Source organism: Musa acuminata, chromosome BXJ2-1 (genome assembly GCF_036884655.1).
Source record: "Musa acuminata AAA Group cultivar baxijiao chromosome BXJ2-1, Cavendish_Baxijiao_AAA, whole genome shotgun sequence".
Classification (NCBI taxonomy): domain Eukaryota; kingdom Viridiplantae; phylum Streptophyta; class Magnoliopsida; order Zingiberales; family Musaceae; genus Musa; species Musa acuminata.
Window position 1 is genome coordinate 37912715 of NC_088338.1, and position 144179 is coordinate 38056893.

The following is a 144179-nucleotide window of genomic DNA, read 5'->3' on the forward strand; positions in this document are numbered from 1 at the left end:
AAAAAATATATTCCATATCCTTCAAGTGCATAAATATAATTGAGAAAAGAATAAGCATCTCTTTTGTAAATTGGCTAGTAATCCTTTAGTCATCCAATACTTTATGCTCTTTTTGTGATCAATTACATGAGGCATGGTCCTAAACTCCACACATAGAAATCTTTTTTAAAAATAAAACAAACTTAATTTTTTTGACGATCAATTTTCTTGTAATTTTTGAAAATATTAAAAGCAAAAATTCTCACTCTTAGAAATAATGATTTGAATAATATCTAGTTCACCTTTATTAATGAACCTAGTCGATGATCTTTTTCATAAAATTTAAAAATATCAAAATGTGGATGAAATTATTGTCAATTTGACATATTCAAGATGTTTGTTCACTATTTTATATCAAAAGAGCAAACTATTTCAATAAACATCAAGATTATCATGATAATTTGAGTCATAATATGATGTTATCATGATTTTAAATGAGCATGGCATAGTTAGAAATATTTGTAAAAAAGTCTTTCATTTTGTGTTAATTTGTTTCCCTCATGCTAAATAACAAAGATGAATTTTAATAATCAATTGTATAAATATGTGAACTAAAAAGTTAACCATAATCAAAATTTATGAAGACAAATTTGATATTTTGTTAAAATACCTTAAATATTTGTTTTGCCAACATTGACTTTGCAATCACTTAAATTTCAAGATGAGCAAATTATAATGCTCTAAGATTATTTTATTATAGGTAACTTATAATGAGAGTTTCTTTTTATAGAAATATTTTGACTTAGTAAATGCTAGTGACCTAAATTGAGAATTTGTTCATTTAACTATCGACTACGTTATTCATTATCAAAACCTAGTAGCTAATAATATAATTGTACTTTAATAAAGTTAGTTTTATGGACATTGATTTGCATTTGTAGAGGAAATTGAAAATCTACCCCTATTACAAGAATTGCACATTTAAAATAATAAACTATATAATTAAATAATATCGAAAATAATTATTCATCTTATTGGAAAATTTCTGCAAAATAATGATATAACTTGATTTCATGTGGTAATAGTCATGTCAAAACTTCTTTTCTTATAAACTTGGATGTTTCTATTTCTAGAAATAGAAAGAGAGCATTCTTTGATATAATAATACTTGTCATGATTGTTGGCAATCTATAAATGTTCAAAATTGATATTTATAATTTCGTTTGGGTCATTTTTTCCTCAAGTTGACATCTAACCATATCAATTTTATCGATAGTATTAAAGACTTTTATTTTATCATTTTTTATTCCTCACATATTATGATAATTATAATACATAATGCATTAAAATTTATTTTTAATGATATTAGAAAAAATTAGCTTAAGGAGATGTAAGGTGTACTAGATTTTAAAGGGGAGGTATGATTATAGGATTAATATCAATTGATCTGATCTCATCCCCAACTATCGCCTCTTTTATAGCAATGGCTAAAAAATAAAAGTAATTCATGTTAGTAAAATATTTTGAAAGAAGATCTAAATTTTAATAATTATATGATATTATCTAAAATGTTGAATAATATAGCATAATTAGTTTAAAAAAAAAAAAGCAATCTTGATGGCATTAAAAAAACATTACAAATTTTCACAAACTACTTATTTTTACGGTCCATATTGTGGTAAACTTTGTGTTATTAATCGGAAGTTTTAACATCGAAACATGCATAATACGTCATCGTATAATATTCCGAATATCTTAAGCAAGTGAAACTATATTATTACTAAAATAATATTTTAGCCAACTATTCTACTTCTCAAGATTATGGTGGAGCAATCTCTTTATATGATAGTGCAAAAACTTACATTGTCGTTTAAAAAAGGAAGATCGTTAGGCCATAAGGTAAATATTTTATAAGAATATTATCATCTTTTAACAAGATACTTATAGTTTATATAACACTATTAAGATTTAAATTTTAAAAAAATTATTTCATATCTTTCAAGTGCATAAAAGCTACTAAGAGAGGATTTAAAGTTTACTTTGTGAATTACTAATTAATACCTCAGTAGTTTAGTATGTTATGCTCTTTTTGAAATAAAGTATATAAAGCATGGTGTAAAACTCTCCACGCATAGAATTCTTATTTAAAAAGAGGCCCAATTTAATTTTTTATGTTGTCAATTTAGTATTCTTGTAATATGAAAAAATCTAAATGTGGATTGAAAATTCTCACTAGTACAATTTTATATTTGAATAATTTCTTGTTCACCTTATTCAGGAATATAGTTGATGATCCTCTTCGTACAAGTTAAAAATATTAAAATACGGATGTATTGATTGTCAACTTGACTTGTTCGAGTCATTTATTAATTATTTTATATCAGAAGTATTATATTTTATAATAAATATCTATTATCTCATGATAATTTAAATCGAGATATGATGTTATCAATATTCTATTTGTCGATAATAAACCTAAAAATATTTGTAATTATTTATATTTGCTTTTATGTTAATTCTTTTACTCAAATCCTAAAAAAGATAAATTATAATAATGTATTGTTAAAACGAGTGAACAAAAAGTCAAACATATTAAAAATCTAAAATGTCAAAATTATATAAAAATTTTAGAAAACTTTAGTTTTGCCTACTCTAAGATTATAACCACTTAAAGTTCAGAATGAATGTATTTTAATGGTCCAATGCTAGTTTATCTTGGGCAACTAATAAGGCATTTATACTTTCTTTTTATAGCAATGTTTCAACTCATTACCAACTATTGACTTGAAATTAAAATTTTTTCATTTAACTATCATTTAAGTTATTTATCATTAAAATATAAGAGCTTAGAATATTGGTATAATATAATTGAGTGAAGATATTGAGTGTTGGTCTACTTTTGTAGTGGAAATTGGAACTCTAACTCGCTCTCACGAATTATCAATTTATGGCAATAGACTATATAATTAAATAATATTGAGAAACAATATATTATATTAGAACAATTATGTAATATAATGACATAACTATATTTTATGTGGTAATAGTTATATCCAACCTTCTTTTCAAGAAAACATAGAACCGATAGTTATAATAATGCATTTCACGGATGAAAGTTAATATTTAAAATTTAATTTGGGTTATATTTTCTACAAGCTCACATTTAACTATTTCAATTTTATCGATAAAATTTAAGAGACATGTATTTTAATAATTTTTAGTTCATTTCGAAGTAAAATAATGACAACGCATAATGCATTACAGTTTATTGTTTATGATATTAAGACAATGAACCTAATCGTGTACAGCGGGGACTATAGGATTATGTAGAGGAGGAATGATAAAAGGTTTTATATCGAATGATTTGATGTCATCTCCAGCTATAGCCTCTTTGATAGCAATGGCTAAAGAACAAAAGTAATTCAATTAGTAAAATATTTTGAAACAAGATCTAAATTTTAACAAGCATACGAAGCAATAAAAACTATTATCGAATATAGCAAAATTAGTAAAAGAAACAAGCTTTTAGATTTGCATCGAAAGAATTGAAGATAACTCTTCACTTAACATATTTCCTATATGGTCCGCATTTAGAAGAACTTGGTGTTATTTATCATTGTTTTAATATTAAAACTACAATAATGCTGGATCATCTGCTATTTCAAATACTATAAATAAATAAATAATAATTACTACTGACCTAAGATTTTTGCCAACTCTTCTAATGCTGAAGATGATGTTAGAGCAAGCTTATCAGACGCTACCGGGAAAAATTGCATTGTCGTTAAGAGGAGGAAGACCATCAGGCTAATGAGAAGTTGTCTTAGAAACATGATGGGCCAACACTTGAATATTTGTAAATGAAATTACAATACTGAAGTAATATATCTTGATGGATGAATTGTTTATCGCAAGAGTGAGTTGCTTTAAAGATTAGGATTAATTAAACGTTATGCATGAGGTTTTAGTTTTTTGAAACTGACCATAGTCGTCTAGAAACTGAAATCTTAATTGTATATTGTAACTTTCTTTGCATGCAATAACATATCTCATGGTAAAAGGGAAATGTATATAAATTAAATAAAGAATTGTGACTTTATATACTATGCTTATTATATTTATTAATAAATATTTTATAGAAATAATGTCATCTTTTAACATAATGCATATACTTTATGTAAAAATCTAAGATTATTGTATGGTAAGTTGAAAAAAATATATTCCATATCCTTCAAGTGCATAAATATAATTGAGAGAGGAATAAGCATCTCTTTTGTAAATTGGCTAGTAATCCTTTAGTCATCCAATACTTTATGCTCTTTTTGTGATCAATTACATGAGGCATGGTCCTAAACTCCACACATAGAAATCTTTTTTAAAAATAAAACTAACTTAATTTTTTTGACGATCAATTTTTTTGTAATTTTTGAAAATATTAAAAGCAAAAATTCTCACTCTTAGAAATAATGATTTGAATAATATCTAGTTCACCTTTATTAATGAACCTAGTCGATGATCTTTTTCATAAAATTTAAAAATATCAAAATGTGGATGAAATTATTGTCAATTTGACATATTCAAGATGTTTGTTCATTATTTTATATCAAAAGAGCAAAATATTTCAATAAACGTCAAGATTATCATGATAATTTGAGTCATAAAATGATGTTATCATGATTTTAAACGAGCATGGCAAATTTAGAAATATTTATAAAAAAGACTTTCATTTTGTGTTAATTTGTTTCCCTCATGCTAAATAACAAAGATGAATTTTAATAATCAATTATATAAATATGTGAACTAAAAATTTAAACATAATCAAAATTTATAAAGACAAATTTGATATTTTGTTAAAATACCTTAAATATTTGTTTTGCCATCATTGACTTTGCAATCACTTAAATTTCAAGATGAGCAAATTCTAATGCTCTAAGATTATTTTATTATAGGTAACTTATAATGAGAGTTTCTTTTTATAGAAATATTTTGACTTAGTAAATGCTAGTGACCTGAATTGAGAATTTGTTCATTTAACTATCGACTACGTTATTCATTATCAAAACCTAGTAGCTAATAATATAATTGTACTTTAATAAAGTTAGTTTTATGGACATTGATTTGCATTTGTAGAGGAAATTGAAAATCTACCCCTATTACAAGAATTGCACATTTAAAATAATAAACTATATAATTAAATAATATCGAAAATAATTATTCATCTTATTGGAAAATTTCTGCAAAATAATGATATAACTTGATTTCATGTGGTAATAGTCATGTCAAAACTTCTTTTCTTATAAACTTGGATGTTTCTATTTCTAGAAATAGAAATAGAGCATTCTTTGATATCATAATACTTGTTATGATTGTTGGCAATCTATAAATGTTCAAAATTGATATTTATAATTTCGTTTGGGTCATTTTTTCCTCAAGTTGACATCTAACCATATCAATTTTATCGATAGTATTAAAAACTTTTATTTTATCATTTTTTATTCATCACATATTATGATAATGATAATACATAATGCATTAAAATTTATTTTTAATGATATTAGAAAAAATTAGCTCAAGGAGATGTAAGGTGTACTAGATTTTAAAGGGGAGGTATGATTATAGGATTAATATCAATTGATCTGATCTCATCCCCAACTATCGCCTCTTTTATAGCAATGGCTAAAAAATAAAAGTAATTCATGTTAGTAAAATATTTTGAAAGAAGATCTAAATTTTAATAATTATATGATATTATCTAAAATGTTGAATAATATAGCATAATTAGTTAAAAAAAAAAAAAGCAATCTTGATGGCATTAAAAAAACTTTACAAATTTTCACAAACTACTTATTTTTACGGTCCATATTGTGGTGAACTTTGTGTTATTAATCGGAAGTTTTAACATCGAAACATGCATAATGCGTCATCGTATAATATTCCGAATATCTTAAGCAAGTGAAACTATATTATTACTAAAATAATATTTTAGCCAACTATTCTAATTCTCAAGATTATGGTGGAGCAATCTCTTTATATGATAGTGCAAAAACTTACATTGTCGTTTAAAGAAGGAAGATCGTTAGGCCATAAGGTAAATATTTAATAAGAATATTATCATCTTTTGACAAGATACTTATAGTTTATATAACACTATTAAGATTTAAATTTTAAAAAAATTATTTCATATCTTTCAAGTGCATAAAAGCTACTAAGAGAGGATTTAAAGTTTACTTTGTGAATTACTAATTAATACCTCAGTAGTTTAGTATGTTATGCTCTTTTTGAAATAAAGTATATAAAGCATGGTGTAAAACTCTCCACGCATAGAATTCGTATTTAAAAAGAGGCCCAATTTAATTTTTTATGTTGTCAATTTAGTATTCTTGTAATATGAAAAAATCTAAATGTGGATTGAAAATTCTCACTAGTACAATTTTATGTTTGAATAATTTCTTGTTCACCTTATTCAGGAATATAGTTGATGATCCTCTTCGTACAAGTTAAAAATATTAAAATACGGATGTATTGATTGTCAACTTGACTTGTTCGAGTCATTTGTTAATTATTTTATATCAGAAGTATTATATTTTATAATAAATATCTATTATCTCATGATAATTTAAATCGAGATATGATGTTATCAATATTGTATTTGTCGATAATAAACCTAAAATTATTTGTAATTATTTATATTTGCTTTTATGTTAATTCTTTTACTCAAATCCTAAAAAAGATAAATTTTAATAATGTATTGTTAAAACGAGTGAACAAAAAGTCAAACATATTAAAAATCTAAAATGTCAAAATTATATAAAAATTTTAGAAAACTTTAGTTTTGCCTACTCTAAGATTATAACCACTTAAAGTCCAGAATGAATATATTTTAATGGTCCAATGCTAGTTTATCTTGGGCAACTAATAAGGCATTTATACTTTCTTTTTATAGCAATGTTTCAACTCATTACCAACTAGTGACTTGAAATTAAAATTTTTTCATTTAACTATCATTTAAGTTATTTATCATTAAAATATAAGAGCTTAGAATATTGGTATAATATAATGGAGTGAGGATATTGAGTGTTGGTCTACTTTTGTAGTGGAAATTGGAACTCTAACTCGCTCTCACGAATTATCAATTTATGGCAATAGACTATATAATTAAATAATATTGAGAAACAATATATTATATTAGAACAATTGTGTAATATAATGACATAACTATATTTTATGTGGTAATAGTTATATCCAACCTTCTTTTCAAGAAAACATAGAACCGATAGTTATAATAATGCATTTCACGGATGAAAGTTAATATTTAAAATTTCATTTGGGTTATCTTTTCTAAAAGCTCACATTTAACTATTTCAATTTTATCGATAAAATTTGAGAGACATGTATTTTAATAATTTTTAGTTCATTTCGAAGTAAAATAATAACAACGCATAATGCATTACAGTTTATTGTTTATGATATTAAGACAATGAACCTAATCGTGTACAGCGGGGACTATAGGATTATGTAGAGGAGGAATGATAAAAGGTTTTATATCGAATGATTTAATGTCATCTCCAGCTATAGCCTCTTTGATAGCAATGGCTAAAGAACAAAAGTAATTCAATTAGTAAAATATTTTGAAACAAGATCTAAATTTTAACAAGCATACGAAGCAATAAAAACTATTATCGAATATAGCAAAATTAGTAAAAGAAACAAGCTTTTAGATTTGCATCAAAAGAATTGAAGATAACTCTTCACTTAACATATTTCCTATATGGTCCGCATTTAGAAGAACTTGGTGTTATTTAAAATGTTTTAATATCAAAACTACAATAATGCTGGATCATACGCTATTTCAAATACTATAAATAAATAAACAAATAATTACTACTGACCTAAGATTTTTGCCAACTCTTCTAATGCTGAAGATGATGTTGGAGCAAGCTTATCAGACGCTACCGGGAAAAATTGCATTGTCGTTAAGAGGAGGAAGACCATCAGGCTAATGAGAAGTTGTCTTAGAAACATGATGGGCCAACACTTGAATATTTGTAAATGAAATTACAATACTGAAGTAATATATCTTGATGGATGAATTGTTTATCGCAAGAGTGAGTTGCTTTAAAGATTAGGATTAATTAAACGTTATGCATTAGGTTTTAGTTTTTTGAAACTGACCATGGTCATCTAGAAACTGAAATCTTCATTGTATATTGTAACTTTCTTTGCATGCAATAACATATCTCATGGTAAAAGGGAAATGTATATAAATTAAATAATGAATTGTGACTTTATACACTATGCTTATTATATTTATTAATAAATATTTTATAGAAATAATGTCATCTTTTAACATAATGCATATACTTTATGTAAAAATCTAAGATTATTGTATAGTAAGTTGAAAAAAATATATTCCATATCCTTCAAGTGCATAAATATAATTGAGAAAAGAATAAGCCTCTCTTTTGTAAATTGGCTAGTAATCCTTTAGTCATCCAATACTTTATGCTCTTTTTGTGATCAATTACATGAGGCATGGTCCTAAACTCCACACATAGAAATCTTTTTTAAAAATAAAACTAACTTAATTTTTTTGACGATCAATTTTCTTGTAATTTTTGAAAATATTAAAAGCAAAAATTCTCACTCTTAGAAATAATGATTTGAATAATATCTAGTTCACATTTATTAATGAACCTAGTCGATGATCTTTTTCATAAAATTTAAAAATATCAAAATGTGGATGAAATTATTGTCAATTTGACATATTCAAGATGTTTGTTCACTATTTTATATCAAAAGAGCAAACTATTTCAATAAACATTAAGATTATCATGATAATTTGAGTCATAATATGATGTTATCATGATTTTAAATGAGCATGGCATAGTTAGAAATATTTGTAAAAAAGTCTTTCATTTTGTGTTAATTTGTTTCCCACATGCTAAATAACAAAGATGAATTTTAATAATCAATTGTATAAATATGTGAACTAAAAAGTTAACCATAATCAAAATTTATGAAGACAAATTTGATATTTTGTTAAAATACCTTAAATATTTGTTTTGCCAACATTGACTTTGCAATCACTTAAATTTCAAGATGAGCAAATTCTAATGCTCTAAGATTATTTTATTATAGATAACTTATAATGAGAGTTTCTTTTTATAGAAATATTTTGACTTAGTAAATGCTAGTGACCTAAATTGAGAATTTGTTCATTGAACTATCGACTACGTTATTCATTATCAAAACCTAATAGCTAATAATATAATTGTACTTTAATAAAGTTAGTTTTATGGACATTGATTTGCATTTGTAGAGGAAATTGAAAATCTACCCCTATTACAAGAATTGCACATTTAAAATAATAAACTATATAATTAAATAATATCGAAAAAAATTATTCATCTTATTGGAAAATTTCTGCAAAATAATGATATAACTTGATTTCATGTGGTAATAGTCATGTCAAAACTTCTTTTCTTATAAACTTGGATGTTTCTATTTCTAGAAATAGAAATAGAGCATTCTTTGATATAATAATACTTGTCATGATTGTTGGCAATCTATAAATGTTCAAAATTGATATTTATAATTTCGTTTGGGTCATTTTTTCCTCAAGTTCACATCTAACCATATCAATTTTATCGATAGTATTAAAGACTTTTATTTTATCATTTTTTATTCATCACATATTATGATAATGATAATACATAATGCATTAAAATTTATTTTTAATGATATTACAAAAAATTAGCTCAAGGAGATGTAAGGTGTACTAGATTTTAAAGGGGAGGTATGATTATAGGATTAATATCAATTGATCTAATCTCATCCCCAACTATCGCCTCTTTTATAGCAATGGCTAAAAAATAAAAGTAATTCATGTTAGTAAAATATTTTGAAAGAAGATCTAAATTTTAATAATTATATGATATTATCTAAAATGTTGAATAATATAGCATAATTAGTTTAAAAAAAAAAAAGCAATCTTGATGGCATTAAAAAAACTTTACAAATTTTCACAAACTACTTATTTTTACGGTCCATATTGTGGTGAACTTTGTGTTATTAATCGGAAGTTTTAACATCGAAACATGCATAATGCGTTATCGTATAATATTCCGAATATCTTAAGCAAGTGAAACTATATTATTACTAAAATAATATTTTAGCCAACTATTCTAATTCTCAAGATTATGGTGGAGCAATCTCTTTATATGATAGTGTAAAAACTTACATTGTCGTTTAAAGAAGGAAGATCGTTAGGCCATAAGGTAAATATTTTATAAGAATATTATCATCTTTTGACAAGAAACTTATAGTTTATATAACACTATTAAGATTTAAATTTTAAAAAAATTATTTCATATCTTTCAAGTGCATAAAAGCTACTAAGAGAGGATTTAAAGTTTACTTTGTGAATTACTAATTAATACCTCAGTAGTTTAGTATGTTATGCTCTTTTTGAAATAAAGTATATAAAGCATGGTGTAAAACTCTCCACGCATAGAATTCTTATTTAAAAAGAGGCCCAATTTAATTTTTTATGTTGTCAATTTAGTATTCTTGTAATATGAAAAAATCTAAATGTGGATTGAAAATTCTCACTAGTACAATTTTATGTTTGAATAATTTCTTGTTCACCTTATTCAGGAATATAGTTGATGATCCTCTTCGTACAAGTTAAAAATATTAAAATACGGATGTATTGATTGTCAACTTGACTTGTTCGAGTCATTTGTTAATTATTTTATATCAGAAGTATTATATTTTATAATAAATATCTATTATCTCATGATAATTTAAATCGAGATATGATGTTATCAATATTCTATTTGTCGATAATAAACCTAAAAATATTTGTAATTATTTATATTTGCTTTTATGTTAATTCTTTTACTCAAATCCTAAAAAAGATAAATTTTAATAATGTATTGTTAAAACGAGTGAACAAAAAGTCAAACATATTAAAAATCTAAAATGTCAAAATTATATAAAAATTTTAGAAAACTTTAGTTTTGCCTACTCTAAGATTATAACCACTTAAAGTCCAGAATGAATGTATTTTAATGGTCCAATGCTAGTTTATCTTGAGCAACTAATAAGGCATTTATACTTTCTTTTTATAGCAATGTTTCAACTCATTACCAACTAGTGACTTGAAATTAAAATTTTTTCATTTAACTATCATGTAAGTTATTTATCATTAAAATATAAGAGCTTAGAATATTGGTATAATATAATGGAGTGAGGATATTGAGTGTTGGTCTACTTTTGTAGTGGAAATTGGAACTCTAACTCGCTCTCACGAATTATCAATTTATGGCAATAGACTATATAATTAAATAATATTGAGAAACAATATATTATATTAGAACAATTATGTAATATAATGACATAACTATATTTTATGTGGTAATAGTTATATCCAACCTTCTTTTCAAGAAAACATAAAACCGATAGTTATAATAATGCATTTCACGGATGAAAGTTAATATTTAAAATTTCATTTGGGTTATCTTTTCTACAAGCTAACATTTAACTATTTCAATTTTATCGATAAAATTTGAGAGACATGTATTTTAATAATTTTTAGTTCATTTCGAAGTAAAATAATGACAACGCATAATGCATTACAGTTTATTGTTTATGATATTAAGACAATGAACCTAATCGTGTACAGCGGGGACTATAGGATTATGTAGAGGAGGAATGATAAAAGGTTTTATATCGAATGATTTAATGTCATCTCCAGCTATAGCCTCTTTGATAGCAATGGCTAAAGAACAAAAGTAATTCAATTAGTAAAATATTTTGAAACAAGATCTAAATTTTAACAAGCATACGAAGCAATAAAAACTATTATCGAATATAGCAAAATTAGTAAAAGAAACAAGCTTTTAGATTTGCATCAAAAGAATTGAAGATAACTCTTCACTTAACATATTTCCTATATGGTCCGCATTTAGAAGAACTTGGTGTTATTTAAAATGTTTTAATATCAAAACTACAATAATGCTGGATCATACGCTATTTCAAATACTATAAATAAATAAACAAATAATTACTACTGACCTAAGATTTTTGCCAACTCTTCTAATGCTAAAGATGATGTTGGAGCAAGCTTATCAGACGCTACCGGGAAAAATTGCATTGTCGTTAAGAGGAGGAAGACCATCAGGCTAATGAGAAGTTGTCTTAGAAACATGATGGGCCAACACTTGAATATTTGTAAATGAAATTACAATACTGAAGTAATATATCTTGATGGATGAATTGTTTATCGCAAGAGTGAGTTGCTTTAAAGATTAGGATTAATTAAACGTTATGCATTAGGTTTTAGTTTTTTGAAACTGACCATGGTCATCTAGAAACTGAAATCTTCATTGTATATTGTAACTTTCTTTGCATGCAATAACATATCTCATGGTAAAAGGGAAATGTATATAAATTAAATAAAGAATTGTGACTTTATACACTATGCTTATTATATTTATTAATAAATATTTTATAGAAATAATGTCATCTTTTAAAATAATGCATATACTTTATGTAAAAATCTAAGATTATTGTATAGTAAGTTGAAAAAAATATATTCCATATCCTTCAAGTGCATAAATATAATTGAGAAAAGAATAAGCATCTCTTTTGTAAATTGGCTAGTAATCCTTTAGTCATCCAATACTTTATGCTCTTTTTGTGATCAATTACATGAGGCATGGTCCTAAACTCCACACATAGAAATCTCTTTTAAAAATAAAACTAACTTAATTTTTTTGACGATCAATTTTCTTGTAATTTTTGAAAATATTAAAAGCAAAAATTCTCACTCTTAGAAATAATGATTTGAATAATATCTAGTTCACTTTTATTAATGAACCTAGTCGATGATCTTTTTCATAAAATTTAAAAATATCAAAATGTGGATGAAATTATTGTCAATTTGACATATTCAAGATGTTTGTTCACTATTTTATATCAAAAGAGCAAACTATTTCAATAAACATCAAGATTATCATGATAATTTGAGTCATAATATGATGTTATCATGATTTTAAATGAGCATGACATAGTTAGAAATATTTGTAAAAAAGTCTTTCATTTTGTGTTAATTTGTTTCCCTCATGCTAAATAACAAAGATGAATTTTAATAATCAATTGTATAAATATGTGAACTAAAAATTTAACCATAATCAAAATTTATGAAGACAAATTTGATATTTTGTTAAAATACCTTAAATATTTGTTTTGCCAACAATGACTTTGCAATCACTTAAATTTCCAGATGAGCAAATTCTAATGCTCTAAGATTATTTTATTATAGGTAACTTATAATGAGAGTTTCTTTTTATAGAAATATTTTGACTTAGTATATGCTAGTGACCTGAATTGAGAATTTGTTCATTTAACTATCGACTACGTTATTCATTATCAAAATCTAGTAGCTAATAATATAATTGTACTTTAATAAAGTTAGTTTTATGGACATTGATTTGCATTTGTAGAGGAAATTGAAAATCTACCCCTATTACAAGAATTGCACATTTAAAATAATAAACTATATAATTAAATAATATCGAAAAAAATTATTCATCTTACTGGAAAATTTTTGCAAAATAATGATATAACTTGATTTCATGTGGTAATAATAATGTCAAAACTTCTTTTCTTATAAACTTGGATGTTTCTATTTCTAGAAATAGAAAGAGAGCATTCTTTGATATAATAATACTTGTCATGATTGTTGGCAATCTATAAATGTTCAAAATTGATATTTATAATTTCGTTTGGGTCATTTTTTCCTCAAGTTGACATCTAACCATATCAATTTTATCGATAGTATTAAAGACTTTTATTTTATCATTTTTTATTCATCACATATTATGATAATGATAATACATAATGCATTAAAATTTATTTTTTATGATATTAGAAAAAATTAGCTCAAGAAGATGTAAGGTGTACTAGATTTTAAAGGGGAGGTATGATTATAGGATTAATATCAATTGATTTGACTCATCCCCAACTATCGCCTCTTTTATAGCAATGGCTAAAAAATAAAAATAATTCATTTTAGTAAAATATTTTGAAAGAAGATCTAAATTTTAATAATTATATGATATTATATAAAATGTTGAATAATATAGCATAATTAGTTAAAAAAAAAAAAGCAATCTTGATGGCATTAAAAAAACTACACAAATTTTCACAAACTACTTATTTTTACGGTCCATATTGTGGTGAACTTGGTGTTATTAATCATAAGTTTTAACATCGAAACATGCATAATGCGTCATCGTATAATATTCCGAATATCTTAAGCAAGTGAAACTATATTATTACTAAAATAATATTTTAGCCAACTATTCTAATTCTCAAGATTATGGTGGAGCAATCTCTTTATATGATAGTGCAAAAACTTACATTGTCATTTAAAGAAGGAAAATCGTTAGGCCAATAAGAAGTTGTCTTCGAAACGTGATAGACTAACAATACATTATACGTAAAAAAAATAAATTTTGCATTATTGAAGTAATGTGTAGATTGTTGAATTATTAATCACAAGAGTGAGGTAATATAAAGATTATGGTCAATTAAATTTTATGCATAATGTTATATTATTTTAATACTTTTTATGTAACTGAAATCTTCATTGTATATAGCAACTTCCGTAGTATCTAATAATGTATAAAATGGAAGAATTGAAATGTATAAAAGTTGAGTAAAAAATCATGACATCATACAATTTATAAACTATGCTTGTTATATCCAAAAGGTAAATATTTTATAAGAATATTATCATCTTTTGACAAGATACTTATAGTTTATATAACACTATTAAGATTTAAATTTTAAAAAAATTATTTCATATCTTTCAAGTGCATAAAAGCAACTAAAAGAGGATTTAAAGTTTACTTTGTGAATTACGAATTAATACCTCAGTAGTTTAGTATGTTATGCTCTTTTTGAGATTAAGTATATAAAGCATAGTGTAAAACTCTCCACGCATAGAATTCTTATTTAAAAAGAGGCCCAATTTAATTTTTTATGTTGTCAATTTAGTATTCTTGTAATACGAAAAAATCTAAATGTGGATTGAAAATTCTCACTAGTACAATTTTATATTTGAATAATTTCTTATTCACCTTATTCATTAATATAGTTGATGATCCTCTTCGTACAAGTTAAAAATATTAAAATACGGATGTATTGATTGTCCACTTGACTTGTTTGAGTCATTTGTTAATTATTTTATATCAGAAGTATAATATTTTATAATAAATATCTATTATCTCATGATAATTTAAATCGAGATATGATGTTATCAATATTGTATTTGTCGATAATAAACCTAATAATATTTGTAATTATTTATCTTTGCTTTTATGTTAATTCTTTTACTCAAATCCTAAAAAAGATAAATTTTAATAATGTATTGTTAAAACGAGTGAACAAAAAGTCAAAAATATTAAAAATCTAAAATGTCACAATTATATAAAAATTTTAGAAAACTTTAGTTTTGCCTACTCTAAGATTATAACCACTTAAAGTTCAGGATGAGTGTATTTTAATGGTCCAATGCTAGTTTATCTTGGGCAACTAATAAGGCATTTATACTTTCTTTTTATAGCAATGTTTCAACTCATTACCAACTAGTGACTTGAAATTACAATTTTTTCATTTAACTATCATGTAAGTTATTTATCATTAAAATATAAGAGCTTAGAATATTGGTATAATATTATAGAGTGAGGATATTGTTTGTTGGTCTACTTTTGTAGTGGAAATTGGAACTCTAACTCGCTCTCACGAATTATCAATTTATGACAATAGACTATATAATTAAATAATATTGAGAAACAATATATTATATTGGAACAATTATGTAATATAATGACATAACTATATTTTATGTGGTAATAGTTATATCCAACCTTCTTTTCAAGAAAACATAGAACCGATAGTTATAATAATGCTTTTCACGGATGAAAGTTAATATTTAAAATTTAATTTGGGTTATCTTTTCTACAAGCTCACATTTAACTATTTCAATTTTATCGATAAAATTTGAGAGACATGTATTTTAATAATTTTTAGTTCATTTCGAAGTAAAATAATGACAACGCATAATGCATTACAGTTTATTGTTTATGATATTAAGACAATGAACCTAATCGTGTACAGCGGGGACTATAGGATTATGTAGAGGAGGAATGATAAAAGGTTTTATATCGAATGATTTGATGTCATCTCCAGCTATAGCCTCTTTGATAGCAATGGCTAAAGAACAAAAGTAATTCAATTAGTAAAATATTTTGAAACAAGATCTAAATTTTAACAAGCATACGAAGCAATAAAAACTATTATCGAATATAGCAAAATTAGTAAAAGAAACAAGCTTTTAGATTTGCATCAAAAGAATTGAAGATAACTCTTCACTTAACATATTTCCTATATGGTCCGCATTTAGAAGAACTTGGTGTTTTTTAAAATATTTTAATATCAAAACTACAATAATGCTGGATCATACGCTATTTCAAATACTATAAATAAATAAATAATAATTACTACTGACCTAAGATTGTTGCCAACTCTTCTAATGCTGAAGATGATGTTGGAGCAAGCTTATCAGACGCTACCGGGAAAAATTGCATTGTCGTTAAGAGAAGGAAGACCATCAGGCTAATGAGAAGTTGTCTTAGAAACATGATGGGCCAACACTTGAATATTTGTAAATGAAATTACAATACTGAAGTAATATATCTTGATGGATGAATTATTTATCGCAAGAGTGAGTTGCTTTAAAGATTAGGATTAATTAAAAGTTATGCATGAGGTTTTAGTTTTTTGAAACTGACCATGGTCGTCTAGAAACTGAAATCTTCATTGTATATTGTAACTTTCTTTGCATGCAATAACATATCTCATGGTACAAGGGAAATGTATATAAATTAAATAAAGAATTGTGACTTTATACACTATGCTTATTATATTTATTAATAAATATTTTATAGAAATAATGTCATCTTTTAACATAATGCATATACTTTATGTAAAAATCTAAAATTATTGTATGGTAAGTTGAAAAAAATATATTTCATATCCTTCAAGTGCATAAATATAATTGAGAGAGGAATAAGCATCTCTTTTATAAATTGGCTAGTAATCCTTTAGTCATCCAATACTTTATGCTCTTTTTGTGTTTAATTACATGAGGCATGGTCCTAAACTCCTCACATAGAAATCTTTTTTAAAAATAAAACTAACTTAATTTTTTGGACGATCAACTTTTTATAATTTTTGAAAATATAAAAAGCAAAAATTCTCACTCTTAGAAATAATGATTTGAATAATATCTAGTTCACCTTTATTAATGAACCTAGTCGATGATCTTTTTCATAAAATTTAAAATTATCAAAATGTGGATAAAATTATTGTCAATTTGACATATTCAAGATGTTTGTTCATTATTTTATATCAAAAGAGCAAAATATTTCAATAAACGTCAAGATTATCATGATAATTTGAGTCATAAAATGATGTTATCATGATTTTAAATGAGCATGGCAAATTTAGAAATATTTATAAAAAAGACTTTCATTTTGTGTTAATTTGTTTCCCTCATGCTAAATAACAAAGATGAATTTTAATAATCAATTGTATAAATATGTGAACTAAAAATTTAAACATAATCAAAATTTATAAAGACAAATTTGATATTTTGTTAAAATACCTTAAATATTTGTTTTGCCAACATTGACTTTGCAATCACTTAAATTTCAAGATGATCAAATTCTAATTCTCTAAGATTATTTTATTATAGGTAACTTATAATGAGAGTTTCTTTTTATAGAAATATTTTGACTTAGTAAATGTTAGTGACCTGAATTGAGAATTTGTTCATTTAACTATCGACTACGTTATTCATTATCAAAACCTAGTAGCTAATAATATAATTGTACTTTAATAAAGTTAGTTTTATGGACATTGATTTGCATTTGTAGAGGAAATTGAAAATCTACCCCTATTACAAGAATTGCACATTTAAAATAATAAACTATATAATTAAATAATATCGAAAAAAATTATTCATCTTACTGGAAAATTTCTGCAAAATAATGATATAACTTAATTTCATGTGTTAATAGTCATGTCAAAACTTCTTTTCTTATAAACTTGGATGTTTCTATTTCTAGAAATAGAAAGAGAGCATTCTTTGATATAATAATACTTGTCATGATTGTTGGCAATCTATAAATGTTCAAAATTGATATTTATAATTTCGTTTGGGTCATTTTTTCCTCAAGTTGACATCTAACCATATCAATTTTATCGATAGTATTAAAGACTTTTATTTTATCATTTTTTATTCATCACATATTATGATAATGATAATACATAATGCATTAAAATTTATTTTTTATGATATTAGAAAAAATTAGCTCAAGGAGATGTAAGGTGTACTAGATTTTAAAGGGGAGGTATGATTATAGGATTAATATCAATTGATCTGACTCATCCCCAACTATCGCCTCTTTTATAGCAATGGCTAAAAAATAAAAGTAATTCATGTTAGTAAAATATTTTGAAAGAAGATCTAAATTTTAATAATTATATGATATTATCTAAAATGTTGAATAATATAGCATAATTAGTTTTAAAAAAAAAAGCAATCTTGATGGCATTAAAAAAACTACACAAATTTTCACAAACTACTTATTTTTACGGTCCATATTGTGGTGAACTTGGTGTTATTAATCATAAGTTTTAACATCGAAACATGCATAATGCGTCATCGTATAATATTCCGAATATCTTAAGCAAGTGAAACTATATTATTACTAAAATAATATTTTAGCCAACTATTCTAATTCTCAAGATGATGGTGGAGCAATATCTTTATATGATAGTGCAAAAAATTATATTGTCGTTTAATGAAGGAAGATCGTTAGGCCAATAAGAAGTTGTCTTCGAAACGTGATAAACTAACATTACATTATACGTAAAAAAAATAAATTTTGCATTATTGAAGTAATGTGTAGATTGTTGAATTATTAGTCACAAGAGTGAGGTAATATAAAGATTAGGGTCAATTAAATTTTATGCATAATGTTATATTATTTTAATACTTTTTATATAACTGAAATCCTCATTGTATATAGCAACTTCCGTAGTATCTAATAATGTATAAAATGGAAGAATTGAAATGTATAAAAGTTGAATAAAAAATCATGACATCATACAATTTATAAACTATGCTTGTTATATCCATAAGGTAAATATTTTATAAGAATATTATCATCTTTTGACAAGATACTTATAGTTTATATAACACTATTAAGATTTAAATTTTAAAAAAATTATTTCATATCTTTCAAGTGCATAAAAGCTACTAAGAGAGGATTTAAATGTTTACTTTGTGAATTTCTAATTAATACCTCAGTAGTTTAGTATGTTATGCTTTTTTTGAGATGAAGTATATAAAGCATAGTGTAAAACTCTCCACGCATAGAATTCTTATTTAAAAAGAGGCCCAATTTAATTTTTTATGTTGTCAATTTAGTATTCTTGTAATATGAAAAAATCTAAATGTGGATTGAAAATTCTCACTAGTACAATTTTATATTTGAATAATTTCTTGTTCATCTTATTCAGGAATATAGTTGATGATCCTCTTTGTACAAGTTAAAAATATTAAAATACGGATGTATTGATTGTCCACTTGACTTGTTCGAGTCATTTGTTAATTATTTTATATCAGAAGTATAATATTTTATAATAAATATCTATTATCTCATGATAATTTAAATCGAGATATGATGTTATCAATATTGTATTTGTCGATAATAAACATAAAAATATTTGTAATTATTTATCTTTGCTTTTATGTTAATTCTTTTACTCAAATCCTAAAAAAGATAAATTTTAATAATGTATTGTTAAAATGAGTGAACAAAAAGTCAAACATATTAAAAATCTAAAATGTCACAATTATATAAAAATTTTAGAAAACTTTAGTTTTGCCTACTCTAAGATTATAACCACTTAAAGTTTAGGATGAGTGTATTTTAATGGTCCAATACTAGTTTATCTTGGGCAACTAATAAGGCATTTATACTTTCTTTTTATAGCAATGTTTCAACTCATTACCAACTAGTGACTTGAAATTAAAATTTTTTCATTTAACTATCATGTAAGTTATTTATCATTAAAATATAAGAGCTTAGAATATTGGTATAATATAATGGAGTGAGGATATTGTGTGTTGGTCTACTTTTGTAGTGGAAATTGGAACTCTAACTCGCTCTCACGAATTATCAATTTATGACAATAGACTATATAATTAAATAATATTGAGAAACAATATATTATATTGGAACAATTATGTAATATAATGACATAACTATATTTTATGTGGTAATAGTTATATCCAACCTTCTTTTCAAGAAAACATAGAACCGATAGTTATAATAATGCTTTTCACGGATGAAAGTTAATATTTAAAATTTAATTTGGGTTATCTTTTCTACAAGCTCACATTTAACTATTTCAATTTTATCGATAAAATTTGAGAGACATGTATTTTAATAATTTTTAGTTCATTTCGAAGTAAAATAATGACAACGCATAATGCATTACAGTTTATTGTTTATGATATTAAGACAATGAACCTAATCGTGTACAGCGGGGACTATAGGATTATGTAGAGGAGGAATGATAAAAGGTTTTATATCGAATGATTTGATGTCATCTCCAGCTATAGCCTCTTTGATAGCAATGGCTAAAGAACAAAAGTAATTCAATTAGTAAAATATTTTGAAACAAGATCTAAATTTTAACAAGCATACGAAGCAATAAAAACTATTATCGAATATAGCAAAATTAGTAAAAGAAACAAGCTTTTAGATTTGCATCAAAAGAATTGAAGATAACTCTTCACTTAACATATTTCCTATATGGTCCGCATTTAGAAGAACTTGGTGTTTTTTAAAATATTTTAATATCAAAACTACAATAATGCTGGATCATACGCTATTTCAAATACTATAAATAAATAAATAATAATTACTACTGACCTAAGATTGTTGCCAACTCTTCTAATGCTGAAGATGATGTTGGAGCAAGCTTATCAGACGCTACCGGGAAAAATTGCATTGTCGTTAAGAGAAGGAAGACCATCAGGCTAATGAGAAGTTGTCTTAGAAACATGATGGGCCAACACTTGAATATTTGTAAATGAAATTACAATACTGAAGTAATATATCTTGATGGATGAATTATTTATCGCAAGAGTGAGTTGCTTTAAAGATTAGGATTAATTAAAAGTTATGCATGAGGTTTTAGTTTTTTGAAACTGACCATGGTCGTCTAGAAACTGAAATCTTCATTGTATATTGTAACTTTCTTTGCATGCAATAACATATCTCATGGTACAAGGGAAATGTATATAAATTAAATAAAGAATTGTGACTTTATACACTATGCTTATTATATTTATTAATAAATATTTTATAGAAATAATGTCATCTTTTAACATAATGCATATACTTTATGTAAAAATCTAAAATTATTGTATGGTAAGTTGAAAAAAATATATTTCATATCCTTCAAGTGCATAAATATAATTGAGAGAGGAATAAGCATCTCTTTTATAAATTGGCTAGTAATCCTTTAGTCATCCAATACTTTATGCTCTTTTTGTGTTTAATTACATGAGGCATGGTCCTAAACTCCTCACATAGAAATCTTTTTTAAAAATAAAACTAACTTAATTTTTTGGACGATCAACTTTTTATAATTTTTGAAAATATAAAAAGCAAAAATTCTCACTCTTAGAAATAATGATTTGAATAATATCTAGTTCACCTTTATTAATGAACCTAGTCGATGATCTTTTTCATAAAATTTAAAATTATCAAAATGTGGATAAAATTATTGTCAATTTGACATATTCAAGATGTTTGTTCATTATTTTATATCAAAAGAGCAAAATATTTCAATAAACGTCAAGATTATCATGATAATTTGAGTCATAAAATGATGTTATCATGATTTTAAATGAGCATGGCAAATTTAGAAATATTTATAAAAAAGACTTTCATTTTGTGTTAATTTGTTTCCCTCATGCTAAATAACAAAGATGAATTTTAATAATCAATTGTATAAATATGTGAACTAAAAATTTAAACATAATCAAAATTTATAAAGACAAATTTGATATTTTGTTAAAATACCTTAAATATTTGTTTTGCCAACATTGACTTTGCAATCACTTAAATTTCAAGATGATCAAATTCTAATTCTCTAAGATTATTTTATTATAGGTAACTTATAATGAGAGTTTCTTTTTATAGAAATATTTTGACTTAGTAAATGTTAGTGACCTGAATTGAGAATTTGTTCATTTAACTATCGACTACGTTATTCATTATCAAAACCTAGTAGCTAATAATATAATTGTACTTTAATAAAGTTAGTTTTATGGACATTGATTTGCATTTGTAGAGGAAATTGAAAATCTACCCCTATTACAAGAATTGCACATTTAAAATAATAAACTATATAATTAAATAATATCGAAAAAAATTATTCATCTTACTGGAAAATTTCTGCAAAATAATGATATAACTTAATTTCATGTGTTAATAGTCATGTCAAAACTTCTTTTCTTATAAACTTGGATGTTTCTATTTCTAGAAATAGAAAGAGAGCATTCTTTGATATAATAATACTTGTCATGATTGTTGGCAATCTATAAATGTTCAAAATTGATATTTATAATTTCGTTTGGGTCATTTTTTCCTCAAGTTGACATCTAACCATATCAATTTTATCGATAGTATTAAAGACTTTTATTTTATCATTTTTTATTCATCACATATTATGATAATGATAATACATAATGCATTAAAATTTATTTTTTATGATATTAGAAAAAATTAGCTCAAGGAGATGTAAGGTGTACTAGATTTTAAAGGGGAGGTATGATTATAGGATTAATATCAATTGATCTGACTCATCCCCAACTATCGCCTCTTTTATAGCAATGGCTAAAAAATAAAAGTAATTCATGTTAGTAAAATATTTTGAAAGAAGATCTAAATTTTAATAATTATATGATATTATCTAAAATGTTGAATAATATAGCATAATTAGTTTTAAAAAAAAAAGCAATCTTGATGGCATTAAAAAAACTACACAAATTTTCACAAACTACTTATTTTTACGGTCCATATTGTGGTGAACTTGGTGTTATTAATCATAAGTTTTAACATCGAAACATGCATAATGCGTCATCGTATATTATTCCGAATATCTTAAGCAAGTGAAACTATATTATTACTAAAATAATATTTTAGCCAACTATTCTAATTCTCAAGATGATGGTGGAGCAATATCTTTATATGATAGTGCAAAAAATTATATTGTCGTTTAATGAAGGAAGATCGTTAGGCCAATAAGAAGTTGTCTTCGAAACGTGATAAACTAACATTACATTATACGTAAAAAAAATAAATTTTGCATTATTGAAGTAATGTGTAGATTGTTGAATTATTAGTCACAAGAGTGAGGTAATATAAAGATTAGGGTCAATTAAATTTTATGCATAATGTTATATTATTTTAATACTTTTTATATAACTGAAATCCTCATTGTATATAGCAACTTCCGTAGTATCTAATAATGTATAAAATGGAAGAATTGAAATGTATAAAAGTTGAATAAAAAATCATGACATCATACAATTTATAAACTATGCTTGTTATATCCATAAGGTAAATATTTTATAAGAATATTATCATCTTTTGACAAGATACTTATAGTTTATATAACACTATTAAGATTTAAATTTTAAAAAAATTATTTCATATCTTTCAAGTGCATAAAAGCTACTAAGAGAGGATTTAAATGTTTACTTTGTGAATTTCTAATTAATACCTCAGTAGTTTAGTATGTTATGCTTTTTTTGAGATGAAGTATATAAAGCATAGTGTAAAACTCTCCACGCATAGAATTCTTATTTAAAAAGAGGCCCAATTTAATTTTTTATGTTGTCAATTTAGTATTCTTGTAATATGAAAAAATCTAAATGTGGATTGAAAATTCTCACTAGTACAATTTTATATTTGAATAATTTCTTGTTCACCTTATTCAGGAATATAGTTGATGATCCTCTTTGTACAAGTTAAAAATATTAAAATACGGATGTATTGATTGTCCACTTGACTTGTTCGAGTCATTTGTTAATTATTTTATATCAGAAGTATAATATTTTATAATAAATATCTATTATCTCATGATAATTTAAATCGAGATATGATGTTATCAATATTGTATTTGTCGATAATAAACATAAAAATATTTGTAATTATTTATCTTTGCTTTTATGTTAATTCTTTTACTCAAATCCTAAAAAAGATAAATTTTAATAATGTATTGTTAAAATGAGTGAACAAAAAGTCAAACATATTAAAAATCTAAAATGTCACAATTATATAAAAATTTTAGAAAACTTTAGTTTTGCCTACTCTAAGATTATAACCACTTAAAGTTTAGGATGAGTGTATTTTAATGGTCCAATACTAGTTTATCTTGGGCAACTAATAAGGCATTTATACTTTCTTTTTATAGCAATGTTTCAACTCATTACCAACTAGTGACTTGAAATTAAAATTTTTTCATTTAACTATCATGTAAGTTATTTATCATTAAAATATAAGAGCTTAGAATATTGGTATAATATAATGGAGTGAGGATATTGTGTGTTGGTCTACTTTTGTAGTGGAAATTGGAACTCTAACTCGCTCTCACGAATTATCAATTTATGGCAATAGACTATATAATTAAATAATATTGAGAAACAATATATTATATTGGAACAATTATGTAATATAATGACATAACTATATTTTATGTGGTAATAGTTATATCCAACCTTCTTTTCAAGAAAACATAGAACCGATAGTTATAATAATGCTTTTCACGGATGAAAGTTAATATTTAAAATTTCATTTGGGTTATCTTTTCTAGAAGCTCACATTTAACTATTTCAATTTTATCGATAAAATTTGAGAGACATGTATTTTAATAATTTTTAGTTCATTTCGAAGTAAAATAATGACAACGCATAATGCATTACAGTTTATTGTTTATGATATTAAGAAAATAAACCTAATCGTGTACAGCGGGGACTATAGGATTATGTAGAGGAGGAATGATAAAAGGTTTTATATCGAATGATTTGATGTCATCTCCAGCTATAGCCTCTTTGATAGCAATGGCTAAAGAACAAAAGTAATTCAATTAGTAAAATATTTTGAAACAAAATCTAAATTTTAACAAGCATACGAAGCAATAAAAACTATTATCGAATATAGCAAAATTAGTAAAAGAAACAAGCTTTTAGATTTGCATCAAAAAAATTGAAGATAACTCTTCACTTAACATATTTCCTATATGGTCCGCATTTAGAAGAACTTGGTGTTTTTTAAAATGTTTTAATATCAAAACTATAATAATGCTGGATCATACACTATTTCAAATATTATAAATAAATAAATAATAATTACTACTGACCTAAGATTGTTGCCAACTCTTCTAATGCTGAAGATGATGTTGGAGCAAGCTTATCAGACGCTACCGGAAAAAATTGCATTGTCGTTAAGAGGAGGAAGACCATCAGGCTAATGGGAAGTTGTCTTAGAAACATGATGGGCCAACACTTAAATATTTGAAAAGGAAATTACAATACTGAAGTAATATATCTTGATGGATGAATTGTTTATCGCAAGAGTGAGTTGCTTTAAAGATTAGGATTAATTAAACGTTTTGCATGAGGTTTTAGTTTTTTGAAACTGACCATGGTCGTCTAGAAACTGAAATATTCATTGTATATTGTAACTTTCTTTGCATACAATAACATATCTCATGGTATAAGAGAAATGTATATAAATTAAATAAAGAATTGTGACTTTATACACTATGCTTGTTATATTTATTAATAAATATTTTATAGAAATAATGTCATCTTTTAACATAATGCATATACTTTATGTAAAAATCTAATATTATTGTATGGTAAGTTGAAAAAAATATATTTCATATCCTTCAAGTGCATAAATATAATTGAGAGAGGAATAAGCATCTCTTTTATAAATTGGCTAGTAATCCTTTAGTCATCCAATACTTTATGCTCTTTTTGTGATTAATTACATGAGGCATGGTCCTAAACTCCACACATAGAAATCTTTTTTAAAAATAAAACTAACTTAATTTTTTGGACGATCAATTTTCTTGTAATTTTTGAAAATATTAAAAGCAAAAATTCTCACTCTTAGAAATAATGATTTGAATAATATCTAGTTCACCTTTATTAATGAACCTAGTCGATGATCTTTTTCATAAAATTTAAAAATATCAAAATGTGGATGGAATTATTGTCAATTTGACATATTCAAGATGTTTGTTCACTATTTTATATCAAAAGAGCAAACTATTTCAATAAATATTAAGATTATCATGATAATTTGAGTGATAATATGATGTTATCATGATTTTAAACGAGCATGGCAAAGTTAGAAATATTTGTAAAAAAGTCTTTCATTTTGTGTTAATTTGTTTCCCTCATGCTAAATAACAAAGATGAATTTTAATAATCAATTGTATAAATATGTGAACTAAAAAGTTAACCATAATCAAAATTTATGAAGACAAATTTGATATTTTGTTAAAATACCTTAAATATTTGTTTTGCCAACATTGACTTTGCAATCACTTAAATTTCAAGATGAGCAAATTCTAATGCTCTAAGATTATTTTATTATAGGTAACTTATAATGAGAGTTTCTTTTTATAGAAATATTTCGACTTAGTAAATGCTAGTGACCTAAATTGAGAATTTGTTTATTTAACTATCGACTACATTATTCATTATCAAAACCTAGTAGCTAATAATATAATTGTACTTTAATAAAGTTAGTTTTATGGACATTGATTTGCATTTGTAGAGGAAATTGAAAATCTACCCCTATTACAAGAATTGCATATTTAAAATAATAAACTATATAATTAAATAATATCGAAAAAAATTATTCATCTTACTGGAAAATTTCTGCAAAATAATGATATAACTTGATTTCATGCGGTAATAGTAATTTCAAAACTTCTTTTCTTATAAACTTGGATGTTTCTATTTCTAGAAATAGAAAGAGAGCATTCTTTGATATAATAATACTTGTCATGATTGTTGGCAATCTATAAATGTTCAAAATTGATATTTATAATTTCGTTTGGGTCATTTTTTCATCAAGTTGACATCTAACCATATCAATTTTATCGATAGTATTAAAGACTTTTATTTTATCATTTTTTATTCATCACATATTATGATAATGATAATACATAATGTATTAAAATTTATTTTTTATGATATTAGAAAAAATTAGCTCAAAGAGATGTAAGGTGTACTAGATTTTAAAGGGGAGGTATGATTATAGGATTAATATCAATTGATCTGACTCATCCCCAACTATCGCCTCTTTTATAGCAATGGCTAACAAATAAAAGTAATTAATGTTAGTAAAATATTTTGAAAGAAGATCTAAATTTTAATAATTATATGATATTATCTAAAATGTTGAATAATATAGCATAATTAGTTAAAAAAAAAAAAAAGCAATCTTGATGGCATTAAAAAAACTACACAAATTTTCACAAACTACTTATTTTTACGGTCCATATTGAGGTGAACTTGGTGTTATTAATCATAAGTTTTAACATCGAAACATGCATAATGCGTCATCGTATATTATTCCGAATATCTTAAGCAAGTGAAACTATATTATTACTAAAATAATATTTTAGCCAACTATTCTAATTCTCAAGATGATGGTGGAGCAATCTCTTTATATGATAGTGCAAAAAATTATATTGTCGTTTAATGAAGGAAGATCGTTAGGCCAATAAAAAGTTGTCTTCGAAACGTGATAAACTAACATTACATTATACGTAAAAAAAATAAATTTTGCATTATTGAAGTAATGTGTAGATTGTTAAATTATTAATCACAATTGTGAGGTAATATAAAGATTAGGGTCAATTAAATTTTATGCATAATGTTATATTATTTTAATACTTTTTATATAACTGAAATCCTCATTGTATATAGCAACTTCCGTAGTATCTAATAATGTATAAAATGGAAGAATTGAAATGTATAAAAGTTGAATAAAAAATCATGACATCATACAATTTATAAACTATGCTTGTTATATCCATAAGGTAAATATTTTATAAGAATATTATCATCTTTTGACAAGATACTTATAGTTTATATAACACTATTAAGATTTAAATTTTAAAAAAATTATTTCATATCTTTCAAGTGCATAAAAGCTACTAAGAGAGGATTTAAAGTTTACTTTGTGCATTGATAATTAATACCTCAGTAGTTTAGTATGTTATGCTCTTTTTGAGATGAAATATATAAAGCATAGTGTAAAACTCTCCACGCATAGAATTCTTATTTAAAAAGAGGCCCAATTTAATTTTTTATGTTGTCAATTTAGTATTCTTGTAATATGAAAAAATCTAAATGTGGATTGAAAATTCTCACTAGTACAATTTTATATTTGAATAATTTCTTGTTCACCTTATTCAGGAATATAGTTGATGATCCTCTTCGTACAAGTTAAAAATATTAAAATACGGATGTATTGATTGTCAACTTGACTTGTTCGAGTCATTTGTTAATTATTTTATATCAGAAGTATTATATTTTATAATAAATATCTATTATCTCTTGATAATTTAAATCGAGATATGATGTTATCAATATTCTATTTGTCGATAATAAACCTAAAAATATTTGTAATTATTTATATTTGCTTTTATGTTAATTCTTTTACTCAAATCCTAAAAAAGATAAATTATAATAATGTATTGTTAAAACGAGTGAACAAAAAGTCAAACATATTAAAAATCTAAAATGTCAAAATTATATAAAAATTTTAGAAAACTTTAGTTTTGCCTACTCTAAGATTATAACCACTTAAAGTCCAGAATGAATGTATTTTAATGGTCCAATGCTAGTTTATCTTGGGCAACTAATAAGGCATTTATACTTTCTTTTTATAGCAATGTTTCAACTCATTACCAACTAGTGACTTGAAATTAAAATTTTTTCATTTAACTATCATGTAAGTTATTTATCATTAAAATATAAGAGCTTAGAATATTGGTATAATATAATGGAGTGAGGATATTGTGTGTTGGTCTACTTTTGTAGTGGAAATTGGAACTCTAACTCGCTCTCACGAATTATCAATTTATGGCAATAGACTATATAATTAAATAATATTGAGAAACAATATATTATATTAGAACAATTATGTAATATAATGACATAACTATATTTTATGTGGTAATAGTTATATCCAACCTTCTTTTCAAGAAAACATAGAACCGATAGTTATAATAATGTATTTCACGGATGAAAGTTAATATTTAAAATTTCATTTGGGTTATCTTTTCTACAAGCTCACATTTGACTATTTCAATTTTATCGATAAAATTTGAGGGACATGTATTTTAATAATTTTTAGTTCATTTCGAAGTAAAATAATGACAACGCATAATGCATTACAGTTTATTGTTTATGATATTAAGACAATGAACCTAATCGTGTACAGCGGGGACTATAGGATTATGTAGAGGAGGAATGATAAAAGGTTTTATATCGAATGATTTGATGTCATCTCCAGCTATAGCCTCTTTGATAGCAATGGCTAAAGAACAAAAGTAATTCAATTAGTAAAATATTTTGAAACAAGATCTAAATTTTAACAAGCATACGAAGCAATAAAAACTATTATCGAATATAGCAAAATTAGTAAAAGAAACAAGCTTTTAGATTTGCATCAAAAGAATTGAAGATAACTCTTCACTTAACAAATTTCCTATATGGTCCGCATTTAGAAGAACTTGGTGTTATTTAAAATGTTTTAATATCAAAACTACAATAATGCTGGATCATACGCTATTTCAAATACTATAAATAAATAAATAATAATTACTACTGACCTAAGATTGTTGCCAACTCTTCTAATGCTGAAGATGATGTTGGAGCAAGCTTATCAGACGCTACCGGGAAAAATTGCATTGTCGTTAAGAGGAGGAAGACCATCAGGCTAATGAGAAGTTGTCTTAGAAACATGATGGGCCAACACTTGAATATTTGTAAATGAAATTACAATACTGAAGTAATATATCTTGATGGATGAATTGTTTATCGCAAGAGTGAGTTGCTTTAAAGATTAGGATTAATTAAACGTTATGCATGAGGTTTTAGTTTTTTGAAACTGACCATGGTCGTCTAGAAACTGAAATATTCATTGTATATTGTAACTTTCTTTGCATGCAATAACATATCTCATGGTATAAGGGAAATGTATATAAATTAAATAAAGAATTGTGACTTTATACACTACGCTTGTTATATTTATTAATAAATATTTTATAGAAATAATGTCATCTTTTAACATAATGCATATACTTTATGTAAAAATCTAATATTATTGTATGGTAAGTTGAAAAAAATATATTTCATATCCTTCAAGTGCATAAATATAATTGAGAGAGGAATAAGCATCTCTTTTATAAATTGGCTAGTAATCCTTTAGTCATCCAATACTTTATGCTCTTTTTGTGATTAATTACATGAGGCATGGTCCTAAACTCCACACATAGAAATCTTTTTTAAAAATAAAACTAACTTAATTTTTTGGACGATCAATTTTCTTGTAATTTTTGAAAATATTAAAAGCAAAAATTCTCACTCTTAGGAATAATGATTTGAATAATATCTAGTTCACCTTTATTAATGAACCTAGTCGATGATCTTTTTCATAAAATTTAAAAATATCAAAATGTGGATGGAATTATTGTCAATTTGACATATTCAAGATGTTTGTTCACTATTTTATATCAAAAGAGCAAACTATTTCAATAAACATCAAGATTATCATGATAATTTGAGTCATAATATGATGTTATCATGATTTTAAACGAGCATGGCAAAGTTAGAAATATTTGTAAAAAAGTCCTTCATTTTGTGTTAATTTGTTTCCCTCATGCTAAATAACAAAGATGAATTTTAATAATCAATTGTATAAATATGTGAACTAAAAAGTTAACCATAATCATAATTTATGAAGACAAATTTGATATTTTGTTAAAATACCTTAAATATTTGTTTTGCCAACATTGACTTTGCAATCACTTAAATTTCAAGATGAGCAAATTCTAATGCTCTAAGATTATTTTATTATAGGTAACTTATAATGAGAGTTTCTTTTTATAGAAATATTTTGACTTAGTAAATGCTAGTGACCTAAATTGAGAATTTGTTCATTTAACTATCGACTACGTTATTCATTATCAAAACCTAGTAGCTAATATTATAATTGTAATTTAATAAAGTTAGTTTTATGGACATTGATTTGCATTTGTAGAGGAAATTGAAAATCTACCCCTATTACAAGAATTGCACATTTAAAATAATAAACTATATAATTAAATAATATCGAAAAAAATTATTCATCTTACTGGAAAATTTCTGCAAAATAATGATATAACTTGATTTCATGTGGTAATAGTAATGTCAAAACTTCTTTTCTTATAAACTTGGATGTTTCTATTTCTAGAAATAGAAAGAGAGCATTCTTTGATATAATAATACTTGTCATGATTGTTGGCAATCTATAAATGTTCAAAATTGATATTTATAATTTCGTTTGGGTCATTTTTTCCTCAAGTTGACATCTAACCATATCAATTTTATCGATAGTATTAAAGACTTTTATTTTATCATTTTTTATTCATCACATATTATGATAATGATAATACATAATGCATTAAAATTTATTTTTTATGATATTAGAAAAAATTAGCTCAAGGAGATGTAAGGTGTACTAGATTTTAAAGGGGAGGTATGATTATAGGATTAATATCAATTGATCTAACTCATCCCCAACTATCGCCTCTTTTATAGCAATGGCTAAAAAATAAAAGTAATTCATGTTAGTAAAATATTTTGAAAGAAGATCTAAATTTTAAAAATTATATGATATTATCTAAAATGTTGAATAATATAGCATAATTAGTTAAAAAAAAAAAAAGCAATCTTGATGGCATTAAAAAAACTACACAAATTTTTACAAACTACTTATTTTTACGGTCCATATTGAGGTGAACTTGGTGTTATTAATCATAAGTTTTAACATCGAAACATTCATAATGCGTCATCGTATATTATTCCGAATATCTTAAGCAAGTGAAACTATATTATTACTAAAATAATATTTTAGCCAACTATTCTAATTCTCAAGATGATGGTGGAGCAATCTCTTTATATGATAGTGCAAAAAATTATATTGTCGTTTAATGAAGGAAGATCGTTAGGCCAATAAGAAGTTATCTTCGATACGTGATAAACTAACATTACATTATACGTAAAAAAAATAAAATTTGCATTATTGAAGTAATGTGTAGATTGTTGAATTATTAATCACAAGAGTGAGGTAATATAAAGATTAGGGTCAATTAAATTTTATGCATAATGTTATATTATTTTAATACTTTTTATATAACTGAAATCCTCATTGTATATAGCAACTTCCGTAGTATCTAATAATGTATAAAATGGAAGAATTGAAATGTATAAAAGTTGAATAAAAAATCATGACATCATACAATTTATAAACTATGCTTGTTATATCCATAAGGTAAATATTTTATAAGAATATTATCATCTTTTGACAAGATACTTATAGTTTATATAACACTATTAAGATTTAAATTTTAAAAAAATTATTTCATATCTTTCAAGTGCATAAAAGCTACTAAGAGAGGATTTAAAGTTTACTTTGTGCATTGATAATTAATACCTCAGTAGTTTAGTATGTTATGCTCTTTTTGAGATGAAATATATAAAGCATAGTGTAAAACTCTCCACGCATAGAATTCTTATTTAAAAAGAGGCCCAATTTAATTTTTTATGTTGTCAATTTAGTATTCTTGTAATATGAAAAAATCTAAATGTGGATTGAAAATTCTCACTAGTACAATTTTATATTTGAATAATTTCTTGTTCACCTTATTCAGGAATATAGTTGATGATCCTCTTTGTACAAGTTAAAAATATTAAAATACGGATGTATTGATTGTCCACTTGACTTGTTCGAGTCATTTGTTAATTATTTTATATCAGAAGTATAATATTTTATAATAAATATCTATTATCTCATGATAATTTAAATCGAGATATGATGTTATCAATATTGTAATTGTCGATAATAAACATAAAAATATTTGTAATTATTTATCTTTGCTTTTATGTTAATTCTTTTACTCAAATCCTAAAAAAGATAAATTTTAATAATGTATTGTTAAAATGAGTGAACAAAAAGTCAAACATATTAAAAATCTAAAATGTCACAATTATATAAAAATTTTAGAAAACTTTAGTTTTGCCTACTCTAAGATTATAACCACTTAAAGTTCAGGATGAGGGTATTTTAATGGTCCAATACTAGTTTATCTTGGGCAACTAATAAGGCATTTATACTTTCTTTTTATAGCAATGTTTCAACTCATTACCAACTAGTGACTTGAAATTAAAATTTTTTCATTTAACTATCATGTAAGTTATTTATCATTAAAATATAAGAGCTTAGAATATTGGTATAATATAATGGAGTGAGGATATTGTGTGTTGGTCTACTTTTGTAGTGGAAATTGGAACTCTAACTCGCTCTCACGAATTATCAATTTATGGCAATAGACTATATAATTAAATAATATTGAGAAACAATATATTATATTAGAACAATTATGTAATATAATGACATAACTATATTTTATGTGGTAATAGTTATATCCAACCTTCTTTTCAAGAAAACATAGAACCGATAGTTATAATAATGTATTTCACGGATGAAAGTTAATATTTAAAATTTCATTTGGGTTATCTTTTCTACAAGCTCACATTTGACTATTTCAATTTTATCGATAAAATTTGAGGGACATGTATTTTAATAATTTTTAGTTCATTTCGAAGTAAAATAATGACAACGCATAATGCATTACAGTTTATTGTTTATGATATTAAGACAATGAACCTAATCGTGTACAGCGGGGACTATAGGATTATGTAGAGGAGGAATGATAAAAGGTTTTATATCGAATGATTTGATGTCATCTCCAGCTATAGCCTCTTTGATAGCAATGGCTAAAGAACAAAAGTAATTCAATTAGTAAAATATTTTGAAACAAGATCTAAATTTTAACAAGCATACGAAGCAATAAAAACTATTATCGAATATAGCAAAATTAGTAAAAGAAACAAGCTTTTAGATTTGCATCAAAAGAATTGAAGATAACTCTTCACTTAACAAATTTCCTATATGGTCCGCATTTAGAAGAACTTGGTGTTATTTAAAATGTTTTAATATCAAAACTACAATAATGCTGGATCATACGCTATTTCAAATACTATAAATAAATAAATAATAATTACTACTGACCTAAGATTGTTGCCAACTCTTCTAATGCTGAAGATGATGTTGGAGCAAGCTTATCAGACGCTACCGGGAAAAATTGCATTGTCGTTAAGAGGAGGAAGACCATCAGGCTAATGAGAAGTTGTCTTAGAAACATGATGGGCCAACACTTGAATATTTGTAAATGAAATTACAATACTGAAGTAATATATCTTGATGGATGAATTGTTTATCGCAAGAGTGAGTTGCTTTAAAGATTAGGATTAATTAAACGTTATGCATGAGGTTTTAGTTTTTTGAAACTGACCATGGTCGTCTAGAAACTGAAATATTCATTGTATATTGTAACTTTCTTTGCATGCAATAACATATCTCATGGTATAAGGGAAATGTATATAAATTAAATAAAGAATTGTGACTTTATACACTACGCTTGTTATATTTATTAATAAATATTTTATAGAAATAATGTCATCTTTTAACATAATGCATATACTTTATGTAAAAATCTAATATTATTGTATGGTAAGTTGAAAAAAATATATTTCATATCCTTCAAGTGCATAAATATAATTGAGAGAGGAATAAGCATCTCTTTTATAAATTGGCTAGTAATCCTTTAGTCATCCAATACTTTATGCTCTTTTTGTGATTAATTACATGAGGCATGGTCCTAAACTCCACACATAGAAATCTTTTTTAAAAATAAAACTAACTTAATTTTTTGGACGATCAATTTTCTTGTAATTTTTGAAAATATTAAAAGCAAAAATTCTCACTCTTAGGAATAATGATTTGAATAATATCTAGTTCACCTTTATTAATGAACCTAGTCGATGATCTTTTTCATAAAATTTAAAAATATCAAAATGTGGATGGAATTATTGTCAATTTGACATATTCAAGATGTTTGTTCACTATTTTATATCAAAAGAGCAAACTATTTCAATAAACATCAAGATTATCATGATAATTTGAGTCATAATATGATGTTATCATGATTTTAAACGAGCATGGCAAAGTTAGAAATATTTGTAAAAAAGTCCTTCATTTTGTGTTAATTTGTTTCCCTCATGCTAAATAACAAAGATGAATTTTAATAATCAATTGTATAAATATGTGAACTAAAAAGTTAACCATAATCATAATTTATGAAGACAAATTTGATATTTTGTTAAAATACCTTAAATATTTGTTTTGCCAACATTGACTTTGCAATCACTTAAATTTCAAGATGAGCAAATTCTAATGCTCTAAGATTATTTTATTATAGGTAACTTATAATGAGAGTTTCTTTTTATAGAAATATTTTGACTTAGTAAATGCTAGTGACCTAAATTGAGAATTTGTTCATTTAACTATCGACTACGTTATTCATTATCAAAACCTAGTAGCTAATATTATAATTGTAATTTAATAAAGTTAGTTTTATGGACATTGATTTGCATTTGTAGAGGAAATTGAAAATCTACCCCTATTACAAGAATTGCACATTTAAAATAATAAACTATATAATTAAATAATATCGAAAAAAATTATTCATCTTACTGGAAAATTTCTGCAAAATAATGATATAACTTGATTTCATGTGGTAATAGTAATGTCAAAACTTCTTTTCTTATAAACTTGGATGTTTCTATTTCTAGAAATAGAAAGAGAGCATTCTTTGATATAATAATACTTGTCATGATTGTTGGCAATCTATAAATGTTCAAAATTGATATTTATAATTTCGTTTGGGTCATTTTTTCCTCAAGTTGACATCTAACCATATCAATTTTATCGATAGTATTAAAGACTTTTATTTTATCATTTTTTATTCATCACATATTATGATAATGATAATACATAATGCATTAAAATTTATTTTTTATGATATTAGAAAAAATTAGCTCAAGGAGATGTAAGGTGTACTAGATTTTAAAGGGGAGGTATGATTATAGGATTAATATCAATTGATCTAACTCATCCCCAACTATCGCCTCTTTTATAGCAATGGCTAAAAAATAAAAGTAATTCATGTTAGTAAAATATTTTGAAAGAAGATCTAAATTTTAAAAATTATATGATATTATCTAAAATGTTGAATAATATAGCATAATTAGTTAAAAAAAAAAAAAGCAATCTTGATGGCATTAAAAAAACTACACAAATTTTTACAAACTACTTATTTTTACGGTCCATATTGAGGTGAACTTGGTGTTATTAATCATAAGTTTTAACATCGAAACATTCATAATGCGTCATCGTATATTATTCCGAATATCTTAAGCAAGTGAAACTATATTATTACTAAAATAATATTTTAGCCAACTATTCTAATTCTCAAGATGATGGTGGAGCAATCTCTTTATATGATAGTGCAAAAAATTATATTGTCGTTTAATGAAGGAAGATCGTTAGGCCAATAAGAAGTTATCTTCGATACGTGATAAACTAACATTACATTATACGTAAAAAAAATAAAATTTGCATTATTGAAGTAATGTGTAGATTGTTGAATTATTAATCACAAGAGTGAGGTAATATAAAGATTAGGGTCAATTAAATTTTATGCATAATGTTATATTATTTTAATACTTTTTATATAACTGAAATCCTCATTGTATATAGCAACTTCCGTAGTATCTAATAATGTATAAAATGGAAGAATTGAAATGTATAAAAGTTGAATAAAAAATCATGACATCATACAATTTATAAACTATGCTTGTTATATCCATAAGGTAAATATTTTATAAGAATATTATCATCTTTTGACAAGATACTTATAGTTTATATAACACTATTAAGATTTAAATTTTAAAAAAATTATTTCATATCTTTCAAGTGCATAAAAGCTACTAAGAGAGGATTTAAAGTTTACTTTGTGCATTGATAATTAATACCTCAGTAGTTTAGTATGTTATGCTCTTTTTGAGATGAAATATATAAAGCATAGTGTAAAACTCTCCACGCATAGAATTCTTATTTAAAAAGAGGCCCAATTTAATTTTTTATGTTGTCAATTTAGTATTCTTGTAATATGAAAAAATCTAAATGTGGATTGAAAATTCTCACTAGTACAATTTTATATTTGAATAATTTCTTGTTCACCTTATTCAGGAATATAGTTGATGATCCTCTTTGTACAAGTTAAAAATATTAAAATACGGATGTATTGATTGTCCACTTGACTTGTTCGAGTCATTTGTTAATTATTTTATATCAGAAGTATAATATTTTATAATAAATATCTATTATCTCATGATAATTTAAATCGAGATATGATGTTATCAATATTGTAATTGTCGATAATAAACATAAAAATATTTGTAATTATTTATCTTTGCTTTTATGTTAATTCTTTTACTCAAATCCTAAAAAAGATAAATTTTAATAATGTATTGTTAAAATGAGTGAACAAAAAGTCAAACATATTAAAAATCTAAAATGTCACAATTATATAAAAATTTTAGAAAACTTTAGTTTTGCCTACTCTAAGATTATAACCACTTAAAGTTCAGGATGAGGGTATTTTAATGGTCCAATACTAGTTTATCTTGGGCAACTAATAAGGCATTTATACTTTCTTTTTATAGCAATGTTTCAACTCATTACCAACTAGTGACTTGAAATTAAAATTTTTTCATTTAACTATCATGTAAGTTATTTATCATTAAAATATAAGAGCTTAGAATATTGGTATAATATAATGGAGTGAGGATATTGTGTGTTGGTCTACTTTTGTAGTGGAAATTGGAACTCTAACTCGCTCTCACGAATTATCAATTTATGGCAATAGACTATATAATTAAATAATATTGAGAAACAATATATTATATTAGAACAATTATGTAATATAATGACATAACTATATTTTATGTGGTAATAGTTATATCCAACCTTCTTTTCAAGAAAACATAGAACCGATAGTTATAATAATGTATTTCACGGATGAAAGTTAATATTTAAAATTTCATTTGGGTTATCTTTTCTACAAGCTCACATTTGACTATTTCAATTTTATCGATAAAATTTGAGGGACATGTATTTTAATAATTTTTAGTTCATTTCGAAGTAAAATAATGACAACGCATAATGCATTACAGTTTATTGTTTATGATATTAAGACAATGAACCTAATCGTGTACAGCGGGGACTATAGGATTATGTAGAGGAGGAATGATAAAAGGTTTTATATCGAATGATTTGATGTCATCTCCAGCTATAGCCTCTTTGATAGCAATGGCTAAAGAACAAAAGTAATTCAATTAGTAAAATATTTTGAAACAAGATCTAAATTTTAACAAGCATACGAAGCAATAAAAACTATTATCGAATATAGCAAAATTAGTAAAAGAAACAAGCTTTTAGATTTGCATCAAAAGAATTGAAGATAACTCTTCACTTAACAAATTTCCTATATGGTCCGCATTTAGAAGAACTTGGTGTTATTTAAAATGTTTTAATATCAAAACTACAATAATGCTGGATCATACGCTATTTCAAATACTATAAATAAATAAATAATAATTACTACTGACCTAAGATTGTTGCCAACTCTTCTAATGCTGAAGATGATGTTGGAGCAAGCTTATCAGACGCTACCGGGAAAAATTGCATTGTCGTTAAGAGGAGGAAGACCATCAGGCTAATGAGAAGTTGTCTTAGAAACATGATGGGCCAACACTTGAATATTTGTAAATGAAATTACAATACTGAAGTAATATATCTTGATGGATGAATTGTTTATCGCAAGAGTGAGTTGCTTTAAAGATTAGGATTAATTAAACGTTATGCATGAGGTTTTAGTTTTTTGAAACTGACCATGGTCGTCTAGAAACTGAAATATTCATTGTATATTGTAACTTTCTTTGCATGCAATAACATATCTCATGGTATAAGGGAAATGTATATAAATTAAATAAAGAATTGTGACTTTATACACTACGCTTGTTATATTTATTAATAAATATTTTATAGAAATAATGTCATCTTTTAACATAATGCATATACTTTATGTAAAAATCTAATATTATTGTATGGTAAGTTGAAAAAAATATATTTCATATCCTTCAAGTGCATAAATATAATTGAGAGAGGAATAAGCATCTCTTTTATAAATTGGCTAGTAATCCTTTAGTCATCCAATACTTTATGCTCTTTTTGTGATTAATTACATGAGGCATGGTCCTAAACTCCACACATAGAAATCTTTTTTAAAAATAAAACTAACTTAATTTTTTGGACGATCAATTTTCTTGTAATTTTTGAAAATATTAAAAGCAAAAATTCTCACTCTTAGGAATAATGATTTGAATAATATCTAGTTCACCTTTATTAATGAACCTAGTCGATGATCTTTTTCATAAAATTTAAAAATATCAAAATGTGGATGGAATTATTGTCAATTTGACATATTCAAGATGTTTGTTCACTATTTTATATCAAAAGAGCAAACTATTTCAATAAACATCAAGATTATCATGATAATTTGAGTCATAATATGATGTTATCATGATTTTAAACGAGCATGGCAAAGTTAGAAATATTTGTAAAAAAGTCCTTCATTTTGTGTTAATTTGTTTCCCTCATGCTAAATAACAAAGATGAATTTTAATAATCAATTGTATAAATATGTGAACTAAAAAGTTAACCATAATCATAATTTATGAAGACAAATTTGATATTTTGTTAAAATACCTTAAATATTTGTTTTGCCAACATTGACTTTGCAATCACTTAAATTTCAAGATGAGCAAATTCTAATGCTCTAAGATTATTTTATTATAGGTAACTTATAATGAGAGTTTCTTTTTATAGAAATATTTTGACTTAGTAAATGCTAGTGACCTAAATTGAGAATTTGTTCATTTAACTATCGACTACGTTATTCATTATCAAAACCTAGTAGCTAATATTATAATTGTAATTTAATAAAGTTAGTTTTATGGACATTGATTTGCATTTGTAGAGGAAATTGAAAATCTACCCCTATTACAAGAATTGCACATTTAAAATAATAAACTATATAATTAAATAATATCGAAAAAAATTATTCATCTTACTGGAAAATTTCTGCAAAATAATGATATAACTTGATTTCATGTGGTAATAGTAATGTCAAAACTTCTTTTCTTATAAACTTGGATGTTTCTATTTCTAGAAATAGAAAGAGAGCATTCTTTGATATAATAATACTTGTCATGATTGTTGGCAATCTATAAATGTTCAAAATTGATATTTATAATTTCGTTTGGGTCATTTTTTCCTCAAGTTGACATCTAACCATATCAATTTTATCGATAGTATTAAAGACTTTTATTTTATCATTTTTTATTCATCACATATTATGATAATGATAATACATAATGCATTAAAATTTATTTTTTATGATATTAGAAAAAATTAGCTCAAGGAGATGTAAGGTGTACTAGATTTTAAAGGGGAGGTATGATTATAGGATTAATATCAATTGATCTAACTCATCCCCAACTATCGCCTCTTTTATAGCAATGGCTAAAAAATAAAAGTAATTCATGTTAGTAAAATATTTTGAAAGAAGATCTAAATTTTAAAAATTATATGATATTATCTAAAATGTTGAATAATATAGCATAATTAGTTAAAAAAAAAAAAAGCAATCTTGATGGCATTAAAAAAACTACACAAATTTTTACAAACTACTTATTTTTACGGTCTATATTGAGGTGAACTTGGTGTTATTAATCATAAGTTTTAACATCGAAACATTCATAATGCGTCATCGTATATTATTCCGAATATCTTAAGCAAGTGAAACTATATTATTACTAAAATAATATTTTAGCCAACTATTCTAATTCTCAAGATGATGGTGGAGCAATCTCTTTATATGATAGTGCAAAAAATTATATTGTCGTTTAATGAAGGAAGATCGTTAGGCCAATAAGAAGTTGTCTTCGAAACGTGATAGATTAACATTACATTATACTTAAAAAAAATAAATTTTTCATTATTTAAGTAATGTGTAGATGGTTGAATTATTAATCACAAGAGTGAGGTAATATAAAGATTATGGTCAATTAAATTTTATGCATAATGTTATATTATTTTAATACTTTTTATATAACTGAAATCTTCATTGTATATAGCAACTTCCGTAGTATCTAATAATGTATAAAATGGAAGAATTGAAATGTATAAAAGTTGAATAAAAAATCATGACATCATACAATTTATAAACTATGCTTGTTATATCCATAAGGTAAATATTTTATAAGAATATTATCATCTTTTGACAAGATACTTATAGTTTATATAACACTATTAAGATTTAAATTTTAAAAAAATTATTTCATATCTTTCAAGTGCATAAAAGCTACTAAGAGAGGATTTAAAGTTTACTTTGTGAATTACTAATTAATACCTCAGTAGTTTAGTATGTTATGCTCTTTTTGAGATGAAGTATATAAAGCATAGTGTAAAACTCTCCACGCATAGAATTCTTATTTAAAAAGAGGCCCAATTTAATTTTTTATGTTGTCAATTTAGTATTCTTGTAATATGAAAAAATCTAAATGTGGATTGAAAATTCTCACTAGTACAATTTTATATTTGAATAATTTCTTGTTCACCTTATTCAGGAATATAGTTGATGATCCTCTTTGTACAAGTTAAAAATATTAAAATACGGATGTATTGATTGTCCACTTGACTTGTTCGAGTCATTTGTGAATTATTTTATATCAGAAGTATAATATTTTATAATAAATATCTATTATCTCATGGTAATTTAAATCGAGATATGATGTTATCAATATTGTATTTGTCGATAATAAACCTAAAAATATTTGTAATTATTTATCTTTGCTTTTATGTTAATTCTTTTACTCAAATCCTAAAAAAGTTAAATTTTAATAATGTATTGTTAAAAGGAGTGAACAAAAAGTCAAACATATTAAAAATCTAAAATGTCACAATTATATAAAAATTTTAGAAAACTTTAGTTTTGCCTACTCTAAGATTATAATCACTTAAAGTTCAGGATGAGTGTATTTTAATGGTCCAATGCTAGTTTATCTTGGGCAACTAATAAGGCATTTATACTTTCTTTTTATAGCAATGTTTCAACTCATTACCAACTAGTGACTTGAAATTAAAATTTTTTCATTTAACTATCATGTAAGTTATTTATCATTAAAATATAAGAGCTTGGACTATTGTTATAATATAATAGAGTGAGGATATTGTGTGTTGGTCTACTTTTGTAGTGGAAATTGGAACTCTAACTCGCTCTCACGAATTATCAATTTATGGCAATAGACTATATAATTAAATAATATTGAGAAACAATATATTATATTAGAACAATTATGTAATATAATGACATAACTATATTTTATGTGGTAATAGTTATATCCAACCTTCTTTTCAAGAAAACATAGAACCGATAGTTATAATAATGCATTTCACGGATGAAAGTTAATATTTAAAATTTAATTTGGGTTATATTTTCTACAAGCTCACATTTAACTATTTCAATTTTATCGATAAAATTTGAGAGACATGTATTTTAATAATTTTTAGTTCATTTCGAAGTAAAATAATGACAACGCATAATGCATTACAGTTTATTGTTTATGATATTAAGACAATGAACCTAATCGTGTACAGCGGGGACTATAGGATTATGTAGAGGAGGAATGATAAAAGGTTTTATATCGAATGATTTGATGTCATCTCCAGCTATAGCCTCTTTGATAGCAATGGCTAAAGAACAAAAGTAATTCAATTAGTAAAATATTTTGAATCAAGATCTAAATTTTAACAAGCATACGAAGCAATAAAAACTATTATCGAATATAGCAAAATTAGTAAAAGAAACAAGCTTTTAGATTTGCATCAAAAGAATTGAAGATAGCTCTTCACTTAACATATTTCCTATATGGTCCGCATTTAGAAGAACTTGGTGTTATTTATCATTGTTTTAATATCAAAACTACAATAATGCTGGATCATACGCTATTTCAAATACTATAAATAAATAAATAATAATTACTACTGACCTAAGATTTTTGCCAACTCTTCTAATGCTGAAGATGATGTTGGAGCAAGCTTATCAGACGCTACCGAGAAAAATTGCATTGTCGTTAAGAGGAGGAAGACCATCAGGCTAATGAGAAGTTGTCTTAGAAACATGATGGGCCAACACTTGAATATTTGTAAATGAAATTACAATACTGAAGTAATATATCTTGATGGATGAATTATTTATCGCAAGAGTGAGTTGCTTTAAAGATTAGGATTAATTAAAAGTTATGCATGAGGTTTTAGTTTTTTGAAACTGACCATGGTCGTCTAGAAACTGAAATCTTCATTGTATATTGTAACTTTCTTTGCATGCAATAACATATCTCATTGTACAAGGGAAATGTATATAAATTAAATAAAGAATTGTGACTTTATATACTATGCTTATTATATTTATTAATAAATATTTTATAGAAATAATGTCATCTTTTAACATAATGCATATACTTTATGTAAAAATCTAAGATTATTGTATGGTAAGTTGAAAAAAATATATTCCATATCCTTCAAGTGTATAAATATAATTGAAAGAGGAATAAGCATCTCTTTTGTAAATTGGCTAGTAATCCTTTAGTCATCCAATACTTTATGCTCTTTTTGTGATCAATTACATGAGGCATGGTCCTAAACTCCACACATAGAAATCTTTTTTAAAAATAAAACTAACTTAATTTTTTTGACGATCAATTTTTTTGTAATTTTTGAAAATATAAAAAGCAAAAATTCTCACTCTTAGAAATAATGATTTGAATAATATCTAGTTCACCTTTATTAATGAACCTAGTCGATGATCTTTTTCATAAAATTTAAAATTATCAAAATGTGGATGAAATTATTGTCAATTTGACATATTCAAGATGTTTGTTCATTATTTTATATCAAAAGAGCAAACTATTTCAATAAACATCAAGATTATCATGATAATTGGAGTCATAATATGATGTTATCATGATTTTAAACGAGCATGGCAAAGTTAGAAATATTTGTAAAAAAGTCTTTCATTTTGTGTTAATTTGTTTCCCTCATGCTAAATAACAAAGATGAATTTTAATAATCAATTGTATAAATATGTGAACTAAAAAGTTAAACATAATCAAAATTTATGAAGACAAATTTGATATTTTGTTAAAATACCGGCGGACTCTTTTTCCCAGTTAGCGCTCCAGATTGCGCTCTAGTTTGAAATTATTCATCACTCTTTTTCCCAGTTAGCGCTCCAGATTGCGCCTCCTCCGCTCGCGGAGAGTAGCCAACTTCTCGCTCATCATGTTCGTTGCTGCACTCCTCTTGAGCGGCTCCAACAACATGAGAGCGAGTGTGCACATGCAGCCCACCTGCGGCTGCTTGGGGCAAGGGTCCGGCTTGCCCCGTCTTGCTTGATTCGCCACGATTCTTTGCCATGGCGAAGTTGCGAAGTCCCTTCGCTGCTCGCTCGAAGTGCTTGCCCGCTCTGATACCACAATGTCACGGCCTTAGCTAGAATTGCCTAAGGCGTGAGGCACCCTTGCGGCCAAAGACGCGAACTTAGCTTGCGTTGCCTAAGTCGCGAGTCACCCTTGCGGCAAAGATGCGAACTTAGCTTGCGTTGCCTAAGTTGCGCTTCGCCCTTGCGATATTGCTTTGCAAGGATCAGCCCACTTGTAACCTCTCATAAGTCCCGAAGGACCTGTAAAAAGAGAAAGTTGATTAGTTCGAAAGAACGAGCGACGGACAAGTCCCGACGTCTCGCGAAAAGGGGAAGCTTTACAAGCAATTCAGCGAGCACCTTGCGTGCATAAGAGAAAAGAGGGAGAGGGGGAAAACAAGGGCTTTAGAAGGTTGAATGAACAGCTGCAAGCCCACAAACAACCGCTCACCTGGTCCCGAGCGTGACAACAAGTTCCCGTCAAGGCAACGTGCGAACTTGCGAAAGAGTGTTCAACGCCCGGTATATATCAGAAGCCCCATCCAGCCCTGTGCCACCCGGGGGGTTCAAAGGGGCTGAGATGGCTGACGTTTTGGTGAGCGGAGGCAGATTCCAGAAATCAGCCCGCGGCACGCGAAAACGGAGCTGTTTTGGGCTGTTTTGGGGCTGTTTTGCTCGGTTCGGTGAGCGGTCGCTTTGTAACGCTGCAGTTTGTTCGAACTTACATTTTTACAAGAAAAATGACCCAAAACTAAGACAAAATAGGCTACCAAGCAGCTGTACATGTAGGTGTGAGTGACGAGCGGTTCGTTGAACAGAGTTATTGTGGGTGCGCGATGACCATTCGTGACAGAATGTCTAGACTTCTGACGAACTCTCGAACTCCCAACAAAATCGTGTCCTTGACTCCAGAACTTCATTTTGCTTCATGCCTTGCTATCGCAGTTAATCCTGCACATGTAAAACACACTACGATCTAAACAATTATTACTAAGCATGAATCATATTGTCCGACATGTCATTAGTCCATCGACGTTTCGTCCGATTCTTCGGCGCATCGTCCTCTCTTGCGGCCTATTGCCTAATCGACCAGTTGACCTTCGCAACTCCGATATACTTGGCAGAATTTTTGCTCTTCTTGGCCCGATGCCCGAATCCATGGCCCGAAGCATTCTATCGATACATCATCCGATCCTTTGGCTAGACGTCTAATCTTCTGATATGTTTTCCTCTGGCACAACATGATTCTTCCTACTTTAATTGTCTCATCCTGATCGAAGCATCCTGCGTCACTAAAAACACAGATCAAATCATAAACACTTATCAATTGGTTTCATTATCAAAATACGAGATTCAACAATCTCCCCTTTTTTGTTGATGATAATCAATTGATGACGAAGTTTACCTTAACTCCCGGAGTTTAAACAAACTCACCCTATCAATATGCCATATTGATAGAACATTGAATTCAAGCTGAATTTAAGTCATTGTAAATTTTATCATGAATATTTACAACAGGTCATCATGCATAACATGATCATACTTCTTCCCCTTTATCATCAATAAAAAGAAGTATAACTTTCTAGTGTTTGGAAATACAAATTCAAATCATTGTATAAAAAATATAATATCAAGTTTTATCATCATGCAATTTGTAAGCTAGAAAATTTAACAAGTGCTACATCATGCAAGCTATCATGTTGTAGATATGCAAGGTAGTAAGATAGTAAGTTTACAACATACAAGCTAGCAAAATTTAAAGATATGCAAGTTGACATATTTGCTTTTCTAGCAAGTTTTTGAAATGTACAAGATAGCATCATTTTTGCATTTTCTTGCAATGTGAAACTTAGCAAAATTCACAATATAGCATCATTCATTCTTCTCTTTTGAGAAGTGCAAGCTTATCAATTTTGCTTTCTAGCAAGTTTTGCTCCCCCTTTGTCATTGTCAAATAGAAGGGAAGAATACAATATTGTAATTCTTTTCCTTTTATATCAATTTCCAAATCATGACAAAGGTAAACAACAAAAATGAATGTCAAAAGATCATATCTCATTTTTGATAAGTTTCTTCTTTTTTGTAAATAGAAAGCATGATAAGAAACGATCTTGATTCAAAAAGAAAACTCAAGTTATAATTCATGAATTAACAAAAATCATGATTCATTTGATAAAAAGATTGTTGATTTATACATTTAAACCAACATCACTTCAACTCATCATGTATAATTTCAAAATGTAAAATCATCAAACATGATACAAACATTTTGTGTTCAAAACCTTCATCATTACTCCCATGCATGATAATAAAGCATTCATGATACCAAACATTAAATCAATATTTTTAACCATTTATCTCTTCATGATTGTTGGTACCAAACATTCATCAATAAATCAACATTTTGATCATTTATTTTCTCTTGAGCAATTGGCAAAAAGAACCATAGGAGAAAAAATGATATAATATCTTGATTGATGCTTAAGAAATCTTTAGTTATAAATCTAAAAAAAAAATCAAGATAAAGCTCATTCAAATTCAAATTGTCAAAATAATCAAAATCTCAACATTTTTTTTAAGAAATTCAAAATGGCATAAATAATTTTATTGATCTCTTAGTGAAAAATCGATAAGATAGAGAAAAAAAAAATTTCAAAAAAAATGCTTTCCTCCTTTTGTTTCAACTTATTCATTGATTTCATACATGTATGTTCTTTTCTTTTATGCCAAATCAAAACATGCATTATTTTTAAAATTAAAAAAATAACTTTCATTACGGTAAAAATCGATAATCCATAAATCTCAAGAATCATCATACATAAATTTGAAACATAAACTTATTAAGCATGATATCAAATCATTACTTCAAATCAAACATGATTTCATTAATCATAGAGCATCTTCAATCAAAATTGAGAAACAATATGATTCATCTTGTTAGTGTACAAGCATTAGATTTATACCTAACATTCTAGTGCATTTAAAACATTAAGCATGATTTCATAAGCCATTTTTAATCAAAATCATTTTGTTTGTTTATCATAAGAAATATAATTTTCATGATTATTTTTAAAATCACTAGAAAGGTAAGCATGATCCTTATTTTTTGCATTTTCATTATATTATTCAACATGCAATTTTTAAGAAAAATAATTATTCTAAACTAAATTAAAAGTAACTCATGAAAAGCATCATGTAATTTTGAAATAAATTAAAGACATTTTGATTACCTCATCGTCGAAAGCCATTAAGGCGTAGTATGCCACCTTGCCTTTGTTGATTTTCTCCTCATCTTCGGATGAGCTTGATTCGTCCAACATTACTTTATTCTTCTTGCGTATAGCAAGTAGTTGTGTTCTTTTTATTCTTTAATTTTTGTTTCATTAGCTTTTTAAATTTCATAAGTAGTTCAAGTTCATCATCACTTGAGCTTATGCTCGAGTGGTCTTCATGTGTTCTAAGTGCCAAATCATTTGTGTTCTTTGGAAGGTTGTTCTTGAATTCTTCACATGCATTGCACATCATTTCATAGGTCATCAAAGACCCTATAAATTCTTGGAGAGGGAAATAGTTCAAGTTTTTTTATTCTTGAATAGCCGTTACTTTTGAATCCCAAGTTTTAGAGAGTGAGCTTAAAACTTTATTCATAAGTTCAAGATTCGAAAAACTTTTAACAAGACCTTTTAAATCATTGACGACATCCATAAAACGGGTGTACATGTCAATAATGGTTTCTCTCGGCTTCATTCGAAAAAGTTTAAAATTATGCATTAAAAAGTTAATTTTCGAATCTTTAACTTTGCTAGTGCCTTCATGTGTGATTTCGAGAATGCGCTATATGTCAAAAGTCGTTTCGCACATAAGAAACCTTCATACGATAAAATCTATTTTCGACGAAAAACCATTTCGTAAAGGTAATAACTTTGAAAGTAGTGAATGTAAAGAGTAAGTAAGGAGGTTTACAGTTAAAGTGAATTACTCAAAAAAAATTCAAACCAGATTTTAGAGTGGTTCGGTCGTCGTGACCTACATCCACTTTGCCGATTCCTCTTCCGTCGAGGCCACCGGCATCCACTATCGATCTTCCTTTAATAGGCGAAGATCAAACTCCTTCTTACACCCCCTCTTCTCCTTTTACCGGGTTTAGAAGACAACTCTTACAAGCACTCACTCCTCTCTCAAACTATTCTAACACTTAGAACTTTGAAGAGGAGGAATCTCACAAGAGATTACAACAGCGTTTTTCCCTTTTAAAATTCTCTGTGCTTGTGTATATTAACCAGGGATGAGAGGGGTATTTATATGCCTCAAGTTGATTTAAACTTGGAGCCTAAAAACATCTCATCTCAAGTTTCCTAGGATTAGGCGGTACCACCGCTAGTGTCAATTTGACACTAACACTGCACTGGGCGGTACTACCGCCTGGGAGGACGTGCTGGGCGGTACCATCGCCCAGACTAGTGGTACCACCACCTGTAGCCTCACGGAGGCTGTGTTTGGGTGGTACCACCGCCAGACACAATCTCGAAGATTGTGCCACGACGGTGCCACCTCTAGGGTCACTGTTTGGGCCTTTCATTGGGCCCAACACAGTCCTTACATGGGCCCAACTAGCCCCTAGTTGGGTTGGCCCAAATCCAATCCCAATTACATGCTAACTACGAATTCTAAGACATTTCCTAAGCTAAATAAGTCTGTAAGTCTAGTTTCTTCCAAAGAGCTTTCGGCGATCTTCCGGCGAACTTTCGACGATCTCTCGGCAATGTTCCAGCGGACTCCCGGCAAGCTCTTGGATTTCATGGTAATCTTCTTAGCGAGTTTCGACGAGCTTCTTCCGGCAAGCTCCTAGACTTCTCGGCTGGTTCCTGCAAAACTTTCGATGAACGTCTGGACTTCTAACGAACTCTCGAACTCCCAACGAAATCGGGTCCTTGACTCCGGGACTTCATTTTGCTTCATAACTTGCTATCATAGTTAATCCTGCACATGTAAAACACACTTCAATCTGCACAATTTCCACTAAGCATGAATCATGATATCCGACATGTCATTGGTCCATTGACGCATCATCGTATCTTGCAGCTTATTGCCCAATCGGCTAGTTGACCTCCGCAACTCCGATATACTTGGTAGAATTTCCACTCTTCTTAGCCCGATGCCCAAATCCTTGGCCCGAAGCATTCAGTCGATGCATCATCCGATCCTCTAGCTAGACGTCCAATATATACACACACACACACACACACACACATATATATATATATATAAATAGAGAGAGAAAGTAAGGTTTCTGAGTTTTCTGCTTGACGATCGGTGGCCAAACGTTGTCAGTTTTGGCCCAAATTTTATGTGAAGAATCCTTACAGCAAACTCTACAATCCTAACGGTGTTGATCTACAATTTATCCTCTCTGAGGTACTTTCCTACTATACCCACTTTGTGAGACCTAGAATTCCCTTTTTTAGAAGATCCTTCTTATGATATGCTATGCTAAAGCCAAGATTATGTTCTTGATTGTATTATGATCCTCTAGTTGTTCTTAAAAGATTTACTGTAAACCTGTTATCATTATTATTGATAGTGGAAGTTTGAGGTGGACTACGGTCCCGTGGTTTTTCCCACATTGGCTTTTTCACGTTAAAAGATTTGGTCTCACTGTGTGATTGAAGATTTTCTCTATTGTTTATGCTGTGCTGGTTGATATAACTATATATATGATGGAGGCAGTTGGTCTCATAACTGCTCATGTGGCGACCTACATAGTTCAAAACCAATCGTGTAGTGGCTTAGAGTTGATGAGTTGAGTGAATTATTATGAATATAATAATTCACTGAGTTAGGAGTTTTGATATGTATGCCTCATGACAAGCTCGATATTATGCGTAGAGGGTCACACAAATATAATAGGTGTTTTGATGAGTAGAAGTTCGGATATGAGATATCTGCTAGAGCCCTTATCTTATTGGATATCCAATAAGCCCATGAATTATTGGATCATATGGATCAGATATAATAAGAGCCAATAAGAGATTATTGTGTAGAGATCCACTAATCTAAGAGGCTTGGGTAGTTGGATGGAGATCCAATACCCAATAGGATAGGATCCATTATGGTTAAATTGATATGAGGCCTCTATAAATAGGAGGAAACTAAAGAGCCATAGGATAGATCCCTTTTGGCTGTCACCTCATATTCTCCTCTCTCCCTCTCCTCCTCAACCTGCAGCCCCTATTTTGGGACATATGGACAATAAGAAGGGCTGGCCCCTTCTAGATTGCGTGGTGCATGTAGCGAGGAGATTTAAGTAGCGATTTAAGGAGCATCTTCATAGCCCCTGCTGTGTGGATCAATGCTAGAGAGGAGGACAGTTGACCTTCTTCATCCTCTTCTATAGATCTACAGAAATTCAGGGATACACGATCTCCCCAGGTAACATTTTCTTACATGCATAATTTTTTGTTTCACGGGTTTTTACACACCAATTTTTGCACGATGAAAAGAGACTAATTTTTATAGAAATCTGGGGTTTTTGTTTATGTTCTTCCATTATGCATATGATGCCACCCCCAGATTTCCCAGCAGATATGTGGTTGGAGTGTTTAAGTCTTGATCGATGTCTTTTGGAGTCAAATTGAGTTGGTATTAGGCTAAAATCATGCCAACTTGTCAAGAAAGCTAATGGGCTTGGACCAGGGCCAAATGGGACCTATTATAATGCCAAATCAATGGGCTTGAGCAAGCTTGGGCAGTGGTACCACCTAGACAGACATTGTTTTGTGCATATTAATACTATTGGTGGTGGTACTGCCCAGGATGGTGGTGGTATGACTGCAGGATCATCCAAATCCCAAAATTTTTTATGATTTGAATTTTTTTGCTCCATCTTGAAGCCATTTGGGCTATAAATACCCCCGACCAAGGCTTGGTTGGAGCAAGAAATAAGTTGTGAAGTTTGTAAGGGTTATCACTCTCTTTGAACAATGGTTGAGTCTCTTCCTCCTCCTTGAGTCTAAAAGTGATTCTCAAAATGTCGGAGGTGTGAGGTCTTTTATAAAAGAATGAGTGTAGAGGTTCTCTCTTGAGCTTGTTAAAATGAGAAGTGTTATAACAATGGTAGTTGATCTTCACCCATTGGAAAGAAGATCAATAGTAAAAGCTGGTGGCCTCGAGAAAATAGGAATTGAGAGTGGACATAGGTTGGGACGACCAAACTACTATAAATCGGTTTATATTTCTTCTCTTGCATTAATTTATTGTTGTATCCTGATTTATCGATTGAACTTTTTGAAATTGATTTAAACTTTTTATAGCACTAATTTACCAACCCCCCCCCCCGATTATAACAAAAATCAATCCTACATAGCATGCAATTAAAAAACGATCATCATGCAAATAACCTGGCTTTGATACCATTGTTGGGAAACCATCGAAGGTGCATCACATGCGTAGTGAAAAAAAATAAAATAAAATGATTTTCCTAACAAGGAGTATTAGATCATTGGGTGATGATTGTGAGCATAAAACTCGAAATTACAAAACCACACTAAGAGGGTGAGATGTTCTCACTTAGGGGAGCTCATATATCCTATAAAATACCAATCCTAGTCCAACAAATGAAGAAATTCTGTCAAACTCCTCTCTAGCGGTGATCTACATAGTGGACGACAATGGCAATGCACCTCTTCCTCGCTGTGGGTTCTCTCCTCGTGACAATACACCACCATGCAGCAACAATAAGCAAGAAGGGGTCAGCCCTCTTATTGTCCTCTCACACTAGGGAGGGGGCTCACAGCATGAGAGAGATGGGAGGAAGAGACAAGGAGGCCGACGGCTTTAGGGGTCTAGCCTATGATCCTTTGAGCACCACTCCTGTTTATAGAGAGCTCCTTCATGAAAACCCTAATAGATCTTTCTTAATGGGTATTGGATCCTCATCCAATAACTACTGGCTTAATGGGTATTGAATCCCCATCCAATAACCCCTTTAAACTCCATGCTCTATTGGGTCTCACCCAATGGATCCATTAAAACAAGGGTAAAAGAGACTTATTGGATATCCCATATCTAATCCTCTATTCGTCGAGTCATCTACCATATGTATGTTGTTAGGATTAAGAGTCGGCACTAAGAGGGGGGGTGAATTAGTGCAGCGGTAAAAATTACGTCTTCAATAGTCTCGTTGCGATAAAACCGTTTACGTTGAAAATCGATCTCGAAAATATCTTAACTTGAAACACATTCGTAAATAAATTGAAGGCAGTAAGCACTTAAAGAGGTTTGCAGTAAGGTAATAGCAAGAATAAAATGCAAACCAGAGAACACGGCAATTTTAGAGTGGTTCGGTCAACGTGACCTACATCCACTTTCGGCTTCCTCCTTCGACGAGGTCATTGGCATCCATTAGAGGCCTTCCTTTAATAGGCGAAGGCCAATCACCTTTTACACTCCTCTTCTCCTTTTACCAGGTTTAGGAGATAACCCTTACAAGCACTCACTCTCCTCTCTAAACAGAATTCTAACACTTAGACTTGGAGGAGAGAATTTTCTAAAGAGATTGCAGCAGCGTTTCTTTACTTTTAGACTCTTGTGCTTGTGTATTTTAACTAGGGATGAGAGAGGTATTTATAAGCTTCAAGTTGATTCAAACTTGGAGCCTAAAACTTTCCCATCCCGGGTTCCCCGAGCATGGGCGATACCACCGCCCAGTGTCAATCTGACATTGACATTGCCCTGGGCAGTACCACCACCCAGGTCTGGTGGTACCACCGCCTAGGGGGTAGTGCTGGGCGGTACCACCACCCAAACTGGCGATACCACCGCCTGGCACCCTGCCAGGGATGGTACAACCACCTAGACTGGCGGTACCACCGCCTAACACAGTCTCGAAGACTGTGCCATGACGGTGAGACTTCTTGGAGCACTGTTTAGGCCTCTCATTGGGCCCAACACAATTCTTACATGGGCATAGCTGGTCCCTAATTGGGTTGGCCTAAATCCAAACCCAATTAAGTGCTAACTACAATTCCTAAGACATATTCTAAGCTAAACAAAGTCCATAAGTCTTGGTTCTTCCGTCGAGCTTCCAGCGAACTTCCGGTGAACTTCCGACGATCTCTCGGCAATGTTCCGGCGGACTCTCCGGCAAGCTCCTGGACTTCACAATGATCTTCTTGGCGAGTTCCGATGAGCTTATCTAGCAAGCTCCGAGACTTCTCGGCTGGTTCCGTCAGAACGTCCGATGAATGTTCGGACTTCCGACGAACTCTCAAACTCCCAACTATTAGAGCTAGCCCCAGGAAATTTACCAAAAGGTAATTTGGCAACCCAAAAAAAGATAATAAAGCAGAAAAATAAAAGAGACAAGAACATCAGATTTACGTGGTTCGGTCAATTGACCTACAACCACGAACGAAGGAGGAGCAAATCACTACTATAAAAGAGGACTATTACAAATGTCTTAGGAAGATGTTCCTAGGCTATAAAACACCTGAAACTACTAAACAAGAAAACCAAAAGCAAACAATTATGTGTTTCTTGTGGTGCTTCTTGTGATGCATCTGACTTCAAAGCCCAGGTCCTTATTTATAGTTTAAACAGGAGATACCAAACTTGATTTTCCTGATGTGGGACTTGCCAAACTAATAAATCTCCACCTTAGCATGTCCCAACATTAATAATTAACAAAACTTGCTCTACCTTCTTCATAAAAGCCCTAATGGGCAATCACCAACAATGAACACCAACCAAGTCCAAGCACTGCTTGAACTTGTAAACCGGAAGAGGCTTCGTAAGCATATCAGCTGGATTGTCCTTCGTATGAATTTTCTGAACAAGGACCTTTCCCTCAGCAATGGTATCCCGAATAAAATGAAACTTCACATCAATGTGTTTCGTCCTCTCATGATACATCTGGTCTTTAGTCAAATGAATAGCACTTTAACTATTACAGTAAATTATAGTAATACCTTGATGCAGACATAATTCGTCGAACAAACCTCTTAACCATAAAACTTCTTTGATCGCCTCTGTCACTGCCATATATTTTGCCTCTTAGTATATAAAGCCACGACAGGTTGTAAGGAAGCTTTCCAACTAACTGCACAACCGCCAACGCAAAAAACATACCCTATCAAAGATCTTCGTTTATCAAGATCCGGAGCATAATTAGAGTCGACGAAACCAACCAAAGTGTCACGATTTTTTCCAAACTCCAAATAAGCATCTGAAGTCCCTTCCAAGTATCTGAGAATCCACTTCACAGCCTACCAATATGTTTTACCTGGGAGAGACATATATCTGCTAACCACACTAACTGCTTATGAAATATTTGGACGAGTACAAACCATTGCATACATAATACTGCTGATGACATTGGAATATGGAACTTGCACCATATATTCTTCCTCTTCAACTGACTATGGTGACTGAGCAACAGATAGCTGAAAATGGCTAGCAAGAGAAGTACTCACTGGCTTAGCGTTTTTCATGCCAAACCTCTCCAAGACTTTCTCGAGGTAATTTTTCTAAGTCAGAAATAATTTTCCAACTCCTCGTTCTCTTTTGATCTCCATGCCAAGAATTTTCTTAGCTGCTCCTAAATCTTTGATTTCAAATTCACTACTCAGCTGCATTTTCAAAGTGTGAATTTCTGACAAATTTTTAGCTGCAATAAGCATGTCATCAACATAAAGCAACAAATACACAAAAGAGTCATCAGTAAACTTCCGGAAGTAGACACCGCTATAATACATGCTCCTCGTGTAACCATAACTCAACATAAAAGAATCAAACATCTTATACCACTGTCTTGGAGACTGCTTCAATCCGTACAAGAATTTTTTTAACAAGCAAACATGGTCTTCCTTATCATCAACTTTAAATCCATGAGGTTGTTCCATATAAATTTGTTCTTCAAGTTTACAATGTAAGAAAGTTGTCTTGACATCAAGTTTCTCCAATTCCAAATCATACATGGCAACTAAAGCAAACAAAACACGAATAGAGCTATGTTTAACAACAGGTGAAAATACGTCATGAAAATCAACACCATGTACCTGACTATAGCCCTTTGCAACCAATCGTGCTTTGTACCTTGCATCTTCAACCCCTGGAATACCTTCCTTCCTTTTGAAGACCCATTTGCATCCAATAATTTTCTTACCCGAAGGTGGCTTCACAAGATCCCAAGTTCTATTCTGATGGAGAGATTCAATTTCTTCATTCATTGCAATCAACCACTTAGCGGAATTATCATAAGAAACTACATCTGAGTAGGTAGTAGGTTCACCAACTTCACTTGTTTCTTCTGCAACAGACAAAGCATATGCAACTAAATTTGTATATCTTTGTGGTGGTCAAATATCTCTCCATGGTCTATCCTTGGCTATGGAATATTGCTCTTCCTCTAGATCATCTTCGTTAGTAGACTTGGGATCATCTACTGGTATTCTTTGAGTCAAAGAGTTTGATTGAAAAGAATCAAAACTACCAATCTCAAGCTTTACCTACTTCTGCGCACTATCATTTGTACAACTAGTAGATTCCTCTTTGGAAGATAACATAGACAATTCATTAAAAGTAACATCTCTACTGATTATAAATTTTGGGGATTTAGGATCAGAACACCATAATCTGTATCCTTTCACCCTAGAAGCATACCCAAGGAAAATACATTTTTAGCTCGAGGCTCTAATTTTCCTTTATTTACATGCATGTATGTTGGACACCCAAAAATTTTTAAATTAGAGTAATTAGCAGGAGTACCTGACCAAACTTTCTCCGGAGTTTTAAAGTCAAGTGCTGCAGAAGGAGCGCGGTTAACAACGTAACAGGCCATATTAATCGCCTCTACCCAAAAGTCCTTTGTCAACCCTGCATTTGAGATCATACACCTTGCTCTCTCCGAGAGTGTTCTGTTCATACGTTCGGCCACACTATTTTGCTGAGGCATCATCATAATAGTGCGATACCGAACAATTCCTTCGTTTTTACAAAATTCATCAAAGTCACCTTCACAAAATTCCATGCCATTATCTGTTCGAAGCCGCTTAATCTGTTTACCTGTTTGCTTCTCAATCAAAGCCTTTCATTGTTTAAAGGTTAGAAAAACATCATTTTTATGCTTCAGAAAATAAACCCAAACTTTCCTGGAAGAATCGTCAATGAAAGTCAACATATACTTGGCACCACCCTTAGACTGAACACGAGCTAGACCCTAAAGGTCTGAATGAATATAGTCAAGAGTACCTTTCATTTTGTGAACTACCGAAGAATTGAAGCTGACTCTTTTCTGCTTTCCAAAAATGCAGTGTTCATAGAAATCCAGTAGTCCAGTACTCTGTCCGCAAAGAAGACCCCTTTTGCTTAATATGCTCAAACCTTTTTCGCTCATATGACCCAAACACATATGCCATAATTTGGTGATGTCAGAATCAGACAATGATGATGACGAGATTGCAACCGAGCCTATGACAGTAGTTCCCTGTAAAATATTTAAGCTACCAGACCTATAAGCTTTCATAACAACAAGGGCACTTCTAGAAACTTTCATAACTCCACCTTCAGTTGCGTATTTACACCCAAGAGCCTCTAGGGTGCCAAAATAGATGAGATTTATTTTTAAATCAGGAATATGTCTAACATTAGTGAGCATCCTCACAATACCATCATGCATTTTAATTCAGATTGTGCCTCTACCAACAACATCACACGCAACATTATTGCCCATCAAAACAATTCCACCATTACAAGATTCATATGTGGAAAACAAATCTCTATTGTGACACATGATAAAAAATAACTCGAATCTAAAATCAATTCATTTTTAGACCTCGTCCTATCATCAGTAGCAAAGAAAATATTTCCAAAATTCTCATCAGCTGCTACACTAGCTTCAGCGGACTCAGTAGTTTTCTCAACAAGTTTTCCCTTTTGCTTTAATTTATTTTTCAATTTAAAGCAATCAGCCTTAATGTGCCCCATTTTATGACAATATTTGCACTCCAAATTTCTATGTCTGGATTTAGATCTACTACTGTCAAATTCTCTTTTATCCATTCTAACCCTAACAACCAGACCCTCAACCTGATTCCCTCTACTTTTCCTAGTGATATCCCTGTCTATCTGCTCCTTAGATTTTAGTGCAGATTTAATAATTTCCTGATACGAAATTGTTTCTTTTCCATAAATCATAGTATCACGAACTACTTAAAGGATTGGGGAAGAGAACACAAAAGTAATAGGGCCTTATCCTCGTCATCAATTTTCGCATCTATATTCTCCAAATCCATAACTAAGGAATCAAATTTATCAAGATGTGAGAGTATAGATATACCTTCAGTCATCTGAAGCATATACAAACTCTGCTTCAAGTAGAGACGATTCTCCATTGTCCTCTTTATATACAAGGCTTTAAGCTTGTCCCACATGCTCTTAGCCATAGTCTCCGTAGCTACCTCCCGTAAAACCTCATTAGAGAGATTTAGAATAATACTTGATCGGGCCTTCTTATCCATACCCGCAAGCTCTTCTTTTAACATATCATCTGGAATGTTCTCAGCTCCCTGTAGTGTCAAATCAACTTCGTCTTGAACCAGAATGGCCTCCATCTTGAGTTGCCACATACCGAAGTTGACATTTTTATCGATTTTCTCGACAACGATCTTTGTTATTGTTATTGTTGTCAAAAGATCCCGAAACCAGGCTCTGATACCAGTTTGTTAGAGCTAGCCCCAGGAAATTTAGCAAAGGGTACTTTGGCAACCCAAAAAAAGACAATAAAGCATAAAAATAAAAGAGACAAGAATACTAGATTTACGTGGTTCGTCAATTGACCTACATCTATGGACGAAGGAGGAGCAAATCACTACTATAAAATAGGACTATTACAAATGCCTTAGGAAGATGTTCCTAGGCCATAAAACACCTGAAACTACTAAATAAGAAAACCCAAAGCAAACAATTATGTGTTTCTTGTGGTACATTGACTTCAAAGCCCAGGCCCTTATTTATAGTTTAAACAGGAGATACCAAACTTGATTTTCCTGATGTGGGACTATATGAGACTTGCCAAACTAACACCAACTAAGTCGCGTCCTTGACTCCGAGACTTCATTTTGCTTCATGCCTTGCTATCGTAGTTAATCCTACATATGTAAAACACACTTCGATCTAGACAATTAATACTAAGCAATAATCATGTTGTCCGGCATGTCATTGGTCCCTCGACGCTTCGTCCGATTCTTCGGCGCATTGTCCTCTCTTGCGGCCTATTGCCTAATCGGCCAGTTGACTCCGCAACTCTGATATTCTTGGCGCAATATCCGCTCTTCTTGGCTCGATGCCTGAATCCACGACCCGAAGCCTTCTGTTGATACGTCGACCGTTCCTCCGGCCCGACGTCCAATCTTCTAACATGTTTTCCCCCGGCCCAACATGATTCTTCCTGTTTTAATTATCTCATCCTGATCGAAGCATCCTACGTCAATCAAAACACAGATTAAATCATAAACACATATCAATTGGTTTCATCATCAAAATCCGAGATTCAACATATGTGACTCTTTAGGCCTAATACCAAGCTGGCCATAAGTTGAACTTGTTAGAATCCCTTCTGACTTAGAACTTCTTCTAACTCAGTGAATTATTATCCTCATAATAATTCACTCAACTCATCGACTATGGATATACTAAGCAACTATGGTATAATCTATAGACGGTACAAGAGAATCTAATCCATTGGACCTATCTGTCCTCATTTACTATGTATTTAAAGTCTCCAATCCATCTAATATCCTAGAGATTGTATATTGGGCATGGTGTTGTCAGGCCCATATGGGATCCATCCTAGTCTCTTATTGAATTCTCTCAGAGAACTCATTCTCTCTTAATCTGAAGTGACCCTAGCTAGGGATTTGCTTGATTGAGAACATATGAGATATTTCTCTAATGATACTAAGGGTGGATGATCCTTTATTGATACCCAATTGCCTTATAAGGTTGGCTACTATTCCCAATAACGATTTGTACTAGATCTGAAACTTCTAAACCTATAAGTCTGGTATCAAAGAATGAAGTACTTAAACAAGATATCCTTGGTGCCTCAAGTCTAAGGACTAGATACATAATTTAGACTACGGAATCATTATTTGACGATAAGGTATCATTAACCATTCAACATTCTGTAAGCGAATCATTTAGTAAACTAAGCACTTGCACTATACTCGTTCTCACACAAACAACTATGAGACCAATTATCTCCATCATATTGATAAGTATATAATATATCAGTTTATCCGATTAGATGTCCGTAATCTATGACCATAAATATTTAAAATTTATGTTTAAAGATAAATTGGTCTAATTAATTATTATGATCTCTTCGTAATCTAATTCTCATTGCATAGTTTCATAAATATCATAATATATTTATTATATAATATAAAGTAAAAAATATCATAACTAAAATTAACTATAAGAGATTAAGCAGCAAATTAATTGTGGGCTACATATTGTACGTTAAATCATTATCAATATATTTTCTTATATAAGTAGAACCCTTAACACTTGTTCCCATAAGCTAATTGGCCTCGGGAGAGTTCACCATAGTTTTTTCTTTTAGAAATCAGATTTTTATTCTCCCTTGTTTATGATGTAATTAGTTAAATTAATAAATAAATATTTACTTTTTCAAAAAAAATAATTGCAACAAGAAATTGTTTACATTGTCTTCGTGAGGACTTATGGACTCCTCATGGCTGTTGTTGAGCATTGCAAACATCCTGAGCTTCCTTGAGTCACACAAGGCATGTCAGAATTTTAATACCTCATCTCCTTCGAATGTGTTTACATGCCATGCATTTAGTATTCATTATCGTCAAGAATTTTTATCCTAATATGTGCAATGTTGTCTCTTTTATAATCCTTGTTGTACGTATCCTATCGATGATAATGTAATAATCTAATTATACTCGAATATCAAATTATTCTATTGTAAAAATTAACTTGCTACAATCAATTAAGGGTAAAAAACTTGATATCAATAGTATTCTGACAAATCCATTATACATATTCAAAGTTTCGTAATGAAATATTTGCTCCTATAAAATTTTAATATAATGTATATGTTTACGGATGAGTGAATTCTATAATTTTAGGGTTTCATCGAATATAGGAAACAATTTGGGCTAACATGATGGATATTAGTGTAATTTTTGAAATGTATTGATTAGATTGGATAAAGTCTTGATAGATCAGTATATGGATAGATTGGATAAAGTCTTGATAGATCAAATCTCATTTTCTGACGTTTATGTTAACAAGAATAAATAAGAATTATGGATATTAAATTATACTTAAATGTAGAGGATGATACAAAAATCCCGAAAACCCTTGCCGGCCTGCGCTGTTCTCTTCTCCTGGCTTATGTAAGCACCGCGTCATCCTACATCCGTATCTAGTGTGAGCCGGGATACAAAAGGACACCTTCCGATTGGTTGTTTTGTGTGGGTCCAACAAAGAGAGTTATGAGGACCTTTCTGGTAGCGCATTCTCTCGTGCGTGGTGAATGGGACGGGACACAGGTGACACACCCCTTCCCCACTCACCCACTTAAAAATGCTCCGACCGGCCGGCCATTCCCATGGCTTCTCCTCGCCCGCTACCCGGAATCCGTCCCCTCTTCGCTCTCTTCCTCTCTCTTCTCTTTCTCGTTTTCCTCCTCCCATGGGCGGCCGGCTCTTCTCCGCTGGAGTCATCCCACCTTTATCGAGTCCTGCACATCCAAGAACGGGAGCGCTTACCGCCCGCCGTCCAGGTGGCCGCCGCCCGTGGCCTTCTCTCCCGCCTCCTCCCATTCCACGTTTCCAGCTTCGAATTCGAGATCGTTTCCAAGGTCGGCAAGTTCTTGATAATGTCTCTTACTAAGACAGACGATCAAAAAATATGAATACGTAGAATTTATTTCCTAAACTTGTTGCAGGACTACGCGTTTCTACATTTCTTGAAAGGTTTGTGTTGAATCGAGGCTTTATGGGTTTGATTCTTGATGTGCTAGATCGTTGGTTCTTGGATTTCTTTAGGAGGGTTAAATTATCTGGTTTCTGCTGAATTGGTTTCCTTCTTCGTCCATTTCCCCGAGTCTTGGGTTCCTTCCTCTCTCTCTTGTCTTTCTCCTAGGCCTCGTCGCATGGACGAATGGCTCTTCTCCGCTGGAGTCCTCCAATCTATATAGAGTCTTGTCGACATCCAAGAACGGAGGCCCTCGCCGCCGTCATCCAGGTGGCCGCCGCCCCTGGCCTCCTCGCCCGCCTCCTCCTTTTTCACGTTTCCAACTTCGAGTTTGAGATGGTTTCCAAGGTCGCCGACGTCTTTATTGCTAATTTCTCTTACCATAGACAGACGATCAAATAATATGATTCTGTAGAATTTATTGCCCAAACTTGTTATAGGACTACGCGGTTCTGCATTTCTTGAAAGGTTTCTGCTGAATTGGGCTTTTATGGATTTGATTCTTGATGTGCTCTAGTGTGCTAGACCGTTGGTTCTTGGATTACTTTAGGAGAGTTGAATTACCTGAATCTTCAAAGGAGGAAAAAATTGACAAGTGGAAGTATTGGCATCATTGTATAGAGGATCATGGTATGTTATTCAAGAAATTCTTGAATTTCCATGCACTTTGGCAACATCTTCCACATTCAAACATGTACAGAAAATTATTACAAATGTTTGACCACCTTGCTTATTTGCCACTTCTTGTTAAGGGTGGATTACAGGCAGGAATTTGTATCAACTGTTGATCTCCTGTGTAATAATAGTAACTAGTGGCTACATAGTATCTAACAGTGACACTTCTGAATATTACAGTGGATTCAGTTAATAGTTAGATTACTTGGAAGCAAGAATGATGTAGGTCATGTAGCACAATTGTTTGTGTCTACAAGGAAAATTCTATGCATCAGTTTAGAACCTGATGACTGTTGATCATTTTAGTTTTCGTGATTAACATTAGGATGCATTAACATTTTCCAAGAACTAATTGCAATTAACAGAAAATAATTGCAAAGAACATAACTGAAGCTGCTGGATTATTTCCAAGAACTCTCAGGAACCATTTTTGGTAAGTGCAGAGTCGTTCTTATGATGAACTAAGTAATACATCTAAAATCGACCAACACTATATTGTGTTAAATTGAAAATTTGGACTAGCGACAAGATAGACTGATCAATGAAGCAGCAAATGGTATAGATGCATGAAGAACAAAACAAGCCATTGTCTCATCGAAACATCTGAGAATGCAAAATCTAGGACAGATAATGTGCAGATAACCTGAAAAATTCAGGACTCAGTTCGAAGGTTAAATCGACTCTAGCATCAAGGTCATAAAGACAAAAATTAGAAGGATAGAGATTTAAGTAACTGTTGTATATGGTTGGGTTATTTTGGTGCTTAGGTCCTCAAATATTCTTTTAGTAATTGATGAGGAACTTTGTTATTTCAAGTGGATGTAGCTATCATGACCTCGTTGATGCAATTGGAAGAAATGGAAAATTAGTAGCAAATGGTCATATCGAAAAACAATCTTGTTGATGTTAAAGTGCTACTGTTAACTTAATTAAAGGAGTCTACAAGTTAGTAAATATTTTGTGGAGAAAAGCAAAAAAGAAAATTGTTCAATATCCATAAGGGAATTGATTTATAGGAGGTTTTTCAGCAAGATACAAAGGACTGGCTTTTGGCTGATAATTAAATTGGATCTGCACTCTTCATTAGTGTATTTTACTAACTCCTTCGTGATTAGACTATATTAAAAGATCTAACATTTTCTGATGTGTCATGGACAATTGAATCTTGCTAATACTCAATGATTATTCCTTTTAAGTGTTCTGCAAACTCATTTATCTTTAGAAAGAAAATTGGGACATGGGTAAGGGAACTTAACATGTGTAACAAGTTCAAGTAGTTAATTCATGTTTAATATATTCTATTCAGTAATAGGTTCAAACAAGTATAAAAACTTTTGCTAGATGAAGGCGAATATAATATCCAATAGAGATACGTGGCAGATGAATACTTGAAATTTTAGATCGTTTAGTTGCATCTATTTGTTGATTGGAGTATTGTGTCAATCCTCTTTCAAAGTTCTATATTAATCAAGATATCTTTTGTATCTATATGATTGTAGTAATTGTCAACATCCAGATCATTTAAATGTTCAATTTTTTCATCACTGTATTCTCTGCTAAGTGGATAACACTTCACTGGACTTATTTTTAAGGAAACATGTGGTGGAGTAGCATGCTTCATTATTAGCAACCATCCATCATTAAGTACAAAAGGATTCTCAGAAATACTGTAAGTACCATTAATTGTTTTTCATATTTATATTGATTCATTCTTTTGTTCATTGATGGTATAGGTTGGTGATTTTGTAAATTGAAGATTAAAATGCTTATTTGCTTTGTTCTTTTATCAGATTGAACTTCACTGACAAAATATAGAAAAATCCATGAAGAGTATGGTCCTCAATGAAATTGCTAAAGTATAAGATTAGTAAAACAAGGCTAGATTGGTAATATTGTTAATTGGTTACTACATTATTGTTTTGGTCTTCCTCATAAGATGTATGATGGCAACCTCCTTATTTTTTATGGATGCTAATTTTTACTACATTATTATTTTGTTTTTCCTCATAAGATGTGGGAGGGTGACCTTCTTATTCTTGTTGAATGCTAATTTGGCACCAAGTCATCAACCAGGGTGAATAAGTTGGGAGTCAAATTACTTAAATGTAGCTTGGTTGTGTTTTCTGTATGTTCTGTCATTTGTTGTGTTGGATACAGTATGCAGAGGCATTCTTTTGTACTTTGTTGACATTTTTTATTCATTGGGTAAAGATGAAAGGGAGCTTGATTCTTCTATATCTGATTGGTTTTACTTACTGCTTTCCTTGGTCGATGCTGAAAATCCATCTAGTTGGCTTTCTTTCTTCCTTCTAATGGTTCTGTTTGTTAGACTGTGTCCATCAAGATATTGTGTGGGACAACATCTGGATGTCTTGGCCAATAAATTTGTTTCTAATTTATGGAACTCCTTTCCATCAAGATTTATGGATATCGGAATTTTGGTACAGAATTATGCTACTATAAGTTTTTGTATATGGTTTTTCATTTTTTTTTAATTAGTGAAATATGAAAGTATTTAAAAAATACTTCAGATGCTTATCCTGTAATTGTGCCTCCTGGTTTGTGTTCCAATGTTGAAATACTCTGTCAATGTTTTAACAGAATCCAAGGGACAAGTGGTGTGGAACTTTCTGCTGGTCTCCATTGGTACTTAAAACACTGGTGTCTGATACACATATCTTGGGAGAAGACCGGTGGTCTACAGTTGTCATCTCTACCAAAAGTGGGCTCCCTTCCGCATGTTCCTTCGGCTGGTATTTTGGTACAAAGACCTGTTCCGTTGATTTACTACCAGAATGCTGTTACATCCAGTTGTAAGTTACTTTATTATTTATTTTTTAAGTTGATTTGGCGCTCAATAGTCCCCTTAGTTTGGTCTAGAAGTCTATTAATGTGAGACAGAAGTATCTAATTTCATCTTGATAGCTATTATTTGAAATTCACTTTCTAGTTTTTATATTACTTAAAAGCTACACATAAAGTTGAAACGAGTTTAATCTAGTCTGAAAATCCAAGAAACCAACTTTTGGCATGTGTATGTATGAGAGCTAGCATAAGGACATTTTTTCTTTTAGTTTCGTAAATTTTAGTGAATACTACTACAAATTATTTGAGCATCTTATGTACTTCGGTACATTATTTATCCTCAAAAGAAGAGAAATAAATGGATAGTTTCACTGTTTTTGAACAACATAGCTATTAGTTAAAATAAAATACGAAAGCTGGAACAAAGAGGTAAAATTAACGTGATTATAACCTCCATGAAGTTCCATTCTTTATACCATTCACTTCAGAGCATATAATGGAGGTTCACATTTAAAAATGAAATATATTTTTTTGTTTGATTTTTTTGGATTAAATTTGCTGAACTGAGTGCTAATTTGCTCCACTTTCGGCTTTATACATGGTTGCTTGTCACCATCTATAAGCATATCAGACTCCATAATTTGTTATAATCTAGCCTCATGATATTTGTGCTTTCTATATGTTTCTAACTGAAATTTGGATGGGCCAGAAAATGTTTGTACTAGATGTGGATTCAGCACCTACATAGGTGCAGATGTTACATGTACAATCATGGTGGTTGTCTCCAAGTTCTAACTAACATTTTACAATCATAGAAGTTAAACCTACTGAAACATGTGCTAAGAGATAGTAAATCTGTTAGAATGTCATAGTCCTTGAGTCCATCTAGGTCAATTAGCTATTTTTAGTGATTACATTCTCTAGAATGTTTCTTCATTATGCATCTAGTAAAAAATTGTTTCGCAAAAGAAATGAGGATATGTTTAATAAATCATTAATTTCATGAATAGATTTCTCTCCACTATTAGTTGGGCAGCAGGAAGCGACATTTTCCAAGAATGGCAAGTTTGAGCCATTTGATTTATAGTCATTTCAGTGTCTTTGGACCATGGAGAGTCATCATCTGTTGTATGCTTAAACTCATCTAAAATATATAGTCAGTTACCATGACATATGTTTGTTGCCATTTAGTTCCATTGCTGGTGACCTCTTGACTGCTGACTACCTAGTTATTGACCCCTCCAGCAACTACCTACCAAGTTGTCGGTCATCAACAAATAACTATCCATAACTGTTCGGCCATCAACACGTTGTTAGATCAGTGTTGTCAATCCATTTAAATTGTCAGTTAACTTTTTTTAATGCAAATGGTTCAATTTACTTTAAACACTGAATTCTGTCATATAACAACAAGTTCAATTAGTTTATGGTTATATTTTGTAAATGCTTTCACTTCTCCAGCACTTCCATGGTGCATTGAATGTGTGTGCATGGTGCATTTTAACTGACACATTGCGTGAGCTTTTTACTACTTTGCGCTGCCCTTGTACTCGTTTTACATAATGTTGGCATGCCCTCGTGCTAATATTTGTCCATGATGGTAACATTCTAGTGTGAGTTTGTGTTGCTTGTACTTGCGACCCTTGATTTTGCTAGAACCTTTACGGTGTTTGGATAAATTGGCTAAGATATTGATGCATAGTTTATGATGTGAAATGCCAGCCCTTGGAACTGCCTCGGGTGGCATTCTAGGGGATGACAACCCAGTTGTATGCTATTTATATTTGTTTCTTCCATGTTGTGAACTTTGTTTTTTATTGTGTTAAGATTCATATGCATGGTGGAGTTGGGAAAGATGGGAGAAGGAAATTGATTGGATGGTTCTCCAAGGGGTCAACTTACCACTTGCTTTCAATGGGCAAGAAGCAATTTGGCAGAAAGTTTTTGAGGTACAATACTTTTCTTCTATCATTGTCCTTTGCTATTAGTTTGTCAAGGTATAATACCTCAATATATGTAACTTTTCTATCAAACATAGAGCAACAAATGATGTTTTGCCTGGACTGGTATGTACATAACAGTCCTGGTGTGTGAACCAGTATGTGGACTGCCCCCATTTTGGACAGTTCAACCTGCCCATATAAAATGTAAAAAATATGTTTGCACCTTTGCCCTAATCGTGCACGTCATGACCTTGTACATTGTTGCTCTGCACCACCTTTGCCCTAATCGCATCTCAATCACACAGGATACATCATGTGATGTCGCCACTCACCATCTCTGCGCACAGCCACCTAGCGCATACACCTCTTCTCCTCTTCCTCCACTGCCTCCTTTTCTTCCTTCCTTTACTGTGCCTTCGCCTTCTCCTTCATCTTCACTCATACATACCAGTGTACTGGTACCGACCGGTCCAGGTCTGGCTAGGGAATAATATGCATCCAGTATGCACTAGATGACAATCCTTTTTATATAGTTTGAGATGTTAGTTCCTTACGGATGTAGCAGTACTGTAGCAAAACATGACGGATATAAAGATTGCGCAAAGTCAAGGTTAAATCGGTTTTTTATGCACCGTCTACAAATTTTATTGACCATTCCTAACATATTTGCCTTAGGGAAGTTGTATAAGCCTGGTTTCGCAAAAAAAATATGACGGTTATAAAGTTTGCTCAAAGTTGAGGTTCGAATATTTTTTTTGCACCATCTCGTAAAGTCAAAATATTGACCATTCCCAACATATTAACCCAAGAAAATTTGTACGAGCCAAGTAGGTAGCCCTAGGGAGAAGCAACCATCGCCCCTGCCACAAGTCACCCTCGCACCCGCCATTGATGGCACGGGAGCGCGTGCTGCCCGTGAGGTGCCCTTGCACTCAGTCGCTTCTCGCCGCCTATCGCCAGGGTCGCCTCCCTACCTCTTCTCTAGCCGAGAACTATCAATCATTGGGATATTAGCCCTAGGGAAAGTTGTAAAAGCCTGGATTAAAAAAAAATATATTACGATCATAAATTTTTTGCAAAGTCGAAGCTCGATTGGTATTTTGTGCATTATCTCGAAAATTTAAAATACAGATCATTTCCAACACATTTTCCCAAGGGAAGTTGTTAAGCTTAATTTCACAAAAAAAAATGAGGGTTATAAAGATTGCCCGAAGCTGAGAATCGATTGTTTTTTGTGGACCCTCTAAAAAATTTACATTATTGACAATTCCCCTTTTATAAGCTTTCGGAAAGTTGTTTAAGCTTAGATTTGCTCTTGTTCAATCAAATTTCTATTGGGCCTAAGATGTTTAGAGATGTGGAGAGACATGTATAGCAATGCCGAGTGTGACATTTGGCAAAAACAATAAGTTGTTTAAGCTTAGTTTCGCAAAAAACTTGGCCGTCATAAAGTTTGTGCACCGTCGGGATTTGATCGGTTTTTTGCACAGTCTCGAAAATTTAAAAAATTGATCATTATCAATTTATTTGCCCTAGCAAAGTTGTTTGTGCAAGGTTTCACAAAAAATAGTGTCAGTCATAAAGTTTGCGCAAAGTCATGGTTCAATTGGTTTTCTGCGCACAATGTCAAAAATTCAAAATATTGACAATTACCAGCATATTAGCATTATGGAAGTTGTTTGAGCCTGGTTTTGCCAAAAAACATGTTTATAAAAAAGTTTGCGCATAGTCCAGGTTCGGTTGGTTTTGTGAGCAGAAAAAGCTTGGTTCGAACAGTTTTCTATTCACCATAAAGTAACGGTCATAAAGTTTTCGTAATGTTTAGAGATGTGGAGAGACATGTATAGCAATGCCGAGTGTGTCATTTGGCAAAAACAAGAAGTTATATAAGCTTAGTTTCGCAAGAAACATAGCCGTCATAAAGTTTGTGCAACGTCGGGATTCGATCGGGTTTTTGCACAGTGTCGAAAATTCAAAAAAATGATCATTAGCAACTTATTTGCCGTAGCAAATTTGTTTGTGCATGCTTTCACAAAAAATAGTGTCAGTCATAAAGTTTGCGCAAAGTCAAGGTTCAATTGGTTTTCTGCGCACCATCTCAAAAATTCAAAATATTGACAATTCCTTGCATATTAGCATTATGGAAGTTGTATAAGCCAGTTTTCGCAAAAAAAAGTAACGGTCATAAAGTTTGTACAAAGTTGAGGTTCGAATAGTTTTTGCGCATCATCTTGAAAATTCAAAATATTAACCATTCCAAACATATTAGCCCTAAGGAAGTTGTAAAAGCTTGGTTTCAAAAACAAACTTACAGTGATAAATTTGAATAAAGTCAATGTTGGATCGGTTTTCTATTCACTATCTCGAAAATTCAAAAAATTGATCATTCCAAACATATTTTGTCCATGAGATGTCGTAGGAGCATAGTTTCAGAAAAAAAACGTGATAGTTATAAAATTTTGCAATGTCGAGGTTCGATCGATTTTTTGCGCATCGACTCAAAAATTCAAAAAATTGATCACTCCCAACATATTTGCCCTAGGGTAGTCAGTATAAGCATAGTTTGGGAAAAAAATGTGACAGTCGTAAACTTTGCGAAAAATCGAAGTTCGATTGCTTTTCGCACACCATCTCGAAAATTCAAAATATTGACCATTCCCAACATATTAGCTCTATGGATGTTGTTTAAGCTTGGTTATGCAACAAAATTTGACGGTTATAAAGTTTACGCAGAGTCGAGGTTCGATCAGTTTTTTTGTGCACTGTCTCGAATATTCGAAATATTGACCATTCCAAATATATTAGCTCTAGGGAAGTTGTTTAAGCTGGGTTTTGCCAAAAGACGTGACGGTAATCAAGTTTGCAAAGAGTGAAGGTTCGATCGGTTTTTTGTGCTCCCTCTCAAAAATTTAAAATATTGACAATTCCCAATATATTTGCCTTCGGGAAGTCGTATATGCTGGGCGTCGTATGAAAACGTGGCAGTAATAAATTTTTATGGAAAGTCAAGGTGTGATAGGTTCTTTGTGGACCATATCAAAAATTCAAAAAATTCATCATTCCCAAAATACTTACCCTTGGGAAGTCCTATGAGAATGGTTTCACAGAAAAACATGACGGTCATAAAGATTGCGCAAAGTCAAGGTTCAATCGATTTTTTATGCACCGTCTACAAATTTTATTGACCATTCCCAACATATTTGCCATAGGGAAGTTGTATAAGCCTGGTTTCGCAAAAAAAATATGACGGTTATAAAGTTTGCTCAAAGTTGAGGTTCGAATATTTTTTTACACCATCTCGAAAAGTCAAAATATTGACCATTCCCAACATATTAACCAAAGAAAATTTGTACGAGCCAAGTAGGTAGCCCTAGGGAGAAGCAACCATCGCCCCTGCCACAAGTCACCCTCGCACCCGCCATTGATGGCACGGGAGCGCGTGCTGCCCGTGAGGTGCCTTTGCACTCAGTCGCTTCTCGCCACCTATCGCAAGGGTCGCCTCCCTACCTCTTCTCTAGCCGAGAACTATCAATCATTGGGATATTAGCCCTAGGGAAAGTTATAAAAGCCTGGATAAAAAAATATATATATTACGGTCATAAAGTTTTTGCAAAGACGAAGCTCGATTGGTTTTTTGTGCATCATCTCGAAAATTTAAAATATAGACCATTCCCAAAACATTTTCCCAAGGGAAGTTGTTAAGCTTAGTTTCACAAAAAAAAATGACGATCATAAAGATTGCCAGAAGCTGGGAATCGATTGTTTTTTGTGGACCCTCTAAAAAATTTATAATATTGACAATTCCCCTTTTATTAGCTTTCGGGAAGTTGTTTAAGCTTAGTTTTGCTCTTGTTCAATCAAACTTCTATTGAGCCTAAGAAATTTAGAGATGTGGGGAGACATGTATAGCAATGCCGAGTGTGTCATTTGGTAAAAACAAAAAGTTGTATAAGCTTAGTTTCGCAAGAAACATGGCCGTCATTAAGTTTGTGCAACGTCGGAATTTTATCGGTTTTTTGCACAGTCTCGAAAATTTTAAAAATTGATCATTATCAACTTATTTGCCCTAGCAAAGTTGTTTATGCAAGGTTTCACAAAAAATAATGTCAGCCATAAAGTTTGCGCAAAGTCATGGTTCAATTGGTTTTCTGCGCACCATCTCAAAAATTTAAAATATTCACAATTCCCAGCATATTAGAATTATGGAAGTTGTTTGAGCCTGGTTTTGCAAAAAAACATGTTAATCAAAAAGTTTACGCGTAGTCCTGGTTCGGTCGGTTTTGTGAACAGAAAAAGCTTGGTTCGAACAGTTTTCTATTCACCATAAAGTAACGGTCATAAAGTTTTCGCAATGTCTAGAGATATGGAGAGACATGTATAGCAATGCCGAGTGTGTCATTTGGCAAAAGCAAGAAGTTATATAAGCTTAGTTTCGCAAGAAACATGGCCATCATAAAGTTTGTGCAACGTCGGAACTTGATCGGTTTTTTGCATAGTCTCGAAAATTCAAAAAATTGATCATTATCAAATTATTTGCCCTCGCAAATTTGTTTGTGCATGGTTTCAAAAAAATAGTGTCAGTCATAAAGTTTGCGCAAAGTCATAGTTCAATTGGTTTTCTGCGCACAATCTCAAAAATTCAAAATATTGACAATTCTCAGCATATTAGCATTATGGAAGTTGTATAAGCCAGTTTTCACAAAAAAAAGTAACGGTCATAAAGTTTGTACAAAGTCGAGGTTCGAACAGTTTTTGTGCATCGTTTTGAAAATTCAAAATATTAACCATTCCAAACAGATTAGCCCTAAGGAAGTTTTAAAAACTTGGTTTCAAAAACAAACTTATAGTCATAAATTTTGAATAAAGTCAATGTTAGATCGGTTTTCTATTCACTATCTTGAAAATTCAAAAAATTGATCATTCCAAACATATTTTGTCCATCAGACGTCGTAGGAGCATAGTTTCAGAAAAAAAACGTGATAGTTATAAAGTTTTTGCAATGTCGAGGTTCGATCGATTTTTTGCGCATCATCTTAAAAATTTAAAAAATTAATCACTCCCAACATATTTGCCCTAGGGTAGTCAGTATAAGCATAGTTTGGGAAAAAAATGTGACAGTCATAAACTTTGCGAAAAATCGAAGTTCGATTGTTTTTCACACACCATCTCGAAAATTCAAAATATTGACCATTCCCAACATATTAGCTCCATGGATGTTGTTTAAGTTTGGTTATGAACAAAATATGACGGTTATAAAGTTTACGCAGAGTCGAGGTTCGATCAGTTTTTTGTGCACCGTCTCGAATATTCGAAATATTGACCATTCCAAACATATTAGCTCTAGGGAAGTTGTTTAAGCTGGGTTTTGCCAAAAGACGTGATGGTAATCAAGTTTGCAAAGAGTGAAGGTTCGATCGATTTTTTGTGCTCCCTCTCAAAAATATAAAATATTGACAATTCCCAATATATTTGCCTTCGGGATGTCGTATATGCTGGGCTTCGTAAGAAAACATGGCAGTCATAAATTTTGTGCAAAGTCAAGATGTGATAGGTTCTTTGTACACCATCTCAAAAATTCAAAAAATTCATCATTCCCAAAATATTTACCCTAGGGAAGTCCTATGAGAATGGTTTAGCTGAAAAACATAACGGTCATAAAGATTGCGCAAAGTCAAGGTTCAATCGGTTTTTAATGCACCGTCTACAAATTTTATTGACCATTCCCAACATATTTTCCTTAGGGAAGTTGTATAAGCCTGGTTTTGCAAAAACAATATGACGGTTATAAAGTTTGCTCAAAGCTGAGGTTCGAATATTTTTTTTGCCCCATCTCGAAAAGTCAAAATATTGACCATTCCCAACATATTAACCCAAGAAAATTTGTACGAGCCAAGTAGGTAGCCCAAGGGAGAAGCAACCATCGCCCCTGCCACAAGTCACCCTCGCACTCGCCATTGATGGCACGGGAGCGCGTGCGGCCCGTGAGGTGCCCTTGCACTCAGTCGCTTCTCGCCGCCTATCTCAAGGGTTGCCTCCCTACCTCTTCTCGAGCCGAGAACTATCAATCATTGGGATATTAGCCCTAGGGAAAGTTGTAAAAGCCTGGATTAAAAAAAAAAATATTACGGTCATAAAGTTTTTGAAAAGTCGAAGCTCGATTGGTTTTTTGTGCATAATCTCGAAAATTTAAAATACAGACCATTCCCAACACATTTTCCCAAGGGAAGTTGTTAAGCTTAGTTTCACAAAAAAAAATGACGGTCATAAAGATTGCCCGAAGCTGAGAATCGTTTGTTTTTTGTGGACCCTCTAAAAAATTTACAATATTAACAATTCCCCTTTTATTAGCTTTCGGGAAGTTGTTTAAGCTTAGTTTTGCTCTTGTTCAATCAAACTTCTATTGAGCCTAAGATTGTTAGAGATTTGGAGAGACATGTCTAGCAATGCCGAGTGTGTCATTTGGCAAAAACAAGAAGTTGTATAAGCTTAGTTTCGCAAAAAACATGGCCGTCATAAAGTTTGTGCAACGTCGTGATTTGATCGGTTTATTGCACAGTCTCGAAAATTCAAAAAATTGATCATTATCAATTTATTTGCCCTAGCAAAGTTGTTTGTGCAAGGTTTCACAAAAAATAGTGTCAATCATAAAGTTTGCGCAAAGTCATGGTTCAATTAATTTTCTGCGCACCATCTCAAAAATTCAAAATATTGACAATTCCCAGCATATTAGCATTATGGAAGTTGTTTGAGCCTGGTTTTGCAAAAAAACATTTTAATAAAAAAGTTTGCGCATAGTCCAGGTTCGGTCGGTTTTGTGAGCAGAAAAAGCTTGGTTCAAACAGTTTTCTATTCACCATAAAGTAACGGTCATAAAGTTTTCGCAATGTATAGAGATGTGGAGAGACTTGTATAGCAATGCCGAGTGTGTCATTTGGCAAAAACAAGAAGTTATATAAGCTTTGTTTCGCAAGAAACATGGCCGTCATAAAGTTTGTAGACGTCGGGATTCGACCGGTTTTTTGAACAGTCTCGAAAATTAAAAAATTGATTATTATCAACTTATTTGCCCTAGCAAATTTGTTTGTGCATGGTTTCACAAAAAATAGTGTCAGTCTTAAAGTTTGCGCAAAGTCAAGGTTCAATTGGTTTTCTGCGCACCATCTCAAAAATTCAAAATATTGACAATTCCCAGCATATTTGCATTATGGAAGTTGTATAAGCCAGTTTTTGCAAAAAAAAGTAGCGGCCATAAAGTTTGTACAAAGTCGAGGTTTGAACAGTTTTTGAGCATCGTCTTGAAAATTCACAATATTAACCATTCCAAACATATTAGCCCGAAGGAAGTTGTAAAAGCTTAGTTTCAAAAACAAACTTATAGTCATAAATTTGAATAAATTCAATGTTGGATCGGTTTTCTATTCATTATCTCGAAAATTCAAAAAATTGATCATTCCAAATATATTTTGTCCATGAGATATCGTACGAGCATAGTTTAAAAAAAAACACGTAATAGTTATAAAGTTTTTGCAATGTCGAGGTTCGATCGATTTTTTACGCATCGTCTCAAAAATTCAAAAAATTGATCACTCCCAACATATTTGCCCTAGGGTAGTCAGTATAAGCATAGTTTGAGAAAAAAATGTGAGAGGCATAAACTTTGCGAAAAATCGAAGTTCGATTGTTTTTCGCATACCATCTCGAAAATTCAAAATATTGACTATTCCCAACATATTAGCTCCATGGATGTTGTTTAAGCTTTGGTTATGCAACAAAATTTGACGGTTATAAAGTTTACGCAGAGTCGAGGTTCGATCAGTTTTTTGTGCACCGTCTCGAATATTCGAAATATTGACCATTCCAAACATATTAGCTCTAGGGAAGTTGTTTAAGCTGGGTTTTGCCAAAATACGTGACGGTAATCAAGTTTGCAAAGAGTGAAGGTTCGATCGGTTTTTATGCTCCCTCTCAAAAATTTAAAATATTGACAATTCCCAATATATTTGCCTTCGGGAAGTTGTATATGCTGGGCTTCGTAAGAAAACGTGGCAGTCATAAATTTTTGTGGAAAGTCTGGGTGTGATAGGATCATTGTGGACCATCTCAAAAATTCAAAAAAATTAATCATTCCCAAAATACTTACCCTTGGGAAGTCCTATGATAATGGTTTCACAGAAAAACATGACGGTCATAAAGATTGCGCAAAGTCAGGGTTCAATCGGTTTTTTATGCACTGTCTACAAATTTTATTGACCATTCCCAACATATTTGCTTTAGGGAAGTTGTATAAGCTTGGTTTCGCAAAAAAAATATGACGGTTATAAAGTTTGCTCAAAGTTGAGGTTCGAATATTTTTTTTACACAATCTCGAAAAGTCAAAATATTGGCCATTCCCAACATATTAACCAAAGAAAATTTGTACGAGCCAAGTAGGTAGCCCAAGGGAGAAGCAACCATCGCCCTTGCCACAAGTCACCCTCGAACCCGCCATTGATGGCACGGGAGGGCGTGCTGCCCGAGAGGTGCCCTTGCACTCAGTCGCTATTCGCCGCCTATCGCAAGGGTCGCCTCCCTACCTCTTCACTAGCCGAGAACTATCAATCATTGGGATATTTGCCCTAGGAAAAGTTGTAAAAGCCTGGATTAAAAAAAAATATATTACGGTCATAAAATTTTTGCAAAGTCGAAGCTCGATTGGTTTTTTGTGCATCATCTCGAAAATTTAAAATACAGACCATTCCCAACACATTTTCCCAAGGGAAGTTGTTTAGCTTACTTTCACAAAAAAAAATGACGGTCATAAAGATTGCCCGAAGCTGAGAATCGATTGTTTTTTGTGGACCCTCTAAAAAATTTGCAATATTGACAATTCCCCTTTTATTAGCTTTCGGGAAGTTGTTTAAGCTTAGTTTTGCTCTTGTTCAATCAAACTTTATTGGGCCTAAGATGTTTAGAGATGTGGAGAGACATGTCTAGCAATGCCGAGTGTGTCATTTGGCAAAAACAAGAAGTTGTATAAGCTTAGTTTCGCAAGAAACATGGCCGTCATAAAGTTTGTGCAACGTCGTGATTTGATCGGTTTATTGCACAGTCTCGAAAATTTAAAAAATTGATCATTATCAATTTATTTGCCCTAGCAAAGTTGTTTGTGCAAGGTTTCACAAAAAATAGTGTCAGTCATAAAGTTTTCGCAAAGTCATAGTTCAATTAGTTTTCTGCGCACCATCTCAAAAATTCAAAATATTGATAATTCCCAGCATATTAGCATTATGGAAGTTGTTTGAGCCTGGTTTTGCAAAAAAACATGTTAATAAAAAAGTTTGCGCATAGTCCAGGTTCGGTCGGTTTTGTGAGCAGAAAAATCTTAGTTCGAACAGTTTTCTATTCACCATAAAGTAACGGTCATAAAGTTTTCGCAATGTCTAGAGATGTGGAGAGACATGTATAGTAATGCCGAGTGTGTCATTTGGCAAAAACAAGAAGTTATATAAGCTTTGTTTCGCAAGAAACATGGCTGTCATAAAGTTTGTGGAACGTCGGGATTCGATCGGTTTTTTGCAAAGTCTCGAAAATTCAAAAAATTGAACATTATCAACTTATTTGCCCTAGCAAATTTGTTTGTGCATGGTTTCACAAAAAATAGTGTCAGTCATAAAGTTTACGCAAAGTAAAGGTTCAATTGGTTTTCTGCGCACCATCTCAATTATTTAAAATATTGACAATTCCCAGCATATTACCATTATGGAAGTTGTATAAGCCAGTTTTCGCAAAACAAAGTAACGGTCATAAAGTTTGTACAAAGTCGAGGTTCAAATAGTTTTTGCGCATCGTCTTGAAAATTCAAAATATTAACCATTCCAAACATATTAGCCCTAAGGAAGTTGTGAAAGCTTGGTTTCAAAAACAAACTTATTGTCATAAATTTTGAATAATGTCAATGTTGGATCGGTTTTCTATTCATTATCTCGAAAATTCAAAAAATTGATCATTCCAAACATATTTTGTCAATGAGATGTCGTAGGAGCATAGTTTCAGAAAAAAAACGTGATAGTTATAAAGTTTTTGCAATGTCGAGGTTCGATCGATTTTTTGCGCATCGTCTCAAAAATTCAAAAAATTGATCACTCCCAACGTATTTGCCTTAGGGTAGTCAGTATAAGCATAGTTTGGGAAAAAAATGTGACAGTCATAAACTTTGCGAAAAATCGAAGTTCGATTGTTTTTCGCACACCATCTCGAAAATTTAAAATATTGACCATTCCCAACATATTAGCTCCATGGATGTTGTTTAAGTTTGTTTATGCAACAAAATTTGGCGGTTATAAAGTTTACTAAGAGTCGAGGTTCGAACAGTTTTTTGTGCACCGTCTCGATTATTCGAAATATTGACCATTCCAAACATATTAGCTCTAGGGAAGTTGTTTAAGCTGGGTTTTGCCAAAAGACGCGACGGTAATCAAATTTGCAAAGAGTGAAGGTTCGATCGATTTTTTGTGCTCCCTCTCGAAAATTTAAAATATTGACAATTCCCAATATATTTGCCTTCGGGAAGTCGTATATGCTGGGCTTCGTAAGAAAACGTGGCGGTTATAAATTTTGTGCAAAGTCAAGGTTTGATAGGTTCTTTGTGCACTATCTCAAAAATTCAAAAAATTGATCATTCCCAACATATTTACCCTAGGGAAGTCCTATGAGAATGGTTTCACAGAAAAACGTGACGGACAAAGATTGCTCAAAGTCAAGGTTCAATCGGTTTTTTATGCACCGTCTACAAATTTTATTGACCATTCCCAACATATTTGCCTTAGGGAAGTTGTATAAGCCTGGTTTCGCAAAAACAATATGACGGTTATAAAGTTTGCTCAAAGTTGAGGGTCGAATATTTTTTTTGCACCATCTCGAAAAGTCAAAATATTAACCATTCCCAACATATTAACCCAAGAAAATTTGTACGAGCCAAGTAGGTAGCCCTAGGGAGAAGCAACCATCGACCCTGCCACAAGTCACCCTCGCACCCGCCATAGATGGCGCGGGAGCGCATGCTGCCCGTGAGGTGCCCTTGTACTCAGTCGCTTCTCGCCGCCTATAGCAAGTGCCGCCTCCCTACGTCTTCTCTAGCCGAGAACTATCAATCATTGGAATATTAGCCGTAGGGAAAGTTGTAAAAGCCTGGATTAAAAAAAAATATATTACGGTCGTAAAGTTTTTTGCAAAGTCGAAGCTCGATTGGTTTTTTGTGCATCATCTCGAAAATTTAAAATACAGACCATTCCCAACACATTTTCCCAAGGGAAGTTGTTAAGCTTAGTTTCACAAAAAAAAATGACGGTCATAAAGATTGCCCGAAGATGAGAATCGATTGTTTTTTGTGGACCCTCTAAAAAATTTACAATATTGACAATTCCTCTTTTTTTAGCTTTCGGGAAGTTGTTTAAGCTTAGTTTTGCTCTTGTTCAATCAAACTTCTATTGGGCCTAAGATGTTTAGAGATATTAGGAGACATGTATAGCAATGCCGAGTGTGTCATTTGGCAAAAACAAGAAGTTGTATAAGCTTAGTTTCGCAAGAAACATGGCTATCATAAAGTTTGTGCAACGTTGGGATTTGATCGGTTTTTTGCACAGTCTCGAAAATTCGAAAAATTGATCATTATCAATTTATTTGCCCTAGCAAAGTTGTTTGTGCAAGGTTTCACAAAAATTAGTGTCAGTCATAAAGTTTGCGCAAAGTCATGGTTCAATTGGTTTTCTGCGCACCATCTCAAAAATTCAAAATATTGACAATTCCCAGCATATTAACATTATGGAAGTTGTTTGAGCCTGGTTTTGCAAAAAAACATGTTAATAAAAAAGTTTACGCATAGTCCAGGTTCGGTTGGTTTTGTGAGCAGAAAAAGCTTGGTTCGAACATTTTTCTATTCACCATAAAGTAACGGTCAGAAAGTTTTCGCAATGTCTAGAGATGTGGAGAGACATGTATAGCAATGCCGAGTGTGTCATTTGGCAATAACAAGAAGTTATATAAGCTTTGTTTCGCAAGAAACATGGTCGTCTTAAAGTTTGTGCAACGTCGGGATTCGATTGGTTTTTTGCAAAGTCTTGAAAATTCAAAAAATTGATCATTATCAACTTATTTGCCCAAGCAAATTTGTTTGTGCATGGTTTCACAAAAAATAGTGTCAGTCATAAAGTTTGCGCAAAGTCAAGGTTCAATTGGTTTTCTGCGCACCATCTCAAAAATTCAAAATATTGACAATTCCCAACATATTAGCATTATGGAAGTTATTTGAGCCTGGTTTTGCAAAAAAAACATGTTAATAAAAAAGTTTACGAATAGTCCAGGTTCGGTCGGTTTTGTGAGCAGAAAAAGCTTGGATTGAACAGTTTTCTATTCACCATTAAGTAACGGTCATAAAGTTTTCGCAATGTCTAGAGTTGTGACGAGACATGTATAGCAATGCCGAGTGTGTCATTTGGCAAAAACAAGAAGTTATATAAGCTTAGTTTCGCAAGAAACATTGTCGTCATAAAGTTTGTGCAACGTCGAGATTCGATCGATTTTTTGCACTGTCTCGAAAATTCAAAACATTGATCATTATCAACTTATTTGGCCTAGCAAATTTGTTTGTGCATGGTTTCATAAAAAATAGTGTCAGTCAAAAAGTTTGCGCAAAGTCAAGGTTCAATTGGTTTTCTGCGCACAATCTCAAAAATTCAAAATATTGACAATTCCCAGCATATTAGCATTATGGAAGTTGTATAAGTCAGTTTTCATAAAAAAAAGTAATGGTCATAAAGTTTGTACAAAGTCGAGGTTCGAACAGTTTTTGCATATCGTCTTGAAAAATTCAAAATATTAACCATTCCAAACATATTAGCCCTAAGGAAGTTGTAAAAGCTTGGTTTCAAAAACAAACTTATAGTCATAAATTTTGAATAAAATCAATATTGGATCGGTTTTCTATTCACAATCTCGAAAATTCAAAAAATTGATCATTCCAAACATATTTTGTCCATGTGATGTCGTAGGAGCATAGTTTAAAAAAAAAAACATGATATTTATAATGTTTTTGCAATGTCGAGGTTCGATCGATTTTTTGCGCATCGTCTCAAAAATTCAAAAAATTGATCACTCCCAACATATTTGCCCTAGGGTAGTCAGTATAAGCATAGTTTGGGAAAAAAATGTGATAGTCATTAACTTTGCGAAAAATCAAAGTTCGATAGTATTTTGCACATTATCTCGAAAATTCAAAATATTGACCATTCCCAACATATTAGCTCCATGGATGTTGTTTAAGCTTGGTTATGCAACAAAATTTGACGGTTATAAAGTTTACGCAGAGTCGAGGTTCGATCAGTTTTTTGTGCACCGTCTCGAATATTCGAAATATTGACCATTCCAAAAATATTAGCTCTAGGGAAGTTGTTTAAGCTGGGTTTTGCGAAAAGACGTGACGGTAATCAAATTTGCAAAGAGTGAAGGTTCGATCGGTTTTTTGTGCTTCCTCTCAAAAATTTAAATTATTGACAATTCCCAATATATTTGCCTTCGGGAAGTCGTATATGCTGGGCTTCGTAAGAAATCGTGGCAGTCATAAATTTTGTGCAAAGTCAAGGTGTGATAGGTTCTTTGTGCACCATCTCAAAAATTGAAAAAATTGATTATTCCCAAAATATTTACCCTAAGGAAGTCATTTGAGAATGGTTTCACAGAAAAACATGACGGTCATAAAGATTGCGCAAAGTCAAGGTTCGATCGGTTTTTTATTCACCGTCTAAAAATTTTATTGACCATTCCCAACATATTTGCCTTAGGGAACTTGTATATGCCTGGTTTCGCAAAAAAAAATGACGGTTATAAAGTTTGGTCAAAGTTGAGGTTCGAATATTTTTTTTGCACCATCTCGAAAAGTCAAAATATTGTCCAATCCCAATATATTAACCCAAGAAAATTTGTACGAGCCAAGTAGGTAGCCCTAGGGAGAAGCAACCATCGCCCCTGCCACAAGTCACCCTCGCACTTGCCATTGAGGGCATGCGAGCGCGTGCTGCTAGTGAGGTGCCCTTGCACTCAGTCGCTTTTCGCCGCCTATCGCAAGGGTCGCCTCCCTACCTCTTCTCTAGCCGAGAACTATCAATCATTGGGATATTAGCCCTAGGGAAAGTTGTAAAAGCCTGGATTAAAAAAAAATATATAACAGTCATAAAGTTTTTGCAAAGTCGAAGCTCGATTGGTTTTTTGTGCATCATCTCGAAAATTTAAAATACAGACCATTCCCAACACATTTTCCCAAGGGAAGTTGTTAAGCTTAGTTTCACAAAAAAAAATGACGGTCATAAAGATTTCCCGAAGCTGAGAATCGATTGTTTTTTGTGGACCCTCTAAAAAATTTACAATATTGACAATTCCCCTTTTATTAGCTTTCGGGAAGTTGTTTAAGATTAGTTTTGCTCTTGTTCAATCAAACTTCTATTGGGCCTAAGATGTTTAGAGATATGGAGAGACATATATAGCAATGCCGAGTGTGTCATTTGGCAAAAACAAGAAGTTATATAAGATTAGTTTCGCAACAAACATTGCTGTCATAATGTTTGTGCAACGTCGGGATTCGATCGGTTTTTTGCACAGTCTCGAAAATTCAAAAAATTGATCATGATCAACTTATTTGCCCTAGCAAATTTGTTTGTGTATGGTTTCATAAAAAATAGTGTCAGTCATAATGTTTGCGCAAAGTCAAGGTTCAATTGGTTTTCTGCGCACCATCGCAAAAATTTAAAATATTGACAATTCCCAGCATATTAGCATTATAGAAGTTGTATAAGCCAGTTTTCACAAAAAAAATAACGGTCATAAAGTTTGTACAATGTCGAGGTTCAAATAGTTTTTGCGCATCGTCTTAAAAATTCAAAATATTAACCATTCCAAACATATTAGCCCTAAGGAAGTTGTAAAAGCTTGGTTTCAAAAAGAAACTTATAGTCATAAATTTTGAATAAAGTCAATGTTGGATCAGTTTTCTATTCATTACCTCGAAAATACAAAAAATTGATCATTTAAACATATTTTGTCAATGAGATGTCGTACGAGCATAGTTTTAGAAAAAAAACGTCATAGTTATAAAGTTTATGTAATGTCGAGGTTCGATCGATTTTTTACGCATCGTCTCAAAAATTCAAAAAATTAATCACTCCCAACATATTTGCCCTAGGGTAGTCAGTATATGCATAGTTTAGGAAAAAAATGTTACAGTCATAAACTTTGCGAAAAATCGATGTTCGATTGTTTTTCACACACCATCTCGAAAAGTCAAAATATTGACCATTCACAACATATTAACCCAAGAAAATTTGTACGAGCCAAGTAGGTAGCCCTAGGGAGAAGCAACCATTGCCCCTGCCACAAGTCACCCTCGCACCCGCCAAAGATGGCGCGGGAGCGCGTGCTGCCCGTGAGGTGCCCTTGCACTCAGTCGGTTCTCGCCGCCTATCGCAAGGGTCGCCTCCCTACCTCTTCTTTAGCCGAGAACTATCAATCATTGGGATATTAGCCCTAGGGAAAGTTGTAAAAGCCTGGATTAAAAAAAAATATATTACGATCATAAATTTTTTGCAAAGTCGAAGCTCGATTGGTATTTTGTGCATTATCTCGAAAATTTAAAATACAGACCATTCCCAACACATTTTCCCAAGGGAAGTTGTTAAGCTTAATTTCACAAAAAAAAATGAGGGTCATAAAGATTGCCCGAAGATGAGAATCGATTGTTTTTTGTGGACCCTCTAAAAAATTTACAATATTGACAATTCCCCTTTTATAAGCTTTCGGAAAGTTGTTTAAGCTTAGATTTGCTCTTGTTCAATCAAACTTCTATTGGGCCTAAGATGTTTAGAGATGTGGAGAGACATGTATAGCAATGCCGAGTGTGACATTTGGCAAAAACAATAAGTTGTTTAAGCTTAGTTTCGCAAAAAACTTGGCCGTCATAAAGTTTGTGCACCGTCGGGATTTGATCGATTTTTTGCACAGTCTCGAAAATTTAAAAAATTGATCATTATCAATTTATTTGCCCTAGCAAAGTTGTTTGTGCAAAGTTTCACAAAAATTAGTGTCAGTCATAAAGTTTGCGCAAAGTCATGGTTCAATTGGTTTTCGGCGCACCATCTCAAAAATTCAAAATATTGACAATTCCCAGCATATTAACATTATGGAAGTTGTTTGAGCCTGGTTTTGCAAAAAAACATGTTAATAAAAAAGTTTACGCATAGTCCAGGTTTCGTCGGTTTTGTGAGCAAAAAAAGCTTGGTTCGAACATTTTTCTATTCACCATAAAGTAACGGTCATAAAGTTTTCGCAATGTCTAGAGATGTGGAGAGACATGTATAGCAATGTCGAGTGTGTCATTTGGCAATAACAAGAAGTTATATAAGCTTTGTTTCGCAAGAAACATGGCCGTCTTAAAGTTTGTGCAACGTCGGGATTCGATTGGTTTTTTGCAAAGTCTTGAAAATTCAAAAAATTGATCATTATCAACTTATTTGCCCAAGCAAATTTGTTTGTGTATGGTTTCACAAAAAATTGTGTCAGTCATAAAGTTTGCGCAAAGTCAAGGTTCAATTGGTTTTCTGCGCACCATCTCAAAAATTCAAAATATTGGCAATTCCCAGCATATTAGCATTATGGAAGTTGTTCGAGCCTGGTTTTGCAAAAAAAACATGTTAATAAAAAAGTTTACGAATAGTCCAGGTTCGGTCGGTTTTGTGAGCAGAAAAAGCTTGGATCGAACAGTTTTCTATTCACCATTAAGTAACGGTCATAAAGTTTTCGCAATGTCTAGAGTTGTGACGAGACATGTATTACAATGCCGAGTGTGTCATTTGGCAAAAACAAGAAGTTATATAAGCTTAGTTTCGCAAGAAACATTGTCGTCATAAAGTTTGTGCAACGTCGAGATTCGATCGGTTTTTTGCACTGTCTCGAAAATTCAAAACATTGATCATTATCAACTTATTTGGCCTAGCAAATTTGTTTGTGCATGGTTTCACAAAAAATAGTGTCAGTCAAAAAGTTTGCGCACAATCTCAAAAATTCAAAATTTTGACAATTCCCAGCATATTAGCATTATGGAAGTTGTATAAGCCAGTTTTCGCAAAAAAAAGTAATGGTCATAAAGTTTGTACAAAGTCGAGGATCGAACAGTTTTTGCGTATCGTCTTGAAAATTCAAAATATTAACCATTCCAAACATATTAGCCCTAAGGAAGTTGTAAAAGCTTAGTTTCAAAAACAAACTTATAGTCATAAATTTTGAATAAAATCAATATTGGATCGGTTTTCTATTCACTATCTCGAAAATTCAAAAAATTGATGATTCCAAACATATTTTATCCATGAGATGTCGTAGGAGCATAGTTTCAAAAAAAAAACGTGATAGTTATAAAGTTTTTGCAATGTCGAGGTTCGATCGATTTTTTGCGCATCGTCTCAAAAATTCAAATAATTGATCACTCCCAACATATTTGCCCTAGGGTAGTCAGTATAAGCATAGTTTGGGAAAAAAATGTGACAGTCATAAACTTTACGAAAAATCGAAGTTCGATTTTTTTTCGCACACTATCTCGAAAATTCAAAATATTGACCATTCCCAACATATTAGCTCCATGGATGTTGTTTAAGCTTGGTTATGCAACAAAATTGGACGGTTATAAAGTTTACGCAGAGTCGAGGTTCGATCAGTTTTTTGTGCACCGTCTCGAATATTCGAAATATTGACCATTCCAAACATATTAGCTATAGGGAAGTTGTTTAAGCTGGGTTTTGCCAAAAGACGTGACGGTAATCAAGTTTGCAAAGAGTGAATGTTCGATCGGTTTTTTGTGCTCCCTCTCAAAAATATAAAATATTGACAATTCCCAATATATTTGCCTTCGGGAAGTCGTATATGCTGGGCTTCGTAAGAAAACGTGGCAGTTATAAATTTTGTGCAAAGTCAAGGTGTGAGCAGAAAAAGCTTGGATCGAACAGTTTTCTATTCACCATTAAGTAACGGTCATAAAGTTTTCGCAATGTCTAGAGTTGTGACGAGACATGTATTACAATGCCGAGTGTGTCATTTGGCAAAAACAAGAAGTTATATAAGCTTAGTTTCGCAAGAAACATTGTCGTCATAAAGTTTGTGCAACGTCGAGATTCGATCGGTTTTTTGCAAAGTCTCGAAAATTCAAAAAATTGAACATTATCAACTTATTTGCCCTAGCAAATTTGTTTGTGCATGGTTTCACAAAAAATAGTGTCAGTCATAAAGTTTGCGCAAAGTAAAGGTTCAATTGGTTTTCTGCGCACCATCTCAATTATTTAAAATATTGACAATTCCCAGCATATTACCATTATGGAAGTTGTATAAGCCAGTTTTCGCAAAACAAAGTAACGGTCATAAAGTTTGTACAAAGTCGAGGTTCAAATAGTTTTTGCGCATCGTCTTGAAAATTCAAAATATTAACCATTCCAAACATATTAGCCCTAAGGAAGTCGTAAAAGCATGGTTTCAAAAACAAACTTATAGTCATAAATTTTGAATAAAATCAATGTTGGATCGGTTTTCTATTCACTATCTCGAAAATTCAAAAAATTGATCATTCCAAACATATTTTGTCAATGAGATGTCGTACGAGCATAGTTTCCGAAAGAAAACGTGATAGTTATAAAGTTTTTGCAATGTCAAGTTCTATCGAATTTTTATGCATCGTCTCAAAAATTCAAAAAATTGATCACTCCCAACATATTTGCCCTAGGGTAGTCAGTATAAGCATAGTTTGGGAAAAAAATGTGACAGCCATAAACTTTGCGAAAAATCGATGTTCGATTGTTTTTCGCACACCATCTCGAAAATTCAAAATATTAAACATTCCCAACATATTAGCTCCATGGATGTTGTTTAAGCTTGGTTATGTAACAAAATTTGACGGTTATAAAGTTTACGCAGAGTCGAGGTTCGATCAGTTTTTTGTGCACCGTCTCGAATATTCGAAATATTGACCATTCCAAACATATTAGCTCTAGAGAAGTTGTTTAAGCTGGGTTTTGCCAAAAGACGTGACGGTAATCAAGTTTGCAAAGAGTGAATGTTCGATCGGTTTTTTGTGCTCCCTCTCAAAAATATAAAATATTGACAATTCCCAATATATTTGCCTTCGGGAAGTCGTATATGCTGGGCTTCGTAAGAAAACGTGGTAGTTATAAATTTTGTGCAAAGTCAAGGTGTGATAGGTTCTTTGTGCACCATCTCAAAAATTCAAAAAATTGATCATTCCCAACATATTTACCCTAGGTAAGTCCTATTAGAATGGTTTCACAGAAAAACATGACGGTCGTAAGGATTGCGCAAAGTCAAGGTTCAATCGGTTTTTTATGCACCGTCTACAAATTTTATTAACCATTTCCAACATATCTGCCTTAAAGAAGTTGTATAAGCCTGGTTTCGCAAAAAAAATATGACGGTTATAAAGTTTGCTCAAAGTTGAGGTTCGAATATTTTCTTTGCACCATCTCGAAAAGTCAAAATATTGACCATTCCCAACATATTTTCTTTGTACGAGCCAAGTAGGTAGCCCTAGGGAGAACCAACCATCACCCGTGCCACAAGTCACCCTCGCACCCGCCAAAGATAGCGTGGGAGCGCGTGCTGCCCGTGAGGTGCCCTTGCACTCAGTCGCTTCTCGCCGCCTATCGCAAGGGTCGCCTCCCTACCTCTTCTCTAGTCGAGAACTATCAATCATTGGGATATTAGCCCTCGGGAAAGTTGTAAAAGCTTGGATTAAAAAAAATATATTACGGACATAAAGTTTTTGCAAAGTCGAAGCTCGATTGGTTTTTTTTGCATCATCTCGAAAATTTAAAATGCAGACCATTCCCAACACATTTTCACAAGGGAAGTTGTTAAGCTTAGTTTCACAAAAAAAAATGACGGTCATAAAGATTGCCCGAAGTTGAGAATCGATTATTTTTTGTGGACCGTCTAAAAAATTTACAATATTGAAAATTCCCATTTTATTAGATTTCGGGAAGTTGTTTAAACTTAGTTTTGCTCTTGTTCAATCAAACTTCTATTGGGCCGAAGATGTTTAGAGATGTGGAGAGACATGTATAGCAATGCCGAGGGTGTTATTTGGCAAAAACAAGAAGTTGTATAAGCTTAGTTTCGCAAGAAACATGGCCGTCATAAAGTTTGTGCAACATCGGGATTCGATCGGTTTTTTGCTCAGTCTCGAAAATTCAAAAAATTGATCATTATCAACTTATTTGCCCTAGCAAATTTGTTTGTGCATGGTTTCACAAAAAATAGTGTCAGTCATAAAGTTTGCGCAAAGTCAAGGTTCAATTGGTTTTCTGCGCACCATCTCAAAAATTCAAAATATTGACAATTCCCAGCATATTAGCATTATGGAAGTTGTATAAGCCAGTTTTCGCAAAAAAAAGTAACGGTCATAAAGTTTGTACAAAGTCGAGGTTCAAATAGTTTTTGCGCATCGTCTTGAAAATTCAAAATATTAACCATTCCAAACATATTAGCCCTAAGGAAGTCGTAAAAGCTTGGTTTCAAAAACAAACTTATAGTCATAAATTTTGAATAAAATCAATGTTGGATCGGTTTTCTATTCACTATCTCGAAAATTCAAAAAATTGATCATTCCAAACATATTTTGTCAATGAGATGTCGTACGAGCATAGTTATAAAGTTTTTGCAATGTCGAGGTTCGATCGATTTTTTGCGCATCGTCTCAAAAATTTAAAAAATTGATTACTCCCAACATATTTGCCCTAGGGTAGTCAGTATAAGCATAGTTTGGGAAACAAATGTGACAGCCATAAACTTTGTGAAAAATCGATGTTCGATTGTTTTTCTTACGCCATCTCAAAAATTCAAAATATTGAACATTCCCAACATATTAGCTCCATTGATGTTGTTTAAGCTTGGTTATGCAACAAAATTTGACAGTTATAAAGTTTACGCAGAGTCGAGGTTCGATCAGTTTTTTGTGCACCGTCTCGAATATTCGAAATATTGACCATTCCAAACATATTAGCTCTAGAGAAGTTGTTTAAGCTGGGTTTTGCCAAAAGACGTGACGGTAATCAAGTTTGCAAAGAGTGAAGGTTCGATCGATTTTTTGTGCCCCCTCTCAAAAATATAAAATATTGACAATTCCCAATATATTTGCCTTCGGGAAGTCGTATATGCTGGGCTTCGTAAGAAAACGTGGCAGTTATAAATTTTGTGCAAAGTCAAGGTGTGATAGGTTCTTTGTGTACCATCTCAAAAATTTAAAAAATTGATCATTCCCAACATATTTACCCTAGGTAAGTCCTATTAGAATGGTTTCACAGAAAAACATGACGGTCGTAAGGATTGCGCAAAGTCAAGGTTCAATCGGTTTTTTATGCACCGTCTACAAATTTTATTAACCATTTCCAACATATCTGCCTTAAGGAAGTTGTATAAGCCTGGTTTTGCAGAAAAAATATCACGGTTCTAAAGTTTGCTCAAAGTTGAGGTTCGAATATTTTCTTTACACCATCTCGAAAAGTCAAAATATTGACCATTCCCAACATATTAAACCAAGAAAATTTGTACGAGCCAAGTAGGTAGCCTTAGGGAGAAGCAACCATCGCCCCTGCCACAAGTCACCCTCGCACCCGCTATAGATGGCGCGGGAGCGCGTGCTGCCCGTGAGGTGCCCTTGCACTCAATCGCTTCTCGCCACCTATCGCAAGGGTCACCTCCCTACCTCTTCTCTAGCCGAGAACTATCAATCATTGGGATATTAGCCCTAGGGAAAGTTGTAAAAGCCTGGATTAAAAAAAAATATATTACGATAATAAAGTTTTTGCAAAGTCGAAGCTCGATTGGTTTTTTGGGCATCATCTCGAAAATTTAAATTACATACTATTCCCAACACATTTTCCCAAGGAAAGTTGTAAGCTTAGTTTCACAAAGAAAAATGACGGTCATAAAGATTGCCCGAAGCTGAGAATCGATTGTTTTTTGTGGACCCTCTAAAAAATTTACAATATTGACAATTCCCCTTTTATTAGCTTTCGGGAAGTAGTTTAAGCTTAGTTTTGCTCTTGTTCAATCAAACTTCTATTGGGCCTAAGATGTTTAGAGATGTTGAGAGACATGTATAGCAATGCCGAGTGTGTCATTTGGCAAAAAACAAGAAGTTGTATAAGCTTAGTTTCGCAAGAAACATGGTCGTCATAAAGTTTGTGCAACGTCGGGATTTGATCGGTTTTTTGCACAGTCTCGAAAATTCAAAAAATTGATCATTATCAACTTATTTGCCCTAGCAAAGTTGTTTGTTCATGGTTTCACAAAAAATAGTGTCAGTCATAAAGTTTGCGCAAAGTCAAGGTTCAATTGGTTTTCGGCGCTCCATTTCAAAAATTCAAAATATTGACAATTCCCAGCATAGTATGGAAGTTGTATAAGCCAGTTTTCGCAAAAAAAAGTAACGGTCATAAAGTTTGCACAAAGTCGAGGTTCGAACAGTTTTTGCGCATCGGCTTGAAAATTCAAAATATTAACCATTCCAAACATATTAGCCCTAAGGAAGTTGTAAACGCTTGGTTTCAAAAACAAACTTATAGTCATAAATTTTGAATAAAGTCAATGTTTGATCTGTTTTCTATTCACTATCTCGAAAATTCAAAAAATTGATCATTCCAAACATATTTTGTCTATGAGATGTCGTACGAGCATAGTTTGAGTAAAAAAACGTGATAGTTATAAAGTTTTTGCAATGTCGAGGTTCGATCGATTTTTTGCGCATCGTCTCAAAAATTCAAAAAATTGATCAATCCCAATATATTTGCCCAAGGGTAGTCAGTATAAGCATAGTTTGGGAAAAAAATGTGACAGTCATCAACTTTGCGAAAAATCGTAGTTCGAATGTATTTTGCACATTATCTCGAAAATTCAAAATATTGACCATTCCCAACATATTAGCTTCATGGATGTTGTTTAAGCTTCGTTATGCAACAAAATTTGACGGTTATATAGTTTACGCAGAGTCGAGGTTCGATCAGTTTTTTGTGCACCGTCTCGAATATTCGAAATATTGACAATTCCAAACATATTAGCTCTAGGGAAGTTGTTTAAGATGGGTTTTGCCAAAAGACGTGACGGTTTTCATGTTTGCAAAGAGTGCAGGTTCGATCGGTTTTTTGTGCTCCCTCTCAAAAATTTAAAATATTGACAATTCGCAATATATTTTCCTTCGGGAAGTCGTATATGCTGGGCTTCGTAAGAAAACGTGGCAATCATAAATTTTGTGCAAAGTCAAGGTTTTATAGGTTCTTTGTGCACCATCTCAAAAATTCAAAAAATTGATCATTCCCAACATATTTACCCTAGGGAAGTCCTATGAGAATGGTTTCACAGAAAAACATGACGGTCATAAAGATTGCGCAAAGTCAAGGTTCAATCGGTTTTTTATGCACCGTCTACAAATTTTATTGACCATTCCCAACATATTTGCCTTAGGGAAGTTGTATAAACCTGGTTTCGCAAAAAAAATATGACGGTTATAAAGTTTGCTTAAAGTGGAGGTTCGAAAGTTTTTTTTGCACCATCTCGAAAAGTCAAAATATTGACCATTCACAACATATTAACCCAAGAAAATTTGTACGAGCCAAGTAGGTAGCCCTAGGGAGAAGCAACCATCGCCCCTGCCACAAGTCCCCCTCGCACTCGCCATTGAGGGCACAGGAGCGCATGCTGCCCATGAGGTGCCCTTGCACTCAGTCGCTTCTCGCCGCCTATCGCAAGGGTCGCCTCCCCACCTCTTCTCTAGCCGAGAACTAACAATCATTGGGATATTAGCCCAAGGGAAGTTGTAAAAGCCTGGATTAAAAAAATATATATTCCGGTCATAAAGTTTTTGCAAAGTCGAAGCTCGATTGGTTTTTTGTGCATCATCTCGAAAATTTATAATATCGACAATTCCCAACACTTTTTCCCAAAGGAAGTTGTAAAGCTTAGTTTCATAAAAAAAAATGACGGTCATAAAAATTGCCCAAAGCTGAGAATCGATTGTTTTTTGTGGACCCTCTAAAAAATTTACAATTTTGACAATTCCTCTTTTATTAGCTTTCGGGAAGTTGTTTAAGCTTAGTTTCGCAAGAAAACATGGTCGTCATAAAGTTTGTTGAAAGTCGGGGTTTGATCGGTTTTCTTGTGTAGTCTCAAAAATTCAAAAAATTGATCATTATCAACTTATTTGCCCTAGCAAAGTCATTTGTGCATGGTTTTACAAAAAATTATGCAAGTCATAAAGTTTGCACAAAGTCAAGGTACATTTGTTTTTCTGCGCATCATCTCAAAAATTCAAAATATTGACCATTCCCTACATATTATCATTATGGAAGTTGTATGAGCCTGGTTTCGCAAAAAAATATGATAATCATAAAGTTTGCGCAAAGTCCAGGTTCGATCAGTTTTTTTAGCACCATCTCAACAATTCAAAATATCGATCATGCCCAACATATTTGACCTATGGAAGTTGTATGTGCCAGTTTTCACAAAAACAAGTAGCTGTCATAAAGTTTGCGCAAAATCGATGTTCGAACAGTTTTTGTGAATCGGCTTGAAAATTCAAAATATTAACCATTCCAAACATATTAGCCCTAAGGAAGTTGTATAAGTTTGGTTTCAGAAACAAACTTATAGTCATAAATTTTGCATAAAGTCGATGTTGGATCGTTTTTCGACGTACCGTATTGAAAATGCGAAAAATTGATCATTCCAAACATATTTGTCCATGAGATGTCGTACGAGCATAGTTTCAGAAAAAAAACGTGATAGTTAAAAGTTTTTGCAATGTCGAGGTTTGATCGATTTTTTGCGCACCATCTCAAAAATTCAAAAAATTGATCTCTCCCAACATATTTGCCCTGGGGTAGTCAATATAAGCATAGTTTTGGAAAAAGACGTGACAGTCATAAACTTTGCGAAAAATCGAAGTTCAATTGGTTTTTTGCGCACTATCTCGAAAATTCAAAATATTGATCATTCCCAACATATTAGCTCCAAGGAAGTTGTTTAAGCTTAGTTTTTCAAAAAAATGTGACGGTTATAAAGTTTGCGCAAAGTTAAGTTTCGAATGATTTTTTGCACATAATCTCGAAAAGTCAAAATATTGACCATTCCCAATATATTAGCCCAATAAAATTTGTATGAGCCAAGTAGCCCAAGGGAGAAGCAACCGTCGCCCCTGCCCCAAGTCGCCCTCGCACTTGCCATTGAGGGCACAGGAGCACGTGCTGCCCACTAGGTGCCCTTGCCCTCAGTCGCTTCTCGCCGCCTATCGCAAGGGTCGCCTCCCTTCCTCTTCTCTGGTAGAGAATTATCAATCTTTAGGATATTAGCCCTAGGGAAGTTGTATAAACTTGGATTCACGTAAAAAATATGACGGTATAAAGTTTCTACAAAGTCGAGGTTCTATTTTTTTTTGTGCACCATATCAAAATTTTAAAATATTGACCATTCCCAACACATTTGCCCAAGGGAAGTTGTAAAAGCTTAGTTTCGCAAAAAAAAATGATGGTCATAAAGATTGCCTAAAGCCGAGATTCGATTGTTTTCTTATGGACCCTCTCAAAAATTTGCAATATTGACCATTCCCCATATATTAGCTTTCGGGAAGTTGTATAAGTTTAGTTTCGCAAGAAAACATGGCCGTCATAAAGTTTGAGCAAAGTCGAGGTTTGATCGATTTTTTGCGCAGTCATAAAAATTCAAAAATTTGATCATTATAAACTTATTTGCCCTAGCGAAGTCGATTGTGTATGGTTTTACAAAAAAATATGTCAATCAAAAAGTTTGCTCAAAGTCAAGGTTCAATTGGTTTTACAAAAAAACCAATAAAGTTGTATGAGCCTAGTTTCACAAAAAAACACGACGATAATAAAGTTTGTACAAAGTCAAGGTTAGATCGGTTTTTTAAACAACATCTCAAAAATTCAAAATATTGATCATGCTTAACATATTAGACCTACGGAAGTTGTATAAGCCAGTTTTCATAAAAAAAGTAACGGTCATAAAGTTTGTGCAAAGTTGAGGTTCGAATAGTTTTTGCACCCCATCTTGAAAATTCAAAATATTTACCATTCCCAACATATTAGCCCTAAGAAAGTTGTATAAACCAAGGTTCGCCATACCGTACCGTACCGGAGTTTCGACCCGGGCTCGGTATGGTACGGTACCGGTGTACCGGGCGGTACATCAGGGCGTACCGAGCGGTACACCCTGGTGTACCGATAATTTTATATTATTTTTGTATATTGTAGCAGTGCTACAGTGTAGTACTGTAGCACTGTAGCAATGATACAGTGTATTACTGTAGCACTGTAGCGGTACCGGGCGGTCCGCGTACCGAGTACCTGTCGGACCGGTACATACCACCAGGTACGGGCGGTACACTTCGGTACGGCAGACCATGGTATAAACTTGGTTTCAAAAACAAACTTACAGTCATAAATTTTGCATAAAGTCGATGTTGGATCGGTTTTCTACACACCATCATGAAAATTCAAAAAATTGATCATTCCAAACATATTTATCCATAAGATGTCGCATGAGCATAGTTTCAGAAAAAAAAACGTGATAGTTATACCGTTTTTGCAATGTCGAGGTTCGATCGGTTTTTTGCACACCGTCTCAAAAATTCAAAAAATTGATCACTTCCAACATATTTGCCCTAGGGTAGTCATTATTAGCATAGTTTCGGAAAAAAACGTGACAGTCATAAACTTTGCGGAAAATCGAAGTTTCATACCGGGGGTGATGCAAAATGGGGGGACAAAGCAGAATAGATTTTGACGAAAAACCAATAATAGAGCTATATTTGCTGGAATGAGTATTTCGGATAGAAAAGTCATAGTAGACAAGGAATGAACTCTCGAAGAAAAGTCACAATATAGTTGTATTTGCTGGAATGAGTGTTTTGGAGAGAAAATACACGAATTCGTGATAAAAATTAAATAAGATCGAAAATTAGCTCACCACTAAGTTAAAATCACAAAGGGATACAGAAAGTTCACCACCCCAAGGATTTATAAATGAGGATACAGGATTGAAAACAAAAGACTCACCACTCAAGGATGCATCCAAGAGATACAGAGTTTAAAGGAGTACTCAAAGAGAGCTTCTGCCAAAATATCATTTGTTTCTAAAGTCCTTTCTAAGCCCTAAATACCAAAATAAGTACTAGCGCATGAAATAACACTTCATGCATAGGGAATTTCGAAATTAAGTATTTTACAACTACTAACAAACTCCTTGATAAGACCCTAGGGTCTTATCGTCAAAGAAAGAAGGGAGAAGGGATGATCACTTCGAGGGGATCGGCCTCCGAGGGTTTGTCAAAAGACTAAATAATATTTCCTTGATTTCTAAAAGAAACAATTACATCTCTATTTATAGAGTTCTGACTCTAACTGAACTTAAAAGACTCAATAAATATTATTTAAAAGCTCAGAAAATAAAAGGACCCTAACATTTCCTCCTTCAATTCAGTCTTGTCCTCAAGGCTAAGCAGCATCAAATTCTGGAAACTTCTCTTTTAGCGTTCTGTAGGACTCCCAAGTGGCATCTTCCTTTGGTAAATTGGCCCATTGCACCAGCACTTCACTCACAGGATGTCTACGGTACATTACAACTCGTCGATCAAGTATGGCTTGTGGTTGAGCTTGAACTTCCCCAGTAGTAGAGGTATCCGGCAAATTGTGCTGCACTATCTCATCTTCACCCAACTTCCTCTTAAGGTATGAAACATGAAAAACTAGATGTATTTTAGAGCTAGCAGGCAAATCCAGATGGTAGGCAACTGGTCCAATACGTTCTAATACCTTATGAGGTCCAAAAAATCGAGGAGACAGCTTCATAGAAGATCGGACCTTTATGGAAGTTTGTTTGTAGGGTTGAAAACGAAGGAAAACCTAATCACCCACGGTAAATTCTCGTTCAGTTCGGTGTTTGTCAGCATGTTGTTTCATTCTTGCTTATGCGACTGTGAGGTTATCCTTTAAAAGCTGAATAATCTTATCTCTATCCATCAATTCCTTGTCCACTTGATCAACTTTAGAAGAACCAGGTATATATTTTGTAATTGTAGGTGGGGGTTTGACCATAAATTGCTTCAAAGGGAGTCATCTTAATAGAAGAATGGTAAGAGGTGTTATACCACCACTCCGCCCAGGGAAGCCATTTAATCCATTCCTTCGGCTTATCACTGGTAAAGCCAGTGATTTAAAAAGCGCTAGGCGCCAAAAGGCGCCAAGGTCCAAAAACGCCCGAGGCGCTAGGCGCTCGCCCAGGCGCTCGCCCGAGCGAAGCGAGGCGCTAAAATATAAAAATATATAATATAATTAATAAATATAATTATTTAAAAATTTAAATAAAAATATGCTATTAAATTAAGAAAATCTAAGATACAAAATCACAATGTCACATTAACAAAAAGTTTCAAAATTCAAAACATTAAAATTTTACATCAAAGTCATTCATCATAATCAATATTATCGTCATTTTCACACAAATCATCTTCATTGAATTCGTCTTCTTCCTCTTGTTCTTCGATTCCTTCCTCTTCATCAAGATATGTTTCATTCTCTATGTCTTCAATAATAGCGGAAGCCGAGCTTGATGCTTTTGCACTCATTTTTCTCTTTGACATCTGTCTTGTATATGTTTGTAATTCTCCAGCACCTGAAGCTCTTGCCACATCTCCCCACGTCAATCTATCATCTTCAAATACAAGCTCGTCTTCAGCATCTTGCAAGTTAGCACACATTTCTCCTACTAACCACTCATTTGAATCATCAATATCTTGCAATGAGATTGAATCAAATCTATTTTTCAAATCATGACGAGTCTTCAAAGCTTGATTATACTTTATGTAAATAAGATCGTGCAATCGTTGATGTTCTAACCGATTTCTTCTCTTCGAGTGAATCTGTCATGTCATATAATTTAAAAATATATTAATACATATATCTAAATAAATAAATTAATTAAAATAAAAATATTTATTAATACTTATGCTCAAAGACACTCCAGTTTCGCTCACAACCCGAAGCACTACATGTCAAACTAAGTACTTTGACAGCAAACTTCTGTAAGTTCGGGGTGGAATTTCCAAATAGACTCCACCATTCAGCTGCAAAATTTATGTTATTATTAGCAATAACATAGTAACATAATATATATGAAATTAATTATATCAAATTATTAATACCTGGAGAGGTAGTTGTCCTGGATCGAACAACAATTGAAATTCCAAAAAGACCTTCAGCATTTTTATATAAAGATAATTCATGAATAATCTTATCTTGAACCTCAATGCTGGGAACTAATCTTGCAACACACTGATATAACCCACCTAAAACTTCTGCATCAAATCCAACAGATTTAATCTTATAAAAGAATTCAGGGTTCAAATAATATCCTGCTGCATGTAAGGGACGATGAAGTTGACAATTCCATCTTTCGTCAATGATTGTAAAAATTTTCTCATATTTTTCTTTATTTTCATTAAAAGATCTTTTAATCGTCTCCTTTGCTCTATCCATAGCCTCATAAATATATCCCATTGCAGGCTTATTTTCATTATCCACCAACCGAAGGACTCGAACAAGAGGGCCCATTACCTTTAATATATAAACTACATGATTCCAAAAGGATGGCATTAAGATGATATCAGCAGCCCTCTTGCCTTTTGCTTCTTTTGCCCATTTGCTTGTCACCCATTTCTCAGAGGTAAACATATTTCTCAGAGTATGTTTTAGACGATGCATGCTCTGTAATGTCAAGAATGAAGTAGCAAATCGGGTAACACCATGTCTCACTAATTCTTTATTCCCTGTAAATTCTCTCATCATATTCAAAGCCCCAATGTGATTATAAAGAAATCCAACAACAAAAATTGCCCTTTCTAAGGTTTTCTTGATTTCTAAGATCTTTCCAATATCTTCCAACATTAAATCAATACAATGTGCTGCACATGGAGTCCAATACAAGTGTTGTCTTTTTGATTCAAGCAATTTACCTAAGACAAAGGATAACAAAAAGGATAAGACTTAAGAGTTTAACACCCTTAATTGAAGATAAAATAATTAACAAAATCAAAAGATGAATATTACCAGCTAAAACATAGTTGCTTCCATTGTCGGTTATGATTTGAACGATATTTTGTTCTCCAATTTCTTCCACGAAGTTGTCAAGTAAATCATATATCTTGTCTCCAGATTTTACAAAAGATGAAGCATCTATTGACTTCACAAACATAGTCCCTAAAGAACAATTAACCATAAAATTAATTATACTCCTGCGCCTCCTGTCAGTCCAAACATCTGACATAATAGAGCAACCATGTGTTGCCCATGATTCTTTATGACCCTTTAGTAAGTCATTTGTATAATTCAACTCTTTTTGCAGCAATGGAACTCGCATCTCATAATAACTTGGAGGTTTTAATCCTGCACCATATCTTCCAATAGCTTCAATCATATCCTTAAAACTGTCTAAACGAGTTGTACTAAGGGGAAGACCAGCCTGATAGAAGAAGCGAGCAATGTGCTGAATTGTTCTTCCTCTTATTTCTTTATCACAAGCATCACTTATATTTGTTTGTCTCAATTTTGAGCCTCCTGCTTGTCCTTGTTGTTTCTGGGATCCTTGAAGCATATATAGATCCATCGGTCCTTTTCTACCTTTCTTAGTACTCATAACTTCTTTTCCCTTTTTGTCGTATACTCTTTTTTCACTTGGGTTAATACTCGTAGAATAATTTTCTTCTTCATCTCTGATATGTTCAACATTGTCTTCTGGTAAATTCCCATAAGATTCATTCTTTTGTGTCTTCTTTTCATTCATATAATTCAGCAACTCTTCTTTTACCTCAGGTGGACATTTTTTGCAAGCTGTTGCATTCTTGAAATTTCCTACTAGATGTTGTTTTGCACGAAAAATACCACCTCTGGTAGTCTTATCGCAGAATATGCAAGTCACTGCATTAGGATCTTTCGGATCCTTCAAATAATTATACTTCCATGCAGGATCTTTTTTTGATACCATTGGAGACTCTATTGAGTTGCTTTCTGCACTTGCCATTTATGTTGAAACCTAACAATAATTTCAAATAAATAAAAATTAATAACATTAAAATCAAAATAATATATTATTAATCTATTAACAGAAAATTAATCATTTTAAAATTCAAATAAACTTAATATTAAGAGTATACTGAGCCTGATGGAGAAACGAGGAAGCAGCAGCGAGCGGCGGCGGCAGCAGTGGCGAGCGGCGGCGGCAGCGGCGAGCGGCGGCAGCAGCGGCGGCGGCGAGCGGCGGCAGCGGCAGCGGGAAAGGGAAAGGGAGCGGAAGGCGCGAGCAACGGGAGGCCTCGAGGGAGGCGCGAGCAGCGGGAAGGCTCGCGGGAGGGCTCGCAGGAGGCGAGAGGGCTCGCGGGAGGCGCGAGCAGCGGGAGGGCTCGCAGGAGGCGCGAGCAGCGAGAGGGCTCGCGGGAGGCGCGAGCAACGGGAAGGCTCGCGGGAGGGCTCGCGGGAGGCGCGAGCAACGACAGCGGCGAGCAGCGGCAGCGGGAGCGGGAGCAGCGGCAGCGAGCGACGAGATCGCGATCGGGATCGAGATCGGGATCGAGAGCGGTAGCGGCAGCAGGTTAGTGTTGGGTTAGGGTTAGGGTTAGGGTTATATCGGTTTAGTTGGTTCGATTGAACCAACTAACAACCGAACCAGGACCGAACCAGACCTAAAATTCTGGTTCGGTCGCCTTGGTTTACCCAGGCGCTCGCCCGAAGCGCCCAGCGCCTGGGCTCGGGGGAGCGCCCAGGCAGCGCCTGTTTGAAGCGCGCCGCCTGGGACATTAGCGAGGCGCTCGGGCCTCGCCTCGCCTCGCCCGAGCGCCTAGGCGAGCGCCCGAGCGCCTTTTGCAATCACTGGGTAAAGCATTTGAGATAATTTTCTAAGCACCTGTTTACCATTTAATCCATTCCTTCGACTTATCACTACAAATATAGTACTTTTTCCTTGAGATGGTAGGAGTCCGTCAATGAAATCCATAGATATGTCGGTCCAAGTAACATCAGGAATATGGAGGGGCTGTAGCAAGCATGGGGTAGCTATTGTCTCACTTTTGTGGCGTTGGCAAACATCACATTCAGCAACAAATTTCTTGATAAAATGTTTTATACCTATCCAGTAAAAAAGTTGTCGGACTCACTTATAAGTGCGGAGAAATCTGGAATGACTAGCAATTGGTGATGAATGGAATTCCTTCAGAATTATCTCCCGGCAAAAAGAATGTGGTGCTACAACTATTCGGCCTTTATAGCGCAAGTCCACCGAATCCCAACTATAATTTGGGACAGAACCTGAAGCTTCTTCTAGTTTTTTAATGATATTTTGGATCTCAGGATTATTTGACCATTCCCTTCTTATAACTACCAAAGTCTCACAAATAGGAATAGAAATAGCTATAAGTTCAACTTGTTCTGGTTGGCGTGAGAGTGCATCTGCAACTAGATTCTCGCTCCCTTTTTTATAAATGATCTCATAATCGGATCCTAGTAGCTTTGTGACCCATTTCTGCTGTTCTAAAGAAGAAATCTTTTGCTCCAGAAAATATTTGAGGCTTTTGTGATCAGTGCATATTTGAAACCGCCGGCCAATTAGGTAGGGTCTCCATTTTGTGACTGCATGTATAATGGCTAGCATCTCCTTGTCATAAATAGATAAACACAAATGAGAAGGGGAAAGAGCCTTACTAGCGTAAGCAATAGGCCGGCCTTCCTGCATTAATACAGCCCCTATACCAGCTCCAGAAGCATCAGATTCAATTATAAACAACTTATTAAAATCGGGTAGAGCAAGCACTAGTGTAGTAGTCATTGTAATTTTCAAGAAATTAAATGCCTGGGTTACCTCTTATGACCATCTGAATGCATCTTTCTTTAGAAGTGACGTCAAGGGGGCATTGATTTTGCCATAATCCTTCACAAACTTTTGGTAATAGCCAGTTAGTCCCAAGAACCCCTTTAAAGCTTTGATTGACTTTGGAATTGGCTAGTCTTTCATCATTTGGATTTTTGAAGGATCAACTGCAACACCCTTTTGAGAGATGATATGGCCAAGATACTCAACATCTGGTTGCCCAAAACTGAACTTGGATTTCTTGACAAAAAGATCATGCTCACGAAGAATATTAAAGACAATTCGTAAATGTAATAAATAACTCTCTAGGGAAGGACTATATATCAAAATATCATCAAAGAAAACCAGAACGAACTTACGGAGATGAGCCCAAAATACATCATTCATTAAACTCTGAAAGGTAGAGGGTGCATTAGTTAACCCAAAAGGAATTACTAGAAACTCATAATGACCGTTGTGTCCTGAAGGCAGTTTTTGGAATATCACCTTCATGTACTTTGATTTGATGATAGCCCGATCGTAGGTCCAATTTAGTGAAAACCTGAGGTCCTCCCAATTCGTCCAACAGTTGATCCACTACTGGAATAGGATATTTATCTTTCACCGTAATATTGTAAGTGCTCTGTAGTCCACACACATCCGCCATGTGCCATCCTTTTTTCTGACCAGTAAGACTGGGGAGGAATATGGGCTAACACTAGCTCTTATAACCCTTGTTTCGAGCATCTCTGTGACAATCCTCTCTATCTCTGCCTTTTGGAAATGTGGATATCTATAGGGCCGGACGTTGGTTGGTGCTTTCCCAGGTAATATCGGAATCCGATGATCATAATGTCGATGAGGTGGAAGTCCATGTGGCTCTGCAAAGACTTCTGCAAACTCTTTGAGCAATGAATCAATATTTTCAGTTGGAATGTGCACAGTCATTTCCTTTTTAATGTTATGCAATTGCACTAAAAATCCGGTGTGTCTTTCGAAGAACCTGCTCCATCCGAAGGCTAGTGATAGTTGTAACCTAACATGTCAAACTTCTTAATAGACATTAAGTACGTAGAATTAACCCAATATTGATCAAATTACGATGAAATCATCATTAAATCTACTAATCACACCATTAACATACTTAATTACTCTTTAATTAGTCCTCTTTCACCACTAAAAACATATCAAACACCCTATTATGGATTAAATACATTAAATTGACCCAATATGGGTCAAATTTCGATGAAATCATCATTAAAACCACTAATTACAGTATTAAAAAAATTCTCTAATTAACCTTATTCTATCATCGTAAACATGTAAATCACCTTAATATGCATTAAATACATAGATTTCAACCCAATTTGTGTCTAATTTTGATTAAATCAGTATTAAACATACTAATCACAGCATTAAAAACCTTAATCACTCCAGAATTAATCATATTCTACCATCATAAATATGTCAAACAACATAATAGACATTAACCACATAGAATAGGATTAATCATCTCATAACTTAACAAAAATCTAGAAATGGAATACATACCTTTTGATTAGAGTGATCCTTCTCTCTAACTTAAGTGTTAAACGTCTCAAGTGAGCCTCCAAAATTTGATCCAATCTATAAGTTGCAGCTTTGCTTGAGTTTAAGAGATTGAAAATGTGAGAATGAGAGAGAGATGTAAGTGAGAATAAAAGAGAGTAAAAGAGGTTGATAAAAGGGGGAGGACAGGGTTTAAAAACCCTTTGAACTAGTGCCAATGGTCAATTTGACTGTTGGAATGGATCAAATCTCAACCATCCATTGATATGAGTTTCAACCGTGTTGCTCGATACAGACCTTGTATCACTTGATAAGAGATACCCAATTCATAACCGCTTGGTACAGAGTGGTCCGTATGCTAATCACCTGTTGTATCACCTTTATTGTACCGTATCGAGTGGTACAACAAACCAAAGATTGAGATTTTGTATCGTACCGGAGTTTCGAGCTTCGCTCGGTACAGTACCGTGTAGCAAGCGGTATGCCAAGGCATACCGAGCGGTACACCTAATTTAGGCATAAAATCCTTCGAAAATACCTGAAAATTAAAAAAAAAAATTTGGATTGAGTTTTTAAGTTAGAAATAAATATAGTAATAGTATGAGTTTAGCAAAATTAATGTAAATTAGGTAAAAACAGTATCACATATCTTTTTCGGACTTCGAGGTATAGCCTTGTGCAAGGTTCGTATTTTAGTCCATTACTTATTGTCCTTTTGTAAATATTGAAATATCTATAGAAAAATCATTTGAATTATTAGACTATTTTTTTACAATATAAACTCTAAAATTCAAATGAATTAAATAATCACATATATAGATATACTTGATTGTTGATTCTACCATCAAAACGAACGACGGGCCACTACGGGTGGTGGATCGGGGTCCTCGATCCTATATATTTGCATATCAATATGATATGTTTGTTGGACTCAATTATAAAATTGATCCCATGACATAATGCATTGATACACCGTATGCCATTGGTGCAATAATATAGTGATGATCGTAGGTTGATCGTCATGAATCATATTTGTCTAAGGCAGCTCCTGAGGCATATATTGGTGAATGTCAGAGCTTCTACTTTCGCTAATGATCTGTATCATACTGTTGCTCGGAGAAGTATGACCATCACCGTACTGCTATTGGCCATATGATTCTCCATAATACGACGACTATGAATAGAATGAGCTTTGTTCTGTGTCTACATCATGTAGGCTTTATTGCATCTGCTCAAATTCATCCACTGCCTTCCCCTTCCCCTTCCGCGCATAAACTTGACCAGTGCCTTGTTGAGTTTCATGGTCTGAATCTTGGGTGGTATGTGTAAAATATTACTCCTCGGTTCATATACCACCCTCAAGTTGTGTAGACGAGACCAATGACTGCCGGACATCGTCGCCATCATCTATCGAGGCACTACTATCCCTGTTGCTGTCATGTCTCTGGATCGAGTGAGTTGCTGAATGCGATTATGAAGGTGTCTCGTTGCCCAACTCGATTTTTTCCAATGATGTGAGTGATGCTACTTCCTTCCCCTTTGCCTTTGCACGCTGGGCGGACGATTGTGATCGTTTGGTGTTTGTAGTTCCTCGAGCAGTTTTACTCGATGTTGTTTGACTCCTACCACGTTGTGATCGAGGGGGATTTTCCAACTGCTGGGGTTGTGCTTCCTCTTCTTTTATTGCCTCATCAAGTAGAGGATCCTCTTGGTTCTTTGCTGCTTCAACCCAATCTAATATCAGCTCTGAATCTTCATCATAGAATTGGAGGTCGATGGGATCGATATCTGGTTCCTCTAGCTCCTTATCCAACTCAACACATCAAAACCTTAGCCGCATGTTATAATGGATATATACCAGTTTCTCTAACCATCTATACGAGAGTTTGTTGTAGACCTTCGTGTGAATCAATGCAAACATTAACCAATTATATTCATAACCACTAGATGTTATCATTTGTGAAAGTACACGAACGACAACCTTCCTTAAATGTGGTGCATCCCCTCTAAATTGTAGCCACCACTCCATTGCAAAAAGACATAAATAAGATTTTATTAGTATAACAAATAATTAACATCAAACATAATTGATAATCAATATGTGTAACTTTTTTTCACTAGGATCCATAGTGTAACAACATCATACAGCTACAATGTCGAAGAATGAACCAACTGTTTCTTGAAATAATCGACCCTCTATAAGAGCATCAGCTGCATCAGTAGTGTTTGGTAAGAGCTGATATATAGCATTTCGTAGTGTCGTTAGTAAATCATTTTGCATTCCGAGAGCATACCGATATTGAATTGTTGGGTTTAGATAATACGTTGCAAGACATTATTTTGTTTGTATGATTTTTTATTGTATAAAAAATAATAAATTAAATTATTTTGAATATGAATTTACCTTATTGATATCTTGATCCATATGAACTTCGGTCCGACAATCAATGATCCGTATGTATTGGTCGACCTTAAAATCATCTTTGAATGCTTTCCTGACCTCCTCTCTTGCTAAAATCAACATATATTTTTGATACGACATCTGTGGATGCTTGTCCATATTGACCTTATGGAGAACAATATAAAGTGGTTCCATACCTTTTATAATTTCTACTACGGTCTCCCAAAATCTAGAGGAAAGAATGGACTTTTCTATATTTTTTCCATTGCTCAATCTCGAATATCTGGAATCAAACCACTCTTGTGAGGTGACCATTGCCTTCAAGCCATGCCTTTTTTACTGTAATGACTTTAATGTAATAAAATTGGTAGTAAACCAAGTGACTCCAAGTTAGAGTATCTCACCGTTTACATACTTTTGCATTAAAGCGTATACCCAATGATGATTATATATAAACTTTGTAATTGATTGTGCTCGAGCTACACAATTCTTGACCATGTCCAGCTCACCAATATCCTTCGGCATTAGATCTATGCAATAAGCTGCACATGGAGTCTAAAATAATGTTTTTCTTTTTTCATCAATTGCAAACCGACCTTCTTGAAATTCGCTCCATTGTCATTATTATTTGACCAACATACTGTGGTCCGATCTCCTCTACTATAGTGTCCATCAAGCTCTCAGTGTAGTTTGCATCTTGGATCTTTTCAGAAGCATTAACTGACTTATGAAACACCATCCTTCTGTTACAATAAATAAGAAAGTTGATGATACTCATTCTTGTTGGTCCTTTCCAACTATCACACATCAGTGTCAACCCCATATTCGTCCCATTGCCTCTTGAAGGATTTGATCCAATCCTTCACTTCTACCACCTCCTTCTCTAAGTGTACGTCGTGAATCTCCCTTGGTGTTGGTGGTTGGATCCTCGTGCCAGACTTTTGAATAGAAGAGATCATGCTCTGATAATATGGACCTTGGGCTGTGTTGGCTTGAATCCTGTGGAAGTTGAACCATTTTAAAATTTCTTTTCCAATATCCCGTTTCTTTTCTTTTATGTATACATCGTCAATCCATGACTGTTTCACTGTTTGTGGGGGATAGGTTTGCGGATCAATATCAACAATATTTGGTGTGGACCTCCTGCCAAGACCTCTCATAAAACCACGAAGTCCACCATACCTCATGCTACTAGTTCAGCCTAATTGAGGAGGAGCAGTTGGCTGCCTCATGCTGGCCGACCTTTGGATTCTACTACCATTGTCATGCTCCAATTATGAGTCAGGTCGTCGATGTCTCATTGCTTCATCGACCATATACTGATGCTCTAATAATGCACGAATCCCAACTATGAGATCCAGGTCGACTTCATCGTCGCAACCCTCATACTGATCATAAACTGGTTTCTGCGTAGCCCTATAATATTCTTCCTCAACTCTTGCCTTTATTTTTAATGTATCTTCCTTTTCTTGTTGTAGCTTGTTTTGAAATAATTTACGGATCTTCGTCGGAACCTTCTTGCATTTTGCAACATCAGGATACCCGTCGGCCAAATGCATCTTTACCCGAGTTATTGCTTCACCCTTGTCAATGTAGTCACAACAAATACACTACCAATGATGACGGTTCCCATCTATCTTTCGGGCATGAACCCATACATCATCATGTGGTTGTTCCTTTAATGCCATGATCCTATCAAATTTAAATCAAATATGCTATAAAGTATAAACATGTTGAATTGACCTAATATCGATCAAAAACCATTAAACACAGTATTAAATAATTTTATTAAATCATAATTAATCTTATTTTACCATCATAAATATGTGAAATACATAAAAAAAGCATTAAATACATAATTTTAATCCAATATAGGTCAAATTATGATAAAATCATCATTAGATACACTAATCACATAATTAACATGGTTAATGATCCACTCATTACTTCTCTTTCAACATTATAAATATGTTAAACACCTTAATAGGTATTAAAAACAATGAATTAAGCTAAAATCGATCAAATTTCGATTAAATCATCATTAAAATTACTAATTGCAGCATTAAATAATTTTAATAAAACCTAACTAATCCTATTTTACCATCATAAATATGTGAAATACATAAAAAAAGCATTAAATACATCATTTTGATCCAATATGGGTCAAATTACGATAAAATCATCATTAAATACATTAATCACCTCATTAACATAGTTAATTACTAACTAATTACTTCTCTTTCAACACTATAAACATGTCAAACACCCTAATAGGTATTAAAGATATTAAATTGACCCAAAATCGTCAAATTTTGATTAAATCATTATTAAAATGACTAATCATAGCTTTAAATAACTTTAATAAAACCTAATTAAACCTATTTTACCATCATAAATATGTCAAACACATAAAAGAAGCATTAAATATGTAATTTTGATTCAATATAGTTCAAATTACGATAAAATCATCATTAGATACACTAATCATATGATTAACATAGTTGATTACCCACTAATTACTTCTCTTTCAATACTATAAATATGTCAAACACCCTAATAGGTATTAAAGACATTGAATTGACGTAAAATCGATCAAATTTCGATTAAATCATCATTATAATGACTAATCGCAACATTCAATAACTTTAATAAAACCTAATTAAACTTATTTTACTATCATAAATATCTTTCAATATTTAATATGCATGAAATATAAATATTTGACTTAGTAAGTGTCTAATTTCGAATTAATCAATATTAAATACACTAATCATAATATTAAAGATCTTAATTACTCGCTAATTAAAGAAAGAGAATACATACCTCTTGATTAGAAAGTTCTTCCTCTTAATCTTCTCAAATTAGCCTTGATTCAATTCACAAATCGTTATTTTGTAGAGTTTAGGAGAATGTAAATATGAGAAAAAAAGAGTTTGAGATAGTTTAAGAGAGTATGAGAGTGAAATGGAGTGAAATAGGGGAGAAATTGAGTTAAAAACCTATGAGAAAGGGACCGTTGGAGCACTCTTACCAAGTGGTAACAGTCGATTTCAACCGTTATCGATCCCGAGCGATAACGGTTGATTTCAATCGTTACCAAGCAATAACGGTCGAAATCGATCATTACTGAGCTGTGCCGGGCGGTAACGGCTGAAATTTCGACCGTTACTGCCTGAAATAAACTTGTATCGTCTGATATGGGGCGATGTTAAGCGTTCCGCCCGGTAGCAGGCGGTCCGCGTACCGATATGTTGTCGGACCGGTACATACCGTCCGTACTGGGCAGTATTATTCGAAACTGTAAACCTTGCAACAAACCCTGTTTTTTGTAATGGAAAGAATATTACACTTGGAGCTTAGGGCTTGGTTGTAAGGTCCCTTGCTTGCAAGAGTATGGAGCAAGAAGGTCTTGGAATGGATTTTAAGTCTTAACACTTTGCTACGGAGAAAGCTACTAGGGAACTATTATGGATTCAATCACCATAGAAAATAAGTTTTTTCATCTTACTGGAATATCATGAGATTTTGAGTTATCGTATTAAAGTACATATATTGATGAGCAATGGGGAGTGCACTAGGTTTTTGCCCTACTCCTAGTGAGGGAGAGTTATCTTTGAAAGATCAAGGCAGAACAAATAAAGCTTTATATTAGGCCTATGTTACTTGAACATGATTCGTTTTAAAAAAGTGACTCATCTACAAGAGTTATTTAAGATGATTTTTGTTGCTAAATTTACCTAGACGTCATAATGGTCAGAGAATGGATGAGAAGGAAATCCCTTTTGCAAAGCTTTGTTTGTCCTTGCAGGTTATATTCTAAAGGATTTTCATAATGTTTTGTATACTTAAGGAATCATATTTAGGTCCAATGGTACTTTGATTGCTGTTAAAATTCTTAAAAAGGCAACATTTTGGCTATGTTATAATGGCACACATTCATCTTACAAGCCTCAGAAGACACATGTTGGCAACTACATATGATTATACACATTTATCTAAAAGTAGTACGAAGAGTAATGATATTTATCAAACATTGTGTTTCTAGGTATTAGAAGGATACATAATCTATATCAAGTTAATTAATATTTTAATGCTTGGTCCTAATATACTAGGAGTTTGCATTAGGGTTTGTCGTGCCACTGTACCGTTCGGTATGGGCGGTATGTACTGGTCCGATAGGGGACTGATATGTAGACCATCCTGTACCAGGTGGTATATGCTAAATAATCCCGTATCACCCAACTGGGGTTTGTTTCAATCGGAACGGTCAAAATCAGACCATTACTGACCTGTACCGGTTGGTACATTTCAACTATTACCGACCTGTTCTAATCGGTAATAGTCCGTTACTGACCTGTACTAGTCGGTATTGACTGATAACAATTGGATTTCGATTGTTACCAATGGACGACTCAGATCTAACCAGTTCCAATAGTCAAATCCATTTGAAAGGATTTTTAAACCCATTCTTTCCCCTCTTCCACCCCTTTTCATTATCTAAAGCTCTCCTACTTACTCAATCTCTTTCTCACTCACTTTTTTCTCTCATTCTCACATTTGCACTCTCTTAAAACTTTATAAAGCTGTGATTTATGGTCTGGATCAAGTTTGGAAGGCTAATTTAGGAGGATTAATATGTAAGTTAGAGGAAGACCTCTCTAATCAAAGTTATATATTTTTTCCTCAATTTTTATGATTTATGAGATAATTCAGCCCAAGGTTCGTAATTTCGTACCGTACCGGAGTATCAAGCTCAGCTCAGTACGGTATGATACGAGTATATCATACGGTACGTATCGGTGTATCGCTCGGTATATATTTATATATATATTATTCAAAATTAAAATCCTTGATTAAGCCTGTTCTCAATGTCTAATATATTGTTTAAGGTCTTTATGATGATAAAATAGTGTTAATTAGGGAGTAATTAATAACTTTAATGTTGTGATTAAGATGTTGAATCAAGGATTTTAATTTTGAATAATACCGCCCGTATCAGGCGATATGTACTGGTCCGCCAATAGACCGATACACGAACTGCCCGCTACCGAGCAATACCATCGATTGGGGTTGTTTCTGCCCTGTTACCACCCTAAATTAATCGTCACCGCTCGCTACCGGGTGGATTTAACCGAGGGAGAAGAAAGAAGAGGTGAACCTGGAGATCGGCGTCGCTCTCCCTCCTCGTCTGAGGTGATGAGGCCTTGGCATCGTCGGCGACTTCTCATCCGCGCGGGGAGAAGAATCCTCGGCGTCACGTGGTGAAGGAACCGAGCGTCGAGGCGGCGTTTCTTCTCCCCACGCAAGCAGAAGAAATGAGGCGACGAGGCAGAAGGAAATGGTTTCTTCTCCCCACCTTTTTCGCACGGGCAGAAAAGAGGCAACGTCACAGAAAACGATTTTCTTTTATATATATATATATGTATATATATATATAAACCGAGTGGGGAGAAGAAATCGAGGTTTCTTCTCCCTACATGCCAAAAAGGGTAACGAGGCAGTCACCCCTTTTTTTTTAACTTATATATATATATATATACATATACATACATATATATATATATATATACAAGGTATGTAATTTCGTACCGTACCGGAGTTTCGACATTAGCTCGGTACGGTACGAAACTGAATACCGAGCGATATATCGTTCGGTATACCGCTCGGTATATATATATATATATATATATATATATATATATATATATATATATATAATTCGGCGATGTCGTCTCGTTTATATATATATATATATACATATATATATATACATATATATATATACATATACATATATAAATATATATTTGTATATAAAATATTTTTATAAAAGGTGACGTCACGTCGCCTCGTTTATATATATATATATATATATATATATATATATATATATATAAAGGCGATGTCGCCTCGGCGACGTTGCCTTAAAATTTGACATCGCGTCGCCTCAGTGACGTCGCCAAAAAAGGCAGAGCGACGTCGCCCTTTATAAAATATTTATATATTAATTTATATATAAATATTTATATATATTAATATATATATATATTAATATATATATATATATTTCGTTCCGTCCGGTAACGGGTGGTCCGTGTATATATATATATATATATATATATATATATACATATATATATATGTATACGTGTATATATACATGTATACATATACATATACATGTATACATATACATATACATATACATGTATACATATATATACACATATATAAAACGAGGTTACATCGCCTCGGTTTTCTACCCGCATGGGGAGAAGAAATCGAGGTGTCTTCTCTCCACGCGCCAAAAAGGGCGACAAGGCACTCGTCCCTTTTTTTTTTTGAGCGGTATATCGAAATCTATCTCTCGGTATACAGTATTGTATCGTACTAAGCGAATCTCGAAACTCCGGTATGGTACGAAATTTCAATCCTTGCGTTGAATAGTGTTTTCCAACTTAAAACCCATAATATAATTTTTTTTATTTTTCAGAAATTTTTGAAGCTATTTTTTATCATTTTCCTATGTTGTTGGTATGCCCCGCCGTATCGACACATGGTACACTAGTATAGGGCAGTACATATCGTATTGCCGGTCAGTTGGTACACTGGTTTGGACCAGGATGGTGAACCCTGGTTTGAATAATGTCTACCTTTGCACTTTGGTGAAGATGTTTGAGATGTGTGCAAAGAGCATTGCAATTCTACAATTTGCAGATTATGTTGCAGAAAAGAGGGAAAAAAAAGGTCAGATATAGTATTGTTCTGTTTTTTAGATTTGTTCTTTCCCTAATTGCAAAAGATATACCGAAAGCTCTTTTGGTTCATTGAACAAAATATGACAGCTTTAATACCTTAACAAGAAATCTAAAAATCCAATAGAGTGATAGACTAATAGTAGAGTTGAACTATTTTGTGAAACATGACACCACCCAGAAAGATAATCAATCAAGAATGCCAAGTTCTATTTGTGTTCTCCTTTTTCTTATTGTTGCTAGGAGAGACTAATTAAAGTTGTTAATTCTTCTAATTTATTAAAAAATAAAAAAGTATGCACACCTAGTTATGTGCTCTTATTGTTGATAGATAATTTATAAATTGTGCAAAAATGTATTAGTTTCAAAGATATCAATATACTTTTTTTTTTTACTTCAAAAGAAGTTCTGATCTTAATTACCTTATGTTTCTTTTTGGTCTCTACAGTGATACATTTGATGAGAACACTCCACCTGTAGATGATCCAAAGTATATATCTTCCTTGGGTTCTGCAATATATAAAGGAATGCAAAGTGGTGATGATGATGCAATATGGCTCATGCAGGTATCATAAATTAGTTATTTCATAGGCACCATAGGTTGATATTATTCATCCTTTAATTACTCCAACACATGAATGAGGAGTTGACATCTTGAAGAGGGTTCTTTTTAAGTGTAGATATTGGTGGTCAATTTTTACAATTTAACAATTGATTAGTTTGGCAAACTTGGAAACTTGGTTTTAGATTTAATACATGTTAGCTAAAGCTGGGTTTCAGAACAAATAGATAGTTTGTTAATTTTTATCCCTGTTTCTATTGATCCAATTTGAACACTAAGAACTTATGTATCATGTAATAGATATTTTGTCATTAGAAATAATTTCAAGGTTATTGCTGAAGATGCATGCTATTGTACCATATTGGTTGCCAATGAATATTAAGCATTAAACAATCCTGGAGTATGAAGCTTTTCCTATTTCAGTTAGATGATGCCTAGTGATTATTTGAGTTTCTTGTGGTTTTATAATAAACAGATTATCAACATTTTATGAGGCATGATACCCTCATTATCATGTGTGGGCACCTTGTTGGGGTGATACATGCTACTTTGCATTAGCCAACATGTACAATATGCCAGTTCCTTTAATTTTTTTTTCCATGAATTAATAGATTTTAGGCTTCTTTCATGGTCAAGCGTGATGCTCTTGGTTTCAAAGTAACATCAAATAATCTTTTTGGGTTCTAAACTTCTACAGGGTTGGTTATTTTCATATGACCCATTCTGGAAACCACCTCAGATGAAGGTAGTGTTTTTGTTGACCTGCTAGTTTAGATTTTATTAATACTTATCTCCGTCATTATCTTATTATTTACTTGAAATTCTGTGTTCATGTCCATTTTATACCAAATACGTTTGATACCTATGTTAATCCTTATAATAAAGTTTTCCTTGATTTGCAATTATGTTGCAAATGTTCTTGTATATGGAGGTTGGCAAAATCATGGGATCAATTTAGAAATATCATGTGTGCTTATTTAATATACTATGACAACGAATAAAATGGCATATGATTTGAGAATTTGTTTTATGATGATCATTTGTATAAATTTTAGTAGGCCATCTTTTGAACTGATTTATAGGTTTATAACTAGGATGAGATTGTAAATAAGATGTTCTCAAGAAGTGAGAGATCGGCATTGAAGAATGCTTATCAAGTATCTCTGGATTGATTTAATTGAAGGCAAACAAGAAAAGAAAGCATATGGTCCTATCAACTGCAAAACTGCATCACACAATGTAATATTGAATAACTATTTGGGATTGAATTTGTCGATCATTTCCTGTCACTTGACTATATAGAGTTTTCTTGAACTACATCAACGCTATTGTTTCTGGTGCATCAAAACTTTTTTTTCTCGATATTGGCACAATTTTTTATAGTTATCTACACCATGTTTTGACAGTAGAAGTGATGTTAAACTTATGCTATCATCAGAACTAGTTACTTCTAAGTTGTTATCATTGTTAGGCTTATACCATCATAAGATGTTAAACTTACAAATTGTTGCCACAATTTGGTTCAGAACCTGCAATTTAACTTTTCTTTTATTGTTAGGCTCTCTTGCATTCGGTTCCAATTGGGCGGATGGTAGTTCTTGATCTATTCGCTGAAGTAAAACCAATATGGGTTAAATCAAAACAGTTTTATGGTGTTCCATACATCTGGAAAGTTCTCTGTTTCTCAAAATGTTGGTTTTCGTTAATTTTCTTGTAGCAATATGTAAAGATTCCTTTTTTCCATAATCTTGATCAGCAGCAACTTATATTAATTTTCTGCAGGTGCATGCTACACAATTTTGCTGGAAATATTGAGATGTATGGTATTCTCGATGCAATTGCACTTGGACCTATTGAAGCTCGTACAAGTGAAAATTCAACCATGGTTAGTTGCCCTTTTGTGGTACTTAAAATATAATTTATTATGTGCAGCTTATTTTGTGATACATGGTACCTAGTCCCAGGGTTTTTAATTTCAAATAATACTGTCTGGTACGAGCGATACGTACCGGTCTGACAGCATACCGGTACATGGACTGCTCGCTATCGGGCGGAACACTCAATATCGACCCGTATCGAATGATACAGGGGCATATCGAATAGTAACAATTGAAATTTCGATCATTATCGCCCAGCACAGTTACCGCTCGACATAGCACGGTAACGGTTGATTTCGACCGTTACCTTCATTTTTTTTCCTTTCTAACCATTATTTGGGCTAGTTCCACATTGTGAATTTGCTGATTATGCCAAATGTTATCAAGGTTCAACAACTTAAAACATGCCATTACAGTGGTTAGTGTTGTGCTTCTGACCAGTGATATAGGATTGTTGTAATTTGTTATTTTAGTTCACTAGTGAGTTAAAATTATTCCTTAATCTAGGTGTGGTAGCCATAATTTATTTATATAGTTTATTATATTATTTCTTGCATCTCTAGAAAATTACTGGGAAATGTTTGAATATATAAACACCATTTTATGACAGTGTTCACAATTTTAATTTTGTAAAATCTGTAGTGAATCACATCTCATGTTTTCACTATGAAATTGATTGGTGAAGCACGAACAAAATCTGTGCTATCTGTTAAAGGAACTCTTATAAACTGGTAGTGTCAATCTTTTTCTCAAACATATCTTTATTATTCAAAAAATATATTTTTCGGTGCTGAAGCCTTTTTGTGAGCATCAAAGGATATGACTTTGACTACTTGGATAAAGTAAAGTTTGTTTTAGCTAAAAAAATGTTCCCTGTCTCTTTCAACAAGTAAAAGTTGTAGCAAAATTTGTTGTGATTTCTATTATAAGTTATGGAATTTAGAAGGAGCTATATATTAATATCATCTCTTAATCCATATATATCCTTGAGGAATATCATTGGTATGTTTTATGTTTGTCTAATATTTCGCTGGTCTAAAGGTTGGCGTTGGAATGTCTATGGAAGGCATTGAGCAAAATCCTGTTGTTTATGATCTGATGTCTGAAATGGCATTTCATCATAAACCAGTAGATGTCAAGGTAATATTTACTTTTGTGTACCCATCTCTTTACCTTATTGAATACCACCCACATGTTTTAAGCTATAATTTTCCTTTCTCGCCTCCTATATGGTGTAATGTATAAATTGAAGATATCCTATAGGTTAGTTACATAGAATAAGTTCAAATAGTTTTCCCAAACAGGTACATATATAATTTAAGATTCTTTTTTCGGTTCAGCAGTTAAGTAGTTCCTGCTTCAATGGCAGATTAAGTCTAGTAATCTATAAACTAGAATAGTATCACTAGAAAAGAAATTTAATTAAAATTTGGAACTTTATGAAGGACAATATCAAGTTAAATGCATTTTTGTTGTATTGGGCAAATAGGAATTTAATTTTGATTTATTTATTGTAGGTCAAATTGCATTAGCTGTAGATTAAACCTTGCCTTGTGAACAAAATTTTGGCCAAATGTGATCTCAGATGGAGCATGTTTCTTTTCTTTGTGCATGTGTTTTGATTGTACAAATGTGATTTGCGTATCTGTTTATGGGTTTTCACTTCTTCACTTTGCCTACTTTCTTTTTGATCCTTCATTTAACCTTTGTTAGGTCGGATACATTTAAATATGTCCAGCTGGCAAGGTACTTGACCTATTTCTGGGTTTTTATGCATCATTTTTAATATTGAGGAGCTTAGGTGGTCATTTTTTGGTAGAACAAAATGTAGCATTTTCTTTCTGTTCTAGGATATATAATCCGCTTATTGCCATTCTTCCAATTATGTAGCAAGATATAGTTTCTTAGTCATCATGCAAACTCAGCAAAATAGTTTGTTCCATCAATTCAGGACAGTTTAGTAATTGGATTTCAGAATCTGATAATAGTTAAAAGCATGCCTATTTTTACTTGTGGAAAAAGAATAATGGAACTAGAAGCTCAATGAGGAAGAATCACAATGTGAAAAAAGATCCATATTTCACTTTTAGCAGATTTATTTGGTAGAAATAATTAGATCATCTAGTTTGATTGTTGCCTAAATTTCCTACAACTAACATTCTCTTTTGTTCTTTGTCAATGAACAATTTTAGTTGAGAAGTAAATTTGGTGGAATTTTAATGATGTAGAATTCATTATATACATTGTTAAGTGATAAACATATGAAAGCTTGATTTACTGACTGATTATTTCAAAATTTAGATCAGACCCATCAAGAAATGTTTTGGCTTTTCTTTTATCATTTTCTTTTCAGATCTGGGTTGACTTATATGCAACAAGGAGATATGGAAGGTCTGTTCCAGCACTACAAGACGCCTGGCAGATACTATATCATACTCTATATAATTGCACAGATGGTGCCTATGTGAGTTTAATCTTTGTTTTCTCTATTGTAGGCTAATTTATGACTCATAGTAGATCCTCATTATCCACATATAAACTTCATATTCATCTAAAGGTTTTCAGAGTCAAATCTTCTTGCTTGAAATGTGGTGCATTGTGGCTTTAGAAAACTAACCATTCTGAGTGTTCACTACAAAAGATGATTCCTTTTTTTGTAAATTATGGTTTTTGATAAAATTATGTACCACTTTTGAATCAAGCAAACTTGAGGTCATTTTTTGTCATTGCTCTACTTGGATATACCAAACATAGGGTTTAGTTAAGTCTTCGTGACCAAAGTTGACGGCTTTGGGAGGGATATAATTGTTCACAGGAGGTTACAATCTAGGATTGCAAAAAGAGAGTTCAAATACAAATAATTCTTCTTCCATAATTTTGTCAATTGCCAATAGAAGTCACAGTCTATGAATGGCAAAGATCATTTGTATGCATGCAACCAAGAAAGTAAATGTCCATAAGGACTCCATATTTCTTTTACTTTCTTTAAAATTAGGATCAGGAAAAGCAAATCCAATTGTCTTCTTTTGATAATAAGAAACTTGACAGTTGACACAATAACACCAAATAAGTCAAAAGACGAAGATATTGTGAAAGCTTGCCACCATCGGTGGTGATCACATTGAAGTGATCAAGAACCATAAAGGTACCAGTAAGGAAAATCTTTTAATATTTGATCACTTGAATTAATCATTACTTTGTCAATTGGTTCAATAATAGCACAATTAGATATTGCCCTATATTGACTTTTTAGTTCAAAAGATCATGATGTTTTAAGCTGCTTTAGTTGCAGCATCACTACTGGTAACTTCAATGTTTTCTATCCTTATTGGGTTTGGTATTCAGAGAAACACTTGGATTTTAGTAAAAACGGAGATCTACACTCTTCCTCTCTGACAACAGCAGAAAGAGTGCTTCAACTTAAGTCCGAGGAATCAAAGAGATTTTACCATTGATGTTGATAATACATCAATGATGGTACTTACAAACTTGGCTTTAGATTAATTACTTTCTAGATAAAGGTTGATGAGCAAATTATAACAAAAACTATTTTCATTTGGAAAGCAAATATCAAAGGCATGAAAAAAAAAAACCAGCTTTTGGATGTTTTATATAATTATGCGAAGGTTATTCAGTTTTTGAGCCAATGGTAACTTTCATTTACGAAATTATTTCTTGATTTGTACAAAACCTAAGACTCTAGAATTTTCTTATTGAAGAACAAAATAAAAGAAACATAAAATCCTATTTTCCTAATCGTAGTTGTCTCATTTGATAATCTTTGAATTACTTCTACTCAAGGATCACCGTTTTGGGTATTGGACCCATTTTGGTAATCTGCTCAGACTAGTACATATCAATCAGTACTGGTGTACTGTGTGTATCGGTGTTCTGGAGAAGAAGAAAAAGGAGAAGAAGAAGGGGTGGTAGAGGAAGAGGAGGGAGGAGGAAGGAGGTAGGAGGAAAGAAGAAGAGGAGATGGTGAAGAGGAGGAAGAGGAAGAGGAAAATGGGCATTCCTATGAGAAGCAATTAGGCCAAAGGTGGTGTTTGGTGGTGGTGTGCAGTGAGGCCATGGTGTGCCTGAGAAGTGGAGGTCACATTGAGAAGCAAAGGTTGCGCTGTGCGTGAGAAACAATTAGGGTAGTTTCCTTATATATGGATGAACTGAATCGCCCTAAACAGGGGCGGTCTGCATACCACATACCAGTTGATATCTGAACCAGTACATACTGCCTGTTTCGTATCAGTCTAAGTGAAACACGTCATTTGCTTCTACATCTTTTCATCTGTTTTCTTATTCTCTTTATTATCATTTTACTTTTCTTCCTTATCTTCTTTGTTACGGCCTTTATCTTTACTATCGGTCATGATGGTTAATGTCCCAGCAGAGCATTAGAAATCTTTGGCCGCTTTTATAAGCAGAGGCAAAGAAAGAGGTGCTGAGAGCTAAAAGACCAAAGAGAGAGAATTTCATGATCAAGGGCATTAGAAACTTAAAGTTTGCTTGTGATTGGATTGCGCAACTAGACCATAGTCCAAATTGAAGTGGTTCAAGCTAAGCTTTCTTCCAGATTCTAATGGGTAAACCATTGCTTGAATTGGTTTAAATTACCACATGAAATTACAGTTTTACCTCTTTGAGATTATTATCAATAATTAAGTGCATCACTTTTGGTGCTTTCGTGCATTTACTTACCAGTTATTAGTTCTAATGCTTTTTGATGTATCTATATGTCTCAACCGCTCAACAACAGGACAAAAATCGAGATGTAATTGTTGCATTTCCAGATGTTGATCCATCTGTCATATTGATACCAGAGATATTTGAAGAGAGAAAGCTTGTGCATTTTAGTCGACAATTATCAGAAAGAGAGCCACTGAAGGAAACAGCTAATTCTTATGATCAACCACATTTATGGTATTCAACTGCTGATGTCACACGCGCATTAGTTCTTTTCCTAGAAAATGGGTATGATGTATCAGATAGCCAGACTTTCAGGTGATTTGCGATTCATTTGTTTTAGCGTAAAGCTTGCCATGACTAGAGCAAGGAATTGAAACACACTCTGATAGTTATCTGCTTATATGTTAGACTTGCATAATGCTGGTATCTCTCTTCCATCCACATCTCTGACATATTACTGGTATTTATATGCTAGACTTGCATAAAGCTTGCCATGACTAGAGCAAGGAATTCAAAGACACAGTGTTAGTTATTTGCTTATATGTTAGACTTGCATATTGCTGGTATTCATCTCTTCCATCTAAATCAGCATATTTGCATCTTAATATTAGTTTCAAAAGCAGCTGAAATTTGACTGATGGTAGTGGCAAAATCCAAGTAGAGTTCTGATTTGACAGGTTTAAGCAATGTACATTGGTAGACGGTTGTGGTTCTGTAACTGCAAAATTATGATGAGTCAATTGCTCAGTGATACTTTTGGATGAAGTCAGTATATTTTCCTTTCCTTCTTATTCCCCCTCTTTTTGTCTTTTTATCTCTTATTTGTTCTATTTTTCCAATTACTAGGTGACTAAGATGTCTTTGTTTCTAAAACAAGATCTTGTACATGTTGCTAGAAAATGAGGTTTTGCATGTGAATTTGGTCTTTGGTCCTTAGCAGGTGTGAAACTGGCATGATATGCAACATTGAGGCTTAGATCGTCCCAACCACTTACTAAATCATTGTCCAATAACCAATTTTCTTTTATGGTTAAAGATACTTCCTTTCTCATGTAAATTTACATTGTTCATAGTTCATACTTCATATTGCTCTCAATGTCCATGATTGCAAGTTCTTTATCCAGTTGTACATTATTTTATGACAATGAAAGCTTATCAAGTTATAACCCATATAAAGCAGTCTAGACTACAGCTCCATGACTAGAATTGGCTTGTGTTTGTTATGATACATGTAAATTTTTGCTGCTTCAATGGGTATGACTCTTTCTATCAATTCTTGTTGTTCTCATGTGATAAACTTAACGGATAATTATATAAAATGATAAATATTGTAAATTATCTGCATCCTTATCCATTTTTTCTCCCTTTCTTCCACATAAAAATATTATACAGTTCAATATTATCATAAAGTCAGCTACAAACAATATTATACAGTTCAAATATTTATTCCCATCAATAATAAATTTTTGTAAATCATGTCAATATTAGGAGCTTTTAACATGCAACTATATTTTGATAATGGATCTTATATGAATTTTAGTTTCCTATTATTCCAGATATGATCTCGTGGATCTCACCCGTCAGGCATTAGCAAAGTATGCAAACAAAGTATTCTTGAAGATTATAGAAGGGTACCAACTCAGTAATTTAAAACAAGTGACCATATATAGTCAGCACTTTCTTGACCTTATGAAAGAGCTGGACTTGCTTTTGTCATGTCATGATGGATTTCTGCTTGGACCCTGGTTGGAAAGTGCCAAACGCCTTGCAAGAGACCCAGAACAGGAGCAACAGGTAAGATTCTTGTTGTCACCTGTTTGCCCTCCTCAAATTTGAATACTTGTATGCCTATTTAAGTAGGATTCTGCCATTGTCATGCTTCTATGGTGCAGTTTGAATGGAATGCAAGGACTCAAGTAACCATGTGGTTTGATAACACTGAGACTGAAGCTAGTTTGCTTCGTGATTATGGTACATACAAATGCAGAAACAATTTTCTTTATACCCTTTACTTTGGTGTCATCAATCTGTTTTAATGTAATACTCTTGCGACAATCTCATTTGTGCAGGAAACAAGTACTAGAGTGGTCTTCTACTGGACTACTATGGGCCAAGAGCATCTATATATTTCAAGTACATGATAGACAGCTTGGTGAAGGGGGAGAGTTTCCCATTAGAAGACTGGAGGAGGGACTGGATAGGCCTTACCAACAAGTGGCAAAGCAGTAGAAATTTGTTTCCAGTGAAAGCTTCTGGTGATGCTCTAAATATATCTCGATGGTTATATGACAAGTATTTATGTACTGATAACTTGTAATCACTTTATATGGGTTCAAACTATGATGAAGCTGCTAATTTTGTGATCTTTTATGTTTGACACACAATCTCCTGATGATAATTTCGTTCCCAAAGTTCAAAAGAATCTTATTGCCTTGGGTTTTTTATCAAAGCAATTATGTTATGAGTTGTTTGTTCCATAATGGATTCCTAATCTATTTGTCGAGAAGGCATTGTCTAGGCAATGATATGTCAATTTGCCACAATTTGAGTTTCTTATTACTCTGTAACACCAGAGTCAACTTAGTACTTATAAGCACTTAATATGTTTGGTGTTCTCACTGTTTATGGACTATGGACATTTCAAAATATATTAATGGGAACTTTTAGTACCAAACAAGAAGTTAATCATTTTTTATGATAAATGCTATTGTTGACTACTGCAATAATTTTAATTTCTTTTGAGTTTCCTGACACCTGAACCGACATAGACCAAACTTACCAGAATTGTCATGGGCACTGTCAAGCTACAGCACTTTTAATTCAGTTTTCAAAGCATGCTTGTGACTTATGGGCATAAATATTCGATTTACACGTAAAAATTGCTTTGTTTGATTCACTCAAAAGTGCTTAGAAGCTTTTTAAGTTCAAATCGGCTTCCAAGGTAGTGCCTTCTCAAGCTTGAAATTTATCTAAGCATCGTCTAGTTCCTGGCAGAAATCCTGGTGAACTTAATTAGCTAGTGATTGTAGTTTTGTAGCACCTCAAACTTAATCTTTCGAGCCAAAAAGAAATTAAAATATAATATGTTCAACATATTGTTAGATGAAGAGTGGTGATAAGAAACCCCTAGAGACTAGAAAAGTAGGTCATAATGGTTTCTATAATATTACATGAAACATGCCCTGAATCATGTTAGCTTCTTAGTTTCCTCTCACTATCTTGTCATAATTAACGATCATAGATGGACTAAGTAGCCCTAATTAACACCAACAGGTAGCAGTAACAGGGAAAAGCTGAAGTTATCTTCATTAATTCATATGGAGTTTAGGTTCGATGATTCATACCATCTCTTAGAATGAAAATTTTAGACAGAGAAGTTAAACTTATTTTGCAATAAAAATAACTTAGAATGAAAAATTAATGCACTCTTGCTATGAACTTAAAAACACCTAAAAAAAAAAAAAACTAAAGCAAATTAATCACTCGAAAGTTCTCGTTCGTGTCATAAAGCCAATCACATGTGACACGACACGTAGTCTTTTTGCTTATTATTATTATGACATTTCTCACTTTATATTGCTTGATGCATAAATATATTATGATATTCATGGATCTGTGCAATAGAAATCGGATCATGACGAGATCACGATAATGAGATCGATTTACCTTTAAACATAGATCCTAAATAATCCTGGTTATAGGTTATTTGAGATGGACATCGAGATAACTGGACAAATTGGTGTGTTGTATACCCTTCCATATAATGGAGGTGGCTGGTCTCATAGCTGCTCGTATGGGGACACTAGGACTACAGTGAGTACTTGTACTATAGTTATAACACTCACGGAATACTGGATGGTTGATGATACCTCGTTGTCCCCACACTTGCATGATTGATTCGCTGATGTGTTATAGCGAATCAACCCGTCCATATAGGTTATAGTGCTCATGGAATGCTAGATGGTTGATAATACCTCATTGTCAAACAACGATTCCGTTATCCTAGTGGTGTACCTGGTCCTTAGACTTGAGATACCAAGGATGTCCTATATGAGTACTCCACTCTTTGATATCAAACTTATAGGTATAGAAGTTCTAGATCTAATACAGTCGATCATTGGGAGTGACAGCCAACCTTACGAGGACTATTAACTATCGATAGAGGATCATCCACTCTCGGTATTATGAGAGGAATATCCTATATGTTCTTGCTAAAACAAATCCTTGGCTAAGGTCATTCGGATTGAGAGAAATAGTTCTCCGAGAGAATCCGATTAGAGTGAAACTCGAGGTGAAACCGTATGGGCCTGACAACACCATGCCTAGTATACGGTCTCTTGAAAATTAGATGGATGAGGGACTATAAGTATACGATAACTAAGGATATATAGGTCTAAAGGATTAGATTCCCCTATATCATTTGGGGATTACGGCATAGTAGCCTAGTACGTTCATAGTCGATGAGACAAGTGAATTATTATGGAGATAATAATTCACAGAGCTAGAAGAAGTTCTAACTGGTATGACTCACGCCCAACTTGATATTGAGCCTAAGGGTCATACATATATGATAGGTGTTTTGACGAGTACAAGTTTGGATATGAGATATCCGTTAGAGCTCATATCTTATTGGATATCCAATAAGCCCCTGAATTATTGGATCCTATGGATGAGATCCAATAAGAGCCAATGAGAGATTATTAGATAGAGATCCACTAATCTAAAAGGCTTGGATAGTTGGACGGAGATCCAATACCCAATAGGGTAGGATCCATTAGGGTTAAGTTGATAAGGAGCCTCTATAAATAAGAGAGAACTAAAGGGCCACAGGCTAGATTTCTTGGTTATCACCTTATATTCTCCTCTCCCCTTCTCTTTAGCCAATAGGTGTGGAGATTTGACTAGCAATTTTAGGAGTGACTTTACAGCCCCTACCATATGAATCACCGCTAAAGAGGAGGATGCTTGACCTCCTTCATCCTCTCCCACAAAGAGGAGGACCCTTGCAGATGGCAGCATTGGCCGCCATCTGCGTGCAAGCAGTCGGCGAGCGACAGAACTGCCCACAAGAGCGATGGTGATCGTAGGTGTTAGGAACAGAGTCGGCACTAAGAGGGGGGGGGTGAATTAGTGTAGCGGAAAGATTACGTCGGTTCAAAAAACTTTCATACGATAAAATCTGTTTCCGACAAAAAACCATTTCGTAAAGGTAATTGTTAGGGTAAACACCCTTTTTTTCTTAGCCGTGACCCGGGAGGTCGTCTCAGCTTGTTCGGGGGTCCGAATGGCGGGGATCTCCCGGGGGCGATGCTCGTCTCCGCTGAGGTGGTCGGGTGCGGCCTCGGACTCGGGGCGATGTGGCGACTTCCTCCGGGCGGGGGCTCCTCGCCTGCGTGTCCCGGACGGGAGACCTCGGCTTGACACCTGCACAAAGGTCGGGTCGGCTCGACCCGACCCCTCCGACGATCAAGTTAGAGAGATGCGGTGGCGATTGTTCGGGGAGTCCAGCTTATCTTCTTCCCTCTGGCTAGGGGACGTTTATAGGGGGACTCGGTATTACCGGGCCCGTCGCCCCGTCGGACGGGGCCGTACCCCTGATGGCGTCCGACATCGCCGAGGATGTTGCATAGGGGATTGGGGAATCGCAGGGTATGGGCGAGCTCCAACCGCTACCTACCTCTGTCTCGTCCACCTGTGCCGGGTCAACTGAGGGGCTGTGGGCTTAGTGAGGCTGACGTCCGGACGCAAGCTGTCACCCTCGTTGCTCTCCCTGGGGTGCCACGCCCGTCCTCGTGCGGGAGGCGTTGCCAGGAGTGGGGTCTGCCATTTTTTGCCATATCATATCCCCCCCCAAAGGAAGCCATGGCTCGGCATCAGACGGTGGGGATTCGAGGCGTGGCTTTGATCGGTAAGCGGCGGTTCTCTTCGTGGTTCGTGATTGAGGCACATCTCCGGGGCAAGTAGGCCGCGCTGCGTAGGGGCTATGGTCGGCATGGGGCTGGAGAGCACATCTCGGATGGGCTGGCCGCGCCGAGGGGGTGGCCTCGGGAACATGCGGCCGAGGAGCACGTCTCGGGCGGGCTGGCCGCGCCGAGGAGGTGGTCTCGGGAACATGAGGCCGGGGAGCACGTCTCGGGCGGGCTGGCCGCGCCGAGGAGGTGGTCTCGGGAACATGAGGCCGGGGAGCACGTCTCGGGCGGGCTGGCCGCGCCGAGGAGGTGGTCTCGGGGACGTGCGGCCGAGGAGCACGTCTCGGGCGGGCTGGCCGCGCCGAGGAGGTGGTCTCGGGAACATGAGGCCGAGGAGCACGTCTCGGGCGGGCGGGCCGCGCCGAGGAGGTGGTCTCGGGGACATGAGGCCGAGGAGCACGTCTCGGACGGGCTGGCCGCGCCGAGGAGGTGGTCTCGGGAACATGAGGCCGAGGAGCACGTCTCGGGCGGGCTGGCCACGCCGAGGAGGTGGTCTCGGGAACATGAGGCCGGGGAGCACGTCTCGGGCGGGCTGGCCGCGCCGAGGAGGTGGTCTCGGGAACATGAGGCCGGGGAGCACGTCTCGGGCGGGCTGGCCGCGCCGAGGAGGTGGTCTCGGGGACATGCGGCCGAGGAGCACGTCTCGGGCGGGCTGGCCGCGCCGAGGAGGTGGTCTCGGGAACATGAGGCCGAGGAGCACGTCTCGGGCGGGCGGGCCGCGCCGAGGAGGTGGTCTCGGGGACATGAGGCCGAGGAGCACGTCTCGGACGGGCTGGCCGCGCCGAGGAGGTGGTCTCGGGAACATGAGGCCGAGGAGCACGTCTCGGGCGGGCTGGCCGCGCCGAGGAGGTGGTCTCGGGAACATGAGGCCGAGGAGCACGTCTCGGGCGGGCTGGCCGCGCCGAGGAGGTGGTCTCGGGAACATGAGGCCGAGGAGCACGTCTCGGGCGGGCGGGCCGCGCCGAGGAGGTGGTCTCGGGGACATGAGGCCGAGGAGCACGTCTCGGACGGGCTGGCCGCGCCGAGGAGGTGGTCTCGGGAACATGAGGCCGAGGAGCACGTCTCGGGCGGGCTGGCCGCGCCGAGGAGGTGGTCTCGGGAACATGAGGCCGAGGAGCACGTCTCGGGCCGGCTGGCCGCGCCGAGGAGGTGGTCTCGGGAACATGAGGCCGAGGAGCACGTCTCGGGCGGGCTGGCTGCGCCGAGGAGGTGGTCTCGGGAACATGAGGCCGGGGAGCACGTCTCGGGCGGGCTGGCCGCGCCGAGGAGGTGGTCTCGGGAACATGAGGCCGAGGAGCACGTCTCGGGCGGGCGGGCCGCGCCGAGGAGGTGGTCTCGGGGACATGAGGCCGAGGAGCACGTCTCGGACGGGCTGGCCGCGCCGAGGAGGTGGTCTCGGGAACATGAGGCCGAGGAGCACGTCTCGGGCGGGCTGGCCGCGCCGAGGAGGTGGTCTCGGGGACATGAGGAAAGATCGTCGTTCTTTTTAAGCGTCGAGGAGTCGCAGCGGCCGTTCTCCACGCCGTTTCCTGCAGCGACCTTGGGCTCGCATTTATGATGGGGTGTTCGTTGGTCTTCCCGGATGCGACGAGCGAGTGTGCGGATGAGCTGTTGGGCGCTATGGGGAGACGAAAGGACGTCTCTCCTGGCGGGATATATTCCATATAAACGGCGAACTAGGCTCGTTTCACGATTCCTGTTGCTGAGTCTTGGGCCTCGTCGTCCTTTCTGTCATCGCTCCCTCTCCTTCCCTACGCTGTCACTCCCCAGTCGCTCTCCCGTCGTCCCTCTTGTTCGCCCCAAGGCCGGTAAGGATGCCCCTCTCGCCTGTCTCTTCACCTTCGTCTCTTGATAGAGCCCGGGAGTGCACGCCTCCGCCCTCCCCAGATGAGGAGGCGGTGCGAGCCCTTGAGGCTCTAATGTGGCCGCACGACCTCGACTTGGTGGTGAGCGGGTCGTTGCTGGAGAAGCTCCGGGAGCGTTATCACATCCCGGAGGAGTTTGTTCTGGTCGCACCTGATCCGGGGCAGCGGTCGTACGACCCAGTCCCTCGAGGTTTTGCGCTGACTCAAGATGCCCTAGAGGCTGGGTTGTGCCTTCCCCTGCACCCCGTCATTGTCTCCTGTCTTTCTCTGTGGCGGATTTCGCCTTCCCAGGTGACGCCTAACTCATGGCGTTACCTGGTAGCGTTCTTAGGGGAGTGCTACTATGCTGATATCACCCCTACCCGAAACCTCTTTCTCTCTTGTTTCCGTCTTCTCAAGGGGCCGGGGGGCTATTTCGTGTCAGCCCGGGCTGGCTTTCGCGTCGGGGGAGCCCCTTCGAATAACAAAGGGTGGAAGGGGCGGTTTTGTTACGTTAGCTGGCCGAGGGATTGGGGCTTCGGAGTTCGGTGGGCGGTGAGGGTAATAGATAACACAGTCCCGGACTTGAACGACGAGGAGCGTCGGGATTCGAAGAGGCTTCGGGCGATCCTTCCCGGTTCTCAGGCCATCCGAGCTATGACCGTGGAGTGGCTGGCCGAGGCGGGTCTTAGCCCGGCCTTCGGGGGTATGTCTATAGCGGGTGTTCTCTATGTCTTGTTTGTTTCCACAGTTTGTGATGGTTTGCTTATCCCCTTCGTAGGGATGAAGCTCCTGTCCCTCCGCGGTGGTCGCTCCTCGTCGGCTTCTTCCCCACGCCAGTCCGCTGCTTCCTCTCCACGCCCCTCGGTCGACCCATTGCCCGGCTCGTCGGATGCTCCGTTAGAGATCCTAGAGGGCCGTCCGTCGAAGAAGGCAAAGACGACGGGTCCCGGGAGAGCCAAGGCAGGGGCTACTCCTTCGACAATCGTGGGCGCAAAGCGGACCGTTCGGGACGAAGGGCCTTCCCGAGTTGAAGGGCCCAGCCAAGGGGCGGCCGGGAAGAGGTCGAGCCTGCCCACGGTGGATGATCTGTGCGGGCTACGCACGGGGGCCGACGAGCCCTTATGGTCAGTGGTGATGGGCGAGCTCCCGCCGGGGGAGGCTTCCGACCCGCTGGTCGCCCGATGGAAGGGGCTGTCCCGAGGGGACAAGGTATGGGCCGGGGGGGATCCCTCGGTCGCTTTTCTTCGAGGCGTGCTCCACCCCGACCTGGCTCGGGACCTATACACTCTGCCTTCGGAGGCCATGCTCAACAAGGCGGGGAGGTTTCTAACACTGGTAAGTGTTTTGTTAACTCCGGGCATCCCTGCGACTGTGCGCTGACCCTTCTTTTCCTGTGGCAGGGCTTCCATTATTCAACGGCGCTAATGGACCGAGTGCGCGATGCTGGCCAGGTGATCTGGAACCTCAGCGAGCGTAACTTCGAGCTGTGCCGCGAGCTAGAGGAGGTTCGGGCCGGGTCGGGGCCCGAGGCGGTAGCTGCTGCGGAAAAACGCGCGGCCGATTCTGAGGAGGAGGTGGCGCGCCTGAGAGCGGAGCTCGAGCGGTCGGGCGATTCGGTCAAGGAACTCCAGGATTTCCTCCGTTTGGATCGGGCCGAGCTCCGCCTGTTGAAGTCAGAGGCGCTTGGTCTCACCAAGAGGGCGGAGAAGGCCGAGGCTGAAGCCTATGCTACTTCCGAGGCACTGGTCGAGGAGGTTCGCCTCCGCCCGTCAAAGGACAAGGAGGCGATCGAAGCCTATAAGAAGTCTGAGAACTTCGAGCTCGGACTGACCCGAATGGGACGAGTATCCTACGAGTACGGATACAGAATTGCCCTGGGTCGCTTCGGCTCGTGCCCTCCTGGCTCCGAGGTGGAAAGGGATCCGTTCGCCTCTCACCCCGTGGACTCGGAGGTGGACATGCCGGAGTGTTAGGATCGAGAGCACTAAGAGGGGGGGGGTGAATTAGTGCAGCGGAAATCTTACAGCGATTAAAACCAAAAGCTGCGTTCGTTCAATAAAAATTATTATGATGCAAAAGCTAATTCTCAGTTTGTATCTAAGTGCAGTTTACGTCTAAGCGCAGATTGCGTCTAAGCGCAGTTTGCGTCTAAACACAGTTTGCGTCTAAGCGCAGATTGCGTCTAAGCGCACTTTACGTCTAAACGTAGATTTACGTCTAAACGTAGTTTTACGTCTAAACGCAGATTTACGTCTAAACTCAGATTTACGTCTAAACGCAATTTTACGTCTAAACGCAGATTTACGTCTAAACGCAGTTTTACGTCTAAACGCAGATTTACGTCTAAACTCATATTTACGTCTAAACGCAGTTTGCGTCTAAACACAGTTTACGTCTAAACACAGTTTACGTCTAAACGCAGTTTGCGTCTAAACGCAGTTGGCGTCTAAGCGCAGATGACAGTTTGCAGTTATAAGTGAAATCAAGACGTAAACGTAAACTGCACAGAACTCATTCGTAAAAGCGCAGAGAGACAGTTTGCAGTTTGTAGATGGAATCAAGACGTAAACGTAAACTGCACAGAATTCGTTCGTAAAAGCGCAGAGAGCAGTTTGCAGTTTGTAAATGGAATTAAGACGTGAACGTAAACTGCACAGAACTCGTTCGTAAAAGCGCAGAGAGCAGTAGCTATGTAGGAGGTTTGCAGTAATGATAAAGTGCTTAAAATAAACGCAAACCAGAGATTTAGAGTGGTTCGGTCAGTCTTGACCTACTCCACTTTTGGCTTCCTCCACCGATGAGGTTACCGACGTCAACTAGAGGCCTTCCTTCAATAGGCGAAGGCCAACTACCCTCTTACAGATTCACTCCTTTTGACGGGCTTAGGAGACAACCCTTACAAATGTTTTCTCTCCTCACTTTATAACTCAAACTTGAAGAACAGAAGGAGGAGGAAAACTAGCAGTTTTGAGCTCTAAGAACCACTGAAAAGATCAAGATTTCGGCTTGAGTTCTTGCTATCTCAGTGCTGAATGGGTGGGGTATTTATAGGCCCCAACCCAATTCAAATTTAGAGCTCAAAACGATCAAATCCCGGAATTCCGGGATCAGGCGGTTGCACCTCCTGACTGGAGAGGTTGCACCGCTTGGCAGAGCTCGAAGACCGAGCTCAGGCAGTGCCACCTCTCTGCCAGGGAGGTTGCACCGCCCAGTCTTGCTCGAAGACTGAGCTCAGGCGGTGCCACCTCTCTGTCAGGGAGGTTGCACCGCCCAGTCTTGCTCGAAGACTGAGCTCAGGCGGTGCCACCTCCCGGCTGGAGAGGTTGCACCGCCCAGTCTCGCTGGGAGGCTTAGCCCAGGCGGTGCCACCTCCTGGCCTAGGCGGTTGCACCTCCTGGCACTATTCCAGATCACTGGTTGGGCTCCAAACTTGGCCCAAACCAGTCCGAATTCGGGCCCAATTGGCCCAAGATTAAGTTAATGGGATCACCTCCCATTTTCCAACTTAATCAACGTGCTAACTACGATTAGTTCTAAGACAATTTCTGCAGCTTTGCTTCGGTGCGTCAATCGCTTCTTCCGGCGAGTTTCCGGCGAACTTCCGTCGATCATCCGATGAACCCTCGGTGATGCTCCTGCGGACTTCCGGCAAACTCCTGGACTTTGCGACGATCCACTTGGCAAGTTCCGACGAGCTTCGCTTGGCAAGCTTCTGGACTTCTCGGATCTGTTCTCGTAGAACCTCCGATGACCGTCCGAACTTCCGTCGAACTCTCGAACTTCCAACGTGATCATGAACTTGACTCCGGCGCAACTCCTGCTGCTTGTCTAACTTTCATCGTAGTTAATCCTGCACACTTAAAACAAAAACTTTGATCGAGACAATTAATCCTAAGCAATTAACCAAGTTGTCTGGCATGTCATTGGTCCCTCGACGCTTCGTCCGATTCTTCGGCGCATCGTCCTTTCCTGCAGCCTATTGCCCAATCGGCCTGTTGGCTCCGCAACTCCGATATCCTTGGCACAATACCCACTCTTCTTGGCCCGATGCCCGAGTCCACGACCCAAAGCCTTCTGTCGATACGTCGACCGATCCACCGGCCCGACGTCCAATCTTCTGACATGTTCCTCCGGCACAACATGATGTTCCTGCTTTAATTGTCTCATCCTGATCAAAGCATCCTGCGTCACTCAAAACGTATATTAAATCATAAACATATATTAAGTAGTTTCATCATCAAAATACGAGATTCAACAATCTCCCCCTTTTTGATGATGACAACTACTTGATGACGGAGTTAACCTTAACTCTCGGAGTTTAAACAAACTCCCCCTATCAATATGCCATATTGATAGAACCTTGAATTCAAACTGAATTCAAGTCATTGCAATATTCATCATGAATACTTGCAACACGTTATCATGAACATATGCATAAACTTATGCATCACATGTCATGTCATCAACATACTTTCATCAACATACTTCTCCCCCTTTGTCATCAACAAAAAGGAGAAGTTTCACAATCAAGTGTTAGTGATATTGGTTCAACTTATTGCATGAAAAACATATTATCAAGTTTTATCATCATGCAATTTTGCTAGAAAATATAGCAAGTTTTGAATCATGCTTAGAATATTCAAGCTATCAAGTTTTAGATATGCAAGTTTTATAGCATACAAGATAGCACTTGGTATGAAAATTAGAGATGTTCAAGTTAGCAAGTTCTATATCATGCAAGCTAGCAAATTAGAGATGTTCAAGAAGGCAACTCTTGCTTCTTGAAATACGCAAATTTGTCAAGTTTTGCTAGATGTGCAAGTTAGCATTTTTGCCTCTTGAGATAGGCAAGATAGCACATATGCTTCTTTTGAGATAGCAAATTTTCGCTTCTCTTTAGACTACAAGCTAGCAATTTTTACGATATACAAGTTTCGCAATATACAAGCTAGCAGAAACTTCGAAAGCAAATGCAAGATAACTTTCTTGTGTAGGCTCATGATTATTGCTTCCTATTGTAATGTGCAGGTTGCAAGTCTTGCTTCTTGAGATATTCAAGATAGTGATTTTCAAGAAGACAATTTTTGCTTCTTGAAATAAGCAAGTTAGCAATCAAGTTTTTGCATCTTCTTGACTTGTGCAAGCTAGCTATCTCCCCCTTTGTCATTGTCAAAAAGAAAGGAAGAATATAGTTTTGTAGTTCTTTTTCCTTTTACAACGATTCCAAATCATGACAAAGGATGAATAATCAAGTTATGAATGTCAAGACAATTTTTCATCATGAATATTTTATCATTGCATTATCATAAGTTGAAGTATTACATGCATAATATCATATCATCATTCATAATTACATTAATGTTTCAATATAGCAATTTCTTCTCAAAATGTGTAACTTAGCACTCATCATGATTTACATCATATGCAATACATCACATCATAATTAGAAAGCACAAGTATTGCATGCATAATTGCAAATCATAAATGTTTCATATCATGATGGTATCAATTTTGTCAAATTATATCCTACCATGCATGATCAATAACTCCTCATTTGTATTTCATGCATTATTTCATTTCATCTCATAAGGAATATCAAGAAAAGTTATTGGACGAGGAGATAAATATTTTATGAATACACGGAATTGTATAAAAATCATATCATAAGTGTTTCGTGTATTCATATTATCACATGAAGCATATTATCATTTTTGAGATTCATAACATGAATAACGTTATTACTATTTCATCAAAATCAATTTCGAGATTCACACAATATCATGAAATCATTAATCTCGATAAGATGGGAAAAGCATTTTCTTTTTAAGTGATTCTTTTAACACATCATAAAAAACTCATTCATAATTCAAGTGATTTACAAGATATCATAAATGAATTTATCACTTGTATTTCATCAAAATCGAGAACTCTAGAGATAGAAAATGATTGAAGCATTTAACATGATTGAAGCATGTTTCATATTTAAAGTGTATCTTATGTCGTAAATACGAATCAAGCATTTGACAAATCTGAAATCATCCTCAAAATTACATTCAATAAATTCAGGTATGACAAGCATAGATTTATTGAAAGATCAATAAGATAGAGGATTACATTTCAAGTGTTCATCAATTGTAGCATTTCATCATATGGTAAGATATCAATGCGTAAAATTACGATACAAGTTCTTGATATCTTAATGCATGATGCAAACATGGCATAATGCAAATTTGGCAATCATAGCATCAATTCATATATCTCTTGATGATGCAAGCATGGGATAATCATAGCATAGTGTTTATAGTATCAATTCATATATTTCTCCCCTTTTTTAAGTGTTTCATCTTAAGTGATCGATTTCATGTTAGCATGCCTTTTCATTTATGTCAAATGAAAACATGCATCAACGTTTAGGATCGTAAAATGAATTTCATCATAAAACCATCAATCACAAAAATCATCATGTATATCTCATGCATGAAATTGTCAATCGAAATATTTAATTTCATCATTATGCATTTCTTCAAATCAAACATGATCTTTAATCAAAATCGAGAAATAACAATGGAAATCAACGTAATGCACATTATTACTTCTTAACCATGATTTCATATTTTCAATCAAGATCATTTTATTTGTTTATCATAAAATATGCAACATTATCATTTTTGAAATTACTTAGTATGATCATAATAATTTTTTAACATGTAATTTTTAAGAAAATTAATTCTAAACTAAAAGAGAAAAATACATCATGAAAGCATCAAGTAATTTCAAAATAAATTAGGGGGATTTCGATTACCTCATCATTGTGGGATGTTAAGGCGTAGTTTGCCGCCTTGCTTTTGTTGACTTTCTCTTCTTCGGAGGAGCTCGATTCATCCCAATTTTTGTTCTTCTTCTTGCGTTTAAAGCAAGTAGTTTGATTCTTTTTACATTTTAATTTTCGTTTCATTTGTAGTTTAAGTTCACCATCACTTGAGCTTATGCTCGAGTGGTCTTCAAATGTTCTATGTCCCAAATCCTTCCTGTTCTTTGGAAGGTGGTTCTCAAGTTCTTCACGTGCATTGCACGTCATTTCATATGTGATCAATGAACCAATTAGTTCTTCAAGTGGAAATTGGTTCAAGTTTTTCGATTCTTGAATAGCAGTTACTTTAGAATCCCAAGTTTTAGAAAGTGAGCGCAAAACTTTGTTAACGAGTTCAAAATCCGAAAAGCTTTTACCAAGTGATTTTAAACTATTGACGACATCCGTAAAACGGGTGTACATGTCAACAACGGTTTCGCTTGGTTTCATATGAAAAAGCTCGAAATCATGTAGTAAAATATTAACTTTCGAGTCTTTGACTCTGCTAGTTCCCTCGTGCGTGATTTCAAGAGTGCGCCAAATATCGAAAGTCGTTTCACACAAAGAAACCCGATTGAACTCATTTTTGTCCAAAGCGCAAAATAAGGCATTCATAGCCTTTGCGTTTAAAGAAAAATACTTCTTCTCTAAATCCGACCATTCGTTCATCGGTTTAGAGGGAAGTTGAAAACCGTTTTCAACGATATTCCATAAATCCAGATTTAGAGAAATCAAGAAAACTCTCATTCGAGTTTTCCAATAAGTGTAGTCCAATCCGTTAAAGAACGGTGGACGAAAGATCGAAAAGCCCTCTTGAAGAGCCATTTCTCTCGGGTGTAAATCCGAAATGAGAAATACCCCGCTCTGATACCAATTGTTAGGATCGAGAGCACTAAGAGGGGGGGGGTGAATTAGTGCAGCGGAAATCTTACAGCGATTAAAACCAAAAGCTGCGTTCGTTCAATAAAAATTATTATGATGCAAAAGCTAATTCTCAGTTTGTATCTAAGTGCAGTTTGCGTCTAAGCATAGATTGCGTCTAAGCGCGGTTTGCGTCTAAACACAGTTTGCGTCTAAGCGCAGATTGCGTCTAAGCGCACTTTACGTCTAAACGCAGATTTACGTCTAAACGCAGTTTTACGTCTAAACGCAGATTTACGTCTAAACTCAGATTTACGTCTAAACGCAGTTTTATGTCTAAACGCAGATTTACGTCTAAACGCAGTTTTACGTCTAAACGCAGATTTACGTCTAAACTCAGATTTACGTCTAAACGCAGTTTGCGTCTAAACACAGTTTACGTCTAAACACAGTTTACGTCTAAACGCAGTTTGCGTCTAAACGCAGTTGGCGTCTAAGCGCAGATGACAGTTTGCAATTATAAGTGAAATCAAGACGTAAACGTAAACTGCACAGAACTCATTCGTAAAAGCGCAGAGAGACAGTTTGCAGTTTGTAGATGGAATCAAGACGTAAACGTAAACTGCACAGAATTCGTTCGTAAAAGCGCAGAGAGCAGTTTGCAGTTTGTAAATGGAATTAAGACGTGAACGTAAACTGCACAGAACTCATTCGTAAAAGCGCAGAGAGCAGTAGCTATGTAGGAGGTTTGCAGTAATGATAAAGTGCTGAAAATAAACGCAAACCAGAGATTTAGAGTGGTTCGGTCAGTCTTGACCTACTCCACTTTTGGCTTCCTCCACCGATGAGGTTACCGACGTCAACTAGAGGCCTTCCTTCAATAGGCGAAGGCCAACTACCCTCTTACAGATTCACTCCTTTTGACGGGCTTAGGAGACAACCCTTACAAATGTTTTCTCTCCTCACTTTACAACTCAAACTTGAAGAACAGAAGGAGGAGGAAAACTAGCAGTTTTGAGCTCTAAGAACCACTGAAAAGATCAAGATTTCGGCTTGAGTTCTTGCTATCTCAGTGCTGAATGGGTGGGGTATTTATAGGCCCCAACCCAATTTAAATTTGGAGCTCAAAACGATCAAATCCCGGAATTCCGGGATCAGGCGGTTGCACCTCCTGACTGGAGAGGTTGCACCGCCTGGCAGAGCTCGAAGACCGAGCTTAGGCGGTGCCACCTCTCTGCCAGGGAGGTTGCACCGCCCAGTCTTGCTCGAAGACTGAGCTCAGGCGGTGCCACCTCTCTGTCAGGGAGGTTGCACCGCCCAGTCTTGCTCGAAGACTGAGCTCAGGCGGTGCCACCTCCCGGCTGGAGAGGTTGCACCGCCCAGTCTCGCTGGGAGGCTTAGCCCAGGCGGTGCCACCTCCTGGCCTAGGCGGTTGCACCTCCTGGCACTATTCCAGATCACTGGTTGGGCTCCAAACTTGGCCCAAACCGGTCCGAATTCGGGCCCAATTGGCCCAAGATTAAGTTAATGGGATCACCTCCCATTTTCCAACTTAATCAATGTGCTAACTACGATTAGTTCTAAGACAATTTCTGCAGCTTTGCTTCGGTGCGTCAATCGCTTCTTCCGGCGAGTTTCCGACGAACTTCCGTCGATCATCCGATGAACCCTCGGTGATGCTCCTGCGGACTTCCGGCAAACTCCTGGACTTTGCGACGATCCACTTGGCAAGTTCCGATGAGCTTCGCTTGGCAAGCTTCTGGACTTCTCGAATCTGTTCTCGCAGAACCTCCGACGACCGTCCGAACCTCCGTCGAACTCTCGAACTTCCAACGTGATCATGAACTTGACTCCGGCGCAACTCCTGCTGCTTGTCTAACTTTCATCGTAGTTAATCCTACACACTTAAAACAAAAACTTTGATCGAGACAATTAATCCTAAGCAATTAACCAAGTTGTCCGGCATGTCATTGGTTCCTCGACGCTTCGTCCGATTCTTCGGCGCATCGTCCTTTCCTGCAGCCTATTGCCCAATCGGCCTGTTGGCTCCACAACTCCGATATCCTTGGCACAATACCCGCTCTTCTTGGCCCGATGCCCGAGTCCACGACCCGAAGCCTTCTGTCGATACGTCGACCGATCCACCGGCCCAACGTCCAATCTTCTGACATGTTCCTCCGGCACAACATGATGTTCCTGCTTTAATTGTCTCATCCTGATCAAAGCATCCTGCGTCACTCAAAACGCATATTAAATCATAAACATATATTAAGTAGTTTCATCATCAAAATACGAGATTCAACACGGAGGACGTGCCATTCGACGACCGCCCGCGGACTCCGGGAGAGTGATGAGTGTTTGTTTTTTGTATGTCGGAGTCGAGGTCGAGGGAGTGAGGGGTTTTGTATGAGTTTGGTTTCTGTTCCTCATGGTTTATGGTTCTGTATCCCCTCCTTTTTAATAAAATGATCTTTTCTTCCGTTTTCTATGTTTGCGTAGTGCCTACATCTTCAGACGAAGTATTTCCTAAGGTTCTGTATGTTCCAAGTCCGGGGCACGGGGTCGCCATCCATTGTTGCGAGTCGGAACGTCCCCGGTCGGGATACTCCGATGACCCGATAGGGTCCTTCCCACTTCGGGGTCAGTTTCCCCCTTGCTTGGGTTGGGCGGCTGACCTCGATTTTGCGCAGGACCAGGTCCTCTAATTTTATTAATCGGGGTCGTACCCTCCGGTTGTAGACCCTCGCTACGGCTCTTTTGTAAGAAAGAGCTTTCTGGTGTGCGTTGGCCCGTTTTCCTCGAGCAGGTCCAGGTTGAATCGGAGCCCTTCTCCCGAGGCCTCTTCGCCGTAGTCTGTCGTCCGCGGAGTCGGGATGGCTACTTCGGATGGCAATACGGCCTCGGTCCCGAACGTGAGGCTGTAGGGAGACTCCCCGGTCGGGGTCTTGGGGGTAGTACGCAGCGCCCATAGGACGCTCGGGAGCTCGTCGATCCAAGCCGATCGGGTAGCGGATACCCTTCTTTTGAGGCCGTCGACGATGGACCGGTTGGTTACCTCAGCTAGCCCATTCGCCTGGGGGTAAGCCACCGAGCTGAACCTCAGCTGAATTTTGTGCTTGGCGCAAAACTCTTGGAATCTCCTGTCGGCGAATTGAGGTCCATTGTCGGTGACGATGGACTGGGGCAGGCCGAACCGAGTTATGAGGTTTCTCCACACGAACCTTTCCACTTGTGACTCCGTAATGGTCGCTAGGGGCTCGGCTTCGACCCACCTGGTAAAGTAGTCCACTCCCACGATGATGTATTTCCGCTGGCTGGAGGTGGGTGGGAGAGGCCCGAGTATGTCCAGTCCCCATTGCGCGAATGGCCAGGCACAGTCGACGGGGGTGAACAGGACCGCTGGCCGTCGGGCGGTGCGGGCGTGCTCCTGGCACGAGCCGCACCGCCGCACGAAAGCTTTCGCGTCCTGGCGCATGGTCGGCCAGTAGTACCCCTGTCGGAGTATCTTGTGCGCTAGGGCTCGTTCGCCTATGTGTTCCCCGCAGGCCCCTTCATGCATGTCGGACAGAATGGTCCGAGCTTCGTTCGGCTCTAGGCAGCGTAACAAGGGGCGCGAGAAGGACCGCTTGTACAACCGTCCTTCCTCTTCGACGTACCATGCCTGCGTCCGACGCAAGCGTCGAGCTGTGGTTTCATTGTCGGGTAGGGCCCCATCCCTCTTGAAGCATAGCATCTCCTGTACCCAAGTGGCCGGCGCGCCGCCCGTGACCGTGGCGACGACCTCTATGGCTCGGTGGGGGAGCACTTCGGTCTCGGGTCGAGCCCAGGGGGCCGAGCCGGACGCCCATTTTGCCAAGGTGTCGGCTCGCTGGTTCTCGCTCCTGGGAACATTCGACAATTCAAAATGGGCGAACTTGGTGGCAAGGCTTTTTACTTGTGCCAGATATTTCACCATAGTCGGGTCCCGGGCTTCGTATCCGCCATCGAGCTGCCTAGCCACCAGCTGTGAGTCGGTGATGACGCGTATGTCGGTCACCCGCATTTCCAGTGCCAACTGGAGCCCCGCCAGGAGAGCCTCATATTCTGCCTCGTTGTTGGTGGCCCTGAACCCGAAGCGGAAGGAGCGCTCGATCGAGCGGCCGTCAGGTGTCACCAGCACCAGCCCTGCGCCGGCGCCTTTTGCGTTGGCCGACCCGTCTACGTGGAGGGTCCACGTCTCACGCGGTGGCTCGAGTTCCTCGCCTGTGCTCGGGGTCAGCTCCGCAATGAAGTCTGCCACGGCCTGTGCTTTGATGGCGGTCCGCGGTATATACTGTATGTCGTGCTCGCCAAGCTCCACTGCCCATTTGAGGAGACGCCCTGCAACGTCGAATTTAGACAGAACAAGCCGGAGCGGCTGGTCAGTTATTACCTCTATCGGGTGGGCCTGGAAATAAGGGTGGAGTTTTCGCGCCGACAGGACGAGCGCCAGCGCCAGCTTTTCGATTGGCGGGTAGCGTTCTTCTAGCCCGCTCAGCATGTGGCTGACATAGTAGACCAGCAGTTGGTCGCTGGAATTTTCTTTGACCAGAACCGAACTGACCGCGTGCTGGGAGGCGGCGAGGTAGAGACTCAGTTTCTCCCCAGGGGAGACTGAAGTGAGTCGGGGGAGGTTGGCCAGGTGTTGCTTCATCCGCTCGAAGGCCCTCTCGCATTCCGTCGTCCATCGGAAGTTCTTCGGATCCTTCAGGGCCTGGAAGAAGGGGAGGCAGCGATCTCCCGATCGGGAAAGAAAACGTGATAACGCGACTAGCCTCCCGTTAAGGCGCTGCAGGTCTCTGATCGTCCGAGGAGGCTGCATGTCAATGATGGCCTGTATCTTTTCCGGGTTGGCGTCAATCCCTCTCTCATGTATGATGAATCCGAGGAATTTTCCTGAGGTCACGCCGAAGGCGCACTTGGCGGGGTTGAGGCGCAGGCCGAACCTTCGCAGGGTGTCGAATGTTTCAGCTAGGTTGGAAGGATGGGCCTCCGCCGTTCGGCTCTTTACGATCATGTCGTCGACATATATCTCCATGTTTCGTCCAATCTGATGGGCGAATATCCTGTTCACCGTCCTCTGGTAGGTTGCCCCGGCATTTTTCAACCCGAACGGCATGACTTTGTAAAAATATATCCCTTGCTCGGTGAGGAAGGCTGTGTGTTCTTGGTCTTCGGGTGCCATCTTGATCTGGTTGTACCCGGAGAATGCGTCCATAAACGAAAGACGGGCGTGGCCGGCCGTGGCGTCAACTAGCTGGTCGATCTTCGGTAGGGGGTAGCAATCTTTTGGGCAAGCATTATTGAGACAGGTGTAGTCAATGCACATCCGCCAGCTTCCATTAGGCTTTTTGACAAGGACTACATTGGAGAGCCACTGTGGGTACCTTGCCTCTTCTATGAAACCGGCCGCCAGAAGTCGGTTTACCCCTTCTCGGATGGCCAGTTGCCGATCTGGAGCCTGCCGCCTGGGTCTTTGTTTTACCGGGCGGGCGTCGGACGAGATGTTCAAGTGGTGCAGCGCGACTTCCGGGTGGACTCCGACTAGGTCAGTCGGCGTCCAAGCGAAGATGTCGGCGTTGGCTCGCAGAAGGCCGACGAGCTGCTGTTGCTCTTGTTCGGGCAGTCCCGACCCGATTTTGACTGTTTGGTCGGGCCTTCCTTCGATCAGTGACAAGTCGATGGTGGATTCCTTCGGCTCGGGGCGGGGGGTCGGTTTTTTTCCCTCCCGGGGGTCTTCCAGCGGGGATTGGACCCTCGCTCTCTTGTTTAGTGACACAGCGGTCAAGTAGCAGCGCCTGGACTCCCAGGAGTTCCCCGCCACTTCCCCGACCCCATCGTGGGTCGGGAACTTGATGGTTTGGTAGTACGTTGAGATGACGACTCGGGTCTTGTTGAGGGTTGGCCGTCCGAGGATGGCGTTGTATGCCGTGGGGAGGTCGACCACCAGAAAGGAGGTCATCACTGTTTTTGCCTTCGGGAAGACTCCCAAAGTTAGGGGCAGGGTGATGACCCCTAGTGACGAGATTGAGGCGCCGGTGAACCCCGTGAGTGTTGAGCGTACCAGCTTCATGTTCTCCTTTACCAGGCCGAGCTTTTGGAAGGCGTCCCAATAAAGTATATCGGCCGAGCTCCCAGTGTCAACCATGATCCTTCTCACTTGCGCGTTGGCGATTCTGGCTGATATTACCAACGCGTCATCATGTTCGGCTGGTTCAGGTTCCCCGGTCGGGAAGGTGACTTCGGGGCCTTTTTCATGTTTGGAAGCTTCAGCCCGAGAGGCCCTGGCGTATGCCCTTCCGCCCGCCATGGAACTCCCTCCGGACGCTGGTCCGCCGGTTATGACATCTATGTGTCGCTCGATGGGGCCCTCCGGGCGTGGCGAGAGCTCCTTATATGGTCGGAGGTATGAGCCGAGGTGCCCTCGGCGGATGAGCTCCTCAATTTGCCTTTTTAGTTCTTGACACTCCTCGGTGTCGTGACCGGGCTGTCGGTGGAAACGGCAGTATTTAGAGCGGTCTGCGAGTTCGCGCGGGCTCCTCATCGGGTAGGGGTCTTTGAGAAGGCCTTTCTCCTTAATGTGGAGAAATATTTCGGTCCGAGAGGAGTTCAGGCCCGGGGGAGGGGACCTAGGTGTCGCATCGTTGAGGCCGCCGGCCCTACGCCGGGAGGTAGCGGGCTGTTGTTGTTGGGACTGCTCTGGCTTGACCCTCTTGCGCTCGTCGCGCTTCCCGACCATCCATGCCTCAGCAGCGATGTACTGGTTCGCACGCTGCAACATTTCGGGAACCGAAGTGGGGGGTCGCTCCACCAGAGACCAAAAGAATCGGGTAGGGCGCAGGCCCATCATGAATGCCTGCATCATCAAAGAAGGGTGAGCATCAGACAGCCCGCGGATTTGTGTGGTGAAGCGGTTCACAAAGTGAGAAAGGGGCTCATCCTCCCTCTGGTTGAGCCCGAGGAGTATCGCCACCGACGGCTTCGGCTTGGCATGAGCCAGGAAGTTAAGCTCAAAGTCCCTGGCCAACTGGTCGAAAGAGGCGATGGTCGCGGTCTTCAGATTGCTGTACCACGCTCGGGCTGGGCCCCGCAGGGTTGTCGGGAACGCCCTCACATCAGGGCATCGGACGTCCCGTATAGCGCCATTTGGGCGCGGAAAGCAGCTACGTGGTCCGCCGGATCGGTGGCACCGTCATAGGCATCTAATGACGGGAGCCGAAAATGCGGCGGGATTGCTTGCTCTTGAATCTCGGGGGTGAAGGGGGACCCCTGGTGTTGCTCAGCCCCCGGGTCTCCCCTGGTCTGGCGAACCTCACGCTGCACCTCGTCCAGCCGGCGGCCTACGAGGCGTAGCTAGGCCCACAGGCCCTCTACCGAGTCTAAAAGTGGGGCCACGGGCGTCGGGTGCGCCGCTGGTTCCTCCGCTCCTCGGCTCCCGAGTTGGGTCGATTGGTCCGGAGGCGAAACGGGAGACTCGGGGAGCAGTGCGGGGTTTTGAGCGGCGGGCCGTTGCCGTGGTGGAGGTAGGATTGAGTGTGAAGACGTCGGGGGAGAGACCAGCGGGATGATGGTCTGCATCACTCCCGTAAGAGCCCGGACCTGGTGCGTAAGGTCGTAGAAGGCTTCGGGTGGCACGGGTGACGGGCCACCGGGATTGGCGATGGGTGGCGATAGACCCGGATCGTTGAACAATCGCCAATAGCGCTCCGAGATCGCAGCGGGGTGCTCGTCCCGAACCCCCTCCTGTTGGGGATGTCTTCCGTTGCGTCGGTCGTGTGCGATCGGATGGCTGGGGGTCCGTCGGAGTGAGCCTGTTGATCGCTTGACATTCGGACCGGCCCTCCTTCTAGCGCCATTATGTTAGGGTAAACACCCTTTTTTTCTTAGCCGTGACCCGGGAGGTCGTCTCAGCTTGTTCGGCGGTCCGAATGGCGGGGATCTCCCGGGGGCGATGCTCGTCTCCGCTGAGGTGGTCGGGTGCGGCCTCGGACTCGGGGCGATGTGGCGACTTCCTCCGGGCGGGGGCTCCTCGCCTGCGCGTCCCGGACGGGAGACCTCGGCTTGACACCTACACAAAGGTCGGGTCGGCTCGACCCGACCCCTCCGACGATCAAGTTAGAGAGATACGGTGGCGATTGTTTGGGGAGTCCAGCTTATCTTCTTCCCTCTGGCTAGGGGACGTTTATAGGGGGACTCGGTATTACCGGGCCCGTCGCCCCGTCGGACGGGGCCGTACCCTTGATGGCGTCCGACATCGCCGAGGATGTTGCGTAGGGGATTGGGGAATCGCAGGGTATGGGCGAGCTCCAACCGCTACCTACCTCTGTCTCGTCCACCTGTGCCGGGTCAACTGAGGGGCTGTGGGCTTAGTGAGGCTGACGTCCGGACGCAAGCTGTCACCCTCGTTGCTCTCCCTGGGGCGCCGCGCCCGTCCTCGTGCGGGAGGCGTTGCCAGGAGTGGGGTCTGCCATTTTTTGCCATATCAGTAATAACTTTGAAAGCGTACGTAAGAGAGTAGTAGATGTAAAGAGTAAGTAAGGAGGTTTACAGTTAAAGTAAATTGCTCAAAGAAATGCAAACCAGATTTTAGAGTGGTTCTATCGTTGTGACCTACATCCACTTCACCGATTCCTCTTCCGTCGAGGCTACCGACATCCACTATCGGTCTTCCTTTAATAGGCAAAGATCAACCTCCTTCTTATACCCCTCTTCTCCTTTTACCGGGTTTAGGAGACAACCCTTACAAGCACTCACTCCTCTCTCAAACTATTCTAACACTTAGAACTTTGAAGAGGAGGATTCTCACAAGAGATTATAATAGTGTTTTTCCCTTTTTAAATTCTCTGTGCTTGTGTATATTAACAAGGGATGAGAGGGGTATTTATAGGCCTCAAGTTGATTCAAACTTGGAGCTTAAAAACATCTCATCCCAGGTTTCCTAGGTCCAAGCGGTACCACCGCTAGTGTCAGTTTGACACTGACACTGCACTGGGCGGTACCATCGCCCAGTCTGGTAGTACCACCACCTAGGAGGATGTGCTGGGTGGTACCACTGCCTAGACTAGCGGTACCACTGCCTGTAGCCTCTCGGATGCTGTGTCTGGGCTGTACCACCGCCTGACATAGTCTCATAGACTATGCCACGACGGTGCCTTCTCTTGGGTCATTGTTTGGGCCTTTCATTGGGCCCAACACAGTCCTTACATGGGCCCAACTAGCCCCTAATTGGGTTGGCCCAAATCCAATCCCAATTACATGCTAACTACAAATTCTAAGACATTTCCTAAGCTAAACAAGTCTGTAAGTCTAGTTTCTTCCACGAGCTTTCGGCGATCTTCTAGTGAACTTCCGATGATCTCTCAGCAATGTTCCAACGGACTCCCGGCAAGCTCCTAAACTTCACGACGATCTTCTTAGTGAGTTCCGACGAGCTTCTTCCGGCAAGCTCCTAGACTTCTCAGCTAGTTCCTGCAGAATTTCCGACGAACGTCTGGACTTCTGACGAACTCTCGAACTCCCAACGAAATCGTGTCCTTGACTCCGGGACTTCATTTTGCTTCATGCCTTGCTATCGTAGTTAATCCTGTACATGTAAAACACACTTCGATCTAGACAATTATTACTAAGCATGAATCATGTTGTCCGGCATGTCATTGGTCCATCGATGCTTCGTCCGATTCTTCGGCGCATCGTCCTCTCTTGCGACCTATTGCCTAATCGGCCAATTGACCTCCGCAACTCCGATATACTTGGCAGAATTTTTGCTCTTCTTGGCCCGATGCCCAAATCCATGGCCCGAAGCATTCTATCGATATATCATCCGATCCTCTGGCTAGACGTCCAATCTTCTGATATGTTTTCCTCTGGCACAACATGATTCTTCCTACTTTAATTGTCTCATCCTGATTGAAGCATCCTGCATCACTAAAAACGCAGATCAAATCATAAACACTTATCAATTGGTTTCATCATCAAAATATGAGATTCAACAATCTCTCCCTTTTTTATGATGACAACCAATTGATGACGAAGTTAACCTTAACTCCCGGAGTTTAAACAAACTCGCCCTATCAATATGTCATATTGATAGAACATTGAATTCAAGCTGAATTCAAGTCATTGTAAATTTTATCATGAATATTTGCAACACGTCATCATGCATAACATGATCATACTTCTTTCCCTTTATCATCAATAAAAAGAAGTATAACTTTCTAGTGTTTGGAAATACAAATTCAAATCATTGCATAAAAAACATAATATCAAGTTTTATCATTATGCAATTTGTAAGCTAGAAAATTTAACAAGTGCTACATCATGCAAGCTATCATGTTGTAGATATGCAAGGTAGTAAGATAGCAAGTTTACAACATACAAGCTAGAAAAATTTAAAGAT

At 35.2% G+C, this 144179-nt stretch overlaps 1 protein-coding gene across 6 annotated transcripts; it reads left to right on the forward strand.

Annotated features, from left to right (window-relative positions):
* Nucleotides 1–61572: 61572 nt before the first annotated feature.
* LOC135586247 (alpha-N-acetylglucosaminidase-like) lies at nt 61573–120687 on the forward strand. Of its 6 annotated transcripts, XM_065093990.1 has the most exons (16): nt 61751–61891; nt 61979–62006; nt 62525–62637; nt 64275–64351; nt 65284–65443; nt 67315–67436; nt 111562–111679; nt 112373–112420; nt 113234–113342; nt 113457–113560; nt 114594–114692; nt 115906–116016; nt 118309–118553; nt 119795–120032; nt 120131–120209; nt 120308–120687. In XM_065093990.1, exons 3-16 carry the CDS (start codon nt 62635–62637, stop codon nt 120319–120321), a joined length of 1527 nt encoding a protein of 508 aa, XP_064950062.1. In that variant the 5' UTR covers nt 61751–61891; nt 61979–62006; nt 62525–62634; the 3' UTR covers nt 120322–120687. The 6 variants fall into 6 exon arrangements, with proteins under 6 accessions (XP_064950059.1, XP_064950060.1, XP_064950063.1 ...); XM_065093989.1 differs by lacking the exon at nt 61979–62006 and having other exon boundaries at nt 61753–61891; XM_065093987.1 differs by lacking the exons at nt 61979–62006; nt 62525–62637 and having other exon boundaries at nt 61573–61891.
* Nucleotides 120688–144179: the final 23492 nt, after the last annotated feature.

Coding starts and splice junctions, on each gene's coding strand:
- LOC135586247 (XM_065093987.1), top strand. CDS start 61,640: ATGGCTTCTCCTCGCCCGCTACCCGGAATCCGTCCCCTCTTCGCTCTC. Junction 111,680..112,372: donor ATGCAATATGGCTCATGCAG/GTATCATAAATT, acceptor AAACTTCTACAG/GGTTGGTTATTTTCATATGA. Junction 113,561..114,593: donor CAAGTGAAAATTCAACCATG/GTTAGTTGCCCT, acceptor GCTGGTCTAAAG/GTTGGCGTTGGAATGTCTAT.